This window comes from Myotis myotis, unplaced genomic scaffold, assembly GCF_014108235.1.
Source record: "Myotis myotis isolate mMyoMyo1 unplaced genomic scaffold, mMyoMyo1.p scaffold_m19_p_1, whole genome shotgun sequence".
NCBI lineage: Eukaryota > Metazoa > Chordata > Mammalia > Chiroptera > Vespertilionidae > Myotis > Myotis myotis.
In genome coordinates this window covers 165,642,271-165,779,158 of record NW_023416313.1, presented here as the reverse complement: position 1 = coordinate 165,779,158, position 136,888 = coordinate 165,642,271, and the positions used below count along the sequence as shown (strand labels likewise).

Below are 136,888 nucleotides of genomic sequence, written 5' to 3'. Positions count from 1 at the left end.
CAATAATATTGTAATACCTATGCACAGTGCTAGGTGGGTACTGGACTTATGGGGGATCACTTTGGAAGTTATATAAATGTCTAACCACTACACTGTACATTTGAAACTACTATATACTAATATTTAATGTCAACTCTAACTAAAAAAATAAACAAACATAAAAACACTAAAGTGAATGAATCATGATGCTGGCACTTGCCCAGCAAATGTAGCTGGGCAAAGTTAAACATGAATGAATGTAAAATGATGTTTTTATACCTTTAATGCAGCCCCTTCACTTTAGATAACTGCCACCAGGTGGCAGTGGTTCGCTACAGCCGTAAAGTCTGGTCTCAAGATTTACAAAAAACGGAATAGGAGAATAGGAAAGGTCAGGGGAAATTATTTGGTGCACCTCCTTATTTTATGATAAGAACACTGAGAATCTGTAAGGCTATTCAAATTATTCAGATCTTTTAGTTAGTCAAAGAGCAAAACTTAAACGTGGGTCTAAAACTCCCAAAGCTAGTATTTCTTCATTATACACACTTGTGTATTTTTTTTCTTCAAAACTTACAATTTATAGTTATAACTTCCCCATATTTTCAATATTAAAATATTCATTAAAATAGCAAATGTGATCAAAATTAAACAAAAAATTTATTATAAAAATCTAAGCATTTCAAAACAAGTAATATGGCTTTCGTGTAAAAAAAATGTTAAAATATAGATAATGCAAAAAAAGGAAAAAATTACATTTCCAACAACTAGAGATAATTATTATTGGGTATATATTTTCCCAGAGGCTTTTTTTACTCATCTGCAAAACCCATTTTAAAAAATTAGACATAATTTTATTTTAAAACTAGAGGACTGGTACCCAGATACATGCACTGGTGGGGGGCATGGCCTGCGGGAATCAGCCTGCTGTGGGAGCGCTGCTCACCCCGGTCAGTCGAGCAGATGTGGACCCACCCTCTGAGTGGCTGCTCCCACTGTGGGAGTGCACTGACCACCAGGAGGCAACTCCTGTGTTGAGCGTGTGCCCCCTGGTGGTCAGTGCACATCATAGCGACTGGTCGACCAGTCATTCTGGTTGTTCCACCCTTCAGTCTCTGGGCTTTTATCTATACTAATAAAAGAGTAATATGCTAGTTAGACCAGGAGACCTTCCAGACATCCTTCCAGGCAAAGATGGGGGCTTGGCCAGCCTGCAAACTGCCCCCATACGGCCCTCAGCCCTTCACCCAGGCCGGCCACGCCCCCCAGCAGGGACCTTCACCCTGATGGGGGCGTGGCCAGCCTACAAATGGCTCTTGCCCAGGCTGGCCACACCCCCCAGCGAGGACCCCCACCCTTGATCTGGGACCCCTTTCAGGGCAGACCAGCCGGCCCTCACCCATGCACCAGGCCTCTATCTATACTAATAAAAGGGTAATATGCTAATTAGACTGGGAGACCTTCCGGACATCCTTCCAGACAAAGCCATGGTGGCGGGGCCGAGGCAGAGGCAGTTAGGGGCGATCAGGCCAGGAGGGGAGGGCAGTTGTGGGTGATCAGGCCAGCGGGAGCGAACGCAGTTGTGGGTGAGCAGGCTGGCAGGCAGAGTGGTTAGGGGCAATCAAGCAGGCAGGTGAGCAGTTAGGAGCCAGCGGTCCTGGATTGCAAGAGGGATGTCTGACTGCCGTTTTAGGCCCGATCCCTGTAGGGACATCCACCGAGGGGTCCCAGAGTGGAGAGGGTGCAGGCCAGGCTGAGGGACACCAGCCCCACCCCCATGCACGAATTTCGTGCACCAGGCCACTAGTATATATAGATTAGACATTTTTCTTTACTCATTTTTTAAAAATTAGATACAAACCAAGACATAATGTAATAACTTGTTAATCAAATTAATCTTAAATTTTCTCTATAATCTTACTTTTATAAATAGACATTTTCTTTAGGGAACCACCTGAATCTTTTTATTTTATTTTTTAAATATGTTTTTATTGATTTCAGAGAGAGGGTGGGAAAGGGAGAGACAGAAACATCAATGATGAGAGAGAATCATCAATTGGCTACCTCCTGCAGATCCCTACTGGGGATCAAGCTCACAACCTGGGCATGTGCTCTGACAGGAAATTGAGACAGTGACCTTCTGGTTCATGGCTCGGTGCTCAGCCACTGAGCCACACTGGCTGGACTTCTGGATCTTTTAAAATTCTCCCAAATTAACCATGTTTACTAATAAGGGGAGACCATTTTTAATGGACTGTTTTCTTCTTCATATACTTCTTGAGAAGATTCTCAGGAAAAATTTCAGTTTCATTTATATTTTGCTTTTTCCTCATTTTCTTTTCAGTACAGGAAAGAGAAATGTCAAAACCCTGTGTACCCAATCCATCTCCAAGTAGAGATGTATTTTTTTTGCAAAAGGCATTTCTTTTTCACTTTTGAAACGTTATTTCTTCCACCTCACCTGTCTTCTTAGGATGATGATACAATACCAGAGCATATTTCTCAGCTGAAAGGACCAGGTCAGTTACATAAAATAGTACATTTTACACTAATGAGTATATGATAAGATGGTTTTAAATGCCTGACAAAGGTCAATCACATTGTCTTTACTAGAATGATTACATGCCTCTTATGGTGGGCTCTGTCAGCTTTCTCTATACAGGGCTGCTCTCTGAATCTATAAATATTACTACCACTATTACGAAATTTTGGCCCATGTGATTTCTATCCTCTGTATCTGCCGTTCTTAACAGTCTATCACCTTTGCCTTATGGGTATGCTGTAGAGGTGAGCAGGAGGAAAAGAAGTTTTGCGGGGAGGAGGGACCAGAGATAAGTGCCAACTATTAGTACTCTCTTAATGAGGACCACTGTCGGAGTTAAAGATGTGGGGGAAGAGGAAGGCAGACGAGAGAGGACTTAGGGTGACTTGGGAATAATCAAAGCAAGAGGATTGGGGTAGGAGCCCTGCTAAGAATGTTCTATATGACATCTTGGACTCAATACTTATGTAATTAAATTGTCAATGTTTCTAAGGCCCATTAATCCCAAACTCTGATCCCTTCATGTCATAAAACTCCAGGTGCCTATGTGTCCTAGCCTTGTAGCCTTCTACCATTCTTCCATTGATGAGATGGAAAATGAATCTGAGGAAATAATCATTTGATTATTTAGCTCCTCTCAGGTGGGATAAAGATAGTCATGTGGCAGGAAGTGCTGTGCAGAGAAGGTGCTCTGGGCCTCGGTCCCCCATCCACCCAGGCCAACTGCTGAAGTTCTGGTACGTGGCTCCCACTGCATAGCCACCAAGGTGAACTGGAGCATCAGATTAGTCTGTAGGAGTCACCTGGTTGTTCCTCTTCTGATGTTACAGTACCAAGGACAGGAGTGGACAAGGGGTCATTAGTGAGACAGAACTGTGAAGGATGAGGAAAAATGCCTGGTTCTGGCTGGGAAGTTACCAAACTGTTAAAATCCAGTTCTTCTCGACTATGTCATTTCTCCCTGTGAGTGTCCTTTACTACTCACATGCATTTCACTTCTGGTCACCAGGAGCGTAGAGGCTTTCCTCTAGACCAGCGGTTCCCAACCCGTGGGTCGCGACCCCTTTAGGGGTTGAACGACCCTTTCACAGGGGTTGCCTAAGACCATCAGAAAACACACACACACATATATATATAGTTTTTGTGATTAATCACTATGCTTTAAGAATGTTCTATTTGTAACAATGAAATTGGGGGTGACCACGACATGAGGAACTGTATTAAAGGGTCGTGGCATTAGGAAGGTTGAGAACCACTGCTCTACACCAAGCAGTTCTCTGTGACACCAGCTGGGTGTCCCACAATTTAATTCAGTTCTGACACTGTCGACATGAAGACAGTGTCAGAGGCCACAGGCCAAGCGCTCAGTCCCACAAGAATGTCTCCTCCCCTCACTCACCCCCCACACACCCTTCAGAAGCTGGTCACAAGCCCAGGTTAGCACCTCTGCTTCTGACCAACTGACTACTGGTGCCCGTGAGGCCTGAAAGGTTGGCGACCGCTGGATTAGAGGTTCCAAAGACCCACCCTCCTTGGGTTTAATTTCCTAGAGCAGCTCATACAACCTGAGGAAACACTTATGCTCTGTTTACTAAAAGGTATGATAAAGGACACAGAGGAAAACCCAAATGAAAGAGACACAGGGCAATGTATGTGGGATGGGGATGGAGCCTCCATGCCCTGTCTGAGCACACCACTCTCCCAGCACCTCTATAAGTTCACCAACTTGGAAGTTCTTTGAAGCCCAGAGATTTGGGGTTTTATGGTAGCTTCATCTCTTAGCTCCACTTTCAAGCCTTCTCCCTTCAAGAGAATGAGGGGTGGGGTGGAGGCCTGAAAATTCTAGGCTTCTATTCATGGTCTTTCTGGTGACCAGTCCCCATCCAGGAGCCATCAAGGTGCCCACCCAGTCATCTCATTAGAACCACAGACACTTCCATCACCCAGGAAACTATAAGGTTTCAGCTTTGTCAGGAACAGAGGTCAAAGACCAATATTAAAACAAGAGATGCTCCTAGTGTTCATATCACTTAGGAAATTACAAGGGTTTTAGGAGCTGTGTCAGGAACCAGGGGCAAAGACCAAGATACCTTTTCTATTATCTCAGATAGTATCTGTAGTTCAAATCTCACAAGCCTATCCCTTAGGAGTCTTTAAGATCTAAGAACATCTATCATACATATCCCAGGGACCTTCTGCTATTTCCCTCGCCCCCATTCACAGCACACACACTTCTCCAAATAGCCAAGTCTTTCATCTATTCCCCATGGATATGGTTGTCTCTTTCAGAGTAGCTACAGATCTGAGCATCTTCCTTTAAGTATGGTGCCTAGATGGAAAAATATTCCAGGTATGAAACAGATAAGGGCTTTCATTAACTACCTCTTCCATTCTATATTCTACCACCTGAAAGATTAAAGTACTATAAAGAATTTTATAGTACTTTGGCTTTGAAACATAGGGCCCAAATTTTATTAGTGGTCATGTTGGCTGAAATGTTAAGCAAGTTACTAAATACCTCTGGGACTTTAAAAAAAAAAAATTAGAGAGAGGAAGCTCAGAGGAGAGACATCAATCTGTTGCCTCCTGTACACTCACCAGCTAGGGATCAAACCCATAACCTAGGTACGTGCCCTGAACGGAAACTGAACCCATAACCTTTTGGTGCACAGGATGATGCTCCAAACAACTGAGCCACACTGGCCAGGGCCCTCTGAGCCTATTTTTGTCATCTATAAAGAGTGTTTTATCTACTCTCCCACAGGTATGCTGTAAGAGTTTGTAAGTGCTTAATATAGTGGACTTCGGTAAGGGGTAACTAGTTTAACAGTATAAGACCATATCTCTTAGTAGTCATACTATTTGTTCTTACTCAACTGTTACTATGTTGACAACAGAACCTACTCAGGCTAGTTTAGCAGAAATAATTTATACCACGACTCAGTACACGCATAAATAGGTAATTCAATCTTCATAGTATTTACCCACCTGACAAGTGTCACTCTGTTTTTCTATTCAGTTTAAATGCTAGTTATGACCCACTGTGCTATCATGACTCACTAATGAATAGCGACCCACTACATTGTCGGGTATTAAATGGCCTAGAGAACCACTGGGTGGGCAGCAACAAACTCTAGCCTGTGCTTCTAGAACCTGGGCAGCCAGCTCCGGCAGTCTGCTGTGTGACCCCACATACAAAAATGATGCGTTGGAGTCCCACACTAGTGTACCTGACTGACAGCCTGGTGCAAAGGGGTCTGGGAAATGAGTATAGAAAGCACACCTAGAAGTTTGCCAATGTTAATCAAACAAATCCACAGAAATGAAATGCTGCTTAAACATATTTAAGCAAAAGTACATGGGTTGGACAAACTCAGTGGACTAAGCATACATCATTATATTTAGTTTATCCTGATTAAATTCAATATTTCCTTGGATACAGCCTATTATTGCTATTGCAGTGAGGGAAACCAATATACTAACTACAACTCGTACAATTCACTTGATGAAACAAAATCTGGAGAAATAAACCAACTGGAAATTTCCAAGTTATATTTCCTTTCACAAACATACTCTTCCCAGTCAACCTGGGGTCTACCAAAGGAAGATAAAAAAATCACTAAAAATAGAAAAAGAAACTGATGAGTCCCTTCTTCCCACTCTCACCAAGAAATCCTAAGCTTAAAAGTTTAGACTCTCCCCCCACCCTCTCTCTCTCTACACACATCCACACACACACACACACACACACACACACACACACACACACACAGAGTTTTTATACAATAAAGAGAACAAGGAATAACTTTTTTTATTATCTTTTAGTTCAGTTTACATAATAATTTGTATCTGTGAAAGAATTCAAATTTATTGAATAAAAGGCTTTGCTTATGATCTATAAAACAAACCGAAGAATAAGTTGTTGAATGAGTAGCATTTAGTGAATAATACAGTTCTGGGGACCTATAACTGATGTACGTTTGATTGAAAAAACAAACTATTAGGTTACCATGAATATTTATACAACAACAAATGTAGAAAAACACAAAAAGGTTCAATGTGATCCCAACAGATTACCTTTTTCCTTGATCATAAGAGAACCAAGTAGAATTCTTTTTTAGAATCTAAAGCTGTTAAGTTTACAGGAGTGCAAAACACCAAACAAAAACTATTTCTCATTTTCTATTCTTGGCATAAATTTTAATTTTTTCCAGTAGAACCAAAACCTCCTGAGCCCCTTTCAGTGTCATCCAAAACCTGAAAAGATAAAAGGTGGTAAGCCATCTGGTTAATTTCAGATCCTCTCAGTTCTCCCCAGCTCCTCATTAATAAGACTTTCATTCCTGCTAATCCATCTTTAAAAAAGATTACAGAAAACCAAACTAAATTTTAGTTCCATAAATTTAAATATTGAGTAATTTTCAAAAAAGCTAAGGAAATAGAATTTCACAGTACATTTAAATGATTTATTACCCAATATAATGCTATATGATAGCCATGAAAATCATCAAGAAATTCTACAGCTAAGATTTTAATTTTGCTTAAAAATGGGACTAGTCATATATGCTATTTAGTTACAGATAGCATATTAAATCTCACAATTTTAATTTCCTTCACTGATCATTCATTCCCTACTCAGTTTTTATGATACTTACTTGAACTTCCTCTATTTCTGGATAAAAAATCCTTTCACAAATGAGCTGTGCAATTCGGTCACCCTTTTTTACTTCAAAGAGAAAAAAACACACAAAAGTGTGTTACTGATCTTTTATTAATGCATTCTCTGTACTCTGCCTTATACAACAAGAACTACAGCATGTGCCATTTAGAAGTACATAATTTGGAAAACTCGCTGCATCTACGTGACCATATGTATTTAACATACCTTCAAATTTTTCTTTGCCAAAATTAAACAGCACAACACCAAGATTTCCTCTATAATCTTCATCTATAACACCAGCTGGAGAAAAGAAAAATAATGTTAATTTGTTTTATGCTACCAAAACACTAAGAGTGTGCAATTACCTCAAAAATCACTTATGTGGCTCTGAGATTTTTACAGATTTTTAAAAATTAATATTTAGAGAGATAGGGAGAGAGAGATAGAAACATTGATGAGATGGAAATATTGATCAGTTGCTCCTGCATGGCCCCCTGGTGGGTTATTGAGCCTGCAACCTGGGCTTGTACCCTGACTGCAAATCGAACCAGCGACCTCTCTTGATGCATGGGTCAACGCTCAACCAGCTGGGCCTTACCAGCTGGGCATGGCTCTGAGATTTTTATACAACTGAGTAAGCATCTGGTAACTACGTAAAGCATCAAAACTAAGAAATCTTACTAATATGCAAATAAGAATTTAGAAGGTAGTCCTTATTTTCCAACCGGTTACCCTTACAAATGGTGACAGTTTCCTACTCTAAACTGCGAGCAGGCACTTCGCAACTCAGACAGGTGGTCCTGAATTGCTCTCCAAACCCACTGTCTACCCGCTGCACACCTGCCAAAAAAGAGCAGGAGAAAATTATGATTTGGATTTTAAAGGCTTTTTCTGGTGGCAGCTTCCTACTAATCTCCACATTGAAATATGATTGAGTCATAAATAAAAATGTCTGAAAAGCCTGAAGATCAGCAGTGGAGTAAGTCAATGCTGACATCATTAAGCAGCCATCTACCAAATATCAGCACATTTCATTTCTATAATAAAAATGGAGCTGAAAGTTTTAATTTAAGTCACCACCTTTTCTTAGAGAGTGATCTCTCAGAAGACATTAACACATTAGCTTAATAATGAGCACACTTTTACTTAGAATCCTGTATAATTAGTACCTGTTTGAGGCTAAACACAAGAGCAAAAGAGAAATGTAAGCCAGAGCCCAGCTTTGGCCCAGAGAAGTACATTCACCAGACTTGTTAGCACTTATCTTTGAGCCAGGAATTTTAAATGTTTCCATAAATACAAGCACAGATAATATAGGTGGCACCAAGGCCTTTTCATTTCCTTTTTTTAACATTGAAACTTAATTCACAATTCAACCATTTTTAGTGTATTCAGAGTTGTACAACCAACGCCATAATCAATTTCAGAATATTTTCATTAGCCCCAAAGAAACCTCCTATCTACTAGCAGTCACTCTCCAATCTCCCCTCCACTCCTACCAATTTCCTTTATACCTGCTAATTCTTTTCCCTTGGTTTGTAAAATGCTGGATAGAATTCATGCAAACCTAATTCAATGCAGGTCCATGTAATGTCTATCTAGTAACACCTACCTTCTAAAAGAAACAAACAAACAAAAAAAAACACAAAGCCAAAACAAAAAAAAACACCCTCTTATCAAAGGAAAAAAGGAAATAAAAGTAATCAGGAACTTAGCTCCATGGGTACCAATGCAGTTGGCAGGCTTCATTATTTAAAGGTCAACTGAAAAAAAAAAACCTTTTTTTTTTAGAACAAGGGTAAGCATTTCCTTTCAATTTTCTCATATAGGGGGAAGGGGAGAAAGTAAATTAAAAAAAAATTTTAAAAAGTTCCACCATAGGAAAAAAAACAAAACTCAGAAAAATCAACATTTTAGATTTTTCCAGCGGATCCCAGGAGAAGTTTAAATTAACCCCTGTGCTTTATGAATGAATTACTAGGGATGTGAAATTGAATTTAAGTATTTCTTAAAACAGTCTTCCTTTCTACTTATACAGCAATGACTAATTCAAAGAATACTGAAGCCTGATTTCTTTCCCCATTATCAGCTGACCATTAAATTTGTCCTTAATATTTACTGATACAATTAAGACAAAAATGGGACCAACTCTTTCCTTTAGATCTATGTGCAGAGAATTTTGGCTGCAGGAATAAGTAGATGAGATTTAATGCAGAAAGCCCTCAGCAGGATATGCTATCCATGGTCTGTACAGATGACCATCGAAGGCAATGGAATCCCATACTGCAGGGCTTGGAGTACAGACTAGGACTCATTTATCTAGAATGTGCAAGATAAGACAATGTGGATTGACTTCTGAATTCTTTTGTTCCTATTTTACCAGAACATTTTTAGATTACCCAAATAGTACAGATGCATATAAAGTAAAAGCTAATAATGTTCCCCTACCCTCCCTCAGGTAGCCAATATTACAGTAATCTACATAATAAAAAAGCCTAAGCAACCATTACCACTGGTCTCCACCAATTACTATGACAACGCACTGACCACCAGGTGGCAGATGCTCAACCCAGGAGCTGCCCCCTGGTGGTCAGTGCACTCCCACAGCCAACCTCCCACAGTCTCTGCCCCTGGCTGGCCCGCTCTGATAGGCCCTGATTGCTGGCCAGGCTGAGGGACACCACCCGTGCACGAATTCGTGCACCGGGCCTCTAGTATATTTTATACATTACTTTCTTTTTTGCCACATAGACATTCTTTGAGACTAATATGCATGTCTTAGTCATTCTTTTTAAATCTAAGATATATAGGACCATTATTGTATGTATTTCTTAAATATTATCACACATTCATGTTATTTTCACACTTTGCTATAACACACAGAGCAGCCCTGTACATATGTCTTTGTGTATTACTGCTTTTTATCCTCATCAAATAGTTTCCAAAAAGCACTTTTCTGGGTCAAAGGGTGTGTACATTTTAAATTTTAGTGGACAATTTTCAAAAAAAGGTGTAGCACTTCAAACTTCCACCAACGGTATTTAAGAAGGCCCATTTCCAAAGTCTTTGCAATACCAGAGGTAGCAATCTTTTTAATTCCAGCCAAAGTAATGAGAAAGAAATGAAATGGTATTTCATGGCATTACTTTGCATTTCCCTGGTGACTAGCGAGGCTGGACTTTTCCTCCTCCATGATTGCTGCGTACTTGCATGTTCTCTTCTATATTTTGTTTATATTTTTTTCTAATCTCTTTGGGTATTTAACTCTTTTGCATATGACTTAAGTATTTATTTTTTTAGTCTATGCTATCTCCTAAGATACAAAAACACTCCCTTTGTGTAAAGGCCTTTACTATCTATCTATAAAGTTGTTTTATCAAACTCAAATGGTTGGGTTTTGAATTTTGAATTCTGCAATGCCAGGTGATCCACCAAGATTTTATGCGCAGCACACAGACATGGGAAAACCTTCAACTAACTAAAAGAAATGAAGTTGTTTGAAGTCAATTAAAATGTATGGCAGGGAAAAAAAGCTCACAATTAAATTTACTTTTTAGCATGAATGCCAAAAGTATTAAAAAACAAAACAAAACAAAAACAGTTCCAAGTTCACTTATCACTCAAAGGCAACTTGACCTTCAAGAAAAACCCACATAGTAAGGGACACAAGTTACACCAGGGATATTTCTCTTCATGAGAAAGCAGCAAGTGTTTTGAAGTTATCACTGGAAAAATCATGCATTGGAACTGGCAGAGTGATTAACTGACTTCAGGCAATGTTTTACTCTGTCAAGACTTTGGCATGTCGTTTGTTGGAAACCTTTAGTGAAAACTATCCACACCTACCAGATGTGAGTTCTGAACAGAATCCTGCATACTCAACTTTTCCCTTTGACCCTTATTTACAGCCTGGGATTTCTAACAACATCTTTCTTCTGAAATAAAAACTGTGGCCAACTGTGATAGACCTGTGCCTAAGAGACATTTTTAAGATACTTTGCATCCAAGAACACACCACAATGTGATTTTATAAATACCAAACCAATCACCAGGCAAACTAACTTTCCATTTCCTTTACATGAATTTTTTTCAGAGGGTTTGCTTCAACAGAGCAAAAATTATTAACAAAGTTTCCACATTAAAAAAAAAAAGTCTGTGAAGTCCCTAGGGCACAGGAAATAGAACTTCCAGGATTTAATATGAGTCAAATAGTATTAGAGTTACATACATTAGCATTTAATCCTCCAACCCTTCACAGGTGTGCACACTAATTTTCATTGTTTTCTCCAAAGCCCATGTGCTTTTCCCAACCCTTTGAAATTTCTTTTTAAATATACACAATTTTTATATCCTTAAATTATAGTCCTAAATTACCATACTTGACCCTATATACAAGTATTTTTGAAAATCACACATAACTGAGCCCAGGTAATTAATCTTCAATCCCAGGGGGTGGTCCATCCCTGTTTGTGTCAAACTCAGCTTCCCTTAGGAACTGCTTTTGGGCTCTTGTCTTGTCCCACAGCACCACCTAGTGACACCATGGGGAGACTAAGGGGCAGGCAGGAGATAGTTCAAGGACAGGTCTCAATTGTGCTTATAACGTATGCAGTGCATGTGACAATGAGCTAACTCAGGACAGACTATGGCCGGTGGTGGATGGGCAGGGGGATCAACAGCATTAGATGGTGGTGGAAAGAACAAGTGGAGTGAAATCATATGGATGGAGATTCCAGGTTTTTACTGTGTCTACTTGGACTCATCTTTGAGCCAGTTTTCTCATCTGTCAAAAGTAGCTTCAGCATGTTAGTGAAGCACTCGCTATTATCAATGGGGATAAGGAGGGTCCGGACATAACCTTGTCAATGGGGCCTATCACCAGTAATGAGATCCAAGTAAGGGAGGCATATCAGGAAGGTGAGAATTTCCGTTCAGTAAGATCATACAAGGATGGCCAGCAGAGGAGACTAAGGTTCCCTCATGAAAGGGGTCTGGTGAGGAAATTGTTGACTTTGGGAGACACTGAGTAAGGCTTTGTTATAAGGGAATAGGAGCCATGGAGGACTTGCTCAGCAAGAAATTGAAACAGGCCCAGCTGGTGTGACTCAGTGGTTGAGCATCAACCTATGAACCAGAAGGTCAGGGTTTGATTTCCTGCCAGGGCACATGCCTGGGCTGTGGGCTCGATCCCCAGTGTGGGGCATGAAGGAGGCAGCCGATCAATGATTCTCTCTCATCACTGATGTTTCTATCTCTCTCTCTCCCTCTCTGAAATCAATAAAAATATATTATTAAAAAAAAAGAAATCGAGTCAGGAAAGGACAGTGTCTTCTCTCTTGACTTTAGGGAAAGATTCTCCTTTTATCTTTTGACAAACATGGATACCTCTCTTAAGGAGATAAGAAAAATCTTACTTTAATATATACCTACATTTCTAGAACCTTTTGCTTAAGTGACATAAAAGCTCTTCCTTCTCATAATAATAAACTTTCTTCTATAAATGGAGTCATGTTTGGACTAAATGCAGATTAACACTAAACCAAGGCAAAAACCCTATCTGTCAGAGAGTGTCTAGTTAGCCCAGTAGTAAAATAACATACATTTCACATAATGGTCATTTAAAAACTAAACATATTCAAATAGCATTTATAACTATCATGATTTTGTCTTTTATTCAGAGACTGAAATTTCTAAAAGGCAAGACACAACAGAAACCATTTCCTTTTCTTGAAATAAAATAAGAATAAAATTTGGCATTAGATTACTTCCTCTTAATAAGCAAATGCAAAGTAAATACTTAGAAATATTTACAGAATAAAAATGTAAATACAATACCTCCTACATCTATAAAGTGTTTTGCAGCCAAGCCGGATCGTGGAGCTAAAAAAAAAGAGAGAAATTGGCTATTTTAAGGGGGAAGGGCAATTACTTGATATAATTGACACAATTTAAGCATGTTATTACTCTTATTTCCTATCATTGATATCTTCATCTTCACTTTACTTACTACTCTGTATTACCAAAGTAGAAAAGAATAGTTTAGAAAAATCTGACAAGGTTTAATCTGAAGCCAACTTAAGCCAGTCCATCCAAGTTCAGTCAGTGGAGGACTAGGGTGGTGCAGCCATGGACTACTAGAATGAACTGAAAGGTGAGCAAGTGGGACAACCGTAGGCGACTCTGTGAAGCAGGGCCACAGTGGGAGGACTGTAGCTGGCAGGGGCACAGAACTGAGGAAAAGGACTTTGTTTTAAAATGAGAGTTCTGAGCATGTGGTAATGTAGATGGGAAGAAGGGGATATGGGAGAGGAAGAGGGAGAGGGCGAGGGGGAGAAGAGTCATAAACCTAATCAAAGAGTAGCAGAGCCCAGTCTAGAACTTGGGGCTCCAACTCATGATACAGATGCCAGAAGACATGTCCGTATATAACAAGTGAACCAGAGTAAAAGGCTTAATGTCAGTTGAAAAAAATGCCAAAAACTAAACCTTAGAAACTCAATTTACTATGCTTTTTATTCTTATTATGCCTTTTATTCTTAAAAAGAAAATATAAAAAGCAGGGGTGGGAAGAGATCAACCAAAGAACTTGTATGCATATATGCATAACCCATGGACAATAAGGTGGTAAGTGCCTGGAGTGGGGCATCAGCAGGTCTCATGGCCAACAAGATAATGATACTCTTGCTATCACTTCCCACCCAACCCTGGGACACGAGGGTGGGCACAGTTCCACTTGCTCCTTAGGTTTACTTTAAAGGTAGTCAGGAAGTAATTATGCTTTTGAAAAGAAGTTTTAAACTCTCTCTCCAGGGACAACTGCATCACTCTAGGAAAGTCGAATCTGAGAACTTACGCTCCATTTTGTCTTAGCTCCTCCCCTGTGAGGTGTTTCCCTAACACACTTCAAGGGGGCAAACCCTTCAGGGAACAGGCTACGTGGCCGGATATACTAACAGGTTTTAGAAGTTCACTCTCGTGATATAAAATGCCATGTGCCATTATCCTGAGCAGGCCTCTATTTTCTTAAATAACAAATATTAGCCATTCTCATCACCATCTTCACAAAGAAATCTTGACTTCATATGCAGTCTGGTTTTTGAAGGGGGAGTTGGTGGTAATACTGGAAAAAGTGACAGTTAAATATCACCTATATTTTCAGTTTTTCTCACAGCGAGAACCTCTTGAGCCAATGTGAGCCTTCTAAGAGCTAAAGTAAGGAATCGGAAAAATAGCAGAGATAAGAGACAAAAGCAGATATAAGCATACCTTGTTTATTGTGCTTCGCAGATGTTACATTTTTTACAAATTGAAGACCCACCATTAGCAGAGAGATTACAACTTGCTGAAGGCTTAGATGGTTAGCATTTTTTAAGCACTAAAATATTTTTAAATTAAGGTATGTACATTTTTAGACATAATGCTATTGTATACTTAATAGACTACAAAAGAGTGTAAACATTAACTTTTGTATGAACTAGAAAACACCAAAAATCACGTGACTTGCTTTATTGCAATATTTGCTTCATTGCAGTGCTTTGAGACGGAACTGGAATATCTCCAAAGTATAATTATGTAAATAAAAGTTTTCAAATGGCTGCATTTGCCATCACAGTTGGCACTTCCTTATTTTAGGACTCAGGCCAAGAAATATCCCTTCCCTCTTTCATACCCCAGATAAAACTAAGATGAAGGAACGTATCACAAAAACATCTTGAATCACTTACCTACTCTTCCATAGCACCCAGAAGGAAGAGCTATTTGAATGTCGGTTTTCACAAGGGTTTTCTCCATGGGTGGTATTGTGTAATCATAGGCACTGGAAAGATATTGAAAAAACAAAACACAAAACACTGGCATTTAGATGTAGTGACTTTTTTCTGGTGAAAGAGGTGACAATATATAAATGCATTCTCCCCTGAACAAAATTTGGTTGGGAAACTGAGGTAATGATTTAGCAGGAGGGGACAGAAAAGATGAACTTTTAAAAAGTATGTGCTTCTCTAACATGGTATGAAAAGAGGAAGATAAAGAGAGAACAAGGAAGGAGGGTAAATAATAGCTAACATTTATAAAGCCCTTATTATGCCCCAGGCACAGTTCTGTTTTTTATAACTCATGTTAGTCTCACAACAATCCCCTAAGGCAGCGGTTCTCAACCTGTGGGTCGCGAACAATGAAAATACATCCTGCATATCAGATATTTACATTACAATTCATAACAGTAGCAAAATTACAGTTATGAAGTAGCAACGAAAGTAATTTTATGGTTGGGAGTCACAACATGAGGAACTGTATTAAAGGGTCGCGGCATTAGGAAGGATGAGAACCACTGCAAGGGATTATGAAAAACATGCAGAGAAGGAAAGGGGGCAATGGGTGGGCCACCTAACTGGGGACAGCTGGGTTGCATCTGGTCTGCTGGTGTTGGTGGGTTGGCAAGCACACCCAGCTGCGGCCATGACCTTTCACGGGCTGCGGGGAGAGCGGACCACTGTGACCAGCCCTGGAGATGCACACTGCTGAGGAACTGATGCTCCAAGGTCCACCCAGCTAGTGCTGCTGCTGTTTTTACTGTCGCCCCGTCTTTGATAGAAATTTAAAAATAAGCAGAACTGGAAGTCACTTTGAAGACCTTCATTAAGACTGGTAAAGCGGTAGTGTATCTTTCTTCAATGAAATTTGCTCTCTTCAAATAGTTACACACTAATTTATTAAAGAGATCCATGTCTATTTCAGTATAAAAGATGCTGAAAGTACCTTAAATCCACCTCTTCTTAGATCAGAACAGTGCCCAGACATGGTACAGTCAAACTACGTGTTATACTATTTCTACTTATGAAAATTAAGGGGCTGAACTATAGTCCCTTTCAGCTACAACAGTCTATACCTCACTTTTCTTTTTCTTTCTCTTCTCCCTATCATCACAGTTCTTTCTCCTCTTCTCCTGTACTCACTTACTTATGACTTAGAGCATAGTTCTCAGGTTAGAATTACCTGGAATGCTTTAAAATGCATCCTAAGGCTCAGACCACTCCCTACTCCAATATCGCTTTTCACTTACCTTAATGGCCCTAAGAAGTGGGCACATGAGTCCAGTGAAAAAAGGCACTTATTAATTCAGGGTCAAAAATTCTCCTACATTCAAGCCTTTGGATTAATCAATTCAGCTCCTTACAAACCCCTCACCTGTAAAACGTAACATTCACCTATTCAGACTGTTGTGAGGATTTAAAAATATATAAAGTTTTTAGTATAGGTAAAAAGTATAGAAGTGAAAAGGGGGGGAGTATTACTAAAATTTCTGCTTTTCCTATTCAAGCCCCTTGTGAAATTTCCAGTCCTTGGGGCAAACTTAAACATGAACCTACGGAGAAATTTTATTCACGCGCTTTAAACAAAAGCAGCCTTCACTGATCCTGCCTAGGTACGTTCACAGTAAGCACCTAGGCGCCACCCTGGCTTGTCCTTCTATTATGCACAGCGCCATGCTCGGGCCTTGAAGGGCAAGGCGTGCCTTAAGCAACTCTACCTTCCACTCGGAGAGGATGCAATCAATGTTGCAAAACAACGCCGCAGAGAACATTTCATGTTGCAAAATAACGCCTCAGGGCACATTTATGAATACTTATTTGCTATCCTACACTCTTTGCCCAAATGCCTGTTAAATTCAGGTTAAAGAGGAAAGCTAAAATTTCCCAATATAAAAAAAAAAGGCGGAAACTGTACATATATGCAAAAAACGTCTGTAATCTTTGAAATGGAAGTTTCAAGCCGTGGCAGCAGAAGGTAAGCTAACGTGACAGAAAGCTCTCAAGTTCGGGAATTAGCCCTGGCCGGTTTGCTCAGTGGTTAGAGCGTCAGCCTGCGGACTGAAGGGTCCCAGGTTCGATTCCGGCCAAAGGCACATGCCTGGGTTTCGGGCTCCATCCCCAGTGGGGGATGTGCGGGAGGCAGTCGGTGGATGATTCTCTCTCATCATTGATGTTTCTCTCTCTCTCTCTCCTTCTCCCTTCCTCTCTGAAACCAATAAAGAAATACATTTAAAGTTCGGGAATCAGCCTTCTCTGCGGGGGGCAGGGAAAGAGGGGGCAGAAGGCGGCCTCCCCCGGCCCTCCGCCGGGCGCTCACCTGTACAGGTCGTAGCCCGCGGCGCGCGCGGACCCCTTGGTGGGGGCGGTGGCGTGCTCCGAGAGCCGCACGAAGCGGAGCCGCAGGCCGCCCTCCTCCGCCGGCCGGGGCCGCTTGCTGGGGGAGACGGCGAGCGTGTCTTCGGAGCACGGCATAGCGGGGTAGACGGCGGGCAGCGACGGCGCAGGGGAACAAGAGCGAGAGAATGAGCCCGGCCACCCGCCCAAATTCTGAATTTCCCGCCCGGAACGCCCCGCCACACCCCCTCCCCCTGGACGAGCGCACCAAGGGGCTGAGAGGGGAGCAGGGAGGGGCTGGGAACGCTTCTCCGAAAACAGACTTGGGATCGCAAACTACTGATCATTTTTGAACTTTCCGAACGTAGCACACGTGTCCAGTGCAGGGGCAGCTTCGGTGGCCTCCCCCGCACACAACTGGAACCACGCCACCCCCGGGGTGACCCGAATGGCCTCGCTCCCGCGCCCGGGGGCTGCGCGCCCTGCCGTAACGCGCTAAGTCCCGGAACTTCCCCGGCCCTGCTCGCCCGCCGCCCTCCACCCAGGCTCCGGGGCGGGGCCCCTCCTCCCCACGCCTTAGGGAGCCCGGCCCCGACATTACTGGCGCCGCGACATCCTTGGCTCAGGCTGCGAGCGCTGGACACAGGCCCGGAGGCCCCGGGCGGCGCGGCGCCCAGCGGGGCGGGGCGGAGGGGCCGGCTGGGCCCGCGGAGTCCCGCCGTCTCGGCGCTCGGGCGTGGGCTGCGCGCGTCTTTAAACGCGGAGCGGAGCAAAGAGTGAAGGAAATCGTAGCCGAGCCGGGGGCGCGGGCGGAGGGGAGTCATCGGCCCGAGGCACAGGCGCTGGTTGGCTCTTCCGCTCCCGCGGCGCCGCCGGGCCGGCCGCCTTAGGGCCGTCGGGGAAGCGACTCGGAAGCAGTAACGGCGAGGGGCGCACGGAGGCGGTGCGTCGCCGCTATTGGCCCGGCCTGGGCCTTGGGAACGTGGCGCACACTGTGTCCGGAATGCGGCTGCCTCCGCCTCCCTCCTAGTCTCGTGTTTGTTTGTTTTTCTTTTGTTTGTTTGTTTTTTGTTTCGTGTGCGGTTTTTTCCCGGCCCCTTTTGCTGAGACTACCCTGGAGTCCCCTGCCCGGGCCCTGCCCGGCTGTTGACTCACCTGGGGCGGCGCCGCCCGAGGCCATGACTTCCCAGGTACTAACCTCAGGGGCCGCGAAAGCCGCGGAGCCGCCTCACGCGGCGGGTGCGAGCCTCCGCGCGCAGTACCGAGCCCCGGGCTGTGCGGAAAGGAGGGTGTTCGATCCCCTCACTGCGCCGAGTGCGCGGGGATATTGTTACTTAGAGGGGGTCGGGCAGAGGCTCCAGGATCGCCGCAAGGACAAGTCCGGTGGAATCCTCGCACCGTCCTGATGCGCCCACAGCTGCCTGGAGCGCCCTCCCGCAGCCCCCACCCCCCACCCGTGGCTGTGATCCAGAGATCTGGGCCACCTGGGCTAACTTACGGTGGGAATGAGCAAATCGCTTTCTGTATAATAGTAGATTGACTTTTCTCGGTTACAGATATCTCCAGTTATCTCCGGAACCAGCGCAGAAATCTGAATACCGAGTTGTAATGCACTTCGACAAAATAAACACAAATTGTAGTGACAGGGCAGGAGCAATTTTAGAAAAATGGCAACCGTGTTAGAGCATTGTTGGGGAAGGTTTGAGATTTCCTTGGTGTGCCTTTCCTTAATGGCGGTGCCCACCTTTCCAGGCTCCTCCTAAGCGTTGGAATTCCTCTGGGTGAGGTTATGGGTTACTGTGTGCTCTCTCTTCACGTGGCTTTAAATATTGCCTCTACCCTGCGGACTCCCCAGATGTGTGCCTGCAGCAATATGACCTGGGCCATGCTGCTTCGGCCTCATCCAGAGCCATCGTCCCGCTCACCTGTGGTGGTGCTCAGGCCACCTGGCTTTTGAACAGTTTCTAGATGCACCTGCTTGGGAATCCATATGCATCCATCCATAGTCTGAGCTTCATGTGTTTCAAGTCTCAAATCATCTCAAAAAGGCCTTCCCTGACAAACTTACCAACTGGAATAGCTGCCCATTCTTCTCCATAGCACCGTTTTCTATCACAGTAATTAGTTTTTTGTTCTAAACATACCTCTTTTTACTGCAATCTGTACTTCTTTGTATCAGTGGTTCTCAACCTTCCTAATGCCGTGACCCTTTAATACAGTTCCTCATGTTGTGGTGACCCCCCCAACCATAAAGTTATTTTCGTTGCTACTTCATAACTGTAATTTTGCTACTGTTATGAACTGTAATGTAAACATCTGATATGCAGGATATATTTTCATTGTTACAAATTGAACATAATTAAAGCAGAGTGATTAATCACAAAAACAATATGTAATTATCTATGTGTTTTCCGATGGTCTTAGGCGACCCCTGTGAAAGGGTCGTTCAACCCCCAAAGGGGTCGCAACCCACAGGTTGAGAACCGCTGTTTTATATATTTACTAGGGGCCCATTGCATGAATTCGTGTACCTTGAACTGTGGGCTTGGAGGCTGATGCGGTAGACACAGGGGCAGGTCTCGGCTCATCCTCTGAACCCCCACCTGGGCCCTCCCACCGTGGCCCAGGTCCCCTGTCTGCCGGCAGCCCCACTCCTGCCACCACTTCTGCCACACCTTGAAGGTGCTGGCCCCACTCGCACCCACTGATGGCACGGAATGATTGGGGCCAGCGCCAGCAGCAGGTGCAAGCTGCAGCTGCTGCCCCGATCGTCCCTCAGGAGCAGGGAAGGTGGAGAAGCCCTTGAGCGATAGGGGCCGGCAGCCACCACTCGCACCCACTCACCATGCCAAGTGATAGGGACTGGTGCCAAGTGATAGGGACTGGCACTGGGTGTCGGCAGTGAGTGTGAGCGGTGGCTCTGGCGCTGGCAGCGGGTGCAAGAGGTGGCTGCCGGTCCCGATCGCCCCTCAGGAGCAGGGGGAGGTAGAGAAGCCCTGAGGAGCAATCGGGGCTGGCGCCAGGCGCCGGGCACTGGTAGCAGGTGCAAGTGGTGGCTCCAGTGCCAGCAGCAGATACAAGCGGGACTGGTGCTGGCAGCAGGTGCGAGCACTGGGTGGGACCGAGATGCACTGGAGCAAAGAATTTTCAGTAACCACCAGAGGCTTGCCCCAATGACAGTGACTAGCGCCCCACCTTGGTCTCTCCCCCCCCCCCCTGCCCCCACTCACCTGCTCCACCATCCCACCATGGCCAACGCCGCCATGTTCCTCGCGTGCCCCCTGGTGGTCAGAGCATGTCATAGCGTTCAGTTGTTCCACCAACTGAAGTACTTTCTCTAGAATCTTTCTAAGGAAGTTCACAGGTGAGAGAAATCATTTGAGTCCTTGCATATCTTATTCAGTCTATTTGCATACTAGCCTTTTATTATATAGGATTTTCCTGTTTACTATTTGCTGTAGTAGACATAAGCTTTATGAGTACTGGGACCACACATGACTTCATTCACCATTGTAGGCCAGCTTAGTGCCTAGCTCAGGAGGATGGTGCTGGATAAATATTTGTTGTATGAATGAATGACAGAGATCTCAATGTTTATTCCATTGGGCTCCTATATATGATCACTTCTCAAAGTCTTTTGATGTTCCTGTTTACTCCTTTAATTTTTAGTCCAAGGATTTTTTCCATATAATGCTTTTACAAAGGCCTACGATGAAAACCATCCATTCCTGCCCGCCCCTCTCCACAAATACCCTCCCTCAATCTCACTTTTCAGAGGCAACCCTTCAACTTTTGTGGGCTTTCTACTAGAATTTACCTCCCTATTTATAATTTATATTTTGCTATCTCTTTTTTTGTTTGTTTTTTTGGGGTTTTTAGAAATCATTATTGTTGAGATATCTCCCCCCGTTGTCACTCTCCATCCAGGTTCCATCCCACACCAGGTCTTCGCCATCCTATTGTCTGTGCATATAGGTAATACATATATGCCTAAAAGTTCTTTGGTTAATCTCTTCCTGCCTCCCCTTCCGCCTTCCCTCTGAGACTGTCAATCTGTTTCACGTTTCCATGCCTCTGGTTCCATTTTATTCATCAGTTCATTTTGTTCATTAGGTCCCTTGTTCCTTTCTTCTGGTTATTAGATTCAATTGTGATAGATATGTATTTATTGCCATTTCATTCATATTTTTAATCTCCCCCCCTTCTTCTTCTTAAAGAAGACCCTTTAACATTCATATAATACTGATTTGATGGTGATGAACTCCTTTAGCTTTTTCTTATCTGTGAAGCTCTTTATCTGACCTTCAATTCTAAATGATAGCTTTGCTGGGTAGAGTCATCTAGGTTGTAGGTCCTTGCTTTTTATCACTGAATATTTCTTGCTACTCTCTTCTAGCCTGCAAAGTTTAATGGCATAGAAATTATCTTCTGAATTAGGGTTGTTGAGATTCAGTCTATCGCCCCCTTCTCCACCCCATTCTTCCAATAGTTTTGAAGCAATTTTTGGATAAGTCAGCAGTTAGTATTTACTTTGTGGAGACTATGTAAGTATCATGCACTGCTGAGACAAATAATGTGATCTGATTATATTTTTTCACCTGTTCCCCTCAAGTTAATTACTTTGTTTTCTATTTGTCTTTGTTCGTGGTGCTGTATTTAATTCATCTGTTGCATGTTTTTATCAAATGCTTCAGTGGATCCAATACCTTAAACATCTATCACAGCAAATGAAACTAAAACACATAAAATCCTCTTATCAGTTCCATTTCCCTTCTCTTACTCCTCTATTCTGTTGCTCTAATGTGTGGAGGTGACCCTGTAGTCCTGTTGAATAGCTGTCATCCTGAGACTTCCTGGGACTTGCCCCACATTTGTATTGGAGCCCTGGTTTTATGGATCTAGTATCTTGCTCTTAGTTTACGTCCCATTTTGCTGAAGTACTTTCTCTAGAATCTTTCTAAGGAAATTCACAGGTGAGAGAAATCATTTGAGTCCTTGCATATCTTATAATGATTGTAATATTACCCAGATCCAGATAAAAATCACACTTCATTCATGAAATATCCTTATAGCCAGTAGTGAACTCTGCATTATCTTATCGCTTATAACACTATAAAATTCATTACCAATATACTCATAATTGTGTAATTGTCCCATATATATGAACTTTATCTTTCACATTGATGTCATACAGTTTTATGAACCCTTCAAAGCACCTACTTCAATGTATTACATAAAAAGTATTTGTTTGGCTCCTTATGATACCTAGCACCAAGAAAATATTCAGCTATTTCTTCCGTTACAGAATATATGGATACAGAAAGTGTTTACTTATTGTCACTTTTCATCTGAGATTATTTTAAATGGAAAAGAGCATAATCCAACGGGAAAGGAGTAACAGAATAGAGTTGTGAATCAGTCAGTATTTAATAAGACATTCCTTATGACAAATAAGAACTGACTATATCCTACCCATTGTCAATTTCATGCTGTTTTTTTAAAAATCAGAATATACTTATTCTATCAGTCATGTTGATTAATCCAATTACATAAGTCTAGTGTCAACTGGAACCTGTTGAGTGTGCACATCGTTACAAAGTTGTTCTCCCTACCTCTGCCATTATAGTTAGTCCTGTCTTATCTGTGATTTAGCCTTCAGCTGTTTCAGTTACCCATGTCAACGTGGTCTGAAAATATTAAATGGAAAATTCCAGAGAAACAATTCGTACGTTTGGAATTAAACACCATTCTAAGTCGCATGATGCTATCTCATGCTGTTCTGCACCATCCTGCCCGTCTTGCATCATCCCCTTGTCCAGGGTATCCGTGCTGTATGTGCTCACTGCCTGGTAGTCACTCAGTAGCCATCTTGGTTATCAGATAGACTGTTGTGGTATCACAATGCTTGTGTTCAAATAATCTTTTAAAAATATATATATATATATTTATTGATTTCAGAGAGGAAGGGAGAGGGAGAGAGGGATAGAAACAGCAATGATGAGAGAGAATCATCGATCAGCTACCTCCTGGGGATCGAGCCCACAACCCAGGCATGTGCCCTGACCGGGAATCGAACTATGACCTCCTAGTTCATAAGTCGATGCTCAACCACTGAACAACACTAGCCGAGCACAAGTAATCTTTATTTTACTTACTGATGGCTCCAAGGCCCAAGAGTAGGGATATGCCAAAGAGAAGCTGTAAAGTGCTGCCTTTAAGTCAGCGGTTCTCAACCTGTGGGTCGCGACCCCTTTGGAGGTCGAACGACCCTTCCACAGGGGTCGCCTAAGACCATCCTGCATATCAGATATTTACATTACGATTCATAACAGTAGCAACATTACAATTATGAAGTAGCAACGAAAATAATTTTATGGTTGGGTCACAACATGAGGAACTGTATTTAAAGGGCCAGAAGGTTGAGAACCACTGCTAAGTGAAAAGGTGAAAGTTTTTTACTTACTAAAGAATGAAAAAAAAATCTTATGCTGAGGTTGCTAAGCTCTACAGTAAGAATAAATCTGCTATCATGAAACTGTGAAGAAGAAAAATTCGTGCAAGTTTTGCTGTTGCACCTCAAACTGCAAAAGTGACCGCCACAGTGATAAGGGCTTAGTTAAGATGGAGAAGGCATTAAATTTGTGAGCGGAAGACATGAACAGAGAACATGTTCCAGTTGACGTCAGCATGTTGCATCAAAAAGCATCGAGCCTGTAGGAAAACTTCAGCTAGGGAGCCCCTGAAACTAGTGGTACCGAGCCATGTGCTGCAAAATAAGGGATCGTTTTACAGATTCAGGAATAGGTTTGGACTGAAAAATATAAAAATGACTGGAGAGGTGGCATCTGCCGATGAAGGAGCTACGGCCACATTTCCAGCAGAGTTGATGGAGAAAAGATTTCATCCAAAGCAAGTTTTTAATTGCAATGAAAACCAGACTCTTCTGGAAGAAGATGCCCAATAGAACCTACATTCATAAAAGTGCAAAGGAGGCATCAGGACATAAAACATGGAAGGACAGATTAACTCTGGTACTTTGTGGCAATGCTGCGGGGCATATGATAAAGCCAGGCATAGTGTATAGAGCAAAGAACACACTCTCAGAAACAAAAATTATCTACCTGTGTTCTGGCAACATAACGAGAAAGCATGGGTGACAGCCACCTTATTTATGGAATGATTCCACCATTACATCCATCACAAGAAGGGTGAGTAGGGTAAGATATTGAGAGAGACCACATTCACATGGTTTTATTACTGTATATTGTTATAATTATTCTGTTTTATGTTATTGTTCACCTCTTATTGTACCTAAATGATAATATATATATATATATATATATATATATATATATATATATAAATATATATATATATATGAATGGGAAAGGAACATAGTATATGTAGGGTCAGAACTATCTGTGGTTTACTGTAAGTGTCCCCTGGGGTCTTGGAACATATTCTCCTCTGATAAGGGAGAACAACTATATGGGATTTTTCTCTATTTTTTAACAAAGACTTGCACAATGATAACTTAAGCCAGTTTTATTCTAAGTGTTGTATAAATATTAACTCATTTAATCATAACTAGAAGAAACAAGTGCTCTTATTATCCCCATTTCATGGATGGGAAATTGAAGCACAGAGAGGATTTTTTTTTCCCCCTCAGATCCAGAATTCAATTTCATGTAGTCTGGGTTTCAAGTTCATGCAGTTAGCAGCTGGCTTTGTAGTTTATGCACTCTATGATTACTCTTATCAATACTGAGCCTGCTGTTGGCTGTGTTCCTCAGTCTGGGAAAGATGTGTAGTAAAGTAACCAGGCAATCTTATTTCACAGTTGACCATGCCCTCCTTGTTCCTCACTGGGCCACACACCTCTGCCTGCCTCACTGGCTGCCTCTTCTCCGTCTCCTTTATGGCTTCTCTTCTCTTCTCAACCTCTCTTCCTGCCTAAGATAAAGAGTCTGGAAGTCTTGCTTCTTCTCCCCCTTTCTCTCAGATCTTCCCTTATCTAAAAAAAGTCTCCTCCTAATGCTTTACCCTATTTTATTTTTATTCATAGCATGTATTGAAATGACATTTATTTATTTCACCTGTTAGTTGTATGTTTCCTCCACTAGCATGTAAGCTCTGTGTTGGACTTAAACTAGCTTAACTTGGGTTCTTTTCAGATGTTCTATGTGTGTGGTTTTTTTTAACCCATTTTTGCCTTTTTAAAGTTTTATTAATTTTATTTTAATTAATTATTTTTTCCTATACTGATTTAGAAGTTTTACTCTCTGATTCTGTTGTTAATTTAGATAAATTAAAGCATTCATGCTTAATTCATCAGTGTCTGAAATCTAAAACAAAAGCTGTTCAGGAACTAAGAGCTAGAATTCTGCTGTCTCTCTGGGCTTATATGATCTCTTTAAAATCATGTCTCTTTCTTTCATCTTTGAAAAGCATCTGATTGGACTGGAAAATTAGCCATATAATGTGTTATAATGTAACCATTATACTGGCTAGTCCCTAGTTCAGAGGTTAATTGTATGACCAACTTTGGACAGAGCGGTAGAACTGGTTTTTCTTCAGCACGCTGACTGTTTTTTATCTGTAGGGCAGTGTAAGTAGCAAACACTGTGAGTCTTTGTAAGCTGCCCGGTATATGCCTATTGTTAAACATATTTGGCTATGAAACCCTTAGAGAATTCTGTTGGCCTATCTCTCCCAGGAATCTTTTCAGGTCCCTTTCAGCAGCATTCACTAACCTTCCAGCCTGAACGTTAGCAGGTCCAGAGGAGGCACCCAGATCTTCTGATATTCAGAGGAGCTTAGTTTGAAAAACTATGCCATTTGTAGGCTCTTGAACAGAAAAGTCAAATGAGTAGAGTAATATTTGACAACAGTGTGTGAAATAAGAATTTCTAAAATGACCCAGAGACTAGAGAGGCTGAAGAAATGGAAATTTTCTATGGTGCTAATCCAAGTTTGAGGTGATGAAGACTAAATTTTGTACTGCTGCTGCAATACAATAATAAGCCACCTTAGTGGCTTAAACAATACAAATTTATCTTACAGTTCTTTGGATCAAAACTCTGACACAGGTCTCACTGAGCTAATATCAAGGTGTTGTCAAGACTTCAATTCTTTCTAGAGTCTCTAAGAGAAAAGCCACAATTTTTCCAAATTAAGGGGAAAAACAAACAAACCAGGAACTAAAAGGTTATGCTTTTCATCTATGTCTGTGTAAACAAACCCAGTAATTAACATAACTAAAATTGCTGCCGAAACTCTCCATATTTTAATGTGCACATTGTTGCTGTTGCTACTAAATCTCTGCATATATACTGGGAAGTTAATCCTGCATTAGGAAACAGAAAAACTAATTAAAATAAAATTGGGTCACGTTCATGATTTTCATATTCATAAGATTCAAAATTTCTGTGAGGAGATGCACAATGCTGACTGAATTATCTTCCAGAGTAATAACAAAACACAAAACAAAAGAAAAAATGGAAACCGAAACTGGTAAAATATGAGTATCCATGCAGAGAGATGTATTAATTAGGCTTGCTGTGGTTGATTGTGATTCAATATTCTGCCTCTGTCAAATACCCCATACTTACTAGGCTGCACAAACTCAGTTCTCTTCGGTCTAAAGCAGATATTATCCATTTTCCATGTAGCAACATTTCTTCAAATTTTACCTTTTTAAGAAAAGAGGTTTTCACTGAACTTTAAAGATAGCATTATTAGTCCTTATAATGTTTTAATCACTGTCTTTTTTGGCTGCCTTTAGGACAAAAGAGCAGTTATAAATGTTCAAAGAAAAGTCAGGAAGGTGAAAGGCCAGTGTTTCTGTGCCTGTAGGTTCTGGCTAAATGAAATTGAGTTGAGGAACTAATGTAGAAAATTCGAGTCACTACATTTTCTTTTAATAAATTGGATTAACTGGAACATCTTTACAACATATCTTTCTTTTCTCCTTCCAGGCCCACTCTGTCCCTGTCTACCCTGCTCTCTGCCAAGGAGGCTGACCTGTGTGGACCTCACCAATGATCGCTTTTGTCCTCTGGTTTGCATTTGGGTTTGACAGTAGAGAGCCCCAGCAGGAGGTCAGAGGAAGAGGTCAGGGCCCCCTCTGCATAGCCACGCCCCTCTGCTGAAGACCGCTGCTCTTGTCAATGTGGCCTTTCTTCCAGGCCCTGGAAACTACTTTCTCCCCTTTCCCTTCAGGCCTAGCACTGCTCTAAGCTTCGGAGTAGTGCGCTCTCTTTGGCTTCCCAAACTTGGCCCACCCCTTTATAAAGACCTCTTTAGTAAACCTTCCTCCAGTTATCCTAATTGGACTGTGCTGTTTCATATTACAACCCTTCCAGAAACACAATCTCATTCATTTAGTCCTGTATCTAAATTCTTCCCACATTCTGGGGCCACATCATCCCCTACCAGGACTAATAAGTGATCTCCTTGCTTCTATTCTTTATGGCTTAAAATCTCCTAAAGATTACTCATAATAATTATAATAAGATCCAAATTCCTTACCATGGCCCAAGGCCCTAGATCAGTGATGGCGAACCTTTTGAACTCGGGTTGTCAGCATTTTGAAAAACCCTAATTTAACTCTGGTGCCGTGTCCCATATAGGAATTTTTTGATATTTTCAACCATAGTAAAACAGAGACTTATATTTTTGGTATTTATTTTATATATTTAAATGCCATTTAACAAAGAAAAATCAACCAAAAAAATGAGTTCGCGTGTCACCTCTGACACGCGTGTCATAGGTTCTCCATCACTGCCCTATATGATCAGGCTCTTACCATTCCACTTCATCATCTTGAGACATATTCACCTCCTAGGTTCTAGAACACACCAAGGTCTCTTTTGCCTGAGGGCCTTTATCCATGGCATTCACTCTGTCTGACATTTCTCCCTGCTCTTCACTTGGTGGACACCGTCAAAGACAAGACCAAATAGGTAAGGTGACGGATTTTATTCAGGCTATTGCAGTAGGAAAAGCACCCCAGACCTCAAGATTAGAGTATATTTCAGTTTTCTATGGTTGCTGTAACAAATAACCACAAAAATGAGTGGTTTAAACAATGGAAAATTATTATCTTATAGTTCTGGAGTCTAAAACAAGTTGTAATGGGTTGCACTGCCTCTGGAGGGTCTGTGGGACAATCTGTGTTTTTTGCTTTTTCCCCACATCTAGAGCTGAATTTCTTGTCTTATGATCCCTTCCTCCACCTTCAGAACCCATGGTATAGCGTCTTCTCTCTGGCTCTGCTTCCATTCCACGGCTGCCTTCTCTCTGTAGTCAAGTCTCCTTCTGCTTCCCCCTTACAAGGATACTTATAATTATATTTGGAGTCCACCCAGATAATCCAGAATAATTACATCTCAAGCTTTTCAATCTCATTTCCAAAAGCCCCTTTTCCATATACAGTAACATTCATAAATTCCAGGGATTAGGGCCTGGAAATCTTTTAGGGACCATTATTCAGTCTACTACTGGGTACCTCAGCAGGGTGGATTTGCCTTAGATTATTATAGGGAGGAGAAGGCAAGTTATAGGTGGGGTTATTTACAGTCGGGATTGTTTTTCAATGGAAAGAAGTTTCAGTGAAACAGGAAATGTTTGTTTCTGTGTCTAGCTAGTTTCAGGGGAACAAATAATTTAATTCTCTGTTAATAATTCATGAGGCAACAGATTCAGGCCAGAAGGAACCCGTCTGGGTTTGGTTTTTGTCACAGGTAGACATGGAAGTCTTCTACGAGTCTTGTAGGAATCATGAGAAAGAGTGGACAGCAGGTCTTATGTAAGCCATGTGGGGAATGGTGGTCATTGCAGTTAGCTGTTTTCTAGAACACAAAAGGGTGGGGAATTGGGGGGACAAAGAAAGGCTGGTGAGATTTCCTGACTATCACTCTTTTCTAAGAACATAGAGCTCAATTAAGGTGCATGATTGTCAGGATCTTCTTATCAAATATTTTTTCATAGATACCTTCCCTGAATACCCTAAATACTTCCCTTTCCATTATTCTCTGTCATTGTTTCCTCTTTATTTCCTTTACAGTATTTTTCATAATCCATAATCATTTTGTGTACTTGTTTGCTCATCAGTCCATAAACTTTTTAAAAATATATATTTTTTATTGATTTCAGAGAAGAAGGGAGAGGGAGAGAGAGATAGAAACATCAATGATGAGAGAGAATCATTGACCGCTGCCTCCTGCAGGCCCAGCTGGGGATCCAGCCTGCTGCCCAGGCATGTGCCCTTGACTGGAATTGAACCCAGGACCCCTCAGACTGCAAGCCGACATTCTATCTACTGAGCCAAACCAGCTAGGGCTAGAGAATAAACTTTTTGAGGGCAGGGAACATGGTTGTTTAATATCTTGAGAGCTTAGAATGATGTATCTTTGTATCTTTAGAACCTGGCACAATTTTATTGAATTGACAAAAGAGGCAATACCAGATGCTAAATAAACTCTTGAGAAACTGTCTAGTAATTACCTCATTGGTAATGAAATAAATGAGAGTAAAAATAACAGTGAGATAAACAGGAAAGAGTCAAAAATCCCAGACAGGAGGACTCACATGTTCAGAGACACATAGAGGTGTGTGTGGAATGTGGGGCTGAGCTGGAGGGGTGAAGCGCCACAGAGAGTCAGAGACCTGCCTCCAAGGAGGTTATCTTTATACCTCTTATTCCCCCAGTGTCCTGAGTTATCCATCCTTTTAACACATATTTATTGAATGCATTCCATGTGCTGGACACTGGCCTAGACTTTGGGGACATAGCAGGGAAAAGACCAGACAAAAATCAGTCTGTCAGTAAGTAGAAGTTATGAAAATAGTGCTGAATGTTAAGGAAAAAGCAAAGCAGAAGAGTGAGAGGTGGAAGGTAAGCTTGTGATTTACAGAGAGTGGCCGAGGGAAGGCCTCATTGAGAATATGCTATCTGCCAAGTGTAATGGGAGAGCAGGAGGTGTTTAACCAAACTTGAAGGGAGTGATATCTGGGGGAAAGGCATCCCAGGCAGAGGGCACAGCAAGCACTTGGGTCCTGAGGCACAAACCTGTAAGAAGTCTGATGTGGTCTAATCAGAGTGACGGTGGGGCGAGGAGGGTGGGGGAGTGCGGGGGGGGGGGGTCACACAATTGTAGGAGATGAGGTCACAGATGCAGAGATGAGGTCACAGACGCAGAGGATGAAGGTTGCAGTTGTAGGGCCTTGTAAACTTTTTGTAAGGGCAGCAGCTTTTCCCCTGAGTGAGATGGGAAGCCATTGGAAGATTTTGATAAGAGGAAGAACATACTCTATTTCATTTAAATAGATTTTACCTCATTTAAAAGAATGCTGAAATGAGATAGAAAGGATCAAAGTTGGAGGCAGTGATCCAGGTGAGAAATGATGGCCGTAGCACAGACCAGGGAGGTAGCAGTGGAGATGGTGAAATGTGATTAGATTCTGGATATAGTCTCCAGCCAATAGGATTTGCTGATGGGTCAGATGTGAGGTGAGGGAAAGGAGTCAATGATTCCAAAATTTATGGCAAGGATGGGGTTGCCATTTACTGAGCTTTAGAAGAGCCGCTTTGGGAAAGAAAATCGAGAGCTCAGTTTTGGACACATAAAGTCCAAAGTCCACAGAAATGTTTTTTAAAATAGAATTCACCCTGGCTGATATGGCTTAGTTGGTTGGACGTCATCCCATGCACCAAAGTTGCAGGTTCTATTCCTGATCAGGGCACCTACATGTCTGGTTTCAAGTTCCATCCCCGGTGAAGGGCATTCCAAAAGCGGCCGATCGATGTTTTCCTCTCAGATCGATGTTTCTCTCTCTTTCCTTCTCTCTAAAAATAAATAAAAAATAAGTAGAATAGAATTCATATTATAAACGTACCTGTGAGCATTAGGAAATAATAGAACTGCTGATCATATCAGCAATGTGCTGGTTGCATTAGCAACTGGAATAGTTTAACATCTTTGATATTGCTTGCTTCTCTGACCTTCTCACCTTCCTGAGAATATTTCTACCACTTCTTTGTTGAAGAAGTACAAAAGGGATATTAGAAAAATGCAAGTACATAATTGATTTGGAAGAAAAACTGAGAAGTCTGTATGTGAAATATCTGTTTCCTGATCTTTTGGTCATCTAAAAGCAGATGAACTGCATTCAGAAGCTCAGGTGAGCCTCCAACTTTGGAGAAAGAGCTGCATCAGAACAGAGGCCTGTGCTCTGGCCCCATGGCTCTGCAGCTGAGGCCACAGCTTGGTAGTTACTCATGTTGTTCTCTAAAAAGTTGACTGCTTAGCTTTGGCCCCAACCACCTTCTGCTGAGAGATAGTCCAGGCTGATAAAGAAAGCAGTTTCCTTGCTCCAGATGTCATTGCTTATCACCCTCTCTGAAGCAAGGACATTCATTACCTGGATCTTGACCTCAAACTTTGAGTTCTTCTGCATTCCTCATCTTGAACTACACAAGCTGAAAATACATTAGTTAAGTGTTATGCAAGAGTGCCATACAGGCTGCTTCCCCGCAGTCCTTCCATGTAAATTAATTTTCCAGATAACTGAAGCTTGGCCATCCTGCAATGTCAACCAAATGAGAGAGACTTTCTGACGATGAACTGCATATATTCTTTCTTAACTAGAGTGATGGAACAAAATTGAACTTTTATACCAGTAGGCTGTCCTCTTACAAAGTGATGATGTCCTCAGGCTCTAGTGAGATATGTAGGGTCTGTGCCTCCGACACTTATGACTGCAGACTAACATGTTTTTGAAGCTTGTATTTGCTTTTTAAAAATGTTTTTTTGTGATGTTTTGCTGCATCATCCCTGTTGTCATTTATTGCTGGTTACTGCTCATTTAACATGCTGGAAAATACTAACTGGGAAACCATGTGAACAGAATTGTGTATAAATATTCTTTGTGTGTGTGTGTGTGTGTGTGTGTGTGTGTGTGTGTGTGTGTGTGTATAAACTGTTGGAAGACCCTGCTTTAGTAGTAGAGGACTTTTGAGGTCCTTTTCACCTTTTTTTTATGGTTGTAGATTTCCTGAAAAAATGGGCATGATACATTGTGCATGGTAGTGGAGCATTTACTTGGGTACTTCACAAGCCATTTGTAACTTACTATCTGAGTCCCAGCTTGACTTGTAAGTAGCTGAGATATGATCTTCAGAAATGGTAGGTAGCATTTGTGGGAGGCCGAGTTCTAAGATGGTCCCTATGCTTCCTGCACCCATCATGTTCATACTTTGCATAACCTCCTCCCCTGAGTCTGGGAAGGGCCTATTGAGTATGATGGGATGCCGCTATAGTGATTAGGCTGGTTACTTTTATCAGCAGTTCTCAACCTGTGGGTCGCGACCTCTTTGGCGGTCGAATGACCCTTTCACAGGGGTCTCCTAAGACCATCCTGCATATCAGATATTTACATTACGATTCATAACAGTAGCAAAATTACAGTTATGAAGTAGCAATGAAAATAATTTTATGGTTGGGGGTCACAAGATGAGGAAGTTTTAAAGGGCCAGAAGGTTGAGAACCACTGCCTTATATGTTTGGCAGAAGTGAAAGGATTTTGAATATGTAATTAAAGTCTCTAATAAGTTGACTTTAAGCCAATGAAAAGGGAGACTTACCCAGGTGGGCCGGATTTAATCAGGCAAGCCCTTTAAAAGAGAGTCTAGAGCAGTGGTTCTCAACCTTAGCTGCCCTACCCCTAACAGAGTGACAACACGTCCTACAGGAAGCAGAGAGCTACAGGAGAGGGCAGGGAACAATTTGTTATGGGGTGGGGCCACAACATTAATAACAAAGAAACAGAATTTCCAGAGGATGAGGCCCAGAAATCAGGATTTTTAAAAAGATTCCCAGGTGATTCTAATGTGCAGCCAAGGTTGAGAACCACTGGTCTAGAGGTAAGAGGTTTTCTCTCCTGCTGGCCTTGAAGAAGCAAGCTACCATGAGTTGCAAGGAAATGAATTTTACCAAAATCACGTGAGTTTAGAAGAGGACCCTGAGCCTCAGGTGAGACCACAGTCCCAGTCTTATCGTGACTGCAACTGAGTCCCAGCTTGACTCGTAAGTAGCTGAGCAAAGAACCCAGTTAAGCTATGTCTATATTCTCAACTCATGGAAACTGGGATAAGTTGTATTGTTTTAAGCTGATAAGTTTGTGACAATTTATTATGCACTAATGGAAAATTACTACAGCATCCTATTTGGATTTTGTGTTTAAAGGGGCAAAAGAACATACTGCACTTGTAATGAATGCATGGGTTCACACAAACTTAATTCATTATTATAATTAACCCATCCTACTATGCACAATATCAATTCTGAGTTTTATTCAGCCCAGGAAAAAACCACACCCAGAACCTATTAAGGTTAGAATTGTCATTCCGGAGTTTCAGAATATAAAATATGCAGGGCTCTAGTTGTAAATCCAACCCAACATTTCTCTTCTCTATCACTTTCTTTCACCCAGGAATCATAAGTTTTTTTAAAAAAAGCTCATTTTTTTTAAATAACCAAAATGAAATAAAACTAAACTTATCAGTTAGTGTGTGGTGGGTTCAACTTTTTTTTTAATAGTGATATTTCAGTTGCTTACTTAGTTTTGAGTGTTTTATAAAACTTTTTAAAGTTTATTATATACTAGAGGCCCAATGCACAAAATTCATGCAAGAGTAGGCCTTCCTTCCCCCAGCTGTTGGCACTGGTTTCCCTCTGGCACCTGGGACCTGGGCTTCCCTTGCAGAGGGAGGCCCTGCCCACCCACCCCAGCCTGCTGGTCGGTGGCCTGGGCCTCCGTCTGTGGGGTGATAATGGGGCAATGGCTGCGCCCCTGACCAATTACATCATACCCGCCTTGGCTGGCCTGGTGCCAGTGGGTGTCATAGCGTGGTCCTGGATAGTTGTACAGATGGTTGTCTGGATGGTCAGTTGTTCCGCTGTTCAGCCGTTTGGTCAATTTGCATATTACACTTTTATTATATAGGATGACCTTCACAATAAATGTCACTTCAAACATGAGTTAGTAATTAAATAGTCTAGCAGGCAAGCAGTTTTATTTATTTATTTAATTTTTAAAATATTATTTTTGAGTAATTATTACTGGTATATGGTAAAAAGTAAATCTCTCACATACTTGTCCTTTATTAATCTCATTTTTCTCTCCAGTGTCAAGTCTTATCAGTTTCTTATGTATTCTTCAACAAGTATTCTGTGCAATTACAAATATTCAAACAATTATGAGTAATTATTAATTATTAATTACCACTCAATGTTATTAATTATATTTCCTGGTAGATTATTATTTGACTACTAGAGGCCCAATGCATGAAAATTCGTGCAAGAGTAGGCCTTCCTTCCCCCGGCTGCTGGCACCGGCTTCCCTCCCGCACCCAGGACCAGGGCTGGCTTCCCTCCGGCCCTGGCTTTGTCAGGAAGGACGTCCAGAATGACGTCCGGTCTAATGAGCATATTACTCTTTTATTATTATAGATATTGATAAAGTTGACTATATTGATAAAATAAATAAAGTACTTTATTTTGGATTTTTTACATATTTTTTTTATACAAGAAAGTGATTTGTACTTTCCAGTTTTTATAGTCTGTCATATTTTCCTGTTGAGTTTATGCTAGTTTCACAGAATAACTGAGGAGGGGAAAGAAAGTGTTTTATTTTGCTCTGTTCAGCAATAGCTTAAATGCAGTGGTAATTACCTTTTCTTTGAAAGTTTAAAAGAAGCCACCTAGAAAAAAATTCTTTCAGTTGATGCCCTTTTGGAGCTAATTCTTTGACAATCTTTGTGTTTTATTCTGAAGTTTATCAGGTGTTCCATTTCTTGTCTTAATTTTAGTAATTTATGTTTTACTAGAAATTGAAACATTTCATTGGCATTTAATAACTTACTAGTCTAGTTTTAAAGAGCATTCTTCTCCAAAGTTGTGCCCATTAGGTCTCTTGCTCATTATAAATTTGTGTATATTTTATCCTTTGACATTTTTTCTTTTTAACAATAGCAACAAACAGCACTTGAGTTTATCAGCTGACCTGTTTTTCTCTTCTCCCAAAATTATGTCTAACACTTGATTAAGTGTTTACCAAAAAGTGCTCAGCCAGTTACCGTGCTTAGCTATTAATACACAGGATCTTGTTTCCTTGCTACAACCCTCAGGAATAGATTCTTTTAGTAACCTTCATGTTACATACTGAGAAAGTGGGTTCTTCAGGAGGCTTGGTAATGACCCTCCACTAGTAAGTGGAGGGACTGGGATCCAGCTCCTTCCCCTCTGACTCTAGTGCCTCAGCTTTTATTTACTCCCTGCCTTTCTTTCTTGATTCCTTCTCCATGCTCTCCTTTAGTTATTTTGGCAGCTTCTAACTTCTTGAGTAGAATGTAAACTTTCATTTTTCTCATTTATTAATAAATCTATTTATAGGTATAAATCTACCTCTGAATACTGCTTGATCAGCATAAAATACATTTTATGTTGAATTCTCAATGTCTCTTTTGTTAGAGTTTACAATTTCATTTTTTATTTCGAAGAAATTGCTTTATTAGAAGAATTGTCTTTTCCATGAGTAAGGTTTTTGATGTTATTGTTTATATACAAGGTGTACCAAAAAAAATGTATATACACTCTTTTTCTGATAGCTCACTTGATGTTTCTTTCTTTTCAGATTTAACCCATTGGAATGAATATTATTCAAAGGGTGTCTACATTTTTTGTGGGACGCCCTATCTTTGTAAATAATGTTAGTTTTATTATATTATAATATAAATGTGATATTTATATTTCTACATTTAATAATTTACTGAGTTATCTAATATATAACTTGTTTTTATAAACTATGGATTTTTAAAACAGGCTGTATTCTCTATGGGCGAGCACTATTGTGCCTATTAAATCCATTTTGTTATGTAGTCTGATGCTTCTATATTTAATCTGTCAAAGATGGTGATATAGGTGAGCTGTTTCCTAAGAAAATTGACTTTCTGTGACTCACTCCTTATATTTCAAACAATGCTTGTATTATTTATGTCAATACCATGCTATTTGGTTACATAAAGCTCTATTATTATTATAGCTATATTGTGCCTATATATATTTTATAAATGTGAAATGATACTCTCCCATCCTTCCTAATTCTTTTAGTCTGAAACTTTGAATAATATTGCCAACTCTATTCTTTTGTTTGAATATTTCTATATATTTTTGTTTATTGTTTTGTTTTTAGCCTTTTTGATATATCATTTAGGATATGAAGCTGATAGTTTGATTTTATTTATTTATATTAAATTTGAGAGTCTTTAAGAAAGATAGACACATTTATATTTTTTGCTTATTTCTTGTATGTGTGATCTTTTCTATTCTATTGTATTATCCTATTATCCTATCTAATAAAGATGGAATATGCAAATTGACCATCACTTCTCAACAAAGATGGTGGCGCGAACGGGACAAAGATGGCGGCAGCTGGGCTGGGACACTTGCATCATCACCATGGTGATGACACAGGTGTTCTGCCCCAACCTGGCCACTCCAGGCCTCTGGGCAGCGCACAAAGGTGGAAGCCTTGGCTCTGGGCCAGAGCGAAGGCGGTGCTGGCAGCCAGGGGAAGGAAGGCCTATTCTTTTTTTTTTTTTTTTTCTTTTTTTTTTTTAAATTAAGTCTTTATTGTTCAGATTATTACATTTGTTCCTCTTTTTCCCCCCCATAACTCCCCTCCTCCCAGTTCCCGCCCCACCCTCCGCCCTCACTCCCCACCCACTGTCCTCAATCTATAGGTGCACGATTTTTGTCCAGTCTCTTCCCGCATCTCCCACACCCCTTTCCCCCCCAGGAATAGTCAGTCCATTCCCTTTCTATGTCCCTGATTCTATTATAATCAACAGTTCATTCTGTTCATCAGATTATTTATTCACTTGATTCTTAGATTCACTTGTTGATAGATGCATATTTGTTGTTCATAATTTGTATCTTTACCTTTTTCTTCCTCTTCCTCTTCTTAAAGGATACCTTTCAGCATTTCATATAATCCTGGTTTGGTGGTGATGAACTCCTTTAGCTTTTCCTTATCTGTGAAGCTCTTTATCTGAACTTCAATTCTGAATGATAGCTTTGCTGGATAAAGTAATCTTGGTTGTAGGTTCTTGGTATTCATCACTTTGAATATTTCTTGCCACTCCCTTCTGGCCTGCAAAGTTTCTGTTGAGAAATCAGCTGACAGTCGTATGGGTATTCCCTTGTAGGTAACTGAGTTTCTTTCTCTTGCTGCTTTTAAGATTCTCTCTTTATCTTTTGCTCTTGGCATTTTAATTATGATGTGTCTTGGTGTGGTCCTCTTTGGATTCCTTTTGTTTGGGGTTCTCCGCGCTTCTTGGACCTGTAAGTCCATTTCTTTCACCAGGTGGGGGAAGTTTTCTGTCATTATTTCTTCAAATAGGTTTTCAATATCTTGCTCTCTCTCATCCTCTGGCACCCCTATAATTCTGATGTTGGTACGCTTGAAGCTGTCCCAGAGGCTCCTTACACTATCCTCGCATTTTTGGATTCTTTTTTCATTTTGCTTTTCCTGTTGGGTGTTTTTTGCTTCCTCGCATTTCAAATCATTGACTTGATTCTTGCGCTCCTCTGGTCTGCTGTCGGGAGTCTGTATAATATTCGTTATTTCAGTCCGTGTATGCTTAATTTCTAGTTGGTTCCCCAATATAAGATCGAGGGTCTCATTAATTTTCTTGTAGATCTCATTAAGTTTATCGGCAGCTTCTAAACAGTTCTTGAGAGACCTTAAAAGTGTGGTTCTGAACTCTATATCTTCCATTGACAATTTTGTCCTGTTTCTTTGTCTCCGCATTTTTTTTTATGCTTTCTTGGTGCACCCCCTAGTGGTCTTTGTTCGCAGTCTTATAGTTAAATCTTGATTGTTGTAGCTAATTCCAGGGAGGGTTTGACCTCCAGGCCAAGTGGCTATGAGAATCAGCTGTGTCAGCAGTGAGAGAACTTCTGTCCTCTAGGGAGGTGCTAATCTAGCCTTTGCCTGAGGCTATCCGGCAAATGCCTCTGTGCAGGGCTTGGGCAGGGCGGGTCGAACAGGATCAACAGGGTGGGCCGGAGAGAGCAGTTATGGCGGCTCTCAGTCCTGTCCCCAGGGGCTCTGCCTCTCTGAGTCCCAGCACCCGCTGCAAAGCTCGGAGAGAAAGCTGCACTCGCTCTGACCGAAGCCAGACAGTCCCGCTTCTCCCGTTTGAGTCTGGGTCCCTAAAGACTCGCCCAGATCTGGAGCTCAGATTCTGTGACTCCCTCCCGATTGGAAACGCCAACCACGCCCTCCGCCGCCAGCCCGCTCCGCGTACTCCGCACCTCAGAATTTGACTTCAGCACTGCGCCTCCTCTGAGTGTCCGTATGCGTTTCTCTTTCCTCCTAGTTGTAGGACTTCCACTCAGCCAGCGTTCCTGTGGTTCTGGGTGATGTCCCTTCCGTTTTTTGGTTTCACTTTTGAAGTAGTTGTTCAAAGCAGCAAACTCTGGCGTTAACCTATGCCGCCATCTTGGTTCTCTCAGGAAGGCCTATTCTTGCACAAATATTCATGCATTGGGCCTCTAGTATTGTATAATTACTCTCTTTTAAATGATAATTTTTTCTGACTTTTATTTTTTAATTTATCTTTATTATTGAAAGTATTACAGATGTCCTCCCTTTTTCCCATATTGACTCCCTCCACCCTGCTTGTGCCCCCTTACAAGGCTTTTACCTCCCTATTGTCTGTTTCGATGGGTTATGCATATCCTATATGATAAAAGCCTAATATGCTAAGGTTAGCTTGCAGCTGGGGTCCGGCCGATTGGGACTGAGTGAGAAGGGCCGGACATGCCCTGGAGCCCTCCTGCAGTCCCTCTCTGGCTAGCCAACCTCCCACATCCCTCCCCAGCCCCGATTGTGCACCAGTGGGGTCCCTTGGCCTGGTCTCTGCCCTCTCACAATCTGGGACCCCTTGGGGGATGTCAGAGATCTGGTTTTGCCCCGATCCCGCAGGCCAGGCTGAGGGCCTCTAGTATGCATATAAGTTCTTTGGTTAATCTCTTCCTGAACCACCCTTCTTCCTCCTTCCCTCTGAAATACATCAGTCTATTGCATGATTCAATGTCTCTGGTTCTATTTTGTTCATCAGTTGGTTTTGTTCATTAACTTCCACATATAAGTGAGATCATGAGATACTTGTCTTTGTCTGGCTTATTTCACTCAGCATAATACTCTCTAGGTCCCTTTGTACTGTCTCAAATGGTAAGAGATCCTTCTTTTTTATAGCTGCATAGTATTTCATTGTGTTAATGTCTCATAGCTTTTTTATCCATTCATCTACTGATGTGCCCTTGGGCTGTTTCCAGGTCTTAGCTATCTATATATATAAAAGCCTAAGTGACCAGCTGACCTGCCAACTGGCCAGTAGCTATGATGCGCAATGACCACTAGGGGGCAGACATTCAATGCAGGAGCTGCTGAGCTGTGGTAACTTGGCAGCTGCGGTTCTCGGGTGATGCACCTGGAACCAGAGAGGAGGGAGCCCGATTCTGGGGTTTGTCACCTAAGAACCACCCTCTCACAATCTGGGACCCCTCAGGGGATGTCAGAGAGCCAGTTTTGGCCCAATCCTTGCAGGCCAGGCCGAGGGACCCCACCTGTGCACGAATCCATGCACTGGGCCTCTAGTTGTAAATAACACTGCTATGAACATGGAAATATCAGAATATTCTTTCTGATTGGTGTTTCAGGATTCTTAAGATATATTCCTAGAAGTACCACTGGGTCAAGTGGGAGATCCATATTTAATTTTTTGAGGAAATTCCACACTGTTTTTCATGGTGGTTGTACCAGTCTGCATTCCTACCAGCAGTGTACAAAGGTACCCTTTTCTCTATATCCTCACCAGCATTTGTTGTTTGTTGATTTATTGATAATAGCCATTCTGCTGACTTTTTTCTTTTAGATTTTTTTTCTTATTTGTATGCTCTTTATGTATTGGAATTTACACATAATTTTTAAATTCCATTAGAAGACACATTTAAGCTATTTTTCAAAGTCAATAATTATCCAAATTATTAATGCCAATAATCAAATAGTGTCTATTGGTTTCCCTTTATAAGTGACACTGCATCCTGGAATTCCTGGTGGCACTGAAGGCCTGTCGTGTTGGGGAATGAAGACACTCATTCTGAGTGGTCAATAGAAGAGCAGGACTCAGAAGTGGAATAAAATTTATTTTTCTTCTCTTTCCCTTTTTTATGTGTACAAGTATGGTATACGATTTAAAATTCTATACCTACATAATCCTTAAACGGTATCTCAGTACGGCAAAAATGCTAAGTGATAGAATATTTTGTCCTAGTTTAAATGGCAGATATTTTTCTTCCTTAGTGGGATTTAAAATAATGATGTTTAGAAAGGTGTCACAGATGAGATGAAATCTTTTAGTTTCTATTTGAAAGCACTTTTTCTGCACAAGGAAGGGGAGACTGAAATTGTGCCCAATGTCAGAATTTCTAAAAGAGGTCAGATTGACCTACAGGTCTCTGGGTCAGATGTGGGACCTGGAGCAGGCGGTTTGACCTCCTGGGTCTTCCTGCAACTGACAGGGACGCCATGACCTATCAGCAACTGGGTCATCTTAGCACCAAAGTGAGTCTCATCCAAAGAGGAATTTCTCCTCTGCTCCCCATGTGGAATCCAGACGGATCCCTATGTCAGCGTGGGCCCTAACTCTCTGCCCAGGAAAACATTAGAAATATCTAGTGAACTGGCTGTAGGTGACCCATGTGGTGACATCCACCAGCAGGGACCATGCATGTGCTAAGACTTGTGCACCTACCGACAATAAGCAGATGTGGCTGGTCTTCTGTGATTGGCACCGAGACCTCCACTACACTACCTGGTATTGGTTTTAGGGAGAGGTCTGGTTAATATCAACTTGCAGTGCCAGTTGGTAAGCCAGCAGCCTGAGAGCAGTGAGACCCAGGGACTGGATTGTCCATTCCTGCAAGTTCTCTTTGTGTTAGGAGAAGTTGTGCACTGAGGGCTGACTCTCTGGCTCAGCCTCCATGGCAGGCAGATATCTGTCTGGTGCCTATCAAGGACATCCATGAGAAGTCTCACTCCACAGCCATGTCTGCATTAAGTGCCCACCAAGCACGTGGTTTGGTCTCTCCCTGTAGCCATTTCTTTTTTAAGAAATATATTTTATTGATTTTTTTTACAGAGAAGGGAGAGGGGTAGAGAGTTAGAAACATCCATGAGAAAGAAGCATCGATCAGCTGCCTCCTGCACACCCCCTACTGGGGATGTGCCTGCAACCAAGGTACATGCCCTTGATCAGAATCGAACCTGGGACTCTTCAGTCCCCAGGCCAGCGCTCTATCCAGTGAGCCAAGCCGGCTAGGGCATCCCTGTAGCCATTTCTGAATGGTCTGGGCATCCAGCAAAAGGGATCCCGCTCAGATCCCACTCAGTGGTGCACTATCCTCCCTTGGCTCACCTCCAGCTGCCAGCTGCGGGGAGGAGTTAGTGGAATTCTCCCAGGGTCTCCTGCAATGATATTTCCATGACATGTTGTTTTTTCTCAGGAGCATTGATTGCAAGCTGACCTTTATAGCTTCCTTCATTCTTTCCCAAGTAAACAGTTTTTTAAAATATTACCATATGGATGGCATCCTTGTTTATATCCTACTGTGACATTGATTTTTCCTACTTTTATGTTTCTTTGGTCATTTCAGGGGGGATCTGATAGACAACAGAGAAAGAGAATTAGATGCCTTTGTTCCAGTGTGTAGTTTGAGTTTTTAATGTTTTGGTGTTTGTTTTGTTTTGTTTTTTTAACAGAAGTCTGGTCATCCTGCATTTAGGATATCTGCAGGACTTACAACGAGAAACACAATAAAAATCAGTGATTAAATATTTTTACATGAGACTTAGGGCAGATCTGGGTTAGACATAGAAATTTGGGAGATATCAGCATGTGGTGGCAGTCAAGCCCCTGGAATGGGAGAGACTGCTTGGAGCAAGAGTTTCAAAATCTTGGAGATCTCAGTCCCTCTCCCAGAGATTCTAACTTACCAGGCCTATGGAGGTCTCCAAGAGTCTACAATTTTTTTTAAAGCTTCCATTAAAAGATTCCTAGTATTGAGTATTAGAAGAACTTGTAAGACAATGCTTCCCGTATGGTCCTATTAGTGTAGGAAAATTTTATGTCTCTGTGTACGTGGATAGGTTGTAAGGATGGTGAAGATTTTGAAAAGTCATTGTGGGGGAAGCTGATGAGAAATGTAAGCATGATGAGAGGACAGAGAAAGTTGGACATCAATGCACATCCTTGGGCAACTTTCTCCTGCTTAGAAAGATGAGTGTGGACAGAAAGATGAGGGCTGGCTGGGTTAACAGAGTTGGGGTGAAGCAAAGGACAAGGGCAGGACCCTGAGGGCTACAAAAGATGCTGGCACCTGGCCACAGCCCCATTCTTTCAAAATGTTGCCCCTCTAACCTATTCCCAACACAGCTGCTCTTCATCTTAAAACCATCAGTCCCTTACTGCCACCTACCCCTTTCTCTCAGTCCATGATTTCTCCTTTGTTAACAAGGGACTTTAGTCACTCTCTTGCCAGTAGCCCCCAGAAATAAATAACTAGTTTAAGGTAAAACCACTAATAAGTGGTGAGGCCATTCTGAAGTTGTGTGTGTGTGTGTGTGTGTGTGTGTGTGGTTGTTAACCACTACTTTATATGGCCCCTTTGGTTGGCATGCTGATGTCCCACCCAGACCTTGTTTAATGAAGGACTCAGTGCCCAAGCAGCTGGGAGACTTCTGCTCTCAGGCCCCCAGGGATCCCGCAGCTGCAGAGAGCTGCCTCACCCAAGTTCACACCCAGCCTGGCAGGCCACATCCAATGACTGCGCAGTGAGGGGGATAAAGGCCTGGCCCTCTCAGCCCTGCTTGGGACTGCTTTGAAGGGATCTTCTGTCTCTAGAGCATCCGGTGGGTCAGCTGAGTCTGCCCTTGGGTCTGCATCACAGCTCCCCTTTTCCTCTACCCTTCCTGCTTCCTCCCCCTCCCTTCTGTGGGTGTGGATCCCAAGGGCACTCCTTAGTAAACTTGCTCCACAGTAAACTCTCTCTCAGAGTCTGTTTCCCAGGGAACCCAAACTGAAACAGCCTCTCAAAGAAACAAGAGCCAGACGCTGCGGTTACAGAAGTCAATACTTCTCACCTTTCCCAGAGACCCTCCAAAGCATTTCAGAGAATGTCAGGCCCAGGAGAAGCTGGGCGCACCTGCCCGTGGTCACGGCTAGTCATTTGGGTTTCGGGTGCAAGGGCTCAAAAGAGAGGGTCTAATCCAGGGCTAAGTCAATGCTCCCACACTAGGAATGGGGATAGCCTGCTGCCGAAGCTTCTCTGACTCTTGTCCCCCTGGTCATATTTCTCGGCGGAGGCTGGAAGTCCTAATCTCAAATCCCAGGTTTAGACAGCCTTCAGATGAGGCACATGATAGAAATTTTCAGGCCCACATCTGCTACACCATTGCGCTGTGATCTTAGTGACTGAGAAATAAACACATGACCAAGGCCAAAGCAAACGAATTTTATTTCAGGTTCATTATTTCCCTTACATTTTATCAGAATAAGAAGTCAAAACATGTCAGGAAAAAATCAAGGCATGCATCAGAAAATAAAATTTCATTGTTTTTTCAATGTGATTATGTATTATAGGAATGGAAAAAATGGGAAATGGAAAAAAAATCAGTACTTATGAATTTCAAATTTTGCAAGCTTCTCCACTTCACATTTTAATTGCTCTTTTAAACCCAATCACTATATAAAGTAACTAAGTAAATGATTCAGGATATATTTCTTTATAATGTCTGAAAATTTGTGGTGACTGGTTTTCAATTGCTAGACATCTATGAAGATTTCATCTGTGCTAGCCACTTAATTAGAAAAATATGCAAAGTAATACTATGGTGGAAATTTGAAAATATTTAATAGGAAGAAAAATTAAAGTTTCTATATTAAGAATGGAGTATATTTCATTTAATTAGAATATGTGCTGCCTTCTAATCCAGCTAATATACATTTCAGTCAGCAGCAAATTGAAGCCATATGTTATCAAGGATCGCTCAGATCATTCTAAGTATATAATCTGTGTTACATTAAATAACCTTATTTAGGTAACTGCTTTCAACATTTTGTAGACTCAAGTACTTCTTAAAGTTTTCAGGTATTGATTTTCAAATCTTCTTTGTAGGTATAAGCCTCTCAGAAGGGCAAGCATAATCACGTTTCCTGCCCCGTCGGTCTTTTCCTTTGATAACCACCCCTGTTACTCTACTAGCCTGTCAATAAGCATTTAATGAGAACCTGCTGTGGGGCTGGCTGAAGGCTCTATGGGGGCCTGGAAGCAAACAAAAGATTAGGTCTGCCTGGAGAAGCTGACAGTCAGGTTGCTGGTTTTCATGAGCATAAGCCAGCATGGATTTGCTTAATTTTCTTGTTTATCATCAGCAATGAAAAAGATTTTTCATTTTTTTATTTTTCATTTTTTCATTTTTTTTAAAGGTGTACCATTAGCTCTGACACTGCCCTTAAGCTGATAGAAAATAGTTCCAATTAACTAACAACAACAAAAAAATAGTGACAAAGTTTATGTAGAATCCTGTGGTATAGTCTTCGGAGGTTTGCATAACTACAGATCAGATTTACACTATCAAGTACTGGACTGGTTTTTAATTATCCAGGCATTAAGTAAAAATGTGTTCTAATTTTTCATGTTTTAGGAGTAAAATGTCAGGACATTTTTGTGGTTTCCTCTGACTAGTAAGACAGGAGGGAGGTTCTTTGTGAGGATTTCCAACCAAGCCATGTACAGCCAATCTGATATAGATCCTTTTCTGGCCACCGGAAGGCTCCTGACAGCATGGAAGAAAAACAGAAAACAAAGGTGACAATTACTACAGACAGTAGCATCCTAGTTGTCTGAGCTATTTAATAAGCAGTGTCCTGAAACTTTTATACCTCTCCTCCCCAACATGAAGGCACTGAAATTATTTTGAATATAGATATTACACCAATGTATTTCTCAGATAATACAAATAGCTATAAAGCAGAACAGTAGACTTAGGCATTGTAGAGACAAAACACAACTATAAAATTTCACTCCGCTTTAAATAGAAAACATAATCAACCAATACATCGCCCCCTTTTTTGGCAGAAATAATTTTTCTCAGTAGTTTAAAGCTCTTATATTTGGGAGAAACCTTAGAAACCAGCTATTAAACCACTCAGTTCAGGAGACCATTTTATATCTTTGATGGATAGGCCTCCAGGCTAGATCTTGCTTGAAGATATACTATCTATCTTTGTACATATGAGCCAGTTCATGAGCTATCAATGTGAAATAGTTGGAGATCTTCATATTTAGCTATCAATCTTTAGGTAAACAAACATTAATATTTTCAGCAGGTGCACCCCTAAAATTTGTGGGGTGAGGGTCTCACCTTGGCCTCTCCCTACACAGCAAGGAGGCTTATGAGCATGCAGTGGACGCCACACCTCAGGAGCACCTACCCAGTGAAGGGGCCTGTGAGCCTTGTTGGTTGGAATGAAGCTTGTTAGCAGGGAACCCAGGGCCAGGGTCCTGAAGCAGGCCTGGAGGGGCAGCCCGGGTTCTGGGTGGGCACTGCCCTGGACCTTAGAGCAAGTGGGGCCTTCTAAAGCCCCTGGGGCCCAGTTTTCTAGGTTTTAGGGTTGCATTTATTTGCCTTCACTGTCTAAAATCCCACATGTTCCTTTTTTTTTTTAACTTGGCACCTAAATTGGCATGAGCTTTTAAATTGATTAACCCATTCACTGAAGATTTCTCTGTAACGTTCTTAAATGTCTGCAATGATACTTACAGGACGATGAGGTTAGCAGCTCTCGAGTGCTCCTGTAAGAGTTCATTCAGTCGAACTTGGCGGTAACTCTGTGGACAACATTCAGATTTTGTTGAGGGCTGTTTTCCCAGAATTATGAATAAGAATTTCTCTTCTTACCTCAAATTATGGACAAGTAGAAAAACCTCACTTTAAAAATATATTACAGTTATTTCAGTCAGGTTTGGAAATGTACTGTGTTTTAAAAACTCATGAGAAACTTTAGAAATATAAAGTATAAAACCAGACTGTCCTTGTGCTATAGTGGCTTATTAAACTCTAAGGCGGGGAACCAAGCACAGCACATGAATAACAGTAAAAAGTGAGTGACCAGTTCTGGGACTAGAATAAAAGAAGAAGAAAACTAACCTAATTTTGATACCAATTTGATATTTTAAGACTATAGATTAAATATTAATCTACCTTTCTTTAAGCTTTTTGGACATTTTGCCAGTATAGGGAACTGGTTTCAACTGAAAAAATCAGCAAAAGACTAACTTGGGAAAATAATTACAATGAACTATTTTGCAGTGATAAGAGTAATAATATATATTGTTATTATATTTCACTGGTTTCAGAAATGTGATTCCAGATATGTGATCTGCTCAATTACATGAAAAGTCCTTGTTAGAATTGGGCAGTTTATTACACACAAAGTTTATGATTCTTAGCTCAATAAGTTTTTTACTAAATTTGAAAGGTTTTTACTATCTCTTGCTATAATTTGTTCCAACTTTAGCTCCTAATGTAGTTTATTTACATTTTGTAGTTTAGAGGTCCTTTTAGTCCTTTCCCTTGAATGCCCAATCCAATTCAAATGCCAATTATTCTACTTTATTCTATTTCCCTGCCCTTTTCATCTTCTCATCATCATGACTCCATTTATTGCAGGCCAGATGGGGTTAACTCCCATCTTGTGGGGTTTTCTAGAAAAGCTCAGCATTTTACATCCATCCTATAATGTGTGTCTGATCCAACTTTCAGCTTCCTTATACAAATTTTATGTTTTCTCAGATCCCTATGCTAGTTTTCATCGCTATCTTTATCAGGTTAAAACAAACACTTTGTTATTGGTCAAATTGTGTGTCTATCTTTATCTACTTTGCATACATATTGACTTAAATTATCTTAGACTGATGGGTCTGTCTCCTATAAAATTAAATTTGAGAGATTTCAAAATATCTATCAATAACCTGTGTTTCTTTAAAAGGAATTGATTTTATATTAAATGAATAAAAAGTTTTCTAAATCCTCCCATTTGGTAATATAATTGAAAAGCACTTGAAAAACAGAGGAACCCTGGATCTTAAATAATGAAATCCTATAACAGATATATTACTTCTTGATCTTTAAATCAACCACTGTTTTCTTTTTTGGACAGTTAGCAAAGTCGAAATTAGGGAAGACAAGTCTACCTTTTCCTTGATTGCTTCCAGTTCTGCATCTGTGATTTTCCATGGAGTTTCTCTCTTTAATTTCTCAGCAGTTGTTAAATCTTTGCAGCTTTCATGGAGACGGTATGGTTCTATCATCTCTTCAAAGACTTTCCAGCTGAAATGGGAAGTATAAAGGAGGCCTCATGGTGGGAAGCTAACGCAATATTTCACAGATACACTAGGTTTGACTGGCTCTGCTGGCTGCAGATCTGAGCTGCATGTCATGCAAATCTTTTAAGAGTTATCTTTGCCAGGGACATGCTGTGAGTAAAACTGACTATAGTACTGCCTCTCTATCCAAGGAAAGGCCTTAACAGGTTTGAGGCCTTGTTAACCTTTTAGGTCTTAGATCCTCAGTTTAAGCACACAAACACATAGATAGTAACTATTCTGCAAGTACATTTTCTATGCAGTATAGCCAAAGACACAGTTGTTATGTAGACACTTTAGCCCATAAATGAGTTTCCATCAGCTTACTTTACAGATTCCATGGAAGACCTGCATGAATTAATGTAGGAGATAAACTAGGTTCCTTGGGATTTGGGTAGGGCTGCCCTCCTCACCTTCGGTCCACATGGCAACTCCCACTTGTGGCCGGCAGGAGGCTCTGGGCAGGTGGTAGAAAAGCAAGGGCTCCCACAGGTTTAATGGCTATAGAACTATTTGAATTTTGGCTGCAAATCCTGCAGCCTTTGTCTTTCTGCTGTTGTTGCCTGAGCTTTTCAAATGACTATTGTTCAGGTGCATGTCAAAAGAAAGAACAAAAATCAGTAATATTTTAATGTCTAAAAACCTGAGGCCATTTTAGGGTAATTAAGAAGAAATCATCTAGTAGAAAACTAGTAGTAAGTCAGCACTGTGGAACATTTAAAAATTGCTGAAAAATCTCTCTTTCATAACAATTTCATAAGATCTAGTTTTTAAAATGATAGAGCAAAACAAAGCTTATTAATTTATGAGAGTAGTTGTCTTTGATATGCAACTCTAAGATGATCTCAAATATACTTTTCTTCTGTTTTATATAAAGTAGCTTACTTATAATTTAGTAACTTTGGAATGAGTGATAATTAGATTCAATGTGCCATTTGTTAGGCTAAGAAATAAAATATGAAGCCATGAGTTCAATGATCTCAGTTGGGGTGATTTGGGATTCTCAGATCAAAGTGCACCGATTACAAAGGAGTATGTATGCCTAGCAGTGTGCCTTTGTTGAGGATTGGAAAGATACTTAAAGCAGTAGGTTTCTGACAAGTTGGCTTATTTAGAATGGGAGACAATGACAAGGAAGGAAGAAAATTGATATGCCCTGTTATTCTTTCGACCACACAATACTTCTACTTGCAGTTCATTCCAACAGTGCTGGGCTTTCGGAGATCTTTGGTGGTAATCAGTGCAAAGGTGCTGGCCTAGGAGAGAAGAGCCTGGGTTCTCTCTCCAGCTTTTCCACTGTCCTCCTCAACATGGATAACCTGGCTATAAAAGGGGGTGACGATGGCTGCTCAGAGCTGGCATAAGGATTGGTATGAGGGTCAGTGTGACGATTTGGGTGAAAGTGCTATGAAAAGTGTGCAGTTCCTGTAAAATCAAGGCATTCATTTACTGCACAGCCACAGGACTGAGGTTAGCAACTGAGAGGCTCTCTGTGTAAGCTCCCCATACACCTATACCTATTTTTATCAGGATAAGAGTTTTCTTTGCATCTTAGCCCAGGTGCAGAAAGACCAGCTCAAAAACAGTTTCCTAAGAAATAGAAGGTGGAATGAAGGTTGCTGGCTGTCTCCTCAGCATTTATACTATGCTTCCCCATTATAGTCTGGTGGGAATGACTCTATCCCCAGCATCAGCCAATCAGCACAATTCTCTGATTCCTTCTGCCAGAGTGGTTCGTCAGCATGGGCACATAACCCAGCCATGCCTGATGAATGAGGACCTAGCATTCCACTTGACCATGGCGACTGGTGCAGTGACTTATCGATTGGTACAACCTAAGTGGTGCCTATGACCTGAATTCAATGACTGGAGAAGACACAAACTTTCTCACTGAACACAAATTATCAAATATGTAGTCCTGGTTGCCATGGGCAGTCATCTTATTTTTATTAGCAAAATCAAATTTGACTGGTGATTTCATAATGGAAGGTACAGTAGAGAGAATGAAAGAGAATTAGTCCTTGGCTGCAAAATTTACCGTACAGATCAAGATTTGTCTGAAAGCCAAAATACACTTGGATTTTTCAGTGATGTTTGACTGAACATAATTTCTATTACTTGTCACTATTTTTTTACATGCAATTGGAACATGCTAAAGTGACACAGAAGGTTATCATGAGGTTGTATTTGCCCAGTTGTTTTCTCTGAGCCCTTAACTGCTCTTGGCCTATGTTCATCTTTGATTTCTTTACCCTAAGGTTCACCCTTGAGCTGGTAATTTTCTTTCTTGTTTTTTTTTTAATCCTTACCCGAAGATATTTTTCCATTGATTTTTAAGAAGAATGGAAGAGAGAAGAAAAGACAGAAACATTGATGTGAGAGAAACACACCAATTGGTTGCCTCCTGCAAGGGCCCCAACCAGGACCTGGGCCAGGGAGGAGCCAGCAACTGAGGTACATGCCCTTGACTGGAATTGAACCAGGGACCCTTCAGTCCGCAGGCCGACACTCTAATCCACTGAGCCAAACCAGCTAATAATTTTCTATCTCCTAGCTAGGTGATCCAAAACTAGCTCAAGATTCCCATTTTGATTCTTATTAAATGTAATTTTCTTCTATTTTTTAATCAACTGTAGAGTAGGCCAAGCATTACATGCTATTAAAAATAAATGGGAATTAATTCAATTAAAATTAACTTCTAGCTGCCCCTGCCTTCCCCATCTTGTTCTTCATAATAACAAAGTTTAAAATTGTTTTAATTGTGTACAATTTTGCCTTAATTCATATAAGATTTCTTCTTTCCAATTACTGTACATAGCTGTTTTTTATGACCACTCTAGCATCTTTAAATTATCTAATTAATTGCTTCTAGTTTCTCTTTGATTTCTAGATAAAAATTGTTGTCTTTTTGGCCTATGACTTTTAATTCAGTCTACACAATAAAAAATGAAATCTAATCATGAGAGCTTTTCCATTTTTCCTGGCTCAATTACTTTCTCATTAAATTTGCTTTTGTACTCCCTCTCACCCTTGTTCTATCATATTATAGATAATGTTTCTATGATAAAATGTCTCCATCAAGACTTACTGATGTTTTATGGGTAGTTGAAGGATTTATTAAACACAATTTAAGGGCATTTAACATCAGCCTCCAACATGGAAATTGCTAACAAACTATTTTTGGTATCCTGTGAACAAACACAAAAACAAAAAAACAGTGATCAGGAGATAGTTGTTATTAGTGGATAAGGACTGCCCAGCCAAGAAGGCCCAGATGGGAGCTGGAATTGAGTGCTCTAGGCTTTGGGCCCTGGGTCCAGGGCTGTACCAGCCCAGAGAAAGAGTTCTCTTTCTCTAATTGAACCGAGGAGTTGCCTTTTTAAATGATCACAAAAGTGCCAGATGTGCTACCAGTGGCCACATGTAAGATTTACTGAATTACTATTCTTTGTTCTAAAATGTATATTCAAATATTGGAACAGTCATTGCCAACACCAGGTATGTGACTGCTCTCTAAAGTAATATGGCATCACTTAGAGCCAAGTCTGAAGAGAGGAAGAGGGCGCTTCCAGCACATCTCTTTTTAGTATGAGGGCACATTACTGCAAAAGTTCTTTAATTCCAGTAAGAATGACCCCCACTTCCCCGTCTTCCTCAACACTTTGAAATATCAGGAAAAAAATAGCCAAGGTTGTGAAAACAAATTCATTTTTTCCTAAGAAAGGGAAATAATCTCTTCATTGCAAGATGAAGAGGCTATATAAGAAACACCCAATGAAAATGGTGTCTAAAATCAAATTTAAATACCAGGAACAAAGCAACAATGCCTGGGTCTCTGCTTCTTACTACAGTTCATAGAGTTTAATCCCTGAAAAGTGGAAACCATGGCACAGAGGTAGTAAGATGAAGAGTGGCTTGACTATTCTGGGCAATCAAAGAATGAAGAGGTATGGTTAGTGGAAGAGGTTCATCAACATTCTCGGTGACAGGACAGAAATGATGGGTATGAAGGGGTGGCCATGGCAGAGACAAGCATGAAAGGAAGGGAAGGAAACAAGGACTTGGGTAGAGAAAACCATGTTGATGGGTGAAGAGGCAAAGATATAGGAATAAGTTAATCAATAAGAACAGACAGTCCTTAGCTGCTGTTGATACAAACAAGAAGAAGAAGAATTCAGCTATAAGTAGGTGACTAATTTGTACCCAGGGTTTATAGAATATCCAAAGTCAGTAGGATACACTGTGACTACCCTCCAGACAACAGTAAATGGCCCTGTACTTGCAGAGCATTGTCAGGTTCTGGCCTGCTCCTAAGAGGCACATACGAGGGACTATTGGACCTTCTGTGTTATGAAGGAGAATGCATTTCCACCAGTTAGAGCCATACATGAGCTCATTTGATCACATCACTGCAAATGCCAAGAGCAATGACTTAGGAATTAAAATTCTTCAAATGCAATGTGGAAGGCTACCAGAGTTTATTGCATGAAAACTCAGTTCATATCAAAATATTAATTCCACTTACAAAGGAAAATTATATATGTGCTCTTAATTTTTCCTAAGTATTTATAACTATAGAAATATAGGAATGCATTAGTGGTATATATGATGTGAGGAAATATTGCATCGTAACAACCCAGGTTGACCCTGTCGATTATAGCTAACATAGTTAAGGTGTTTTGTAAAGCCATCTTAAGTGACCTCATAGCCTTGGAGGAATCATGAATACCCTCAAGCAGCATGAAGTTCAAGCGGGTTATTCAGTAAATAATGCATCCTAAAATTGGATGATTTTCAGATATTAAGCTCATATAGGATAACAATCAAAATAAGGAAGAGGACGAAGACTTGAGGAATGTGAACGGCAACCCAACAAGAACAGGAAGGAGAAATGATGGTCAACAGAAAGGAGAAGAGGTCTAACCGGCAGGTGAGGCTCTGAGACACACTGAGACCTTTGTGACGCTCTCTACTCTAACCCTTGGAGGCCTCATTCCACACCAAACCAAACATATAAAATCACATCCAGATGCAATAATAAACATGACTTTGAACTGTATACAATCAAGAATATAATTGCTAACTTATCACTGTAAGTAGTTCACTGAACTTACAATCAGCTATAATTTACAGATAATCTTCTTGCGTCTCTGGGAACTCCTGTGAAGATCTAACCTACAAATTGTTTTTAAGTATCATGGACATGACAAATTCAACAACCAAAGAGGGATAAAATGATGCCATGTTTTGAAGACATTTAAACAATTATTTGTATTTTGCCATTTTAAAATTTTGGAGCCAATACATTTCCTTGTCAGGCTTCAGAGAGCTTTAAAGAATGCCTTTGGGCCCTCAGAGGCTCGAAGTATTGAATCCTTAGTGCCTAAAAGCTCAAATGGCCATGGACAGCCGATAATACTACCACTGTGCCAAGAAGACACAAGCTGCTTCCACATCTTCTCCACCGAAGCTCTCCAGCCGGATGCCTCACCAGTAATGTTAAATAATGAAACCTCGCCCTGACTGCTCAGGTTAGAATCCTCTCAGCATGTACTTCCTGCTAATCTTGCCACCACAGACACCAAGAACAGGAAGGGCAATTCTACAATGTCAGCTAAACTGTGTTCTACAATCCTCCCTCTCAAGCTCATCTTCACCACACAACTTTTCCTTCCATTAGAATGTACTTGATAGTGCTATCTTGTGATTATTTGAAGTCCCTTTTAAAATTAAAAACTATCAGGAAGTCACTGCAATAAATAAAAATGAGAGAGTAGCACAGATTTTAAAAATGGACCTTGTTAAATGTTTCATACCTTTCTTTGTTTGGCTTCATGTTGATGTCACCAATAACATGGATCTCCGCAAATTTTATCCTAAATTTGCTCAGAAGGGAAGCCATTCTGAAAATAAAGAAAAAAAACACTTTGTCATGCCATATTTAGCTACTTTTCAATCAAAGAGTTTTGTGTTTAAGCAATCATGTTTTATTTCCACTTAGTTTTCAGAAAAGGCTTTGGTTAGTGTTTGATTTTCATGATTGTACTTGATGAATATAGGAAGTGTGGACCAAGCTATTCCACGGAAGGCAAAGAGAAATTCCTGTATGTGCAGTCTCTGGAAATAGCAAACCCAGTTCTGCATTTATGTTTCAGGGAAAATAATGTAGGGCTCTCCAAGTGTCATTATTCTTTGAAAACAGGACAAGTTTTAATATTTAGTGCCTTTTATTTTGCTGGTAATGTTTGGAGTTTACTGACAAATTGGTAATTATATTGTGGACCCTAAGAAAAGAGATACCTACCAAGAAGGGCTCCTGGTGGCTAACTGGGCTCAGATGTAAAAGCAGAGCTGAGCGGTGGCTTCTAAGCAGGGCCCTCTCCCACAAAGTGCACTTCAGGGAAAAGCCTGCCCTTCTGAACTCCCTGCTTCCTGCACGGGACTGCCTGCCTGCACTGTGTTCCTGCCATCCGAGCCGGCCCTTACGAAGAAATTATTGGAATTGTATTTCAACCAGTAGGACTGAAGCTTTCTCAGTCTAATCAGAGCTGCATAGCTATAGCATCTTCACTGACCTATTAGAGCAGCTCCATTCAGACCAATCAAAGCTGTGCTTTTTGGACCAATCAAACCATGAGGATTTGGAGTACTCATTTGCATGAGGACAGACCAGTCAGGGACCAGGGGTGGGAACTGGTCTCTACTAGTATAACAGTCCTCTCCGCTCTGGCTTGGAGACTGCACTGTCCCTATCCACCAAAGACAGAGAGTGCCTTTTCCCAGCTAGAGCTGAAACACCGAAGTCTCACTGGAGCAGGGCAAAGCCCAGCAGGAAGAGCAGACTGGCATAGAACAGGTCAGCACAGGGGCAGGTGGAGGTGCAGCAGAGCCTCCTCGCCCCAGGGCCACCTCACCCCAAGGCCTTCTCACAACCATGCTGTTCCACAGCTGTGCTGCTTCAGAGTTGGGCTGTAACACTACTGAGCTGTTGCACAGCTGAGCTGTTCCTGGCAGTTGTGCTGTATCACAAAGGAGCTGTTTGCACTGAATCAAGTTTCCTTCTTCACCACACCCCAAATTTGGGATTCCTACTGGCATTGAATTGATGCCAACAACCATCATTTGACAATATATTTTTATATATTGGAGGTTTTACCCCCTGGCAAGTGTACATTTTTATATAATTTGAAAGTTATAGAAAAATTGCAGGGATAGTGCAAAGAAATCCCAGATTCATCAATTGTTTATGATCTGCCCCATTTGATTTATTATTCTCCTTTTCTCTCTTTATATGTGCCTATATCTACACCTTTTTTTCTTTTTCTCTTTCTTTCTTCCTCCCTCTCTTTCTTTCTTCCTCCCTCCCGCCTCCCTTTCTTTCTTGCTTGCTTTCTTTTCTTGCTTTCTACCTACCTGCCCACCTACCGACCAAAGACATTCTCTTATAGATAGTACAATTTTTGAAATCAGGAAATTTAACAATGATATCATACTATCATCTAACCCACTAACCAGTTTCAACTTTTATCAGTTGTCCCAATAAGACACTGGAGGATTTAAGAAAATATAATCGTTATAGACATCATATTTGTTTCCAGTTTATTACGGCCCTCTTTAAGAGAAATTAAATACACAAACCTCCTAAGAAGGGGGAGAAAATATAAAAACATCACTGAGTAAGAGCCCATCATGATTTTGTGATTTCTGGGAGTAAGTTCCAGGCAGGGCTCAGGATTTGGACATGCCCCGAGGGACTGAGGGCTGCTGAAGGTCCCGCCTCAGGTTTCCTCCGGAGACCTTCGGATGCACCACATTCTCTGCACACTTGCTGTCCTCACAACTACCCATCAGTGCTTCACGAGTAAATGAATAAAGATACAGACTAATACTGTGCTTTTAATTGGAAGGTTTCTTAACCTACAAATGAGACCCAGATATGAACATAGTGACTGTGACCAAGTGCTGCAGCTCAGAGGTTGAAGGGCTGGGAGGAGGACCAAGTGCCGTCTCTGTTATCTTTGAAGTGAGCTGTGCTAGAGTGACTACTGGGAATGCACAAGTTCAAGTCTCTCAGAAGAAGCTATTGGACACAAATTCCTCAGACGCTTCCTTTCTGGGATACACTTACTAGTCAGAACATTGAACATTATACAAGACTAGAGACCTGGTGCATAAAAATTCATGCACTGGGGAGGGAGGGGGTCCCTTAGCCCGGCCTGCCCCCTCTCACAGTCCTGGAGCCCTCAGGGGATGTCCTACCAATGGCTTAGGCCCGCTCCCCACAGTCTGGCCTCCCTCTGCGGGAGGCCACCAGGCTGATCAGGGGACGGTGCTGTCCTCATCACCCCGCTGTTACTGCCTTGCCCTTGGCCCTCGCAGCCGCTGTGGTGGCTTTGTCCAGAGGGCATCCAATCTATCTGGTCTAATTAGCATATTACCCTTTTGTTAGTATAGATAATGACACTGTCATTCAAGACTGAGACAAGGCTCCTTTTTGAAAGCACTTGTGGCAGGGGATAAATGGACTTGAAGACAGTAATTAGAAAACTTGCACAGATAATTTATTGACCAGAAAACCAAGTTACCATGAGGCCTATCATGGAGGCTTTGTCTTTATATTGGTTGTACCTCAAAAGACACGCACACTTCTTATAAATTATTATAAATTAAAGTATTGGAACAATAAGCATCCAAAATGTTCTAACACACGAGTGATAAGTTACTTACGCAATTTTTTCTTCTTCAATGCGGTTAACCTTCCCTCCGACATAAATTCTTAATTTACAGTCTTTCCATTTTTTTCTGAGAGTCAAGATATAGGGGATAAGGAGTGTTAGCCCTGAAAAAAGAAAAGAGTAAATTATGACAGAAAAGATGAGTATATCCAGCTGAAAGGAAATTAATGGCTTCCCCTCTTTTTTCATTCCCACATCCACAGCTCCTAAATCATTTAAAGTCTTAGGAGAACACAGAAATGTTATTCTTTAACTCGTATCTTTTTCAGATACCTCCCCATGCTGTTTGTTAAATTTATCAACACAGAAATTCTGCTCCCTAGTGTACATTCCAGAAAATTTTACCTCCATCATCAAACAGCCACCAGACATCAATTGTGCCCTTTCCTTGCTTCTTCTTAAATTGGGTGCTGGCTTCCACCAGCTTCTGGTTGAACTCCCCGACGTGCATGGACTGGACGGTGTTAATGCTGCTGTCTGTAATGAAAGAGAAAGTAGTACATCCATTAGTCTTTTGAGGAAAGAAACAAAACTATGTTCCAATAAATCTATTCAGGAAAATAGAGGAAGGGTCATGCATTCCTGTTTTTTATACTTATAGGTAAATAGTGAGCTCTTTTCTCTGAAAAGGGGAGATAAAGGTCGAATCCCACAGTAATATATATAACCTTCAGTAGTTCAAAAATGTTTGATATCAGTTTTATGGTTATACTTTTCATTGTGGATTATTTTCAAGTCCTTAGTAATTGGTCCCAGAGTGAAATTATTACTTAGACATATAATAACGCTAAATTATCTGAAAAGAAAAATCTTGATTTTTCCAAAAGTCAGATATGACTCAATTTAATCATACTTTCAGATTTACTTGAACGTAAAACATGGGATGATCAAGTTTTCTGGAAATAAGCAAGTGAATTAGAATATTCCTTCATTAGGCTATGCATTCACTTGAGTGCAGTTTGGGTGTAAATTTCATGAATGCCTGGATTGTAAAGGCGGCCAGGGATAATGTGCACCTTGACCTAGTATGACCCTTCGGTTCGAATGCCAGGCTGCTTTCTCCTCTGCTTTCTTTTCAAGGATCTGTGAAGCTAAGCTGAAGCCATCTGAGCTATTTGAATTTCTGTGAATGAGATGAAAAAGCCAGGAAATATGGAAAGAGAAAATTCCTTTACTTAAGCTATACTTAAGGGTGCATATAAAATACTTAAAAAAATTTTAATGCAATTTCCAATCTAACATGGACACAATGAAAGTGTTCTAGGGAACTAGGCCAGTGGTTGAAGCGGACCCTTGTTTCGTTTTGCCAGCAGGGGTTTCTTTGTTACACTGTATATATTATTTCTTATTTCCATGTCTTTCATAGCTGCGACTGTATTGCTTATTTCAAAGAGATGGTGTCACTGTGGTGCTTAGAGAAGAGCCGACAGCCGCTCAGAGCTTCCTCTCTGATCTAAGGGGTTCTAAAGATCCTTTGTTCTGTCTTTTTCACGTTTTGGGCCTGTCCATTCTGAAGCAATTATCTTATATTGTTTTTATCTCCCTGGGACTGCTGAGGGAGAAAGTAAATGCATTTACGGAATGGGCCAAATTCTGCCCCCACTTACATGTATATCAAAGCATCCAGAGGACTCAAGTATGAGCACCTGGAGGCAGAGTTGGTCTTGATCTAGAACTCAAAGAGTTGTTAACCAACAAAAGCCCAGAGCAGTGAAGGGGCCTACATGAGAGCTGTGTCTGAAATTTTAGATGTTGAGTATAAATCATAATATTATTTTGCTTTTCCAAACAATGAGACATGTTGACTTTCAGAGGAGCACATTTTTGCCGAAAGTATTGTGATGCAGAAACAGGTTCCAGAATAATAAGTCCCCTTTTCTTAGTAAGTACATTAATGCTTCTCTGCTCCCTCTCAGCTCCTGAATAGTATTGGGCTATGACTTTAAATTTTCCATTGCTTTGCAAGACTCTACTATTGAATGGAGCAGATTCGGTGGATAACTCTTCTCGTGAATAAACCAAATATTTGGAAAGGAAAAGAAGATAGTAGTTAGCATCCAGATTGTCTTATTCTAACATTTACACCCTTGAAGTCCTGATATACCACTCACTTAATATTGAAACACATCATTTTCCTAGAAAATGGGTATATATAAGAACGACAATATATACTTGGCTCTCTTGATAGCCCATGCAATAGTTCAGGTACCCAAGGGTACCTCTAGTATTTGAAGGCATATATAAAATTTTATCCTTGGGATATAGTAGGAAAACAAGGAAACAAAACCAAACCCTTTCCAGGGTAGGAGATAGCCTCTTCAGAAGGCTGGATTTTGCCAGCCTAACCCAGAAGCCGGCTAAATCTCAGTTAAAACACCAGGGAATGATTTCAGTAACGATGGGATTCTTTGTGCATGACAGAAATAAATGTTAACATTCTAATTTTCTACCAGCAGAGGTCGCTGTGGACCTCATTAACCTCGAACTGCCGTGTTTATGGAAAGAGCAATTTTCAAAAAATAAAAAATCAGATGTTTCTGAGAGTCAAATCATTTTCTGGCCCTTTGTTCCTGGGGCATATACCTGATATTCAGATATAAGTGCGCTACTCAGCCAAAATCTACAGGTAATTAGTATCAATAAAGTTCAAGTCCAGAATTCTGGTCTGTGACAAAGATGCTTTTCTGAAATTGGAATTCTAGCAGCATCTCTCACTCAAACACCTGAAATGTCTGCAAGGGGTGTGTGTGTGTGTGTGTGTGTGTGTGTGTGTGTGTGTGGTGAGGTTGGGTACTGGTTTGTAAATTTTAACCCTTTCTCATCTTAACTAAGAAATTTCTGTTTCATGGCACTCAATCTGCTACCTCACCACATATAATTTTGAAAGAAAGTTTTTACAGTAAGATAGTACAAAGGACTTGGCATTATTGATAAATGACAATAGCTTCTACTTTTCACCCATACGACCTTCTTAAAAAAATGTCTTCAGTTCTTAGTCAAGGCCTCCAACATCTTAGATGCTGACTTCTCACCCCTGCAGGTACTGAAGTCTGTAGGGGGGTTCACCTTGTAATATTTCTTATAAATGCAGCAGTACTTACCTTTCTTAGAGGTTGGCTTAGTGATGTTCAACTTGCCCGCTTTTTTAAACAAGCCCCGGATGCCTCCACCTCCTTCTTCACTTTCATTGTCTTTGATCGTGGCTTCCAAGGCCAGCCTCTCCTGCTCTAATTTCTCCAGTTCATCTGATGAGAGAAGACACAGTCGCTTACTAAACGCAGAGAGAGAACGTTTGTAGGAACACTCTTCTATGCTACTTTCATATTAAACATGGAACATGTGCAATAACATGATTATTATATGATTTTTTTCTGAATGATTATTAAAAAGAAATGTATGTCAGTAAATTATACTCAGAAAATAATAACTACCCAGAAAATAGCTCTGTGTTAATTATAATATGTGAAGTCACTAGGTTTTTTTTCTAAGGGCTATTTCATGCCATCTTTATGCACTTCTGGCAAAAACCAAAAAGCCAGACCCACTGGACATAAGATCTTATACACCGAAAGCCACTTATTTCCTGACCTGAGTTACTGCGTCAGATATTTTACAGTGGAGTGACAAAATTGCAGAAGTATACTGGGTATACTGTATAGCAGGCACACAACAATGCCTCCTGAATGGAAACATAAAACTAGAGAGCAAGAATTAAGAAAGATAACCAAATCTTATAATTAACTTTACAGGCTCTGAATACAAATGACAGTGAACAAGATCCACCAACAGTTCTTCCCGACAAACAAAATAACTTTCTGCAGTGACCGAAGCGAAAGAAATAAAAGCTGCGATGTCTTGTGCCTGCCTGAACTCACATTACTAAAAAGGGTCTCAGGACGCTCAAGCCTGGAATAAGAATCGGGCTGTGCAGAATTTCCTGCCTGTGGTTTAGGTCCACTATCCAAACTTGGATGTTGTGACTGGCTGCCTTTTATCTTTTTTGGATTCTGATTGTGACGAAAAATTCCTAGCTGCCATGTAATGCATTGCATCATTCTCTGACCTCAGCCTGTGTTGGGTCAGGTAAGTAAAGACTTCAAAAGCAGTCACATGGCGGTGCTAAGGAGAAATGGGCTTTTCGCTCACAGCGAGCAAGGTGGCCCTCTTGTCAGACCCCCTCATCTTCTTGTCTGCTGAGAACACAGCCGTAGAAAATGAGCAATGTTCCGAGACAGCGAGCAGAAAACCGAGATCCAATGATAGGCAACACTGGTAGGGCTTCTGTAAATGTCAGCCCTCGGAGCCTGTTGCCTTATCTATCTGGGAAGCGAAGCTATACAAACTCTGGATTTATCAATTATGCACTAACTAAATCTGTCAGGACAGGCACATCCCTAGACGGTGCTGTTATTCAGCTGCACGGAATTGTCTGGCCCCTTTCCAGGTCTTAGCAATTAATCTTTTGCCAGTGGCATGAGATTTAAGGTCAAATCACCCATGTGATTTCCCCAAAGCTTCAAAGGTTCTCAAGACCAGCAGCTATAGAAAATCTGGGAAATTAGACTGATGGTATTAAAGCTCAGACAGGAGTTGCTTACCCCTGACTTTTGAAAGGTGAACGCAGGCTGCATTGCACAGGGAGGTCATGACCGATTATGGCTCTGCTGCTGGCTTTATGTGACATGAAGCAAGTCATTGATTTTCTCTACGCCTCTGATTCTCTATCTGTGAAATGGAAAATTGTAACCTTCCCCTTTCCCTAGCACTGCAAAAAGAATAAGCAACAGTTCTTGCACGGGGCTTCGGAGCTCCTTAAAGAACAAAGCAGCCAGCGCATTCTCTAGGCCGAGTGTTTATGCAACTCCTGGAAATGGGCTCAAGTCATGCAAAGTAAAGTAAGCATTTTGGAAAGCCCGGGGTTTATTCTAGCAGTTACTTTTTATCACACACTCTCCAGGTGCTGGGGACTGTGCTGCATGCTATTCCTCAGCAACAACTCTGAGCTAGTTACTATGATTATTCTCATTTTGTGGATAAAGAAAGCGAGGCTCAGAAAGGTTGAGTCACTTGTATGATGTCACCCAGCAAGTGACAGGGTTCAACCACAAAGAGGTCTGCTTGATTCCAAACCTGCCTGCTTCCAACTTTGAAGACCATTTGCTTTTGGCTTATTACTATTATTTCAGAATTGTCTTATTAACCCCCAACCCCTATCCTCAGGGGAACCGGAACACTCAGGCACATGGTATAATGCAAGTTAATTCCTCAAACTATAGCCCCTCAATTGTAAAGGGAGGACCCTAACGGTACAGGTACATATGGCAGGCTGCCCAGAATAGCAACATCGCAGCATCCTGGCTGGGGTGACAGCCCCCCCGCAGCTGTCATGCACATTTTTGGGGCGCTGCAGGGGCAGCTGTGGAGTCACTGCTCTTTGCAGTCAGGGGGAAGGTGCACATTATGAGTTTCTTTGGGGGCGACTGCAAGGACAGTGGGGAGGGGTTCCTTTGCCCTCCTTTTTTGGCTGGCCCCAGCGCACCCCGTGATTCGCCACTAGTTGCCATATTCTTTGTCCTCTAGTTTGGACAAAGGAGAAGATAAATCCTCCTCTGTAACAGAGTCAGCTGGCTGAGTGCACCGGGAGCTGCTCCAACAATTTGCTTGAAGGTATGTACACAGCCCATCCTGGACAGAGCACACTGCAAACCCCCAGCCTGAGAGACAAAACCAGACTTGGTTTGAATGAGGCCGATTCGGCAGTTCCCTCAAAGACGATGGAGACAAAGTCTATTCTAAAGGCTACAGTCTGCTCGCGTGGCCATCTGGAATAGGCACTGAGATTTTGCAAGTTCTTATTAGAGTTCATTCTTAATTATTCACTTTGTAGGTCATCTAAGGCCCCCTTCTGTGCCCTCCCTCCCTTTCTCATTTCAGCACTAAGGAGCAGTGATGTTTGGTGCTCTGTTCTGACCTATCTATCGGATTTACTGCTTGCTTCTGCATAAGAAATCAAGAGCAGACTTTGTCAACACATTTCTTTCAACAGGAGTGCTGGCTAGCTGACCATTAGGCACAAGGTGGGTGAGCCAAGGTGGAGTGAATGGATGGATATAAACTGATGTCCACGAGGCTGACAATGAAAATGACTCATTTCATCACTGCCACCACCACCACCATCACGACTCCCTTTGTGACCTTTAGGGGTCACAAGCCCTTTCCACACAGGATCTTATTTGATCCCAACACCAGTACTGGGATGCAGGCAGAGTTGGTAATAGTCTCCCCACTTTAATGTAAAGGAAACTTGGGTTCAGACAGTTCAAGTGATCTGTCCAAGGTTGCACAGCTGGTGACCCAAGCCTTCTGCTTTCAATTCTTTACCATCCTTCTTCAATGATGTGCTTGACTGCCTGTTGAAGGAATACCCAATCTGCAGGTTTTTTTTAAAGAAACCATCCACAAATTTCGGAATCAGAGAAATTTACATAATGCTCTACATTTCTATAATACTCTTGTTTCAATCTTTTTTTTCCCCAGTAACTATCACTGTGGGGCACAGAATGTAGTTTTAAGATACACGTGTATTTTACCCCATTAAACTGCAAACTCCTGGAGGGTAGCTTAGGTTATATTTTATTACCGCCACTTATTGAGAGTTTATTTTGTGCCAGGTACAATGCCAAACCCTTGGAAGCTATCATATATTTTAATGCAAAATAATAAACCTGTCAGGTAGGTACTATAATTATTCCAATTGGAAAATGTGAAGTGAAACACAGAGAGGACGAGTAATTTGACTAAGGTCACACAGCCAAAGAGGGTCAAGCTGGGATTTAAATCCAGGTCTGTCAGATTCCAGACCCTATGTTTCTACTTCACATACTTAAAGTATTTTCTCTATAACGGGAGAAAAATAAGTGGATAGTTGCCAGGGATGGGGGCATATAACCTGTGTGTAAGGGACAGCACAAAAGACAGTGTTTGAAAGAAGTGAAATGAATGCTGTGTACAGAGGTATGGAAACAGGGGCTGGTGGAATATGACAGAAGGTAGTATAGGTGAAATTAGGTGGGAACTTTAATCTTCCATGTTAGATAATTCCATACTCCATCATCTCAGAAAGCGACAATATTAGAGAGAGAGAGAGAGAGAGAGAGAGAGAATAAAATCCTGCCCTACTCTCATTCCAAGATGAAGAGAATCCCTGAGGTTGTATGAAAAAGCTTAGGCTTTAGGGTCTCTCAGCTGAGTGGGTTTCTAACCAATTGTTCAAACATAGCCCCGAACATTCCTCATAGTAAAAGCAGAGAGTGAATCCTGAGCTGCATCTTCATGCACACGCCAAATCACTTGAATAGTAGTCACTCTGTTTTCAAGTGCTTTATAAATTGACTAGATTCGTGCACTGGTGGGGTCCCTCGGACCGGTCTGCAGGGATCAGGCCAAAACCGCCCGGTGCATGGATTCGTTTAGGGCAGCGGTTCTCAACCTGTGGGTCGCGACCCCTTTGGGGGTCGAACGACCCTTTTACAGGGGTCGCCTAAGACCATCGGAAAAAGCCTATCTAATTACATATTGTTTTTGTGATTAATCACTGTGCTTTAATTATGTTCAATTTGTAACAATGAAATTGGGGGTCACCACAACATGAGGAACTGTATTAAAGGGTCGCGGCATTAGGAAGGTTGAGAACCACTGGTCTATGGTATGTCCATCTTGCCCAGTCCCCATTGGCCAGACTCCAGCAGCAAGCTAACCTACCAGTCAGAGCATCTGCCCCCTAGTGATCAGTGTGTGTCATAGCAACTGGTCGAATGGAACCAACGGTCAGGCACTTAGCATATTAGGCTTTTATTATATAGGATTGTGTGGTAATCAACTGGAGTAACCATATTTTGAAATTTAATTTAGTTGCCCAGATTGCTTCCACTGTTCTATCCTCAGTCTTTTATTTTTTAATAAGTCTTTTAGAAACAGGCAAGAGTCTACTCATTACAGTTCCCTTTGAATCTTCAGGAGAGAGAGTAGTCAATTATCTCACAACAGAAGGGAGAACAGGGGAACCTCCTGAGGAATGGCATCCCTCCCACTTCACAGCATCCTTTTTCTTTATTAATTATTCAATTATGCTTCTTTCCTTGGTCAATCAACTCAAAGCTGTAAATGCTCGCATGAATCAATGAGCCATAGCCCAGCGAAGTCTAGCTGAACTGAAGGCAGGAAGCAATCCTGCAGTGGTCACCTTCCAATCAAGCAATTATTTACTACACCGCCATCTGTCTTTATTTTGCTAAGCCACTTCCTCAGACACAGCAGAATCCCCGTGCTCTGAGATGGTCATAAATCGTGCAGCTCTTACATGGAACACTTGACCGCAATATATTGCAAATCACATGTCATCACTTTAGTTCCTACCAGAATAATATAGACTCTTTGTTGAAGTTGGCAAAATTGCTGAATACCCCTGGGAAGTGAACAACATGAAATACTGTGTTTTTTTGTGTTGTTGGGCAATAAATTAATTTATTAAGAGACACTATCAGCCACCAGTATTGGATGAGTTGCTGCAGTACGTAAGTGAGAGTGTTACGAGCATCGATCTTATTTATACAAAAAGTTATTTTCTTCACATAAGCCTGTGACACGGTATAGAAATAATTGTCATTAGCTGGCAAATTACCTATAAAGCTGATTTCTATTCACTGCTTTATTAACTACAGTATATGGGCACTCAGAATTGCTAATATTTCCTTTAAATTATAATGTGTGATGACACCTTGGTGCCTGTGTTGGAAAATCTATGATGATAATCATTAACATAGCATAATGCAATACTTAAGATTTATCAGGCTCTTATTAAGCCTTATATTACAGTATAATATAATGAAACACAAGCTTATTTCTTCCAATTCAAAATCTAATATGAGGGTTGTGTCGTAAATTACATAAACTTCAAAACAATGCATGGAAATGTGGCGTAAAGTTAATTTCCATCATTATGCTGCTGTTTTCTGCATGTTCTTCATGTAGTATTTGTATAATGTTGTTTTTTGTTTACCCTAGATATTTGGCACTTGTAATTATTTTATTAGCATCCAACTGTATTTTCCCTTTCTTGACTAAGAAGCAGAAATATTTCAAACATCAAAGTTGATATAAATCAGATACTTCCCTTGGGAAATTAAAAGGGGAATCAGTTCACTGCCAGGATTCTTTCAGAAATACTACATACAGAATGGGCTTCCCTGTTGCTTTATAGAACTAAATTGATGGTGCATTTTGGGGGATGGAGCAGTGAAGGGTGGGAGCCAAATTTTTTTAGCTACATCACATCTTTCAGCTTGAGATCAACATCACATATAAAGCAAATATGTAGTGTAAATACAATCATATTTTGTATTCTCATTGTTAGATGGTAAAACATTATAGCACAAAAACCAGACAAAATTAAAGTAAATAGAGAAATTTAGCAACACAGCAGGTCTCTTAAGATTAGGTTCTTATAATTGTCCGCAACATCATGTCTATCTTACCACAGCCAAGCAGTCCCTAAGTTGGGTTTTGAAGGAATAAGTGGAAATACCCTTGTTCCATTTCCGTATCTCAGATTTTACCATTGCCTTTCATTATGTAAGTCATTGTCCTCTCTGACTTCCCTTTTTAAAAGGTAGAATAGTGCTTCAAACAGACATGTGTTTGAATCTCAGCTCTACTGACTACCAGCCTTGTGAATCTTGGGTAAGCCTCAGTTTCATTAGTTGTAAGATGAGGTCAAGGATCATACTTTTCTTCAGAGGATAGTTGGGGTAATAAATGTTGTAATATATGTGAACATGAAACATAATACATAGCACATAGCAACTACTCAAAATGTTAGCTATTGTTGCCACTAGGATATTAAGTTCAATTAGGAAGGAATGTATAAATTAATCATGAATGCTGAGGGGGAAATTAGTGTTTCTAGTCTGTAAATGTAAAAGGTCCATAAAAAGAGGAAGGGGCATAAAAAAGGAAAGCTGAAGATAACAAAAACATATTTTGCATAGGATGAACTCTATTCTCAATATTTTTAAAGCTCTTGTATGTAAGCAGAGTATACATATCAGATAGTGGTTCTTTACCCTATACAAACTCTTGATTTCTAGTTTCTTCTGCTTTCTTCTCCTCCCTTACAACACACCAGAATGGTTGCATCAGAAAATTCACCTAATCCACTCCTGTTTCCTTCTGCTATGATGGTGACATTACAAATAGAATCTGGACCGATCAGGCACCTGCACTCTCAAATCCCTCACAGGCTTTTCCCTTCTGCTGGACCTGCCCAACAAAACCTTGATCCTCCTATATTCTAGAGACCAAATCTCACTGGATAGATAGAAACTGGAAAACTAGAGAAATTGCTTCAACTTTAAAAGAATAAAATTGAGACTACTGTGTACAATCCTCCTCAACTTATCACTGCACTCTTACAAAACCACACATTTCATCATCAATTCTCACCTCTTTTGCTATAATTTTAGAAGATGAAGCATTTTTCTTGTCTCAGGCCAACTCTTCCATCCCTTTCTTCCCCTGATTCTTCCTGTTCCTCCAGGATCTTACTCCATGGGTCATACCTGCATGCCATTCCCGCCCCCCATGTTTTACCTTTATCTTCAATCTCTCCCCCTCTCGTGGGCCCATTTTTTCAGTCAGAAAACATGCCTTTCTCTCTATTCTAAGGTCTGTATCTCTCCCTATAGTAAACCTCCTCAATCTCATTCCTCTCCTTAGCATCTAAACTTCTCCAAATGATTGGCCACATCCATATTCTCTGCTTTATCATCTCATATTATCTCCTCAACCCACTGTTAACTGGATTCTGTCAACACTGGTCTACAGGAATTACTCTCACTAAGCTTATCTGTGCTGTGTCAATTACATTTTATTCACAAATCTTTCTGGTGTTTTCTGGTGTCCTGGACCATTCTGATGATTCTTTTCACTTTGAGCACTCTGCTTCCACAATACCACAGACTTCTGGTTCATTTGCCTCCCTGATAGCTCCTTTCCTGCTCCTCCTTGGGGCCCCTGTCCTGTGCCTGGGGGCTCTCACTTACATCCTCTCTTTGGGCTATATTTTCCAGTGTTGTAGTTTCACCTTCACTATTATGTCTCCTTTTAAAAACTTTATTAGTTTGGTAGGGCTACAATAACACATACCGCAGACTTGCTTAAACAATATAACTTTTTCAGTTCTGGAGACTAGAAGTCTAAGATTAAGGTGCTGGTAGAATTGATTTCATTCTAACGTCCCACTTTCCTGTTTGCTTGTCTGTATCCTAATCTCCTTCTGTAAGGACATCAGTCCCATTGGATCAAGGCCCACCCTAATGATCTTATTTTACCTTATTTACCTCCTTAACAATCACATTTTCAAATATAATTACATCTGAGGTCAGGACTTCAACGTATGAAATCTGAGGGGATACAATTTGGCCTATAATATATCCTAAATCTACATCTCCTGCTCACAATTCTCCTTTAAGACCAGGACTAACAGCCTATCAGACATTTCCAGTAGAATTTCCCACAGGAGATTCTTTAAAAGTGAACCAGGCATCCCTTCATTAAACCTGCTCTTCTTCTTGTGTTTCCCATTTCCATTGGTAGAACCATCATTCATTTAGTCAGCCAAGGAATGAATCTTTTTCCACTCCTCTCTCCCCCATATTCTGCACATCCAACCAACCCCAAATGCTGCTTTTGTACCTCCAAAGTACTTCTGTTCTTTTCTCTCCATCCCTCGCTCTAGCTCAGGCTGTCACCCTCTCTAGTTTTTATTATTATGAAAATATTTTTTTATTTGTCTCTGTTTTCATTTACAGTCCTGACTGAGTCCATGCCAATGTAAGTGAAAGATTATGAGATTTAAAACCTAAATTTGACCACTCTCTCACTTAAATTTCCTCAATAGTTCCTCCTCATTGCTTAAGAATATGATCCACATTTTTTAATATGGCAAATGAGGTCTTTTAAAATCAGAATTTTATATCAGCAGCCTCATATTTCACTATTGTCTGCTTCAAGTTTTCACTTAAGTAACACTCATTTGCTTTTGGTTGCCCATGCGTTCTTCCACATTCCCCTGTCTTCCCACCTTTGCTACTGCTCTCCTCTTTGCCAGGAATGCTAGTCCCCAAACTCTCTCATTTTTTTCTTCCCCAACATTGCCTAGTTAACTCCTACTCATCCATGAGGTCTCCAAACAAAGGAAATTTCTTCCAGAAAGCCTTCTTCTTAGATGCCTCTTCTCTCTTTCCCACAATACCCTATAAATATACCCATCGTCACACTCATCATATACTCATTTCCATTACTAGGCTGTGAGTCTATTGAGGACACAGACTCTTACTTATCTTATTGTACCCAGCACTGATACCTACATCATGGCTGCTACATAAGAGGTACCCCCAAAATCCTGTTTTGGTGCCATGTCTTCAGTGGGCTCCATTTTAAAGTTTAATTAAAGAGATAAGTCATGGATTACTACCCTGTCCTAATACTTCAGTGACTTTTTAGATGTGTTCTTTATTTTATACACAAAAGGGTATGTTTAAACTTTAAGACTTAAAAAGTAGTTGATCCCTGAGCAGCATGGGTTTGAACTGCGCGGGTCAAGTGAACTGTGAGCTTCAGTTGAACTGTAGTCAATTGAACTGTGCAGGTCAATTTAAAAAATCCTGTGTAAGTGGGCCCACTGTCCTAGAGAAGAAGCAGAGTCACTAATCTGAGTTAGTGATTTTGCCTCTGGCTTACATTAGTGATTCACATAGCAAGATACATTCAGGCTCATTTCTCTGTGAGTTGTAAACTAGGTCACAGACTCTTAAAGACAAAATACATGGTTTTCCGAGGAAAGAATTAATCTTCATTTTTCTGAAACATCTTGCAGAAATTAATTCGGCAGGTTAATTTACCGAAGGTGTTTATTTTCAGCGATGCTGGCTTTGTGGGTTTGTGATAAGAAGAATAATTGATGACAGCCCTGGAGTACTCTATATTTCTGGTTAGCAAGACAAAGGCCACCTGTGTTAGCAATGGGGAAAGCAGGGAAGTGTACAAACCTCAGGTCAGCATAAGAATGTAAGCTCTGCTGTTATGGGGTTTTGTCCATATGGTGCACTGGTCTAACCCCAGCACCTAGAACTCCATGTCAGCTGTGGAGTAGAGGCTCAATAAATATTTGTTGGTTGAATAAAGAAAGTACATACCTTGTACCTGAAGAACCTGAGAGATGTCAAAGCCTTGGCTGATTCTGACTATGACCACACCAATCTCAAAATCAAACGCATCGCTGAAAGTGGAAGCAAAGTGGTTAGTGATTTAAATCCTCCAGCTTTGGACAAATAGTAAACTTGTTTCTAGGATTTTAATGTAATTAAACTAAGGAAACTCACTTTAAAATACAACCAAGAGTTGATGGCTTTCTGTTAGGTTGTTTTCCCTTTATATCCTTAAAAAAACATATTCTGGGTAAAGGTAACTAACTCATTTACTCTGGAACCAATTTACTCAAATATACTATCAACTAGAATTTTGATTAAGAGCTTGTAACGTACTTTTTGAAAAAATTGATTATTTTCTAATGTAAACAAAAGAATCACTGAAATATCTAGAACAGAGAATTTTCAGACTGCAAAGACCCTTGGAAATTATCAGCCAAATCTCTTTATCTATTCAGGAAGAATCCTACAACATTTCTGACGTCAAGTTCCTTGTTAAAAATGTCTCAGTTCCTCTGGGGACCCTTCACCAGTGACTTCGGACAAACCATTTGAAGCAGTGCTTCTTCATGGCACCCCCATGCTGTTGAAGTTGGCTGTTGTGCCTTCACTCCATGGAATTAGATTATCTGGAAGGGAAAGAAAGCCTTGCTTTCTTTTATCTCCATTTTTGTACAATTTTTTTGTTCTCTGCCCATAAATATAGGGAAAACCAATGAGTCTTTTGAGTTCATTTAAAATTCTCCCCTTGGGAGTTCCTATATTCAATCTTCTTTGGATCGGGAGCCCAGGACCCTTTCATTGGGTCACCCTCCCTCAGAAACAAGGCAGGTTGTGATGAACTCACTGTACAGAAACAAGATTTCAATAGCCAAAGTAAACCTACATTTTCAAATAATGATATAAAAATGTTCAGTATAGTGTGACTATTTATTTAAAATGAATATGAGATTTAAAACCTAAATTTGACCACATTACTCTCTCACATCTCCTGAATAGTTCCTCCTCATTGCTTACAGAATATGATCCACATTTTTTAATGTGGCAAATGAGGGCTTTTAAAATCAGGATCTTATATCAGCACCCTCACATTTCACTACTGTCTGCTTCAACTTTTCACTTAAGTAACACTCATTTGCTTTTGGTTGCAAAACCATACGTGATCTCTACTTAACAAAATAGACCCATTCTAGTAAAACTGCCACGAAGTAAATTCCTGATAAATCTTGTTTCTAATTGTCCTAGATTATAAGCAGGCAATACGTTCCACAGAAATATTTGGATTCTGTGTTAGGCAGAATAATTTCAGACCCCCAAAGACACCCACATTTCCGTCACTGGAGCCTGTGGAGTATGACCCTTCATGGCAAAAGGACCTTGCAGATGTGATCAGGCTAAGAACCTTGAGGTGGGGAGATAATCCTGGATTATTTGGGCGGGCCCAGTGCTATCACCAAGGTCCTTGGGAGTGAAATTGGGAGGCTGAAGAGGTTAGTGTAATGTGATGTGAGAAGGATTTGACCCAGCAAATGCTTTGAAGATGGAGGAAGAGAGCCATGAGCAATGGGCAGCCTCTGGACCCTAGAAAAGGCAAGGCCATAAACTCTCTCCTAGAACCTTCAGAAGGTCATATAGCCCAGCCCACACCTTGATTTTAGCCCAGTGAGTTAGTGTTCAGAATATTAACCCACATAACTTTAAACTAATAAATCTGTGTGGTGTTAAGCCACTAAATTTGAGATAATTTATTAACGCAGCCAACAATACCTAGTACAAATTAAACTTATACCATACTTCAGAATATTACAGGTATTTAAAATCTTTTATTCAAAGAAAAATGGTAAAGTACTAAACTATTGTAAAAATACCTTTATGATATCAATAAAACTGCGCTTTAAGCCACACAACAAAACAGCCCTAAAAATCAGAAAGAGAAATATAACACAATATGGTTGTATGGTTGTCTTCCTTCTGTATTGACCCTATTGCTATGGTAGTAAAGTCATTTAACTTTACCAAGCCAGCTAAATTTTATACTATACAAATTTGAGCCACCTTAACACTGAACTTTATTACCCAAAAGATCAATCATTAATTTGGTATAAAAGTCAGAAGTTTCTTCAGCTTAATATTACTAGGTTTGATTATTTGGTCTTTTTGAATTTCTAAACTGTTTGGGATGGTGGGGAGGTTAGAATATGATTCCAGGTAATTTTGTATCAAATAATGGACTCTATGACTAAGATTTACATATTTCTTTTCATTCCCAAAGTGAAGATAAAATTTCTTGCCCTGACATTCCTTTTTCCCCCGAAAGGTAAAGATGAAATTGTACTGAAACGTCTGGATAACAGAAAGTATATCTAAACCCATTTCCAAGAATGTCAGGCCAGCAACTGACTGTGATTCTAAACCTATCAGGATGCTGTTTGCTGAGCCTGGCAAAATTCTAGTGCCCCAGCAGGAGGCAGATGGCAGCATGTGGCATCGGACTTTGTATGTTTGCGGAACACAGTTCAGGAGAATGCATTTAATGCATGGGTTTCCTATAGGAGGAAGGCTAAGTGAATTTCTGTTTGGTCAGTAATGCATATAATTTCAGAAGGTAAAAATTATTTCCTTATGCTTCTTTTTAGTGGAACTAATATTAGAATGCTTTTGTTATGTTGCCTAAATCTCCCCCAAATGACGACAAACGTGGTGCTCGTTATAGCAGGAGCCAGAGGACATAGCCTGGTACGAGAAGTACTGAGTATAAGCTTGTTTTAATGGGTGAGGGTTTATTATGGACTGTTCAGACATCTCAGGGCATCTCCACCCTGTGCTATGAAGTCAGAGCAAAGCCAGGCCTGGGCGGGGGAAATCTTCCATTTTCAGGGCCGTTGACACAAAGATGGCTGCTGACCAGAGCTAACACTGCCTCCCTTGAGATGAATCTGGCTAAGTATGTTCAAGCCTGGAAGAAAGGATCAATTTTCTAGAAAGGTCACTGAGGATGCTTTGTGCCTCTTCTTAAGTGTAGCTTCTGTCCTCTCTTATGCAAGAAGCAAGCCATGCAACACTTCAGCTGTGTAAGTACTTCTTGAGGCAGCATAACCTGTGGTCAGGAGCTTAAACTTTGAATTCTGACGACCCTGGGTTGAGATTCCAGTTCTGTCACTTACACAACCCTGCATGTTTTAAGTTTTAGTGTCTATGTCTCTACTTATAAAATGGGAATGATAGTAGTGCTTACTTCAAAGTCTTCTTGTGAGAATTAAATGGGGTAGCTCATGTTAAGGGCATTAGCCTGGTTCCCACTCATCCTTTAGTGACTATCATTATTACCTTTATCCCAAGACTCTCCCAATATTTAAGGATCAGATGTCACATACCATTGAAAATTCACTCTCTGTGCACTAACCAACACTGTTACATGGCAGAGGCAACTGGCATATGGCACCATCATATCAACAATGAGGCTTTGGGCTAGTGACTACGTTCCCCAAGGCTCAGAAGAAGATAATGACTGATTGGGCACACCAGCTAGTCCAAGATTCCAGTTTTTTTGAAAGAAAAATTCCTTTAGTAACCACCTGTCCTTTGTTTTTAATCTCATGAATAGGTTTTAAGGTTGTAACTCTTAATATTGACTTTTTTCTTTGACACCGAATTCCCCCCATCCTGTTTCCTCTGATACTATGATTCCCTCGAGTTCTATTATTGGCAGTGTTTTCGGTTTGGTAAAGAATTCAGAGTACCAGGGGAATGTCCTCTTCTCAGGCAATTGAATCTAGTATAACAGTGTCATGTACTGCCCTGGTTAGTGCTTTATAAGCAACACATCTTGAAAGCATCACTTACTGTATGATTCCCACGTAGTTTTCAATCTCTGTTAACTGAGCTTTCCTCCAGTTTCTTTTATATCCAATCACCAGAGTGTTTGGTTTCATTCTTCCTAAGCCCGAGGCCTAAACAGAGGAGATAAACACATGGGCAATCCTTACTGTACCAGGAAACCACCACTGCAAATGAAAAATAAGGTCCGGAAGAGCACTGAAGTAATGTTCTGATGATTCGGAAGATTAGATTACATTTCAGTGCATGTCCTTCATGCCCATACCCAAGCATAAAATAGAAAGATTAGTTCTAAATCATCTCAGCCATAAATGGATTTTAGATGACAGAAATGTAGCTTTTCTAAATTAGCAGTCATTTGCATTTCTTCTGACACACTCATTAAAATGGTTCAATAATTTAAAATCAAGTGAGGGTTGGCTTAACTGTTGGCATGCATGCTGTAACTTAGTGGTTCAAAGCTAATTTCCACCTGTTATATCCATAATGTCATTAGCAATAAAATCCATGTTTGGAAAATTCTTATATACAAAATCACTGAAACTTCTACCTACACTATTTATTGAAGAGTAAATGAGCTGTGTTTCCAGAACCCAATTCTTTTATATGACAGTATCATTAATAGCCATCTTCCATATCAGAAGTTTCATTCCCCCCATTAGATGACAGGATATGACTTTCAGTTAATTAAATTTAATCCAGCAATATTACTGAGCACCTATTAATCGCAAAGTACTATGTTAGGTGCTGTGGCATGGTAGTGAAACATATTCTTTGGCCTTAAGGAGCTTAGAATAAAGTGGAAGAAACAAGATATTCACAAATAATTTTAGTTCAAGTGCAAATGCACTAGGATCTCATATGGAAGCATAAAGAAAGAAACCCTGAATTCCAGTTGAGGATTCATGGGTGGCTTCATGGAAGAGGTGGTATTTGTCCTAGATCTTGCAAGTTGGTGAGATGTTGACAAGTAAGAGTGAAGGAAGGGCATTCTGAATCATGAAAATAGTGAAACAAATGACCAGAACAGGAAATTTTAAAGAGGACAGTAGCAAGTAGAAGAAGATAAGCATTGATGGAGGGTTCCTAAAATAAGCTTTGCTTCCACCACATTTGTATATTGTTCTTAGAAATGTACAGGTAACAGAATAGCTCATTTGGCCCAGGGCAGATATATGGCAGTATGGGTGTAGTCTTTCCCATGACTACAGTTTGGGGATGTGGTCATTCATACCATAATTTCTTAGATGCATAGAAGGCTTTATCTAATATGGTATCATTGTCAGTGCCTCCCTTTGTTACCACATTGTCCTGCCCTTTGTCATGACCTCTCTGGACTCCACTTTTCTTTGAAGAAACTCATGAGAACAAGCTTTATACACTGCCTTTTTTCCTTCTGGATTCATATATGAGTTGTTTTTCATGCCTATGTCTTTTCTCTCCCTGTTCTTATTATGTTTGTTGTCTTATTTCCAGTGAAAATTTTTATTACTTTTCCAATTTTTATGATAATTTTACATTAAATGTGTAACCTTCCCAACATATTTAATCAAAGAGCTACTGAAAAGTAGCTTGAGGCTGAAGGAAAAATCAGCATCTTGCAATGACCTCTATTTTCATGGGTTAGCAGATGAAAAGAGGCTCATTGGGGTAATAGGTCTTTCAGAAATGGGCTCTCTGCCTGTGCAGCCACTGCACAAGTGCTTGTCAAGGATGTTAGAGACAAGAATACATCGAAGACTCTTAATCTCCAAATATTACAATGTGAGCCATATTTTTTCTTTTCTGCTTGTACCAGCATCAGAGTTATCTGGATGCTGTTTGGAATGCTGACCCTCCTGTGTGTGGCCACTCTGAAAGCTAAATGATTCATTCGGTAAGTGTAGAATCAGGGCTATTCAACTATGTTAATGCCAGAATGATTAAAAAGCCAAAGTCTCTTGGATTATTTTAAGGAAACTGGCACTCCTAATTATGAAGTTCAGAACAAGGGGAAGAATTTATGTACTTATTATTGAAGGGGAGGAAAAAAGATATAATGAGTGAGAAAAGATGGGAGACCTGTAGGCTTTAGTGTTGAACCACAGAAATTACTATATTTTAGTCAACATTCTGGAAATAATTTAAAAGGATAGAGAGATTTTACATCCTGACACCAGGCATTTATTTAGCCTAGCAGCTGCCCTCATACCATTTGCAAAAGAAAAAAGGAAAAGAATGTTTCACTTGAGCATTGCTAGATGCAAAAAATAGTTTGAAGTTTTAATAGGATCCTGAGTGTCGTCAACCATCAGAACAAATTTGAATTTCAATAAATATGGGGACAGAATGTATGCTGTTGGCCAAAGGCAACCTCATTTCCCATTTCCAGTGTATGAGTCATAGTTGATTGTAATAGAACCTCTCCGCTTTTGTTTCTGCTTTTCCTATCTCCAGGAATTCAAAATGTAATCCTTATCCATCTGCACTGATCTCTGACGTTACACTGCCCATGTCAGTCCATTTGCTCTGGGAGCTTCATCAGCGTGGAGTGCTTTGTCCTTTGCCTCTGTACACACTCTTTCAATGCTAGCCTTACCTGAAGGAGACTTCGGACACCATCCCTGAAACAATCTGCAGCCACTGCAGCATAAAACGCTTTGATTTTGTTCTTTATTAGCCAGGCCTGCTTTTTCGCCATGCCACTGTTCATCTCTTTAACACACAGCTTGCGCGGTCCCTGTATGACACAATGAAATATTGGTTAGAAGCTCGGCTATTACACGTCGCACTGCTGTTGTTTTCTGAAAGGCAAACATAGCTGGTGATGCCCCATTGAGTTAAAAAATGGGAAAGAGGGAAAACACCTCAGTACAGGGGGTTCACGCAGACTCAGCCTTTTGGAGAGGAACTGTGCAGCTCCCATTCTTCACTTTCTACCCAGAACGTCAGATGTGTTAATACCTGCTTAGTTAACTGCCTCCTGCTGAATGACAGAAACAGCTCAGGGCATCATGGCACATGAGGAAAATACGAAACATGTGATGGCAGAAGTTCAGAATAAATACACAATCTACCTTTGACTCAATAGCGAGAGCCTCTTTTAAGAACACCAATCAGAGCCGGAGCCCAATGGCGAGAAATGGACGGCGCTCTTGGGAACCAGAGCATGATGACTTGCAAATCCTGCTGTGGACTACCACGACTTGACAATTCTTCTAGGCCCATCGGTTGCTTTTTGTGATAAGGATACTGCTGCACATTTCCCCTGGTAATGTTAACATACTCCCACTCAGTTAAATCAACATTTCCCACCCCCTCAAGGAATCTGGTGGAAACAAAAGCTCACATACCTACGGCCTAGGAAGAATACAAGAGATTAATCGAGAAGAGGGCAGGTGTTGTCATAGTAGATGAAGTATTTTGTAATTTCCAGATTTGAGTTCCAGAAACTCATTTTTAACTAAAAATTTTATTCTTGTTCCTCCTACCTTAAAGGTCCAACCTAGCTTTTCCTTGCATTATTTCAAATCAATCCAAAAGGTTATTTCTGAGTATCTGCCATGTGCTGACAGGGTACAAATCTATTATTTTCTTGGGAAACTATTTCAATTCACAGAGAGATTTGGATTTTGTTGACTTGTCTTAGATTTCTTACAATACACCTGGAATCTTGATAAAATGCAGTGTATCGGTCCGGAGTAGGACTCGGAATTCTACATTTCTAACAACTCCCGGGGACATGAATGCTGCTGGTCCTCAGACCACACTTGGAATCGCACTCTTAGAGGGTCTAAGGTTGGAGAGAAAGGGCTTCAATGCACTGAAAAGACACCAGGCTTTTTGGCCAAGACAGAATGGTTTTCAAATCTAAGTGTGGCCACTTTGGAGGTAATTGATAATCTCTGAGCTTTTAAATAGTATTCTGAAAACAGGAATAACAATCTCTGTCCTTTTGCAAGGTTGTTCTAAGTAGTCATGATAAAGTCCCTATTATAATGTCTGGAGTATAGCAGGTGCCTGTCCAAAGTTGATTTTTATTATCTTAACTGAGTGCTCACAATCTCATTGAAGCTCCCAACCTAATTCTACAGCAGAGATGGGAGAGGGCTGAACTGGGAACCAGTGTCGGGTTTAGGTCTGGCCCGGGCACTGACTAGCTGAAACCGCGGGTATGCCACTTGTCCTCCTTTGATGTGGGTTATACATTTCAAGGAATAAGGGAATTGTCTAGCTTATCACTGCCCACCGTGATAGCTCTTATCATATGTTACTATTGAGCATTTGAAATGTGGCTGGTCAACATGGAGTTGTGCTAGAAATGTAAAATACATAACTGACTTTGGAAGCCTTAGTATGAAAAATAAAGCACAATATCTCATTTATAATTTTATATCGATGGCATTTAATATTCTGAATACATTACATTAAATAAAACGTATTATTAACCTGGCTTTTTGACTTTTTTAATTGGCTACTAAAATTTTTAAATTACATTTGTGGCCTGTATTAACTTTGTCTTACACAACACTAGATGATCTCTGGGGTCCCTTCCACTTCAAGGTTCTGTTTACATTGGATCAGATTCTTCAGGTACTTATTTCTACCAGAATATTTTCTAGTACATGTGACAACGTTTCAAAACAGTTTGGATGACTTACATTACATTTAAAAGAGCAAGAACCCTCCATGAAGATGGAGAAGGTAAAGATATAGGAAGGGTAGTTAATAAACCAGAAGACTTAGCCTAAGGAAAAATGTCATTATGGGTCAGATTTTCCTCAGGGTTCTAGCTTAATGCATTCTGAACCACTAGTCCTTCAGGGGCATTCTAGACCTTATCAACTTCAGAAGGAATATTTTATTCAAGTAAATGCAATGATAACAGCTATGAAATAGAAGAAAAACCAACAGCAAAGAAAGGTATCAGACTATCAATATATTGAGTTGCACCAAGTGACTTTGAAACCCTGAGGAAACTGACATTTATTTTAAATAAATACAGTGTAACATGTCTATTTGTAATACAGAAATCCAGATTAAACATTAACTGTGACAGAGAGATTTACTTTAATGCCTAAATTTGCCATACTGAGAAGTCATAAAAATATTTCATGCAGAATCTCTCTTGGCTAAAAAAAATTATAATATCCTTTTAGCATACTTATTAATGTATTAGAGACAGGGCTGCAATACAAATGTAGTCAGGAAAGAGTAAACTAACACAGAGGGAAATAATTATTCAAGATTCAAATATGTCATAGTCACAAAAAATGAATTTTACCACCCTATTAAAATATTACAGAGATTAGCTCAGTTAGGATCCAAAATATGAGTATATAAATTAATTCGGAATTTGAACAAAGAAGCCCTAAACATCTTGAATATATTATAACTGACATTTATTGAGAGAAGGATAAAGAAATTATAATTATTTAGTCTGGAGAAGTTGATGTGATACTACTTCAAATAAATGAATATTATGGAAAAGAATTTACAAAGGAATTCCAATATCCTTAGGATTAAATAGAGGAATTTGGTCCAAGTGCAGTGTCCTTTCCAACTTTTATTTTTCAAAACATTGAGGGTCCTATTGCTCTGCTTATGCTTTTTTTGCCACTCTGGTTGGACCAGTGGGAAAAAGAATTTTTCCTTTTCTGATTTATCCACATTTTATCTCAACATACTTCCTAGAGCCCATCCCTAGGTCCTTTCCTTCTTCCTGTATTTGGTCATGTCATTATTTTATTAACACCATGAGAGAAACTCACTGCCTTAAGGAAAATAGATGCACCTAAAAAGTGAATGCATTTTCTTCTTAGTAGATAGGAAAGCTGAGATTAAGAAAATGTTGCAGACAGGGAAAGAATGAGAATTTTCTCTGGGTTATCTATGCTTGAACTGCCTTCTTTTACAATGAGAGCGAAGGACAGGATGTTCAAGGTTTAAAGAATATTAGAGAGAGAAAAATTAACCAAATTAAATTTACATCTTGGTACACAGGTGTGAAGTGACTAGAAGAATACCAATAAAATCTGGGTAGCGTTTCCTCTGGAGAGGGAGGCGAGTCATGGGGCTAATTGGTTATAAAGGGGACTTTAGCTTGATCTGTGATGGTTTATTTCATTTAAAATGTAAATGGAAGCATCTATGACAAAAAAAGTTAGCAGCTGTTTATTAAGAGAGGTAGAATATAAAGCCTTTTGGGATATAAGTATGTCACTGATTTATTATGTGATAATTGAGAGGAGAAAAATAGACATGACTTTAAATTATCAAGCTGGAGTCCTTAAAAAGGATCCCCAAATTTGTCTTGATGACGGGTCCCTCATATGAAATCTTTAGGCTGAGTAGGAAAAGGTCACGGGAGAAGGAAGAGGCTCTGAGGGGAGAGTGTAAGAGTTAGTCGGATAGTTGGAAGGCTATCCTGTGGGCTGTGGTGTAATAATCATCATCTTCATATCAACTTCAGCAGCTTTGAGGGCTATGACGTGTAGCCCTTTAAAAATGCCTCGGTTGTAGGACATAGCAGCTGTGGGCACATGCTTTCCATCTACCCACCAGCATCAAAACATCAGTGAGCTCTGAGCCTTGCTTCTTCCTTGTAGTATAATTGCACTTCAAGTAGCTAAAAGCCACCAGAGGGACAGACACAGAGCCTGCTGTCCTGCCATTAGTGCAGTGGGAGTACAGTTCTCACTGTGCCATCCTGATCAAGCTGTTGGATACTCCAAAAGTTCAAGATCCAGTGCCTGGACTTGGTTTGCTTAAGAGAGAGTGCTTTAGGCTTCTGCTGAAGGGGATACGTTTTTGAAATGAAAATGGCAGCCATGGTAATTAGCAAAAATCGTGATAACAACACTATCAGCAATAAAAACCCAGATTAACCGGGCGTTTATTATCTGACAGACACCGAGCTGAGCGCTAGAAAGCTAATCTTACAGAATTCTCTCAACAACCCTCAGAAAGCTGAGGCACAGGGAGACTAAATTATGTGCCCATGGGACTCTCAGCTAATAGATGGCAAAACAGTGATTCAGACCTTGACCGTGTGTCTCAAAAGCCCATGAGCACTAGCTTCCTAGCATTAAAAATTAAATTATCATCCCTGAACATCACTGTAACTATTTAACCTTCCCCACAAGGTTGGTCTAACCACCAACCACTGTGCTTTAGGAAAATTTTTCTGATGGCGACTTTCTCCACATCCCCTTCTACTTTTTTTTTTCTTCCAAAGATGATTGACGACTGAATATAGAAAACATTGAAAAACGTTTAAAAAATGCTGACAGCATCCCACATCCCCAGGAGCTCACAGAAAGTAACTAACTGGAAAGTCATTAACTGCAGCAGTAACTATTTTCTGTCCCCAAGAGAACCTCAGCACCTGGGAGCAAGACTCAGGGAGACCAGCACAGTGACGTGTAATGTGGTCCACTATGCATGTCAAACAACCAGGGCTGTTGAAAGCACAGACTTAGGTATCTACTTCACTAGAAATGACACCCAGTATCACATTCTTTTATTATAGTCAAAGCAGCAGAGGGTTAATTAAAAGCAATAGCTTTTGTCTCTATAAAAAGACCTTTTCTCCCTTGCCAATATATGACTGTTTATACTCCCAGTTCATTTCTCCTGCCCTGAAGATATCTTATTGCCTGCTAAACTAAGTTTGCTCTAAATTGCTAGAGAAGAAAAACACCCCAAACTGCTTATTCCATCAAAACCCACTCCTGTATTATATTGGCCGAAATGAAATCCACTCATCCAGGGCACCAAAGTTGATAATATGAGAAAAGGGTGCTTGATAAGATTTTTTTAAATTCTCTGGAGTCACAGTTGGTCATTACTTAACCTGTCAATCTTATGTATTCAGTAGGATCCTTTTCAACCCCCACTGGATAATTGCATTGAGTTATATTATTTGAGTTTCTATCATATAAGCACCAAGAGGAAAGATAATATGACCAACCAGCTTCATACAGCAGTTAGAGTATTACCAAGTGTAAAAAGATGCTAAGTGCTGGTCATGATGGCATGTGACAAATTAACCCCTGTATGATGGCACAGATGACTGGCCCCAGGGTTAACAGCTTCCTGGTGGCCTTATTATTCACTGGCAGGCATTGGGTGTTTAGGTAGTGGTACCTGATTCTAATAACACTCTGAGGATACAAGTCTGCTAAAGCTTTCTCCTCATGATGTAACACAGAGCACAGCTGGTTGGCCTAGACTGACATCCTGGCCCTGGCCCTTCCTTGTCATTTGACCCTGTGTATTAACTTAATTTTCCCGAATCTCACTTTTCTCATCAGCAAAGGCTTCTTTTCCTTTCTGCCCCACTGGGCTGTTATGTAGATCAAATAAAAACTGTAGGAAAATGCTTTGAAGAATTGGTAACTATTCTAAAAATACACTGAAGTAGCTACGAATTTTGAATGGTATGTGTGTGTGCATGTATATGTATGTGTGTGTGTGTGTGTGTGTGTGTGTGAGAGAGAGAGAGAGAGAGAGAGAGAGAGAGAGAGAGAGAGAGAGAGAGAGAGGGTTATGGGAATACAAGTAGAGATAGACTGGTCTGAAGGACTTAGATTTATTATTTTGTTGTAATTTTAATGCTTTCTCTTCACTTTAGAGATTGGTTATCAGTCAATAATTATGGTTAAATTTTTAGTGTTTACTTCGATACTTTTTGGGAAACCCACCAATAAGTTATCTTTAGTCTACCACATACTTCCTGAACAAAAAAGGGATTAGTTCAGCTATGAGCGATGTCTATCTAAGACATGGAAAACTTGGCTTAGTTTCCTAGATATGTATAGAATTATCAAGTTTATCTAAATATCTAATCTAAATTCTCTGTGCTCTCAGTTAAGGCCATGATGTCTGGTTCTCTCCTCCTCAGTTGATCTGTTAATAGCATCCTCTGGCTCATTTCATCCTTTTATGTTTCTGTGGACAGTTAAGACCCCAAATGCCTTCACTTTCTTTATTTATTTCTGGGCCAGCTTTCTTTTTCTTGACTCAAGGACATCATTTGGAATATTTATCACTTTTAGTTGGTCTCCTATGAAATCAGAAAGACATTTTATCCACTCATTTAAATTCAGGATCACGGTCTTTGCTCTATGAACCAAGGAAAAGGGCTCTTGTCCAAGCTGCCTTGCCATTCTCCTGTCACTGCATGTACCCGTTCAGCTGACCTAAAATAACACAAGGTGAGCAGGAAAGGAGCAGCACTTTTCTGGGATGAAGTGGCTCTTACCACAAAGACTTCACAGCAGATGCAAAGGCCACTGTTCTTGGTGAAGGCGTGAGTTATGTCTAAGAGAGCGGGTCTTGTCATGGGTCCCCCTGTTAGGACAATGCACTGGGGCCTAGAAGTGGAAAAAAAGAAGATGTGAGAACTGACCGGTGCAAGAAGCCTATGAGCTCAGAACCACCCCGGTGGAAATGGCAGGTGCAGAAGGCTTGGCAAAATGGAACCAACTCTCCCCTATGTATTTCTTGGATTTCTCACCAGAAGTCTTGCGTCATCCTGCCTGCCCATCTTGCCCTCTCTATATTCTTAGTTTAGTTAGTGAGCACTAAAATGTAAAGTAAGGAAAGGTGGTCTTGGATTCCCCTTATCTTCTTTCCTCTGGACACTATCCTATTCCAAATCCCAACACAGCCTGTCCTTTCCCACCCAGTACTTTCCTTCATCCTCCTTGCAGAACTTAGGTTTCCAGGTTCCATTAAAAATAAGATATACCTAATAAAGAGCTTAAAGTGTTACTTCTAAGAGAATTCAGTAAGCCACACAGCATTAAGTTGAATGGAGACATCGGGGACATCGCTATAAAATCACCTCATTTAGGTCACCTCTGTATCCCCATGCACGGTAGGTGGCCCTCGGCACTATGAGGGTTTCTAGTTGGGAGTGGGCGTAGCTCAGAGTGGAAGAGAAGCAGCACTTGTTTACAGAAGGTGCTGTCATGAAAATGTGGTAGTTTGTATGACTGCCTAGACTTAGATTGTACCCATAGCATGTGACTACTCTAGTGCATTTGTCCCCCATAAAGAAAGGCCACTTCTAATGTGGAACAACACCAAGATACTTGAGAAGCCAATTTTACCTGAAATTTTTCACATGATCTTCCACTGTGGTTAATTCCAGAGCGTTGTCCAAAGCACTGACATAGGAAAGAGCCTGTGTGGAGGAGCCCCAGTTCACATCTGCGGACGAAAGAGGAATATGGCACAAAAAGTATTGACCTTCCCTCTGTCTACGGTGAATAATTTTTATAAGCGATTCCCTCTTACGATTTTCCCTGGCTGTGTCAGCAGTGCCGAGAGCACAAATTAGAGAACATTGTTAGAGAACATTAGAAAGAGCATTGTTCTTCTCTGAGTATTTTGTGAATTCTTCAAAGTAAGACCTCTCTTTCCAGCTAAAGATCAGATCTGAAAGCTTACATCCTTGAAATTGTGCTGTGTGGTGAGGCTGGGTGATAACCACACTGCAGACAATAGACTTGGGAAAGTGACTGGCCTCTGAATAAACTCAAGGGTCCTTCACAAGTTCTTAAGCTGAATACAAAGAGGCATTTGTATACACAGATAGCGTGTAGCAATCTTTATATTTGAAATCGTAAAACTAAATAGCTCAGTAATTCTTACTTCTGGGTGTCCATGAAGAGGGTCAATCATTATTAAGATTTTAATTTGATCTTTTAGGACCTAATCTTCATAATAATGGAGGTAAACACTGCCATACTTTGCTTTTTTCTTGAACAAATTAACTATTAGATGGATTCTCTAATTTTTATAAGAGAAAGTCCCTGATGGGATGTACAGGTTCACTCCAGATGGCAGGCAGAGCCATCTCCCCAGTCTTGCTTTGAAGAGTCACGGAAATGGTGGGGGATTGTTATCTCCTGATAAAGAAGATTAAAATTGATTAAGTGTTGACTATGCACCAGGCTTTAACACACCTTAAGTTAATTTTTATTTATAAAAACCCTACTAGTCAATTGAATATGTGTAAAAAATGAACTTTGAAGTATATCTCACATTATATACAAACATTAACTAAAAATGGGTAACAAACATAAGTTCAAAATTTAAAGCATTAAAATTTCTTGAAGAAGTTTGTGACAATGGATTAGGGAAGAATATCTTGGTTAGAAGCAAAAAGCTAAACTATAAAAGAAAAAAATGATAAATTAAACTTTATAAAAATTAAAACTGCTCTTCAAAACAAACTATAAGAAAAATAAAAAATACAAGTCATAAACCTATAGGTAATATTTGCAAAACATATACCATAAAAGATTTGCACCCAGAATTTATAAAGAATTTTTACAACTGAATAATAAGAAAACAGTTCCAAAAATGGGCAAAGGAATTAAAGAGACACTCAACTAAAGAAGATATATGAGTGGCAAATAAGGTGTTCAACATTATTAGTCATTGGGAAAATGCAAGCCAAGCCACAGTGAGATAGTACTTCACATCTATTAGAATGTTATTATCTTTTTAAATCAACTGACAATACTAAGTGCTGACAAGGATGTGGCGCAAGTAGTATATTCATTCATTGCTGGAAGGATTGGAAAATGATACTACTACTGTGGAAAACACTTTGGCAGTTTCTTAGAAAGTTACATCTACAGTTATTATATAATCAGAAATCTCACCTTAGAGGAATGAAAACATAGGTTCACATAAAATCCTGTGTTTATAGAAGCTTTATATAGAGTCACCCCAAGCTGAAAACAACCCAATGTCCATCAACTGGTGAACACATTTAAAAAAAATTTTGAGACATATTCACACAATGCAATATTACTCAGAAACAAAAGGAACAATTACTTATACACACAATAACATGGATGAATCTAAGAGCATTATGTCAAGTGAAAGAAAACATGCACAAAGGCTACAAAAAATAGATTTCATATCATATTCTGGAAAAGGCAATGTCCTTCTTAGGACAGCAGTGGTTGCCAGGGGTTAGGTTGTCGGGAAGATTGACTACATAGGAGTGTCAAGAAACTTATAGTGATGATGGCAATGCCCTCTGTCTTGATTGTGGTGGTGGTTACAAGACTGTAAGTTTGTCAAAAAATATAGACTGTACATGTAAAGGGGCTGAGTTGAAGCAAGCATCACTCAAGTTCATTGGGATCCCAATTACAAAATACTTAACCCAAAGTAGGAAACTGTGAGAGAAAGACTCCACCATCCAGTTTATAATGAATGCTATCATTTCAAAACATTCTCTTCAATTAGATATCAAATGGTAAAAGGCACATCAGCATTAACCTAACTCATCAAGGGCACTCTGATTATCTTGCTAGATTATCAAGATTTTTATATCTCAGATTGATTGAAAAGGAAAGAAACCACTAAACCCACATTTCTATATAACTTCAATAAAGGTGGACTTACTCGAACCCCCGAAAAAGAAATAAAAGGGGTGAGTTTTATCATATGTTAATTATACCTGATAAAAACACATGAAGTAATAAGAATAAGCAACAAACAAGTCCCTCCAAAGTAGTTGCTACCTTCTCTGCTTTACTTGTGGAGTAAAGGTAAGGGGATTGTGGGGGTGGCACGGATCCCTGAGACTGAATCTCAGTACCTGACTCTGTGGTCTCCAGCCTCTCCCATTTGCAGTCTATCCAATTCTCTCCTTTTCTCAGCAATTTGTTCATGTCACTTTCAGTTTACCTACTTAGAGTAATTTATTATATTACATAGTTCATTGCTTATGTGTGGATTGTGAACTCCTTGAGGACAGGGACTATATCTCATTCATTAGGACATTAGAAGGTGATGTAATGAGAAGCTTGTGGGGTTTGGTGTCATACACACTGTAGTTAACATGTCAGCTCCATCAGATACTGACCATTACCTTGGCGAGTGGTCTACTCTTTGAACCCCCGTTTCTTCATCTGTAAAATGGGCATAATAATACTTAACATACAGCATTATTGTGAGCTCATGATATGTAATAGGTGCTCAACAAAGTTAGCTATTGTTATATTACATTATATTATTAGTAGCCACCATACACATGGCACACCTAAGTACACAGGAGCTGCTCACTATCTGGTTGTTGAGTAAATGGGTAGTTAGAGGCTGCATTGTAAACGCCCTCCTATACAGACCTTCTTATCTTACCTGGCTTCTTATAGGTCACATAGATATAGAGGAAGAACTCAATGATGTAGGTGATAACAGCTGCCCACCAGTTGATGACAAACATGACCGCACAGCACAAAACAGCTCCAAAAAGAGATACCCACATGTTGTAAATCCCATATGCAGGTCTCCATCCTGAAAGTAAAAAAACAAATCTATGTGCACAAGAAAATCTTCTACATGATCACCATCATGCCAATGCATGTGATCAGAATGCAAGTAACATGTTTCTTCCCAGCATAAAAACAAGAATTAGTGGAAACAAGTTTCCAACTCTGCTATTAGTTTTCTATGATCTTGGATCCCTGGCCTATGGAGGTGTAATTACACCAAATAAGGATGCTGTGAAATACAGAAAAATGTGTCCTTCGTGGCCCCTCCTGACTCCCTGCATGTCTCCTGATTGTCTTCCCAAACTACAAGACCTTGAGCATCTCCTATCTATGCTGGCAGGAGTTCAACGCAGGCAGGAGGGATGGAGAAGTGGGTTTTGTGGGGAGGGTGGAGGAATTCCTTGGTGGGCCAAGAAAGAGAAGGATAAGACAATGGGCTTACTTTCCCCTGCAGAAAGCAGAGCAGTCATCAAGTAAATCCATTCATTTCCTGCCAGCTCTTCCTTTACCCTGAGGGGAGCATGCTTGCTCTTTCAGAAATAATAATTAATGGGAAGAGAGGGTGACATTTGTCTTCAATGTCTTCTTAAACCTGATGCATTAATATGTTTTGCATTTGCAATGAAAATACTTCTCAAGCTTCATATATGCAAGGGGGGTTCCCACATTTTACTATTAGTTCCCTGAAATTAAAGAAGCGGGGAGACAGTATGGTCAGGATGGGGAAGCTCTGATTTGAAGGGTACATTTGGTCTCTGGATGAAGTGCATTTTAAATTCGGAGAGGCCAAAACACAACAGAGCTTTCCGTCTTCTCCAGCAGTTTCCTAAACGGCCACCAGATGGATGCAGCACTTTGAGAACATCACTGGGAATGGCCTTATTTTACAATCTGGCTGTGTGTGCGTGCGTGCGTGTGTGTGCATGCCTGTGTGTGCATGTATATGAAATAGAGAGAGAGGCTTGGAGAGAGAAAGAGAGAGGTGGGGAGAGTCTCAATTTCTGGGTCTTTGTATCTATGTGTCCCCCTCTATGGGATTTCCTATTTTTTCTCTCTTTTCCTCTCTTCCTCTTTCCTTTTTTTCCTTTTCAATCTTTCCCGTCAACCTCTACTACTTTAAAAACGAACATAACATGACATGGAGGCACACATTTCTATGATTTGCTGTATTCTCTGACTAGAACTTTCTGTTCTCTGCTTAAAAGAAGACAACACAACAGGCACAAAAAGTCCTCAGTGATTTCCGGAGCCTAGTGGCCTTGGGTGGATGAAGGCTCCCCTTCCATCTACCTTTTGTCTTATTGGCAGCAGCTTTTCCAAAATAAGTTCAATTGTGGCAGGCCCCAAAACAGTGGAAATGTGTTTATGTCCCTGATAAAAGTCCTCATGGCCTCATGAAAATGTTCTAAAGTTGACTTTGTTGGTGATTATATAACTATAAATACACCGACAATCATTGAGTTTAAACTTTAAGTGGGTGTGAATTATATAGTATGTGAATGATCCTACCTAATAAAGAGAGAATATGCTAATTGACCCTCACATGGTCCGAAGGATGGCGGTGCCCACAGCCAATAAGGAGGGAATATGCTAATTGACTGCCATCCCCTCAAAGATGGCAGCGCCCACAGTCACAAGATGGCTGTACCCAGTCCCCTCAGCCCTACTGCTCCATGTGCCTGCCTCCAGAGACCCCCAGTCCCCTCAGCCCCCCAGGCGCCCAGGGCCAGCCCGAGGCACAGGGAAGCCTTGTATGGCAGCTGCCCAGTCGCCCAGGCTGCCCAAGGCTCAGGTAACCAGGGCAGGCCGAGGCTTGCGCTGCCGGCAGTGGCAGCAGCAGAGGTGTGATGGGGCATTGCCTCCTGCCCCTGAGGGCTCCCGGACTGTGAGAGGGGGCAGCTGGGCTGAGGGAACCCCCCTCCAGTGCATGAATTTTCATGCACCGGGCCTCTAGTTTCTTAATAAAATGTTTTGAAAAGAAAAAATGTCCTCATGGCGAAGAATTTTCTGAAGGTCGATAATGACTAGTCTCTGCTCTGGTGGAAAGGCAGAAGAAATTCTATTGGCCAATGGAAGCAAATTAAGAGGTGAGAAGTGACTAGATGGGGGAAGATTCCTTGGTGTGAATTTTGCACCACTTTAAATCAGTCTGAGAGCACAGGGATGTCACCAGCTTCACTGTGAATCTGCATTGACTACTCTCAGCAGGTAATTATGGGAGCTACTCATCCTTCTCTTCTGCACCATGGGCAGGAAACAAATTGGTAGTAAGGAAGTTTCAAATATATACATTTATTCCACTTCTGTGGTCACTTTCACCAAGGAAATAAATAGTGATGTTTTTCTACTGCTGAAATAAATGTGGTTTCTCTTGCAATGAATAATTTATTGCCGCAGGAGAAAATTGACTTTACGGTTGGTCAGAAAGGCTACTGCTCAAATGCTTCTTTTTCTATTGCATAAGTCACCCCCCAACTCACCAAACAAAGTGGATTGCACTGCCCACTAGGATATAAGGAAACAGATAAACACAAATTAAGCACTCTCACTGACTCATTTCATTTTATTGACACTAACCATTGTTGGCTTAGGCTTATTTTAATTTTAAGAAGTCAACTTACCTGGGGATTTGGCATAAGAGGCATGGAAGCAGGAGAAATTAATAAGTGCGTATGAGGCCAGGAAAAAGTTGGAGATGATGGGAGCAATGGTGTTCAGTTCCGCTGTGAACAAAGCAGACATGAGCATGTACGTCTGAGTGATGAGACCAGGGGCTGAACAGCTGTTGCAGCCTCCAAGCTTGACTTTATTTAGAGGCTGAAAACATAGCTAGCATCTGTCAAAGTTGAAGAAGTTAGTGATTTTTCTTTGGGGGCTGCATTCATTTTAAGACCTATTCTTAGCCAGAGTTTCTTTTCCATAAAGTAAGAAGCAAGAAAACCTACCAATCTGAAAATAGGCAATCAAGACCTCTATTTGCAAAAAAAATTTGAGTGGGAATGGATAGAGGGTTTGGGGATTGGGCAGATTATAAGCCCCTGTGGCTATTCCAGGGGTGCCAATTCCTATGTTCTTTATCTGCTATGCATGCCCAGGCTCTGCAGGGTGCCAGATTAGTTAAATTCCAGAAATGCCTACTGGGAAATCTCCCTGCATATACTCAACTTGCTCTCTCTGACTTTCGGAACCCTTGTTAGCTATTTCTAGAGAAGTTCTACCAAATTTGTAAAAAAAAATGTTTTACTACTATAGCTAAATATCCAGTATGAGTTAATCCTAGCTGAACTGCTTATGTTGTGATAGAAGAAATAATTTAGAGATAGTCCTATTTCTCTGAATGTCAGGTGTCTATCGCCCTCAGTGATGGAAATTCAGGGGCAGCTGGGGTGGCTCTAACATGGGGGCCAGCAAGGAGGTAGGCACAAATAGCTGGCACACACCTGGAAGCTAATCTGCACTGTTCTAAAAGAGTGATTTTTAAAGATATAATTTAACTTATACAATTTTTAAAACTTTATTTGATCACTTAAATGCAGTAAACTTTGTTACCTTATAACAAATACCTTCAACCTCATGGGAATCTTGCAGGGATTCATGAATTACAGCCACTTCCTGAGCTTATGTGATAAGGAGGAGCCCTCATCTCTGTGCTGAGAAAGGCTCCGCCCATCTATGCATAGCTACCACCTCTTGCTTCTTTTTCTCTAATAAGCTCACCAGCAAAATGATGCCTTAGCGCAATGGCTCTCAACCTTGGCTGCACATTAGAATCGCCTGGGAATCTTTGTAAAATCCTGATTTCTGGGCCTCATCCTCCGGAAATTCTGTTTCTTTGTTATGGGGTGGGGCCACAACATTAGTAACAAAGAAACAGAATTTCTGAAGGATGAGGCCCAGAAATCAGGATTTTAAAAAGATTCCCAGGGGATTCTAATGTGCAGCCAAGGTTGAGAACCACTGCCTTAGGGAGCAGTGAGGAATGTGCCTCTCCAAGATTATGTAGCCGTTCCTACAGCGTGTAGGGAGCAGGAGATGAGATTAAATCTAGTTTAAGTGGTTCTCAAAATTCAGTGGTCTATGAATCTCTTGAGGAACCTGTAAAAATGCAGATTCCCTGTCACCAGAGATTCTGAATCTAACTCAGGTTGTGCCTGAAAATTTGCACTTAAACCTGCAGGTAATTCTGATTCTAACACAGGTGGTCAACGGACAGCATTTGAGAACAGACGCTATCCTGCTAGCTGTGGGGCTAGATGTAAAGACTAGTGGCAGCTGGGGGAGACTCTGGGATTAGACCAGTGGTTCTCAACCTTGGCTGCACATTAGAATCCCCTGGGAATCTTTTTAAAATCCTGATTTCTGGGCCTCATCCTCTGGAAATTCTGTTTCTTTGTTACTAATGTTGTGGCCCCACCCCATAACAAAGAAACAGAATTTCCGGAGGATGAGGCCCAGAAATCAGGATTTTAAAAAGATTCCCAGGTGATTTCTAACGTGCAGCCAAGGTTGAGAACCACTGGGTTAGACAATAATGGGCAGGTTGGAGGATAGATTCAGTTACATGTGGGTGGATGAATTTCCAACATGCAGATTCAAAGAGATGAAAGTCCGAAGCCCACCTCAAATCTTTTAAGGCCCTCTCCCCTCAGAGTTTTCTCATTTCCCTCTTAAAATCCTCTATTCCCTAATGGAATATTGAACATAAAACAGGTAACTTTTCAAGCTAAAAGGAAAACCTTCTGAGTAGCAGAAGAGTTATTTGGCTTTGGGTAAGAACAAGAACGCTACTAACCAATAAGAATGAACGCCATGGCTATCACAAAAGTGAGGACGTATCCTCTCAGCGGCTCGTTGTTTTTCCCGTATCCTTTTGCGAAGAACTGCAGGGCTTTGTAGATGTTGTCCTTGCATAGAGCCTAACGGGAAGGAAGAGGAGAACCTCATCATTTATAGCTATGTCCCGTCATTTTCCCTGGGTGATTCAGACAAGCAGATTGGGCGAAAGATGGAGCGATACACAATATGAGGCACAAGTTAACACGGAGGTTCATCATTCTTTATATTATTTGAATCGATCTTGACTATGTGGCAGACATAGCATTTGAGCCAGATGCAAACATTAAAAGTGTTTCAGCAAATGATGGAAAATGATTGTCGGTGAGAATGAATATTTCAGTTTGATCCACGTTCAGCGGCAACAGCAATAGGGAGAAACACATGCTCGGTATCACCTGGAACACTTTGGGAGCGCTGACGAGGGAGGCCAGGGCGGAGGAGAGCGTTGCAGAAAAGATGCCAGCCGTGATGAGGGGGCCGAACCCCGACACCATGCTCATGACCTTGAGAAGAGAGGTTCAAGTCAGGAAACTCATCCAATGGACAATAAAAACAAACAGACAAGCAAATAAATAAAAATAGCCAACTTTTTATTCAAATGCTTTCCTTTCCACTTTCTGTGATTTGAAATTTCTTTAATAAGCTAATTGCTTCTAATCAGAATTCTCCCTCTCCTGCTCATTTCATTCTCCAGTTGTTGTTTTCAAGATGAAAATGGCCTTTTTGTTGATTATAAAAATAATAAATGCTCACTACAATACATCCAGAAGATACTGGGAAGAATAAAGAAAGAGGTTTCAAGGGTTTTGACAGTATTTCCCCCCTCTGTCCTTTGTGTATTTCCTTCATTATGGGAAATTCTATCTCACAGAAAGTGGCGTTTTAATAAGGTTTGGAGAGGGACTCAGCTGTTTACCAGGCCTTTAAGGCATTAGTGTTTCTTGGTCTACCTGCCCCTAGAACAGCGGTTCTCAACCTTCTGGCCCTTTAAATACAGTTCCTCATGTTGTGACCCAACCATAAAATTATTTTCGTTGCTACTTCCTAACTGTAATGCTGCTACTGTTATGAATTGTAATGTAAATATCTGATATGCAGGATGGTCTTAGGCGACCCCTGTGAAAGGGTCGTTCGACCGCCAAAGGGGTCACAACCCACAGGTTGAGAACCGCTGCCCTAGAGGCTCTGTAAACCTTTGCTTTTTCTGTGCTCATTAAACACAATTTTAGGTCTTAGACATGATGAGAGTCTGTCCATTTAAGTCATATTTTGGAATAATGAGTTCAGCTGAGTTAATTTCTCTTAGTTGGTTGTTAAAATAGATGAATGAAGCCTTCATGACAAATTTGCTCCTTCTGCTCACTCATCGTTTAAACAAATTAATATGTTTCAAGTCCTACAGTTTTCCCAACTTCCCTTGTCCCTCCCCCTCAGTTATCCCCCGCCCCTCTGCCACTCACAGTTTCCCTTTGGCCTTGTCTTCCAGGACCACCAGAGAGGCTGTTCCTAAGCCGAAGCCCAGGCAGGAAGTGCATTCCCTGCTAACTAATCTGTCTCTCCTCCCCACCATGAACTCTTGCACAATTGATTGGAAGGTACACGATGTCGGGTGTGATCCTGCCCTGGTGCTGCAATTCACACAGTGCCTGTTCTCTCCGAGCACAGTAAACATAACCCCCAGATCTGCTACATGTATGTCTGCACGATTCTCCTCCCTCTCACACCAATTGTTCTTTGCTGAATTCAATTCGATCAATCACCAATCCGTTGCAGGGTCAGACGTGTCATTATACATGATGTTATCAAAATGAAAACAACGGCAATCAACATTGTTATAATGACTGCAGTTCAAACCTGGAAATTGTTCATCAGCCCATACTGACATGGTTCATGCTGACATCTTGAGAAGTCATAGCCCAGCCCGCAGGCCGCTGAACCATTGCAGTTCATCCCAGAAATGATGGTGTCGTTCATGTTCCCAGTGGCATCTCGGACCACACAGGCCCCTGGGGAAACAACAGTGGCTTGTCATTTCTTTAGATTTTTAAGAGTTCTCTTCCCTTAGGACTGTGGTTCTCAACCTTCCTAATGCCGCGACCCTTTAATACAGTTCCTCATGTTGTGGTGACCCCCAACCATAAAATTATTTTCGTTGCTACTTCATAACTGTAATTTTGTTACTGTTATGAATCATAATGTAAATATCTGATATGCAGGATGTATTTTCATTGTTACAAATTGAACATAATTAAAGCATAGTGATTAACCACAAAAACAATATGTAATTATATATGTGTTTCTGATGGTCTTAGGCGACCCCTGTGAAAGGGTGGTTCGACCCACAAATGGGTCACGACCCACAGGTTGAGAACCGCTGCCTTAGGGGTTTCTTCTGAAAACATACTTTGTTTTGAATTTGAGCAGGTGCATTGACTATCCTGTCTTCATTGCCAAGGCTTCCTGGGACATGGAACCTGAGGATTCCCATCCTCTGTAGCCTGGGGGCACCCCCTGTGTCTAACAGGCTGCCACTTTCACCGCCTTGGGTGGTTTCAGTCCTAGATCTCACTTGTCTCTGTAAGACCATTGTGAGTTGGAATACCTTACTTTCTGATCCCTTAAAATGCAAAAACAGTGCCTTGCACATAATACATACTCAATTCAGATTTCTGGCTTAGTGCTACTGATTCGGTGTTTTTCAAATAGGATTTATTGTCTCGTTTGTGAGAGAACCAAGGGATGGCATTATTGAATTCCAGTAATTAAGAGAACCAAGTCCTCACTTTCAACTATTGATATTCCTTGCATACTATTTTAAACAGTTACAATTATACTTAACTAGAGGCCCAGTGCACGACATTCATGTACTGGGGGAGAGAGGAGTGCCTCAGCCTCACCTGTGCAGCAGACATCCCCTGAGGGGTCCTTAGTGCTGCTTCAGAGGCAGGAGAGGCTCCCACCACTGCAGCTGCACTTGCCAGTCATGAGCCTGGCTTCTGGCTGAGTGGTGCTCCCCCTGTGGGAGTGCACTGACCACCAAGGGGCAGCTCCTGTGTTGAGCATCTGCTCCCTGTTGGTCAGTGCAAGTCATAGCGACCGGTAGTTCCACTGTTCGGTCGATTTGCATATTAGCCTTTTATTATATAGGATATACAATTTTAATGATTTAAATAATAAAATATTTGGGGATACAATACTAAGATTTCTTAATCAATAGTAGTGGTCAAATAATATTCTATCAAATACTTACCTCAGTGTACTCCATTTTTTCATACATTTAGGTGTTCTAATTATTTTCTATTATAAATATTCTACGAACATCTTTATGCATATGTATTTTCTGATTCTTAACATATTTCTCTAGGGTAGATTCTCAGAATTGGAGTTATAAACTTTTTAAAGATCCTTAATATATATATCTTAATCACCAATATTCCCTATGAATTTTTCTAACTATAATCTGACATTATGTATTTAATAAGGTTATTGAAATATGTGAACATAGGTGTGAAACATATACAAACTTGTCTGAACTACTTGAAGGATAAATACTGATGCCGACCAAAAAAACTATTCTTTTTGCTTTTCAAACTCCAGCCAGGGAGAGTTCTCACTCCTTGTGAATAACGGTAAGAGAGGTCCCGTGGTAGGTAGTATCTCATGGGAACCCTTGGGCACATTCATAGTCTTTAAATCCAGGAAAGACTTAAGAATCATAGAATCTGCAAGTTGAAAGAACCACTTAAAATAGTCAGTGCAGAATTTTTTTTTAATATAGTGGTCTGCAGCTGGGCATAAACACTTGAAGTTACGGGTGCTGGTTATCAAGAATGAGCCATCCCAGATTTTACTTCTTTGCATTGTTTATTTATGTTGAGCTGACTTTTCTAAATCATGTATTTTGACTTCTGCATAATAGAGCTCCCCAAATTCCAATGCAGCCAAGCCACGAACCATTATTCACACTAACGACAAGCCATGGACCCATGACCATCCTTCTCCTATCCTGGGAAAAGTATAAAAACACAGATTTTTCCATCCAGCAGGAGCAAAAACTAAAAGAATCTTTGAAATCAGGTCTATAACTGTATGTATTCCTTTATTTTTACTTTGTGTGAGAAAGAAAACCATTTGGGAAATTTAACTTTGAGTGACTTCAATGATATTTAAAAATATGTTGATTTACTAAAGCATTGGAATAAAACCTCTTTGCATGTAACTAAGCTTGGAAATGCCACAATAATACTGTTAACAACATTATCCAATTTCCTCAAATAAGAAGCAGTGAGAGAAACAAGCAACTAAGTGAATTATTTTGTTTTTTTCTTTAGAAACCAAACTCAAGACATATGTATTTCCCAGTTTGCTCCATAGTAAACAGAGGGTGACCGAGATGTGCCTTTTGGTAAAATTGTCATCCAGATTCCCATAATGATCCCGCCTGGAGCTGTACTCCCTAGTGAGCAAAGAAAATAGTTTTCTTCTCTGAATGTTCTACATTCCTTCCTCTCTAATAATGACATACAAGTGAGGTGACCCCAACCAGGAGGAGGTATGGCTGCAGGCAGCAGGTAGAACGAGAGTCAGCTTAGGAATAGCAGGTGAATCCACATATTTTCTGCTCATTGGGAAATGTAGGGACTGGCTGCCCACACTGCTGGCAGCTGGGTCTTGCTGTGATTTCTTGCTGATCAGTGGCAGTGACATTTCCATAGTAAGGACAGCAGTGCAAGGAGGGGACACAGTCATCAGTTCTATACCTTTCATAATTTCCTAAGGCTTTTGTTGTTTGTTTTGTTTTGTTTTGTATCTGGCTTTTTTCTTTCGCTGTTCCCCACCTGCCCTAAGGCAAGGGAGGTGGGTGCTGGCAGGGATGACTTCCTTGGCAGTAGGAATCTTATCATAGACTCATTCTAGAGTAATGAAATGGGACCCTTTGTGTTCATTAAATTGACCAATCTGTTTACTTCTTACTCTATCCCTGACCCAGAGACATCTGGGCTACAGTTTCATTGTAGTCAGACCTCACAGTGGTTCTCAACCTGTGGGTCGCAAACAATGAAAATACATCCTGCATATCGAATATTTACATTATGATTCATAACAGTAGCAAAATTACAGTTATGAAGTAGCACCGAAAATAATTTTATGGTTGGGGGTCACCACATGAGGAACTGTATTAAAGGGTCGCGGCATTAGGAAGGTTGAGAACCACTACGAGTATCTAAGAAAGGAATTAAAATAGTTGCCTTTTTGAAAATATGCTACTTATGTTCTATTGAAAATCCACTTAACATGAAAATCCATCAGGTACCATCATCAGAGACCTACAACTTACCTACACAAATAGCAACTCCTATGTAGGCGACAGTGGTGATGAAAATGGCCAGCATGGTTCCTCTGGGGATGGCATCTTGGGGATCCTTTAAAAAATAATGTGGAGGTACAAGGAGACAGGGTGGGATAAGAAACAGAGATCAGTTGGAGTTATTTCTGTATTTTCAATTTTTTAGGCTATTCTTCCTGAGGCAAGTTCTCAAGAAAAGATCAAGCTAATAGCAAAATGGTGAGCTCAAGTTCTTTTGGGATAAAGATAATGTTCTGAGAGTGAATGAAGAAATCTGCAGAATTCTGCGCTGAACAGAAGAGATCTCTAACGGTCCAGGAGGGAGCTATTATAGAAAAGTATGCCAGTTAGTTCACTCACTAATGCCTCCCTCTCTCCTTATCTCCTGTGAATTCCATGCAAATTCATTAAACCTGAAATTATTAGAAGAAATATCCAACCATACCCGGCACATTGACAATATCGCTCTGTGTGTTTGTTTTGTACTAAGCTTAAGCTCGCCTGAAAAAAAAAATCACTTTTGACTGAGCACAAAGGTTGATCTGCTAAATTCACCAATCCCTCAAATTTCCCCTTTGGAATCTAGCTCAGGAATGACTGCAATGGGACATATTTAATTTCCAGAAGCAGGCATGAATAAAGAGGCAAATTTAAGCTTATACCAGAAATGGGCTTTCCTCTTGCTTCTAAGTGTATAAAAATTCACTGAGCTGAACTCACATCATATATAATATACCATTTTATATCCTATTTGCAGGAGCTAACTCATATCGTAATCAATTCCAAGCAGCATAACTTCTAAATAATTGAATTCAACTTAACGGGGATTATTAAATAGAGATTCTAATGTAGTTATTGATTGTACAGGACAGTGCCTGGCATACAGTAGGAGTCAATAAATATTGAATTGAGGGAAGCATAGTCTCAGTAGGCATTCATTCCCCCACCAGAGGACATGAGACTCATCAATACAAATAAGAAATCAATGCAGTTAAAGTAAAAGTGGGTTTTTTTGTTTCTTTGTTTTTTAGCTTAAATCTGCTGATCAAAACCATCAGAAAGGTAAACTCATGGTGACTATAGACTCAACCTGACAGCTGAATAATCAAGCCAGTCTGTCCCCATATAGGAGGAAGCCATCCCCATGGAGTCACTCTCTGGTCATTCATTCCTTCCCACTCTTTCAGGACTATCTCCACACATGGTTTCCCCAATACAATGATTTTCAGCCTTCTTTACCTCACAGCACACATACACTAATTACTAAAATTCTGTGGCACACCACAAAATACATTTTTTGCCAGTCTGAAAAAAAATATATATATATATATAATTTTGATTCATTCATACTGGACAGCTATTGTGTTGGCTGTGGCATTTTTTTATTTGAAAATCTAAGGCAGTTGTTCTCAACCTGTGGGTCGCGACCCCTTTTGAGGTCGAAGAGCCTTTCACAGGGGTCGCCTAAATACATCCTGCATATCAGATGTTTACATTACGATTCATAACAGTAGCAAAATTACAGTTATGAAGTAGCAACGAAAATAATTTTATGGTTGGAGGTCACCACAACATGAGGAACTGTATTAAAGGGTCGCGGCATTAGGAAGGTTGAGAACCACTGATCTAAGGGGAAAGAGGTTAGTGCCCCTGACAAAACAGTCAGGTATTGCATGTTTTAAATTTTTCTGTGGCACACCGGTTGAAAATTGTTGGTCCAATACATATATGTGCAGCCTCTTCCTTCCAAGCTATTGTCTCCCAAGTGAATATGGCAGTGTGTGCAATTGAGCAGCACGTGGAAGGAAGAAGACAACTGTGGCTGAAGTGAGACCCACCCAATCTCCTAATTCATGTTATATTTCAAAATTTATTTTATTGATTAAGGATTTATTGGGATCTGAGTGAAATGTGAAGAACTGATTTAAATGGGAAGAGATAAAATATATGGAAGGATAAGAGGTGTGAAGATGGAAGGCAGTCTTGTACCTAAAACACAGAAACTTAGATTTTACTTAGAACTACCTGCTACAAGTTCTAAAATTACTTATTTAGAATTTATGCGAGGGCCAAACTGTCCTGATATAAATCAGAACACCAATATCTTAATGTATGATCATATGTTCATGTTGTCTGGCCTATAGCTGCATTTTCCCCACAGGGATCAGGACTTTGACAAATGCTTAGTTTTGATTCTCATTGTTAGTTTCCATCCCCCTAGAGATAAACCTAAATCTAACTTTCCTTCACCTTTCTTCATTAAATATTATACATTATATAATATTAATAAGTATTATATATAATATAATATATAACATAATAAATATTATATAATATAATAAATCATTAAATATATATATATATATACATACATATATATATATATATATCCAGTGACCAGAATGGCAGAACGGCCAGAATGACCAGACGACTGGTGACTATGTTGAGCACTGAAGCAGCCAATTGGCCTGATCCAGGCCCTAATTGCCCCCCCCCTTGTCTCCCCCACCACCTGGGGCCTGGCCCCCAATGCCCCGATCAGGGGCAGGGCTGGCTGGCCAACTGCCCATGGCCCCTCCCCCCTTCCAGCTGGGCCCAATGGGCCCCCACCAGGGTGGGTTGGCTGGACCCCACCCATGCATGAATTTATGCACCGGGCCTCTAGTATATATATATTTTGGATTTCTTCTTTTGGAGTATGTCAACCATATCCTAATCTTGCATCTTTGAAAGTGTACTTTAACTGTCTTTATTAGACTTGGGTATCTCCCAGATCGTCTTCAGGGCACATATTTACAGATTATCAATGAGTATTTTAACAAATAGAAGATTCAGGAAGGAACTTTGTGCCAACTCTCATTGACTGCCATCTTCAGAAAAATGCTGGGTTGTGAGCAGAGGTAGCATCTTACATATTCTTACAGTGTGTGAAAAATAAATGTTTGTTAAGTTGAATGGAGTCCATGATGTTTTGATTGTTTCAAATTTCACTCAGAGAGAAATATGTACTGATGTTTCCTTGCTACTTCCCAATATGCTGTCACCTCTCAGTCCTTAACATGCTTGACCACTCTGGCTTTTGGTCATGTAAGGATAAGAGAAATATTACTTCTCAGAGCATTATTCTCCCTTAGCTTTCAGGACCCCACTCTGTCTTGGGTTCTCCTCTGTCGTAGGCAGCTTTTTCTCTTTCTTCTTCAAGGACTCCTTCTCCACCATCAATACTTTGAATGTTGTTTCCCTGGGTGCTGCCTTGTTTTCTCCTCTCCTCCCTTTTGCACAGACCAGGATGAACTCATGCATGCCATGGCTTCCAGTCTTGCTCTAGCTCCTTTCTAGAGCTCCAGATTAAAAAAATGAAAAGGGTGTTTTATTTTACTATATTTTGCAGTAAAAAAAACAAACATTATACATCACAGCCAAGTATACACATACAAAATTTTCCTCAAGCAATTCTTTACTGCAAATGTTGTTTTCTGATTATTTTCACATCAGTGCTGTACTAGAATAAAATACAATAGATACATACCAAGAAATCTCCAATCTGATATCCTTCTGCCTTTTCAACCTCAATGGCCAAATATGAGCTTCTTTTTTTCTCATCTATTACACCATGCAATCAATTCAGTAGGTTGCACCAGCATGAAATGAATACTCTATTGTATTTTATTCTATTACAGCACTGATGTGAAAATAATCAGAAGACAGCATTTGCAGTAAAGAATTGTTTGAGGAAAATTTTATATGCGTACCCTTGGCTGTGATGTATAATGTTTGCTTTTTTTACTGCAAAATATAGTAAAATAAAACATCCTTTTCATTTCCTCTTCTAACTCTAATAAAAGTTGACCCCTTTGATCCATATTCCCTGCCATACCCTTAATTCAAGGCCATGTCATCTGTTGCCCAGACGTCTGATATCTTCTAATTGATCTTTTTCCTCCAGTCTCCCTACTATCAGTCCCCTTCCCTGCCCCTCCCGCCTCCAGCACACTATCCATCCTTCACAATCTGATAGCAGGCGCTCTCTAAAACATATATCTAATCTTGATCTAACTTTCTTAGTGTCTCTAGCTAGTTTTGGGATAATATCCAAACTCCATTGTCTGTAGTTTAAAGGACTTCTGAGTTCTATTTACTAGTATAAATGAGGGTATGTGCTGAAAGTTAAGCTTAATTGTAAAATCCCCAAAGTATTTTTAAAAGGAAAGGAAAAACACACACCTTTTTATAGCAATACTATTACCATTTGTGCCCTAAAAGTCATGATATATCCTCTTCATTTCCTCCACATGCAAAATCAAAATTAGTGATTTCTCAGTACAGATTGATAAGTAAAAATCTTTACTAATATAGCATCCCTAACTTAAGTTAGCATTTACCTCAGAAGAAATTGTAAATTTTGCCTTTTTAGATAGCGATATTTTTTAGTTCTTTGCTTAATCCCAGAGTGCCCAGGACATAGAGAAGGCCCTTTATAAATATTTATTAATATATTGATGCAAATATTTTCCTTGGGTGCTCTGTTCTGCAGGTAAACTAACTCCCATCAGTAGCATCTATCTCTGTGCCTTCTTGCATTCCATTCCTTCTGTTTGATTGTCTCTCTCTTCTTTGTTGTATTAATGAAGTCCTTGAAATCTAGATTGAATGTCCTTCCTCTGAAAGCCTTCCCTCACTTCTTTAGGGACAGCAACTACTGTTTCTCCTTCACCTTGCATGTGATCTGTTTTTGCTTCTTAGGACTCAATTTGAGTAAGTATGTCTCCCCCTGAGACAATGACCTCCTGGAGGGAAGGGCTGAGGTCTCCTCTGCTTCCCTGGTGCCTGGTGCCTGGTTTAAGTAGGCTCAGTATGTATTGGCTGAGCTGAACTGACTACTAAGCATCTAATACAAAACTTGTCCTTAAGGAGCCTGAGAAAAGTACAGGATTCTTTCATTCAAATGTGTACTTACAGTTTATAGAAGCTTAAATTAGTGGCATCTGATACTTTTCCAAATCTGCGAAACTGGAAGCTCAACATCCACAGCTAAGTTTCATGAAGCAGTGATATTTACCACTTGAATAATTTTGAACAACTTTATGTTTCTAGCCTCAGCCTCATCTTTTTTTATGCCTTATTTCTGCTCAAAAATTTACCGTGGCACTGTGGTCCTTAATATAACAAATCCCAAAGCCTTTATTCATTCACTCAATAAATATTTATGGAAGCTCTGAGGTTACAGCAATGAACAAAACCAAAGGCAAAGACCCCACTTTCATGGAGTTATATTCTAGAGCAAGCACCTCTCACTTGGTCTCTCCAACAGCCTCTCCTTACCTTATAAGGTTATCCAGCACCATGAGAGCTTTTCCAGTTCAGATGTGAGAGATCCTTACGGGTCTTAGTTTTCCCCTTGCCTGACTGTTCTTTTGTTTCTCTGCCTGTAGTACATTTTCTCACCAATAGTCAATACTCAGCCTTTGCTTTCAGTTCACACTCAAGTGTTACTGCCAGGAGGAAATAATCCTTAACTTAATAATTATTTGTTCATTATGTTATCTTCCAATCCATTTGGCAGTGCCTACAGTTTTCATTTATACATATCTCTTGATGGCTTTTGCAAATATTTCTTGTTTTCCAAAGTAAGTTATAAATTTCTTGAGGTAAAATCTGTATCTTCTACTTTATGTGTGTGTGTGTGGTAGATACTATTTATTGCCTCCTCATATTATTTCTCACCTTCTTCCTTTTACCTTAGAACCCTCTAAAATGTTACCTGGACACATCACCGCCCAGCTAGAGACTGCATTTGCCAGCCTTCTTTCCATCTAGGAAAGGCCTCAGACTAAATGCTGGCCAATGGAATGTCAGAAGTAGCGATACATTGGAAGTCCAGGAATTGCTTGTCCTCTGCTTCCTGTTCCTCTTCTGATGGACTGGAATGTGATCTTGCAAATGACCAGCAATTTTTGACCTTGCAGATGAGGGCAATCCCCAAGGGAATGGTAAACAGGGAGGTCATTTGGGTTCCTGTGCTACTTTTGGGAGATCTTTCTTACTCCACTGGGTGGCTATGAGTTCAAATTTTTATTCACTAAAAAAACTTCTATCTTGTTTGGGTCAAAATTACTGGTCTTTTATACAACATTCAAACCACATCCTAACAAATACAATACTACTTACAGTAGTTAACATAGAAAAATATGAGTGAGTGTTGGATAAATGCCAGTTACACAAGTGTATGTATCCCTGAATTTAACATCAGCATTCAGCAATAAGGTAATTTGTCTTTGTTTTTTGTTTGTTTTTTTAAATGTTCCATGTTCTTACACATTATGTGTTTAAAAGAGGAAGTAGTGGTTCTGATATTTTTTTCACTGAACTGTATTTATTTGGTTGGAAATGTGACACATGCTCTACTCTGCCTTTTGATATCACTGAATAAGACTTTGGAAGGACTACCAGAAATAGGATAGTTTGGCACTTAAAGATAATTGAATAATCGGGAAACCTTACAGAAATGTTATGGTTTGAAAGCTGTAGAGAAACAGGGTCACTATCGATCTCTGTAGCTCTTTGTGCTGCCCACCCACTGCACCACCACCTCCCGAGACTACAATAACAGAGAAAACATACCTCCAAGTCTCCTGAGATATTGGCACCTGCAAGAATCCCAGTGGCTGCTGGGAAAAAAATGGCAAAGACAGAGAAGAAACCTTCTCCTTTTGTGAAGCTTGGCCCAAAGTTTTCTGCAAATATTGATGCTGCAACACAAGTAATGAGAAAATTATTATTAGACATTCTTCACAGAGTAGGAGATAAAGTTACCTTTGGATTCTATAGCCCTAAATGCAAATGAGTTCCTATAATCTAAATGAAATGAACTGAAAGATGTTGGTGTGCTCCTGATGAACCTCATGGAATATTTGTCAACGGTCACATACATATCCCAAGTTTTTCGATCTCTAGAACAGAGCTCTGCAATTTTAAAAAATATTTTAAATTCTTTATTGATCAAGGTATTACATGTGTGTCCTTATCCCCCCATTGCCCCCCCAACCCACCCCCGTACCCTCACCCCCCTAGTGCCTGTGTCCATTGGTTATGCTTATATGCATGCATACAAGTCCTTTGGTTGATCTCTCCCCCTTCCCCCCATTCTCCCCTGCCTTCCCTCTGAGGTTTGACAGTCTGATCGATGTTTCTCTGTCTCTGGATCTGTTTTTGTTCATCAGTTTATGTTGTTCATTATATTCCACAAATGACTGAAATCATGTGATATTTATCTTTCTCTGACTGGCTTATTTTGCTTAGACGATTGAAAAATGAGGAAATGGAGAATTCTCTCATGGTCATACTCACAAATATGCCACACACATATACTCTTCTACACATATACAACTAATTCTCACATGCATAAATACCTTAATCAACACACTGCTTTTCTATGCCTTTTTTTAAAACTGCAGAACCTTGTGGGTGGGGCTACCTTACAATTTTGTTGTTAATATTCTCACCTACTCACCCCTTGCTGAGATTGAAATTTTGAATCCTTATACCAAATTATCTATGGGAGAACACTATTGCCCCAGGTTGTCACCAATGAAAAGGAAATAATCTAGAAGAAAAGGAAAGGGAAGCAAGAAAAGAATGAAAAATGAACAAAAGAATCTGGAATAATGCAAACATTAGGAAAGAAAATTTATAGCATCAGAAAAAATACAGCAGGAGGTGGAAGGAGGGAGAAGAATAACAAGGATAACAAGGAAAAGGATGTTAACATGCAAAGCAAACAAGACAATCCTTATAAAGAAAAAGAATCAGAAAGAAAGAGATGAGATCATATAAAAAGGAAATGAATCCTGACAACTGAGCAAATGAAGGGAAATCTTTGTAAAATCTCAGCAGTGGATCCATGAGTAAGCTAGAGTGGGAAGCTAGGCAAGAATGCAACTGTGGGGTAGAAGAGGAGAGAGAAGTCATATTCCATGCCCAGTGGCACTATCTCAGGATGCTACAGGAAGTAACTCCTACAGTCTTTTATGCTTGAAAACCCAACAATGATACTAGGCAATGCTATTAAAAAGCAAGGTGCAAAAAAGTCTAGCAGTGAAAAAAAAATGGTTGTTTTTTCCTTTAGTGCTCTCAGTGGTTGAACCAACGGTCTTGAGCTTTCTCCTCCTCCTTTGCATGCGCACTCTGCTTCTACTCTTAAGACAGCAACAAGCTGTCTAGCACTTGGAGGTTTTCAAGACACTTTTACATCCTCTATCTTACTTGCTTTTTAAAGATCCCCTCAGGAAGTTGTTATTATCAGCTTATCAGGAAAATCTGAGACCCAAGCATGTTAGGTGAGCCTTCCAGCTGGTAAGCAGCAGGGTTGAGACTCATGCTGGCTCTCCTGAATCCAACCTCTGGCTCTTCCCTGGATCACACGGGAATTCCAAGGCTGGAGTGGCGGTTACAGGGATGCTGATGGAGGTGAGCAACGGAGAGCTATTTATTGCAAAGCAACTCATTTGTCAACTGTACCTTGGTAGTTAAAGAAACCTCTGGACTTCTTCTCATTGTTGGATGGGATGACGGTTCCAATGAAGAAGTTTGCAATAGCAATAAGAAGAATGATCAGAAGGATCACTTGAGCCTAGAATGGCAAAATAAAAGGAGGCCAAGTTAGATTTATTTAACAATTTTGTGCAAAACCATGAAAGTTATGTTCCCCTGACGAAATACTCTATCTCATTATTGCAGTTGAGACTCTACTGCCCAGCGTAGGTAACAAGTAGATCCTAATGAAATGACTTCTTAATAAGCCTTATTTGACCTGAGTATACATATTACATTTTCAATGGGAGTATGTGCTTGGACACTTGAAAGTGACATTACAAGAACATTCTAAGTACTAAGTAGGTAACTCACTGCAGTGTCCTCAGGAATATAAGTGAAACCCCAATTTTTAACATTAATAGAGCTTATTTCCTTTTTAGGCAGAACTCCATGGATTCCTCCCATCCCCAGTGCTAACTGCAGAAGTACAAGAACACAGAATGACTCATAGAATTCCCTGGACACTTAGTGTATTTGATGTTGGTCTGCCAATGTGTTCCCAGCACAAGCAGCCTGCAAAGTTGACCAGCCAAATTGTCTATTTTTAGTTTCCCATACATTTCAGGGTGTTTATTGACTTGGCATTTCCACATGCTGTTCCCTCTGCTAAGAAGGCACTTCTTTTTGCAGAACTATTTCCTTCTTTTTATCCTTTCAGTTCTAGTTACCCCCTCAGACAGGCCTTTCATGACCACTGGATCTAAAGCAATAATAGCTAACATTCACCAAGGGTTTATAATATAACAGCTGCAAATTTAACTTTATCAGTATTCTTTTAGAAGTAGGTAGTATTATCAGCATTTAAAGATAAAAAAAACTGAGTCATAAAGATAAATTAAACAACTTACTAAGGGTCATATGGTTATAAACTAGATTAGAATCTGGGCATTCTAACAGCAGAACTTTAACTTCTACCCTCTATTGTCATGAAACTATATTGCTGCCCTCAGGGAATAAAGCCCTTGAAAGTAGATTTCCCATTATTTTCTATCTCAGTGCCCTGCTTATTGCCTTCATAGTACTTTGACAATTTACCATGTTATATGTACTTGTTATCTCCTTGATTATTACTCAGATCCTCATAGACCATGTATTCAACTAGGGTAGGAATTGTGCCTGTTTTATTCAGAGCTGAATATCCAGTGCCTAGCAGAATGCCCAGGACAAGTACTTAATCAATTTTTGTTTAATGTGTGAATGATTAACCCATAAATAAGTGCCATGTAGAAATGTTTCCTATTGCTTTCTATAGATGGAAGGCTTTGGCTTTTCCTAACCAGTGAACATCAGTAGTCTCGTTACTCCATCTCCAGGTATATAAGTTCAGTTTCAATTAGACCAGCCACTGTATAGTTACAAAGCAATCAGAAAACACGCTCCCCATCATTTAGAAGTTTACTGTTTTACTACTCTTTAAATCCAGGTATTCTCTAGTTCCAAGGCCTGTGATGCCCTCTAATTTGCTACTGAAGTACTAGATTTCAGAGAATGATAGTTTCTGCTTCTATTACCTTCTTCCAACACATTTGCCATTTCTTTTGAGTTTCAGCACTCATAGCCACCTTGAAAGGGGCTACCAGGGGTGTGATGGAGAAACACAGGCCGCCAGCATGTACAGATGCTATGATCATAAGGGGATCTGGGCATGAAGATGGCACCAACCGTGGTGGTTGTGTCACTGTGATGATACATAAACAAGGACAAAGCACTGATCTGATCATGTCACACGTGAGCTGTGAGTCAAGACCACCTGGATGTCATGCTTTGAGGGCTTGGTGTTTCACCCTAGCGCTAGCCTGCAGCTTTTCCATAGCAAGTAATAATAGCAATTCTTTTTAAATATGGGCCTCCTTCTGTCCCTGCAACTTGTTCCAGGCCTGACCATCAATTGTTGATAACCTCATTTTGTGAAATTCACCTTTGCTTCCCATTCCATTCCAGCTACTGAAATTCCTAAAAGAATCACCACTGTGATTGAGCCTATGATCCGGATATCATTGGTTGGATCCACCATCATTGAATCACTCTCCTGGGGAGAAAAAATCACAAAAATGGTTAGAGATGGATCTTTTATTTTTTTCCCCCTTGTGTATTTATTGTATCATTTAACAGTAAGATGAGATACTATACACTACTGTCTGAGGCCATACAGGATGATAGAAAAATGAAGTGCTCATGAATTTGAGAAGATAAAGAACCTAACATTATTCTTTTCTAGGATAACAGGCCTTTGATAGCCAAAGTTAGGAGTTGGACATTTTAGAGATTCATTCTAATTACAGCTTTAGAAGCTATTATAGCACTAAGGAAAAGTATGTGTAGATACACATATGTATTGTTTCAGAAGAATGACTTGTTATTTTTGTGTGTCAGAGAAATTCTAGAGGAATAAAAATTAGTGTTTTCCAAAGTTAATATTGGAATATAAGTGTTATTCAATTAAAGAACAAACTACACAAAGCAGGCAATGCATCTCTTGAAGAGAGCATACCTTATGAACCGTATGACCCACTCATTTATTCATCTAATTTTAAAATAAATATGTTACCAATTAAACTCAGTGAATGCTATCACTATCACAGAAAGAGGACTAGAAGATAGGTCATATACCAACTAATTCGCATGCACACATATATACCACCTAGATGGGGCACCTAAACTAGGAAATGCCTAGTTTTCTGCAATGGGTTATTCTAATGTTTGAACTTTCTTTCTCTTTGTAAACCTATAATAATAATAGTAATACAGTAGTCCCCCTGCCCTTATCTGTGGTTTCCCTCTCCATAGTTTCAGTTACCCATGGTCAACCATGGTCCAAAAATATTAAATGGAAAATTCCAGAAATGAACAATTCATAAGCTTTAAATTAAGTGCTGTTCTGAGTAGCATGATGAAACCTTGTGCTGTCTGCTCTGTCCTACTTAGGATGTGAATCATCCCTTTGTCCAGTGTGTTCATGCTGTATACACTACCTGCCTGCCTGTCAGTCACACAGTAGTCTTCTAGGTTATCAGATCAACTATCACGATATCTTGGTGCTTTTGTTCAAGTAACCTATTCTGCTTAATGGTTTCACAGTGCAAGGGTAGTGATGCTGGCAATTCGGATATGCCAAAGAGAAGTCAAAGTTGTAGAGAGCTTCCTTTAAGTGAAAAGGTGACTACAGTACAATAAGGTATTTTGAAAGAGACCACATTTATATAACATATTATAGCATATTCTTAGAATTTTTCTATTTTATTGAGTTATTGTGGTTAATCTCTTGTGCTTAGTTTATAAATTAAACTTTACAATAGGTTTCATATGTATAGGAAAAACATAGTATATGTAAGGTTTAGTACTATCCACAGTTTCAGGCATATACTCTCAGTAAAGAGGGTGGGACTACTATATTGCTGCTGATAATAATACTCATTATTTACTGTATGTTATACAGTATTTCATGTACATTATTTCATTTCATCTGTACCAAATTTCTATAAAATGCATAGAAGAGTATTAGTCCATGTTAAAGATTTGGAAAACAAGATTTAGATGAATAGAGGGATTGGTCCAACAGCTGGTAAATGTGAGAGCCAGGATTTTAAGTCAGATTTTTTTTTTATGCTCACCAGATATTTTTCCATTGATATTTAGAGAGTGGAAGAGAGAGGGAAAGAGAGAAATATCAATGCGAGAGAAACACACTGACTGGTTGCCTCCTGTACAAGCCCTGGCCAGGGCCTGGGCTTGGGAAGAGCCTGCAACCGAGGCTCGTGCCCTTGACTGGAATCAGACTGGGGACACTTCAATCCGCAGGCCAATGCTCTAGCTTAAGTCAGTTTTAATGTCAAGCCTAGGGCTTCTTCAACTATATCCAAGTTCCACATTCTGCAGAATAAATCTATTTCTTCTCATCTTGCCATAATAATATGCCCTAGTGCCCTGAAAAAGCAAATTAAGCCAAATTATCTTGCTTGGATAAAAATAGAAGAGCTTTTACTTACCTTAAGAAGGTCTACCACAGTCTCAGCAAATCCCACCACATACATAGCAACAGCCACTGCGTTGGCAAAAGCAAAGATCAAGCCTATAGACCCACCGAACTCTGGCCCTAAGCTCCTGGAGATGAGATAGTAGGCCCCACCTGAAACAGAAACAACATGCTTTACATGAGGAACCGCTAAGGGATTTAGTTTATTTATTTTATAAGGGATTTAGTTTATATGGGAAAATAATTCTGAACATCCGAGAACATTTAAAATATTAATTGTTCTAATAAAAAGATTATATTTTCTTAATAATTTTAGGAATCTATGTCACCTTAATGAATAGCTTAAACCTTCCTTGCACTTTGTATATTATCTACAATAGAGCTATCCTGACTCATTAAAATCCAACTTACTGAAACCTAATTAAACACAAATGTTATAAACAAGAATACAGCAAATGTTACCCAAAATGCTTTGTCTTTTATAAAATTTCATTGGAAATTTCAAATCAATAATGTAACTGAAGTAAAATTTTATATCTGAAATTTCCAAAACCAGGCAGGGCTAGCAGAAAATGAAATAGGTGAAGTTTATCATTGCTATTCTAACTCTCTTTCTGTTATAATTTTCTGGTACATAATTGCTATGTGAAAAAGGTATCTGTATAGTTCTGTGTATTATCCACTCTATAAATCATACTTGGTTTTTTTAATGTTTTTAGTTCAAGAAGGCATGATTATTGCCAAATATCTCTATGTGTATGGAGGTGACAAATGGGAAGAAAGGTAGGGAGGGCTTAGAACAATTCTCCCTTGGACCTTGAAAAGGTAGCTCTATATATGGCTGTGTACTTCTGTGCACATGAAATACTGAGCTGGATTAGTTAACTGCTTAAAGGGTACTGAGAGTTGCCAGTGAAGGTAAAAAAGACTAGATGTTGAGAGGCCTGGATAACTTGATATTATCACAGACCATAGTAAATTAATAACTTCCTATACTGAGCTTGTCTTAGAGGTAGACAGAATTGGTAGGGAAATGACATTGAACAAACGTGTCTAAAAACAAAACAAATGATCTTTACTTAAAAGGAATTTCCTCCACTATAGTCACTCCTGTGGGTTAAGGGGTCAAAGTCCTCTCTGAAAATGTAACCTATTTCAGTGGGGCAAATCCCCATTATTTCCTTTGCCCATATTACACTAAATAATTTGTCTAGCCAGTTACTTAGGCTTGGTCAAAATGAGAGCCACACAGAAATTATGAGAGGAGGTGTGTTGTGGGAAGCACAGTGTTTTAGAAGCTCTTGGGTGGGGAGACTTGGGGAAGATACCCAAACAGAAACCCTGAGGAACCAAAGCAGAGTGGAAGGGGGAAGAAAGAAGTTAGGACATTGATCAACTTTAGGCACTTCGTTTTCTGTTTAGGCCTGCTTGTTCCTGGATAATTTGAAAGAAACCTTGTTTTGTTTGTTTTTCTTTTCAAAGATCTTCTCATGGCTGTTGGACACTGGAAGCATAGTGCTGGGTGAGCTCTGAGGACAGAGTGGGATGTTTCAGCAGTGACAGCTGGGCCACTGGAGAAGACACATGCTGAGGGGACCTGGGAGAGAGCCAGCAGGGCTTGTCCAAGGCACAAAGAAATGCCTTCTTTCTAGACACCTGGTCGCTCTCTACTTTGTAAACATGTTCAATCACTGGAAATGGGTTGAAGAAATCTTTTCTGGAGATCTCTTAATATTAGTTGAGAAGAACGCTGCCTTACTCCTTACATTTTGGGTTATTTTGTCTTATGTTAAGGCTTTGGAGGCTAATTATCAATATAAAATTTTTACTCCCAACATTAAATCAACTCTAGATGTTAATTCATAACCAAGCTTGCAGTCATAGGTAAATGAATCGGCTTACCTCCTCTTACTACTCCATTTGTGCAAATGGCAGACATAGAAATACCTGTGAGTGTTGTCACTACCACACTCAGGCCAATGATGATGACTCCAAGACCTGCAAAATGCCCCAAGAAAAGTGTTTGGCTCCAGTACTTCAAGAAGTCCCCAGTACGTCAGGAGGCAGCAGTCTGCCTCTTGTCACAGAAGGTTCAGTCTCCGCATGAGAAACCTGAAATGTTCTAAAGAATCCCATTCCACGAAGGTCCGGGAAACACCTGAAATGTACTAAACTTTAAAATGAAAATCGTGTCCAGGAATGATTTTCCAGGAAACACCAGGAAGCAGAGTGCAGACCAGCCTGAAAAATAAACCATTTGCCCAAGGAAGTTGAGCATCTGGAAACCGGGACCTGCAATGTGCCAGAGAGTCCGTTAGAGAAGAGACCACAGCTGGCCAGGGGTGGGCCGGGTCTATACTCACAGTACCTCATGTTTCCTTCAGCATCCAGATCATCCAAAGAGTTAGCCAGGCTTCAAGAACATTGGGCTACTTCCTTGTTCCCATAAAAAAGAAAGTATATAAAAAGTTTTGCCTACCCGTAGTAAGTGATGAGAGCATTAGATATCTTAGAAAGTTTACCTCCACGCACAAACCCGTTAGTTGCTATTGCAGAAGTTGACAACCCAGTAATAGAGGTTACCATGGTGGAAAGAAGAATTATGACAACTCCAAGACCTGTTAGCAATGAAAGATAAAAGATAGCACATTTTACTTTTCTTCCTTGGATTCCATATGGCCACAAACTACACGGCCTTTTGTTTAAGTCTTCATGTCCAAGCCTTGGGCCACAACGGAGTTCCTTTGTGCTAAAGAGAAACTGGCTTGCCTGGCATACAGATCAAGTCAGAGGACTGCTCATTACGATGAAGGATGGTTTCCAGAAGTAAACACAGTCTAAACTGCAGCCCTGGAAAGGAAACGCTGACTTGTGCTGATGTCCTGGGAGAGAAACTACCCTGGCTGTGAAAAGAGAAAACATGACATTTGACCTTCTCTCTTGCTTGAGAGGAATGAATGAGAAAGTTGGGGGGTTGACAAAGGTTAAATCCTTCCCCATTCTTCTTGCATCTCTCTTGCCTGAGGAGGGGTTGGGGAGGAAACTTGGATTACCTTTAAAAACACTCCAGAAAGGTCAGTGGTGAACTATTTGAGCCTGTGTTGCCTTTACCTTACAAATGATCATGCGGGTCACAAGTTTAATTACCTCCTCTGACATATCCATTTGTGGCAATAGCAGAGGTGGATAAACCTGTGATAGCAGTCACTGTCACGGCTAAGCCGATGATAATCACACCAAGACCTCAGTTGAGAGAGGAAAAATAAAGGCAATTAATTGATGGAACAATCCATTAGGTCGTTTGCATAAAAACCAGCAAGTCTAGGGGAATCACCAAAGGACCACATTTGCGTTAACAAGGGAGCCTAACAACTGCCACAGAGTAAGTGCTCAGTTCTGAAGTTTTCTGTCAATAGCAGCACAGATCCTACAAACCCAAGAGCTAAGATGCGGAGTGTGAAGTTGAACACAATGAAGCAACTATGGCTGGTCAAAATTTAACATGAACCTCACTGATGATGATGATGAAGTTCTAAAGACACCTATACACATAGTAATTGGTCTATACCAGTGGTTCTCAACCTTCTGGCCCTTTAAATACAGTTCCTCATGTTGTGACCCAACCATAAAATTATTTTCGTTGCTACTTCATAACTGTAATGTTGCTACTGTTATGAATCATAATGTAAATATCTGCTATGCAGGATGGTCTTAGGCGACCCCTGTGAAAGGGTCATTCGACCGCCAAAGGGGTCGCGACCCACAGGTTGAGAACCGCTGGTCTATACACTACCAAGCTGTTAATATAACTAAAGAGTAAATGTTCATCTTTCCAGGTAACTATCTCTTCATATACATTTGGTTGTGTAGGAGTGGGAAATTAGATACAATCTAACAAATTGTTCATCGGGCAGATAAGTAATATGGAAAGAACCAAATTGAACTACGTTCACTCACTGGCTATGTGACTTTTAACAAGTTAATTTTCTGAGCCAAAATGGCAGTGAAATGAGAAAGAATGCATGTGTGAAGTGGCCAGCATTGTGCATAGAACACAGTCCACAATCAGTGGCAGTGTTTTGTGATCTGATCCACAATAGTCATAATAGCTATTGCTTATTAAAAGCCTACTCTCTATCCAGCTACGTGTTAGACAACATGAGAAATACAAAGAACAAACAAAATGAAGAAAGCTGACCTCCAGGATCTATGGTACAGAAGTCCATGATTACGAGGAGAGAGTGGTAAACCAAAATTCAAAGGAAGGCAACAGTGCTCTCAGCTAAGGATTATTTTGAGCTAAAGGTAGTTGAAAAGAAGCAGATACTTCCCTCTATTTGCCTAAACACAGGACATAAATTTGTGAAGGTGCCAGAGACAAGTCTAGACCATTATCAGCTGGAATTAGTACCAGAGGAACATAAACTTATCTTCTATTAGTTCCTCCATATAATTTGCCTTCCCACAATTTGCCACCCTCCATAAGTGTTGGCAGGCTCTCTAGTTCCAAGAATGATTAGAAGGGTAATCAGCCAAGAGAGGTTGTGATCTCTCTGGACAGCCCCCAGGAGAAATGGAAGTCTAGGGAGATTAAGGGAAGAAACAGGAACGCCCTGGCTCTAGCACAGGTCTCTAGGCTTTTTCCAGGTGCAGTAGGAAGAGGCTAACTATGGGTAAAACATGCAAACTCGGACCATATTGCTTTGGCACCTGTACATTCTTAAGTGTGGTGTTCTAAGAAATCGTTGCACTAAATTTTTTACATCTATTGCAGGCTTCCTGGGGTGAGCATCACCTCTTCATCACTATGTAGCCTCAGTTCTTTGTGCCTCTAAAGTGATTTCTTTTGACCTTTTGCACATCATTTTGCTCTTGACTTAGTTTTGAGTAAGTTTGACCAAATGTTTAGCTCACTCCAACAACTACACAGAACCATATAGTTTGCATTTCAGGGTATTAAACCTACTCTGATTTTATTTCCCTACCACAGTTTTCCCCTTGCCTCTATTTTCCCAACAATTCTTAATTTATCCTTTGGCATTGCAAACATCTATGTAAACCATATGAAATCCTGAAATAAATTTTATTCATTTTAAACAGTGGAGGGATTTGTTTCTCTCTCACAAACATAAAATCCCAGGCTAAAAAGTAAAGTAGAGAACATTTAGCTCATAGTTTTCTCAAAGCACAGTCATCTAATCACCTACTCCAGAAAATGCCTGGAGCACCTATTAAAAATGCCCATACTTACCTGAGCTTGATCTTTCAGAGTGAATCCCTGGATTCTACAGTTTTATAACTTAATATCCCAGGTAATTTTTATGCATCCCACAGTCTGAAAACTATTGCACTATCCTCAGCCTGTCTCAATTTGTGCCTGCCTATTCAGCAAGGTTCTTTAGCATTATCTTCAAAGAATTGATTGGGAAACCATTAATCCAGCTCCCTAATTTTTAGATGAGAAAACGAGCCTCACAGAGTATAAATTACTTGCTTCTGGTCATACCCGCTTTTCACACCCTTCTTCCCTGCCAGATAGTTAAGTTTAGGGGAAACTATCTGGCCCCAGCCACAGTCTCCAAGGCAGAGAAGAACAAGGAGATGGCATTATTGGCTCATTCTACCATTTGCTTTTGGGGACAAGACAGCCAACACTCATGACTCCAGAATGGTTACCTAAGGGCTACAGTTAGTTACTCCTGGCTCCAGCTTTCTTCTGGCTTTCTTCCCAGGGTCTGGGCTTAGAGTATTCAGGTTTCTTCTCCAAGCTATCCCCAAAGCAAAAAGAAACTATTTGTACTGTTTCTTTTCTTACCCAATTAAGGGGACTCAAATGGGACCCAGGTGGTGACTTAATGAACTCATTTAGCTTTAAGTTTAGAGCAAAGGCCAGTAAAACTGAGTAAGCGTAGTAGTAAGTTTCTACTACTCACTAAAGTCTATTGTCTGAGAACTAAAAGAAAGGGTAGTGTAAAATTTATTTTAACAGCCATGCAGGTAGAACTCTCTCTCTTCTAAAGTAGGACTGAACTATTTAAGTAAAAGGTCTTTATTAAAACGAGACTGATGTCTGAAAGCGTAATAAGCAGTTTAGCAGAAGATAGGATTCTTCCTCTTTTACAGCGTTGCAATAAACATGAAACTGGATTGACTGTGAAGAGTAATGTAAGATCTGATTAAAGTTCAGATTATAGCCCAACATATGGATGTTAAATAAATTGCATTAAAAAGAATTACTTTTGCCCTTGGCTATGCTCACACCTCCAAACAAAGTAATGTTTCTTGATGATCTCAATAAGTCACTAATCTGCCCTTAGAAACCTAATTTTGCATGAAACCCTGGAGCACAAACTTGGCAATATTAAGATGCAGATTTTCCATGGAACAGCATATACTTAGCTGGGACCCTGCGGCTGTAAGCATTCATGTGACATGCATCATAAAGCCAGCAAGCAGCCCTTTGTCAGGAGCCCAGCCGTTGCCAAACATGAAACATGGAAAAACTATGGGAACAGGTTCCAGTTTTTCAATTTACAACCCAGCCCTTTCTTTTTTCCAAGTTAGTCTTCTGATGATTCTGAATGTGTTCTGAGGAGCAAAGGTATTAAATAATGACCAAGTACCGTTTGAATGAGAAGTGAGATACATTCTGGAATAGTATCTGAAAGCATATCCAAATGTCTATGTTCTTGATACTAATGATTTGTAAGTCTTCCCTAAGAGTGAATCCATAATGTCTTTTCCATATATAGAGTAGAACACCATTATTAATTTTTATCACATTAAATCAGGAACTTTGATAAAATTCAAATACATTTTTATATAAATTTTTTATTAATATACTTTCAATAAAAAGATTTGCCACAGGAAATAATACTTTAAATAGAATATAATATTTAAACATTAAATAATCACTCATAATAATTTCAACATTCATTTTCCATTTAGAAAAATTAGCAAGAGCTATATATATATGACCTGAGTCATTTTATCTGTCACTGTAAGCTTCCATCTGGCAATACTTTATTAACCTTTGTTTTCTTACTGCTGATACCTGAAATGAACAGAATTATTTTCTTTGGAAAATGTTCAACAATTCAGCATTTTTATTTGTCAGGTCACATTTTCTCTTGTTTTCCTCAAGTTATTTTTTACTTAGTGAAGTTCTGCCAATAATCATAAGGGGGATACTCTGATAAATGTCAGTATGTCACAAATATGAATACTATTATTTAATATGAATGTGTATCTCTCTACCTGTACACCTAAAACTCTATGAAAATGTAGAAATATTTCCTTGAGCACTTATCTGGTTGGCAAACTGGAAAATTCCAGTCGCCCAAGAGTTAATGCTTCACCTTTCCTCTCTGACAAACATGTCTAAGAGGCAAAGCGAGAGTACAAATGCTCTTCTGTGACCTTCATCTCACATTCAGCATTAATGGTGAACACAAACTGCTTTTGAGCTTAAACTTGATATAAAACTTTATATAAGAAAGGGGGAAAATGCTTACCTATTCCAGCTTCTCCAACAATCCAGGAGAGGCGAATGAAGAGCATGACACCCCAGATATTCAGCATGCATCTTACCTGTGGATGGAAGGATGTTGAAAGGGACATGAGAAGTGATAGTGCAGCGTAACCCTGGTGTTCAGGCCTTGTTAACAGTCTACTAGAACACTGAATGGATCATTTTCATTTGTAAACAGAGGAGCTTTCTCACCAGCACACCTTTCACCCATCCGAACTTCACAGCCCCGGATTTATCTTCTTCTTCTTTATTTTCAGCTTGTTCATCTCCAGGCATCCCATCACCGTTAGCAACCCTGTCAGTTGAACCTGGGGCCACTGCCACATTCTGCATTGTTACAGAGAGCAAAGACATAGTATACATCAACAAACACACGTTTCCATAAAAACTTCAGAGCAAATCAAAACAATGGACATAAACTTAGACAAAAAAATAATTCTAGACATTTTAAGATAATTAATGTCTGCCCTGGGAAGCTGAAGGCACCAAGACGGCAGGTGTGGTGAGCAATCTGGGCACTTCTTCTACTGGTGAGAATATTACCTTAAAGGAAAATGACCAGCTTTTGATTTGTTTAGAACACAAAAGGAACAAGAGAGAGAAGAAGGGATGAATAAAAGGAGGAAAGTCTATCAAGAGTGAATGAGGGTCTTTGAGAAGACTTGGTAAGAGGACCTGAAAGTTAAGCTTCTTTAACTAAAACAGAGTACCTGGCCTTCCTTCCATTACTCTCTCTGGGATTCATTTTATTCATCTAAAATAATGATGATGAAACTTCTCTACTTACGTCAGAGTATCTTTAAGAAGATTCAATGAATGGATACAGATTTTTTCTTTTTAAGAAAAAGGTTTAAAGGCATTGTATAGCTATACAATGCTATTCCTGTAGGAAAAATTTCTTTTTGATGAGATATGCCTTTGCCTGAGAACTGTGGGCTGTGCTATTAGTATTGCACAGAAGGAAAGAAGTCTCATAATTAGAAAGATTGGCTGAGTGTGAAATGAGAAGTAGTATAAAAAAGCTTAAAGTATTCATTCATTTATTTATTTATTTTTAATTAATTTTTCCTATGGCCTAACTTTGAAAAAGACCTTCCTTATTAGTAGAAAGTCTCTGAATTCAGTGGGGGAGGTAATATCTGTTTCTCTCAAGAATAACTCCCTAATTTCTCTTTTAGGTATGACTCTTATTAATTTCAGAAGCATCCACTTAATTTAGCCTATCTGGCACCTACCTGATTCTGTAATGGTTGGACTATTCCCCATTGTGCTTCCCAAAATCAATCTTTCGCAGTAAGGGTTTTGAGACCATTAGGGAAGTCTTTTAATTCAGCACTTAATTATTATTAAAGGACAACTTTATTTGTTTAAATGTTTTAAATTTATTTAAGCCTAGAATGATATGTTCTGACATTACCAGCTAAGAGGTCTTGGACAAGGGTACCCCCTGCCCCCTAAAATGGAACTGGCATGAAATAAATATTCCATATTAATTATAAAGACTTTATTTGGGGGCCATCGTAGTTCTTGCCCTTGCCATGCTCAGGGATTCTTGCTGCTTGAGCTTTGGTGTACCATTAGCCTACACACTGTAAACTGGCTCTAATTTAGGCTGTTTATTCAAAATGAGTTTGACTTCTTTTCTCCTTCCTCCAGCATGTTTTTTTTACTTCTCTATGTAAAGTGAGGATATTTTCCAATTTTGTTCTCGCATAAGACTTTTTTCATGATACTAATGTGACACTTGGGTAGCCAATGTAATATAATACAATAAGAGTCATTGTACGTCAACTAAACTGAAAAGAAGATGGTGGTGTTGGTTACTTCTCCTCAATGTCAACTAAGGGCCTTATATATCAGGCTATTGATAAGCACTATTGAATCCATAAAGGGGACTTGAAGGTCACCTGATATCTATCACTTAAGAGCAGACAACTTAGTTCCTCATCCGTTCTGGCTTCCTATTTCTTTTCCTTCCCCATCGGGTATTCCCTTTCTCATGCTTTCCTTTGTACAGGCCACATTTCAAAAGGGAGGGGAAAGGAATAAATCCCAAGCCAGATTATTTTATTTAAAGATAGCATTGGAAGGAAAAGGTTGAATGAAAAAGGATACAAATTAATAGTTAAATTTAGTTATGAATTACCTGGAATATATATCTTTAAGTCTCTATTTGCACAGGTAATTGAAAGTCGACAGCATATATTTACATCAATGTAAGATATGGATAAAGAAGTCCACGGAAGTGGAGGCTGAAGTAGCAGGGCAGAACCCGGAGCTGTGTTCTAGCCACAAATGCAAGTCATGCATGTAATTCACAATTTTTCAGTAGTTAATTTTAAAAAGGTAAAAAGAAATTAGTAAAATAACATGGGTTCAGATATGGATCCTTAAATTTTAAAAACATACTTAATTTCTGCAGAATATCCTATTTCTAATACTTGCAATGTAAATATTCATTACCAGCTGTGGAACCCCACACGGTAGATGGGTGAAACAGTTGGGGTTGTTCTCCAGTCAATTAAAAATTCAACTTCTGCCTGAAAGGATTCTGCAAACATAAGGCAGCTGAGTGGGTCAAATGTAACTTTCATTTTCTACAATTGGAAAATCAATGAGAATTGAGAAATGTGTTAAAATGTCCATGACAGTTGAAAAGATTATTTGGTTAGGAGATTCATTTATTGACTTAATTTGAGAAAAAACTTTTAATGCTGTCAATAATCTAGTTAATCAAGATCCCATGGCCAGATTAAGAAGTACAAATTGCCAATTATAAAAATAGTCATGGCAATATAAAGTACAGCATGAGGGCTATAGTCAATAACATTGTAATAACTATATATAGTGTCAGCTGGGTGATCACTTCATAAGGGGTATAAAAGTCTGAGCACTATGTTGTACACTGAAACTAATATAATACTGTATGTCAAATATAATTGGAAAATAAATTAAATTTTAAAATTGTTATTTAAATGTTAATATGCTTTGGAAAAAAAGATCCCATGGCCAGACTATCAGCAGTTACTCATTCAGGGCAAAGGCAATTTCCTTTTCCTGGATTAATTGGGGATCCCATGAGACAAAGCCTTAATCACTTGCTTTACAAAGGTAGTCTTGGGAATAAAACCCATGTTTTATGATTAAACCTGAACTTGACGGTCTGGTTCAGGAAATTGCTTTGCTCTCTGATGAACTCTGAGGGTAACTGTGACCCTTAGATCTGGATTAATGAGAATACCAATGGCTGTAAAAAAAAAAAAAAAAAAACTTACAAAGTAGGTTAAAGGATGAATAGAATATTAATATTTCCTCTTAAATGAACATATCGTTCTGATTGATGCCCTTCTAGTTAAGTTTAATAGTTCTTTAACTTATCTCTCTATATAAAGCAAAAGAATCTTCTCTAGGACATGTCAAGGAAATCATCATATATAGAAATTAGTAAGGCAATAATTTTCTCAACTATTCCATCAATGTAAAATATATAACCCTCCCTTAGGTAAATATGTTCAACCCGCTAAAGTTTCAAAATTTTAAATATATTTATACCTTAGAGGGAGAAAAACCCTGCAATGTATATATTTCTTCTATTGACTTTAATGGTCTGCTAGTAAATTTATAAGTACAGAATCCATTTCCATTGCTCATTCCCAGAGTTCAGAAACTGCTGCACCATATAAACTAGAAGACTTGGAATCCAGTTTGGGCTATGCAATTAATTCAGGGTGTGTCCCCCAGCGAGTTACTTAACCTTTCCTGGATATTGCAAATGAAGATACGTCCACTGGGTTTTCTGGGAATTTTACTTTGAAGTAGTTTACTTGAAGGCAAATTCATTTTTCTATGTTTGCTATCTTCCTGTTCTGACATGGCAAAGTAAAACTTGGTTTCCCTTCTTAATAAATGCCTCGTTTGCAAGCCCAAACAGCAATGATGATAAAGTACTGAACAAGACTTTGGGGGAGGGTTTGTGGGTGGTCGGTGGCTGTGGCAAGCAGACTCCTGGCTCCTGCATGTTCTTGGGACCAACATCTCAAAGACTAATAAAAGTTTTATGCTTGCTGCCTGGAACCAGTTTTTTCCCTTCATACTTGGAGTTAATTTGTTTGTTCACACTCCATTACCATAAATGATGACCCATAACCTTTATAAATGCATTTTAAATTGCATAGCTTTAGGGAATGATTATTTATTTACTAAGAGTTTTTACCTGTGCATTAAGTATTCAGAGAAGGTAAAATAAAGTGCATTAAAAAGGAAGAAAGAAAATAAGAAAAACCATTTGATAACAAACTTTGCTCCCCTAATACTAATAAACTAGTAAAGCTTCAATTGTATACAGAGGAAGGAGTAAGTGAAAAAAATAACATATTTATTCTTTAAGTTCTAACTAGATACATTTTCAAGTTTTTAGCCTTTAATCTCAGGATAGTAGAAACTTTAGATCATCATTGAGAAGTAGTTTCATAAATATTTAGGCCTACATGATACCTTCCCTATTATTTTAAAATATTTTTTATCATTGAAATTTTAAACATATGCAATAAGAAGAAGAAGAATATATCTCATGTACCTATCATTCAGCTTCCACAATTATCAACATATGTCCAATATCATTCCCCTAGACTTCTTAGACTGCTATCACTGGATTATTTTAAAACTAATTCCTAAGGACCAGATAATTCCTAAGGATCATTTCAGAATTAAAAAAACACACAACATGATTCTAATCACATTTGTATATCTTAATAGCCAGTATTACTATGTTTGTACATTTCTAGCCCTTTGTGATAAAGGGGGATATTTTAAATTGTGAAAATAAACAAAACAAAACAAAAACAGACTCATAGATAGAGAACAAATTGATGATTGCCAGATGGGAGGGTGTGGAGGATGGTGAAAAAGGCGAAGGGTATTAAGAAGTACAAACTACCAGTTATAAAGATAGTCATGGGGATGTAAGATCATAGTATATATAGTCAATAATATCATAATAACTGCAGGGTAATATCCTGGTGATCAACCATAAGGTATATAAATATCTAATCACTATATTATAGACTTGAAGCTAATGGGATATAGTTAACTATAATAAAAAATAAATTTTTAAAAAGGAAATAAAAAGAGGATTTTTTTTCTCTTTCTAAAAGTTACTGTAGACTATGCCTCTAACTCATACCAATGGAACAATTTATAGTCACAATATTTTTACTACATCTGAAAAAACACATGGCTCACACACAAATGGACATATTTTTGATAACTTGGGCCAACAGGGTTGGTTTATGTGATAAACCATGATAAACCAGAATATGAAAATGAAACAAAATGATGCTTGGTATTTTCCAAGTGTACTTTAAAGGAACTCCTATCTATCACTGAACAATTTATAATGGAAAATTAATCTTTTGTTTGTTCCCATGGAGTATTTTAATAGTAAGAGCTCCCGCTGTGGCCTTGGGTACTACAAACTCGACAGGTATTAGAATGAGCCCTTATTTGCAGTTTAACTCCAACAAATAGTTTAGGGGTAGCTTCTGGTCATCCCTGGCCTTAAAGGCATTTATTGCCTCAATTTTAATGTCTATTTTATTTGCTTGGCGATATGTCTAATAGCCCCAATTTGAATGCTAAAGTTCCAAATTTGAACTTTAAAACACTTTAGAAAAAGTTGTTTTATAGGGAACACATTTGTACATTTTAATTGTCCTTTTTCAGAAGATAAGCATTTCTACATTGACTTCTGTGGTTTAATGCTTACTTTGACTACATATCCTTTATTTCTACCCATAGCAATGCCATTTGACTTAGAAAATTTTAAAATCTCTTTAACTTGCTTTATACAGAAGCTCTTATAAATAAACAGCTAATAAATGCTTTTAATAGTGACAATGAAAATTGAGATCTGCAATTAATTCTGTAGGGGAAGCAACATAATGTCTTGGCACAGTCCCCAAAATAAGAAGGAATTGGGATCTCCTGCTCAACCCATCATGACTGATGTGTGGTTTCTCCTTTGTGCCCAAGTTCCACCAGATCCCATGGCCATGGAATGAGCCGAGGCAAAGGGCTTATGGGAGAGTAGGCTGAGGGTGAAATATGTAATAAAGAGCATGGACTCTGGAGTCCTGTAGGCATGGGTTCAACTTATCAGCCTGTGACCTTCAAGATAAAAATAACTTTTAAAAAAGGAAATAAGAGGGGTTTTTGACCTTGGAAGTTTTGAGTTCTCTAAGTCATTGTTTTCTAAGGTCCATAGGATTTTATAACATTTTCATCATCTATAAAATAAAAAGAATAGTAGTACCTAACTAGAAGAGTTGTTATAAGGATTGAACGAGAATTTGTCAAATGTGAGCATTCTGCTTGATACACACACACACACACACACACACACACACATATATATATATATATAATTCTCAGTAAAAAGTTTGTTATTATATATCAGAGTCACACTTAATGCTTTTATTCATACATTTATTTTAGTTGCTAACAATCTAATGACTCACATATGAAGTCATTCTATGGACTTTGTTTAGAATCAGTTTCTAAAGAGTTGGTTTTCTTAACAATAATATTTTTATTTTTATAGTATTTTATACATTTCATAGACAATTTATTTCAATGACATGAGAACAGTGATTTTGATAGAAAGGCTAAGTGTTTTCCTGATTCCTTTGTAATTATGTTTTTTCTGAAATGCTAACAATGGTAGTTAGTAAGGCTGAAAACGAGTTCCATGAAAAGATGGCCATAAGAATTACGGTGGATACTAAAAGTGGGATTGTTTTTACAAAGTAAAAATACTAAATTAATCTTTGCTAGATGTATAATATAATGATCATTATAAATGTTTTGATATGGGAAGATCTCCAAAGTATATTGTTTAATGAAAAGAGCAAGAGAATGTGTAAAATATGTCCTAATACATGTTTGAAAAAAGAATATGGACAGAAAATTATATATATATAGGCATAAAAAATTTCAGGAAGGATTTATAAGAAATTCTCAGTAATGATTCCCCTGAAGAGAATAACTAAAGAGTTACATTAGATAACAGACAGTTCAATAAATATATTTAGTACTTGTTAAATATTGGATCGATGTATAGTTTACTTTTTAAATAAAAATTTTAAATTAGCTAGTAGCTAGTATAAAAATTACCATAATCGTTATCAACATTTTTGAGTTTCTATCCATTGGAGGCAATATGCTGGACTTTATATGCATATAAACATTAGTATTCACAAGCATCTTGCAAGATCAGCTGAAGTTATGTAGCCTGTATAATACTGTAGAGCAAGTAAGGGATGCGCTACTCTTTTTTTCTGCTTTTAATTAGAGTTTTCATAAATCCTTAATTCATAATCACCAGTATAGGCATTTAACTCTTTACTATACAGAAAATAAAAAGGATTTCTTCAATTATGATAGCAAATCATTGGCCTAACAAATTCTGTCAATATCTACTTCTACTAGACTTTCACTTAAGATTGATACTTAAAACAAGGTATTTCAAACTTATTTTTCATTTTATCAATTAGGACAAACTTGTATTTTTTCTTTCTGACTTGGGAATTATAACCACAACTAGCACAAAATCCAATTGGTTTCTGATTAAATATGTTTTGCCATTTAGTATAAATGTACCATTCTTAAAAGGCTTTTTAAAGCAATATAATAATGGATGCAAAAAGATCACCAAACAAGTAATATGTCAATTACTTTCCACTTTTAAATTAAGTAAACGCTATCATTTACAATTTTTTTTGCATACAAAAAAACCTGTGACATGTCTGAGCATTATCATATAATGTTTACTCTAGTTGGGATTTGAGAAACTACCATAAAAAATGTCCAGGACCACAAGGAGGTGGCAGTAGAGTTACATTACATTACATTGCAGGGCTTCATCTTCTATTCGGGGGTGTGGGGCAGAGGAAAACTGGGGAAATGAAATAGTAGTAGCAAATTCACTGGGAAGGAGAGAGGTGAATAGAAGAAGGCGCTGCAATCAAAGGATATCACAGGGTAGAACACATGGGGAGGACGACTTATCCCTACAACTTTAGTGACACTACAGGAATGCGCCCACTGTAGTTGCTGTGGTTGTATTTGAATTCTGCTCCCAATTTGGCCCTGTGGATACTTGTGTATGATTTAATCAAAATGAAGTACCCTAGATAAGTAAGGGTCAAGTTCATACAAAGAGTAACTTATTGCTGTACTCATCCAGAATGATTAGTCAGGGCGTGGGACCTAAACCTAACTTTTAATTTATTTACTTTGCCATTCCTTTGTAGGTGAGAAAAAAAATGCTTTGAGTCAAAGTTAAGTCCTCAGTCTCATTTTATCTTTCCAAAAAAATATGATAACCCAGCTATCACATCTGTCAAATGCAGCTATTCCATTTCTACTGAATCAGATGGTTGTTTTTTTTTAACAATGTCGTTCCCTCTGAGTTAGTCTTCCTGTGTATAAAGATTTACATGTTACAGCTTTAGAAATTGTAAATAAGCTACTCTTCTCTCTCCAGAATTTCAGTCCTAGGAACAATGTGAGTTTACTCCATTTCCTTTTTAATAGAGTTAAAATTTATTTTCTTTTATTGTTAAGTTGGGGAAGGGGGTGAATGAGAATATTCAAATTTTGATCACAATTTTATGAAGGAGCAGCTTTAAAAAATATGTTGTAGAGTGTGGTGGAATGGAATTCCAGGTCTTTTTAAAGAGGACTTTGGCTCATTTTACTACTTCAAAATAAATTGAAATTTCTTTATAATGCCCTAAATTTCTCTTTCTACCCCTCCCACATCTTGGAAACCCCTTGTACACTCTTTTCTCAGCCTTCTTTTCCCTCTTTCCTCTCCCTTTTTTCTCTTCTCCTCTCCTCTTCTCTCAAATAGAAAAGGGAAGTGACACCTTGGTCTGATTTCAAATTGCCCTCTTCTCAAAAATCTCCCGGGGGGTTGTCACTTTGTATGACATTGCCACATTGCTAACTCCTCTTGACTACAGCATTAATATCTCAGGTAGTCTAAAGCATATTCCTTAAAGAAAACAGCCATGTAACAAAGTGTTGCAGATATAGTACACGGAACAAGTCAGGTTTGGTGGGGAGAGGAGATACGTACAAAGACAAAGTTCAGAGCATGGGCTCCGTCTCCCTTCACCACCCCTCCCCCGCAAATCACTCAGTCTCTGGTGTAGAACCCAGAGTCAGGGACCTTATACAATCACGGGGAACAAGTTTTGGAGATGGGTTTCCTTGGGAAAAGAAGGATGAGCAGAAACTAAAAGGAGCTTTTCACCTTTATCATCATCTTTCATGAGATGGGTATTCCTAGAATCCCCAGAGTAGGTGATCATTTAATAAAAAAAAAAAAAATGGTTGAACAAATGAATGAATATGAAAGAAATTGTTCCAACCAATTTTTCCCCTCATCTCAACACTTGGGCAAGAGTAAACTATATTGGATATGTGACAGCTAATTATTCTTTTTAGCAAGTGATTATACCGACAAAGAATGATATTCATTCCCAAATGTGTTCCCGAAGACCAGGAAGATAAAGTGCATCAACATATTTTAGAGCAGGTTATGGAAGAAGAAACGGATGAAGGTTACACATGATTTGCTACAAGATTAGAAAAAGTGCTGCCTTATGTTTCTGGCAGATTTGGGAACTGTGGCTATATTCCTTAAATAATAAAAAGTTTAGCCACATCTGCTGCTTCTGTAGTTAAATTTAATTTAGTTACTTTTATATGTTTAAGTGCACTCGGGAGCCTCAGGCGAAGCTTTGAAGAGGAAGGGAGAACATGCTGAATCTTATAAATCTCTGCTGTCTCTTTAAAGAACATGGAAAATACCCATGTGCACTAAAGGCTGGTACCACAGAATTAACTACAGCAAGCACCAGGGATTTTTTTTTTTTTTTTTTTTTTTTTTTTTTTTTTTTACAACTGTTGTAGAAGCATTCATCCTAAGGTGAAATCAGCTTAGTATTCAGTTTGACATGTTTAACCAAGTGTGAATCGAGTAGACTACAATTGTAAACAACCAAGGACATATTGCCTAACTTTCAGAGTCAATTCTCTAGTTTTCTTTCCTCAGTCAGTAAATATCTGAGACGCTTTTGTGTATTTTCTGCTCATTTGGAACGAGGGACAGTTGTGTAAGTAAGATGGACAGTTTGGAACAGACCTCGTCATTGGATGCTTCTACATTCCTAGTGCTATGAAAGAACAGGAAATCGCCTGAAGGAGGAAGGGAGGACACCTGCTTGTTCTCTTAAGCTTACCTTTGCAAGCTGCTCGTGAATTTCAAGTATGCTGGGTCGATTGGCTTTGGGCCCGCTGAGGCTGCCGGTGTTGCGATAGTACTCGATCTTGGGGACAGCATCCATGGTGTTGTGGCCAAAGGTTTGTAGGTAGTATGTGTTTGTGTGAGAATCATAAACATGAAAACTAGCATCTGTCTTAGTAGTTTCTCCGTTTTGGAGGAAATTGTCATAGCACTCCTGTTTCCCAGGCCTGAAGCTGATTCTGAATCTGGTCTGGGCTTCATCCCCAAAAGAGGTTTCCTCATAATGGGGAGGGTCGCTGTTATCCGCTGCGGCACTGCTCTCATGGCCCTCATTTATGACATTAACTTGAAAGCGATTGGTATTACTGGGCGCTGAGTCCAGAAATACGTTGGAAGAATTGTTCAGTGACATCTTCCAACTAATTTTTTTTGGGGGGGGGGGGAACCTCAGCTATTTACTTTATTATTGCTTTTTTAAAAAATTATATATTTCCTCCTCCAAATAAACACTAATGTGTTTACATTAGGGAGCTCCTGGCTTTTGTTAGAAGAGCTCAATAAGTAGATTCTTGATGTATTTCCTATTCAGTCTTCACATTGTTCTTCAAAGCTGTCATTGAAAAAGAAAATTAAAACGTGGTCCAAGTAATAGAAATATATTTAAGTAGGAATGGAGGTGTGAGGAAACAGTGATCTTTCACAAGACATATATTTTTGAGTTAATTTCATTAAAGTACCCGTCCAGGAACCTTAATCACCTGAGTAATTAAATCCCAGGATAAATAACCAGGGATTTAGCGAACCGAATTTCCAATAGAGTCATTAAACTGTTACCTGTGTTTGTAGTCTTTGCTTAGACTCTGTGCAGTTGGATTCAATAAGACTTCAGGAAAGATTTAACTACTGATTTAGTACAGTAAGAGCTGATGAGAACATTCTTTGCCTGAAACACAGTTCATCGACAGTACTAAATGTTGAAACTGCAAGGTATTTTTTGATTGATATCTATATAATTAAATGATAAGTAAAATTTAAAAATATTCAATCTTCTAAAAGTATATTCTTGGTAGACTTTAAAAATATGTACTGTCAAGACGATGTCCCTCTAAATGATCAGCTTTCTTACTTGCCTTCAAAATGTTTGATTTGCTCAAAAATTTGTCTGTTTTACAAATGCCATTATAAAGTCTTAAAAATAACATATGACTAATCAGGGTAAGTACATAAATCAGTCCTCAGTAAAGTCGTATTCGATATTTAGTTTAAATAGCCATGCTTCTCTGATTCCCCTTAATTAAATATTCTGAATCTTCACTGAGAAGTTTATATGTGACTTTTAGATAAGCAGAGTATTGAATCATTTTCAAAATCCATGGTATAACCCCATCTTAGCACATTCTTTCTTTAGAATAATATCCTTTAATTTATACCTTAAAATTTGTCTTTTCCAAGAAAGTTTTAAAAAGTACAAAAACTTGCCTCTCTCCTGAAATTAATAAAACTATTATTTGAATTTAAAAAATTTCAACTTCAACTCTCAAGTAACCTGTCCTGGGGAAATCCTAAGCGACTCTGTTGTCTCTTCAGTTTTTATGGAATATCCCACTTCTATCGTCCTTGATATCCTCGCCCTTACTCCACTCCTCAGAATCTACTTTATGCATAATATTAAGTGGCATTTTACCCTGCCCAGAAATGTTTAACTCACCACCGGAGCCTTTTCTCTGGAAGCGTAACCTGCTTCAGCATCACCCAGGCATATATGGGGCACTTAGCTTTCAGCTCAGAATCTTAGGCTTCTTCTTATTGGTTAGAATCTTCCTGGAAAGAGATGACTGAGCAATGATTGGCCTGGAATAATACAGTAGGTCCCACCCAGTCATTAGCCCTGAGGAACCTTAAGTACTACATCAAATAGTAACCAGTAGTAAACCATTAATCCTTTTAGACAGAAAGTAAAATAAAGTTTCTTTAATTCATAAGGGGAGTTGTGTTACTCAACAGCAATTATCCAACAAAATACCAGCAGTGCGTTAGTTGTTTGGAACTAAATAAATTCAATCCCATCTTCTTATTTCACATGATTCTTAGTGACCTCCTATTGTTTGGCATGTGCAGAAAATGTAGGTCTCCAGAGATAATTTCTATACATTGTAACTAGAAAATGCTATTTGAGATTATTTTATCTTGCTTATCATACATATTACTTTGACTTTCTCTGCATAGGATTGAGAGTACAGTCAATAATTTATTGCAAATATTCCTACGTAGTAGGAAAACAGTTTCAAGAAGAAATCAAACTGTAGCTAAGTTTCCCAGTGGCACTGCTAACGGACCTTTTTGTCTCCCTTTCGGAAACATTTTATCAAACTTGGACTTTGAGTTTTGTAGAGGGAAAGGTTTGGCTCACATCTGGGAGGTGGTAATTATTAAGACAGCACAAACAATTCCTCCCTGCAGGTTCTGTCACGGTTTTCAACTGCGAACATTGAATGAGTCCTCCTTGTGTTTTATCCGAAACTATACAAGTGAGTTCCAGTTGCCTGAGCAGCATGGCTGTGGTGTGATACAGGGAGTGACAGCAAGTCTCTGGAGTCAGAATGCTCCCTTCCCATCCTGACCCTGCTACTTCCTACCTGTGTGATCTCTGGCAAGTTCCTCAGTCTCTTTCTGCCTTTATTTTCTCATCTGTGAAACACGGTTGTGGATAATAGTGCTACCTACCTTGTGGTGGAGTTGCCGGGGTCCAGCCCCAGGGGTCCAGGGGTTCCCAAAGGTGTGGACGGAGTCGGCGAAGAATGTTTCACACGCAGACAGCGTTCAGAACTCTCTCGCTCTCTTTAGTCTCCGTGGATTTTCCTGTGCCTGGCTGAGGCCACAGAGAAAGATCCCCAGGCAAACTGAGCCTTTATTTGATCGTCAGAGGTAAACAAGGTAGTGGTTTCCATAGTTACAATGTTCTTGTGAGTTTCACTTGTTTTTGTTCTTGCTGCACTTCCCTCAGCCCATTAGCTTCCCAAATAAGATCTAGGGAGTGTCATAAGGTCAAGGCTAAATATGCTAAGAGGACTGTGCCCTCTAAGCTGGGACTTGTTTGTGACTTTGCCAACAGGTCAGTCTGAGGCTTAATCCTATATTGGCTCCCACAGTGGAGTTATTGTGAGGAATAAATGAGTCAATTTGTGTTTATACTTAGGGTTCGCTTTTACTATTTTAGCAATATTTTCAATTGGTGACTTTCAGCCACATCCAAGATTCTGGGGTGAATCATTAGAGACTGGGATAGATCCTATGCCTACTAAAATAGGGAGAAACAGATGCCAGACTGTACAAAGGGGCCTAGAGGTACCTAAGTAAAACCCTTTAGATGCTCTTAGGTAAGTGTCATGCTAATCCGTCAGGCCAATGTACGAGGCTGTACGCTATTAGAGACAGAATTGCAAGTATGTACCTGTAACTCCTTCTGCTCTCAAAAGGCCACTGGGGCAAGGAATTTATCTGCTTTACCAAGAGTTCTGACTCCCCAAATAGAAGGTAGTCAGGCATAGGAATTAGTCACATTTCAGATTCAGCTAGGTGGGGCTGGTTATTTAAATCAGTTGAAATGAGGCTGAAACTGAAAGCAAGTCCTGTTCACTGGCCTTCAACAGGCGCTGTGGACTCACTTGCCGTTACTTCTGCCACGTCTCGTCTCCCTTCCTACAAATGTTCCCCCAATGCCTGCCCCCTTTCAGGAGCCTACCTATTTCTCTTTCTTATTTTCTTGGGGGAAGGGAGTACAATGGACACTTATTTATTATATTCCATGTCCCGGATATGGTGCTAGGAAGGTTTTTTGTTGTTTGTTTTGCTTTTGCATTTTTACTGTGGTAAAATACACTACACATAAAATGTACTGCCTAATCATCTTCAAGTACACAGTTCAGTGATACTAAGTACACTCACACTGTTATGAGATCATCACCACCATCCATCCCCATAACTCTTTTCATCTTGCAAAAAAAAAAAAACCCCAACCCTATAGATCTATTAAACAATAACTCCACACTCTTTCCCCCCTCTACCCCCGTTTCCCATTCTGGGGTTTTTAATGATTTTTGACTACTAGTAAGTACCTCATATAAGTGGAATCAAACAGTATTTTCCTTTTTTTGTAAATGGCTTATTTCACTTTGCTTAATGTTCTTAGGCATATTGCAGAATTCCCTTCCTTTTCAAGGCTAAATAATATTCTATTGTGTATATTTACCACAATTACTTATCCAGTCATCCATTGATGGACACCTGACTTGCTTCCATATCTTAGCTATTGTGAATAATGCTGCTAGAAATATGGGTGTACAAATATCTTTTTGAGACTCTGTTTTAAAATTCTTGGCCATAGACCTGAGCAGTAACTGTCTTTGTAAGATCTGTAGATATATGAGGACAATGTTGGAGTGCAGCAGAGTGTTTCCAAACAAGGACTCTGACATTAGATTGCCCAAGTTCAATTTCTAACACAACCCTTCTCTAGCTTGGTGATCTTGGGAAGTTAGTCTCTCTCAACTTCAGTTTCTTAACCATAAAATTGAGATAATAAAGTGAAAATAGTAATACAGAACTCAAAGGATAAACGTATCAAATCACATAATAAATGGAAAACACCTAATTTATTGTTAACTCAGTAAATATAAGTCACTCTTTTTTAAAAAATATATATTTTTATTGACTTCAGAGAGGGAGAGGGAGAGAGAGATAGAAATATCAATGATGAGAGAGAATCATTGATCGGCTGCCTCCTGCACACCCCCAACTGGGGATTGAGCCCACAACCTGGGCACGTGCCCTAGACTGGAGTTGAACCCAGGACCCTTGAGTCCACAGGCTGACACTCTATCCACTGAGCCAAACCAGCTAGGGCTATAAGTCATTCTTTTTTTGGTATGTTTGGCAGTGTTGTATTCTCAAGTGATACAAATATTTTTGTATTTATTTATCTCCTGCTATTCCTCCATACATTGATTATGGAGAGTCAGAATTTTATACTTGGAAAATAATTTGGAATTATAGAATTCTATCTTTTCACTTATCAAATGAAGAGAATAGAGACTTGAGAGTTTGAATAATTTACACTAAACCATTGCTTTTTAAGGTTTGGGAACCTGTATTACTATGTATGAACAGTGAGGATAATAAATAATGATAGAAAGGTATGTTTAAACTGAGTTTTATGGTTCTCAAATTCCTTTCACATTCATCATGTCACTTAGTCCTCTCAGCATTCCTGCAAGAGATATAGAATGGGTTTCTTTATCCTTGTTTTGCAGATGTTGAAAAGAAGTCTGCTTTAGGTAAATATCGAGGTCATAAAGCTTGTTTTTGGGTGGGCCAATATTAGAAATGATATATCTGAGTTTAAGCTCCTAAATTAAAATTTTTTTCATAACATCTTAAGTCCTCATTCATCTCAGATGTCTGGGTTGCCAGACATGTTGTAGAGTTCATAGTACATCAGGACTGAAAGGGGCATTAAGCATCCTCTAGTTAGCCTCCTCACTGAAGTCCACTGAGATTAGATGATTTAGCCGCTCGCACAGCTGAAGCGGTGGCAGGGCGGAGACTGGACTGCTTGTTCCTGGACAAGCGCTCTTTCCACTAGGTCATGGCTGGAAACTCCCTTTTTTGTGCTGCTGATAAAAGGAGAGAAGGATATTCTCAAGATCCATCCATGTTGCCCCAAAAGGCAGTATTTCATCTTTCCTTAGGACTGTAGTATTCCATGGTCTATATGTACCATATCATGCTAAGAGAAATAAATCAGACAGAAGAAGTCAAGCACCAAATGATTTCCCTCATATGTGGGGTATAAACTGAAAGTAACAATGGACAAACAAGACAAACAAACAAAAACTCATAACACAGACAAGAGTACAGTGGTTACCAGTGAGAAAAGAGGGTGGGGAGGAAGTGAAGAGTAGAGGGGTAATGTATATGGCGATGGAAGGAGATTTGACTTTGGGTGTTGGGCACACATTGTAGGGAGCGGCTATAGGGTTAAGCCTCGGACTGACCTGTTGGCAAAGGCACAAACAAGCATAATTAGGCTTGACCTTATGACCCTCCCTAGATCTTATCTGGGAAGCTAATAGGCTGAGGGAGATGCAGCAAGTGCTGCCAAAACAAGGGAAACTCACAAGAACATTGTAACTATGGTGACCACTACTTTGTTTACGTCTGGCTATAAAATAAAGGCTCAGCTTGCCTCTGGATCTCTCTCTGAGGCCTCAGCCAGGCACAGGAAGATCCACCTAGAGACCCAGCTTATTCTCTGTTATTTCTTCATCCATTTGCCACCCTCACTCAGGCTTGTGAACCTTAGCTGAGCTGGCTCGGCACAACACATGAAAGCTAAAATTGCACACTTGAAATCTATATAATTGTATTAGCCAATGTCACCCCAATAAATTTAATTTAAAAAGGGAGAGGAGGAGGAGGAAGTAGCAGTTTGAAGCAGGTCTGGTTTGGATCTCAAGCTAAGGGGTTTTATTGTAAGAGGTTCCAGAAGGAGAATAATTAGAAGGGTCAGGACACTGTGATAATTGGGGATCTTCAGGGCCTGTGGCTATTTATAGGTTTGTGTATTAGTTTTGCGAAAGTTTTTTTCATCTGTGAATATTTTTGACCAATGGCTATTACTAGGAAAATCATATTCAATTTATCCTTTGGACCGAGGGCCCCTTATTTTTAAGACACCTGATTCTCTAATGTGAAGTGGGCTGGAGTTGGGAATGTGGAGAGGGTACGGTGGCATTGCAGAGGGGCAGAAGCAGGAAGCCTCTAGCAGAGTCCATTAGCACAAAAAGGAAGCAGGGATTTAAGGCTGATGTTTGAGATAAGAATAAAGATGGTATATATGGTTGATGGATCCTTCTACTCTATTCATTAGACACCTCAATATTAGGGGATAGAAGAAAGTGAGGAAACCCAACGATGGTTTATCATTCACACAGCAAAGTGGATAAATTAACCACGCATGTTTATTGAATTTAGTGACTGAAATGAGCCTCTCTCCAGCAGCACACTCAAGGTAATCACAATGGCATTCGCCACGTGTCCCAAGAGCACAACACTAAAAACCATGAAGCTGGAACTGTCATGCAAGTGCATATTCAAATGTCCCTTTATCAAACTCTTCAACTTCATCTTCCCATGTAGAGGAAGGCATGCTACTATACGGGTCTAACAGGATTTTGAAGCATCTGATAATAAGAAGTCCCAAGAAAATACACAAAATCCCAACAAAAGCAAAGCCAGTTTTTTGCTCCAAAGTCAATGAGAAAGCTGATACTTCGTTGACACTCATCTTAGCTGAAGAGTTGCCACAGTAGGAACTACTCATTATTCACTGTCACATCCTTGTGGCTCTTGAGAATTCCAACTGGAGTCACCTCTTGGCCTAGATACAAAATTGAAATCAGTTTAGTTTTATCAATGTGTGATATTGAGCAGGTAATTGTTTTATAAAATCTGGAATTTTTCAAGCCCTCTTGACTTAACTCACAAGACGTTTGAAAACATTAGATATGAATCAGGATCAAATTAGCATTGGAGATGCTACTTCTATTGTAGCAATTACAGAGCTGCCTTTGTGGACACATAAAACTGTAGCTCTATATGCTCAATATAAAACCAAATGTGGCCCTAGCTGGCTCCAAAGGGTTGCTGGTTCGATTCCCGGTCAGGACATATGCCTGGAGTGTGGGCTTCATCCAGTAGGGGGCGTGCAGGAAGCAACCCATCCATGTTTCTCTTCTCCTCTCTTCTCCTCTCCTCTCCTCTCCTCTCCTCTCCTCTCCTCTCCTCTCCTCTCCTCTCCTCTCCTCTCCTCTCCTCTCCTCTCCTCTCCTCTCCTCCCCTCCCCTCTCCTCCCCTCCCCTCCCCTCCCCTCCCCTCCCCTCCCCTCCCCTCCCCTCCCCTCCCCTCCCCTCCCCTCCCTCTCTCTCTCCCCCCCTCCCTCCCTCCCTCCCTCCCTTTCCATTACTCTCTCTCTAAAATCAGTAAAAACATTTTTTAAAAATCAAGTATGAAGGTAAATATTCAAATAATTAATCTTAAAAGCTTTTAATAAAAAGCATTGTGAGGTAAAGTCACTGCTTCTTTGACCGGGATTGTCATCTATTTTTTGCATGTGTATATACAACCACATATAATTACATAGAGTGTAAGCTGGTCAAATTCTCTAAAGTCCATGTTACAAGGCCTATCTCTAATGCCATTTTGTCTGATACAGATTCTGATCTTTTTTATTTTTTTTAATTGACTTCAGAGAGAGAAAGAGAGAGATAAAAAGAAACATCAATGATGAGGGAGAATCATTGATCAGCTGCCTCCTGCATTCCCTCTACTGGGGATCGTGCCCTGACTGGGAATCAAACCATGATCTCCTGGTTCATAGGTCAACGCTCAACCGCTGAGCCACACCGGCCAGGTGATTCTGATCCTTTTAATGTCTTCTCTCTTCTTCCCTCCTTAGCTTTAAACTTATGTTCATGTATTTTCTTTTCTACAACTACTTTACACACTGAATCTCAATTTGTTAAAAAGAGAAATTGTATTTTTAAGATTTTGTTTATAAGTGCAGTATCCAACATAGCAGCTTGCCAGAAACAAGCAGCAGTAACTGTGGACTATTAGCCATCTTTCCACGATCTCCATTAGCTTTCCAAGCACCCTAAATAAACATAAAATTCAAATTAAACAGCGTGTTTCCTATGAAAATGCAGCTTCAAGGCAAGCTCCTCAGTCCCCTCCCAACCAGATCACACACCTAAGTTTCTACTATACTGAGATTCTGAAACTCAACAGAAGTGTTGGTAAAAAACAAAACAAAAATAAAAGTGTGTGCTGAATTGAAGCAAAACAATTTTCCCATTTGATGTCTTAATGTTAATTAAATTAATTACCTTTAGAATCAGTTAATCAAATCATAATGTAGACAGAGAAGCAGGCTCACAGCTGATCATTAGAAGAATTAAGTCCTGTTAAGTTGGCTCTTAGCCAGTGATTAATCCACTGAACTCTGTTATTCTTATTAAAACCCACCAACTGACGAAATAAACAAACAAAGGTGTTTTCTAGCGGTAGCAATAAAACACTCAACTCATTTGTCACTACTAATTAAAACAAGGTAACTTTCTACAAATAGTTACAAAATAGTCAAGGGGATGTCAAGTACAACATAGGGAATATCGTCAATCATATTGTAATAGCTATGAATGGTGCCAGGTGGGTACTGAAAAAATCAGGGGG

At 39.9% G+C, this 136,888-nt stretch overlaps 3 protein-coding genes across 11 annotated transcripts; all 3 read right to left on the bottom strand.

Moving 5' to 3' along the window:
- Positions 1-6,313: 6,313 nt before the first annotated feature.
- Positions 6,314-18,354, bottom strand: DUT (deoxyuridine triphosphatase). 6 transcript variants are annotated; one of them, XM_036300692.1, is made up of 8 exons: positions 17,310-17,820; positions 15,572-15,764; positions 14,906-14,997; positions 14,329-14,388; positions 13,017-13,061; positions 7,407-7,481; positions 7,177-7,247; positions 6,314-6,778 (listed from the first exon to the last, which is right to left on the bottom strand). In XM_036300692.1, the coding sequence occupies exons 1-8, from the start codon at positions 17,671-17,673 to the stop codon at positions 6,722-6,724; spliced, it is 957 nt and encodes a 318-aa protein (XP_036156585.1). In that variant the 5' UTR covers positions 17,674-17,820; the 3' UTR covers positions 6,314-6,721. The 6 variants fall into 6 exon arrangements, with proteins under 6 accessions (XP_036156585.1, XP_036156602.1, XP_036156615.1 ...); XM_036300709.1 differs by having other exon boundaries at positions 15,572-15,653; positions 17,310-17,819; XM_036300722.1 differs by lacking the exons at positions 14,329-14,388; positions 15,572-15,764 and adding an exon at positions 17,928-18,354 and having other exon boundaries at positions 17,310-17,448.
- A 25,592-nt stretch (positions 18,355-43,946) lies between these two features.
- Positions 43,947-129,418, bottom strand: SLC12A1 (solute carrier family 12 member 1). Of its 4 annotated transcripts, XM_036300662.1 has the most exons (28): positions 129,306-129,418; positions 128,432-128,540; positions 127,593-128,207; positions 117,478-117,612; positions 117,269-117,344; positions 112,277-112,372; positions 109,768-109,907; positions 107,700-107,810; positions 105,707-105,818; positions 103,811-103,938; positions 97,181-97,265; positions 93,697-93,848; positions 92,238-92,345; positions 91,799-91,922; positions 89,628-89,729; positions 86,873-87,028; positions 83,818-83,917; positions 82,965-83,076; positions 76,299-76,439; positions 73,727-73,833; positions 69,872-69,954; positions 59,720-59,863; positions 56,964-57,095; positions 56,611-56,722; positions 53,700-53,786; positions 47,713-47,848; positions 46,280-46,347; positions 43,947-45,292 (listed from the first exon to the last, which is right to left on the bottom strand). In XM_036300662.1, exons 3-28 carry the CDS (start codon positions 128,007-128,009, stop codon positions 45,157-45,159), a joined length of 3,300 nt encoding a protein of 1,099 aa, XP_036156555.1. In that variant the 5' UTR covers positions 128,010-128,207; positions 128,432-128,540; positions 129,306-129,418; the 3' UTR covers positions 43,947-45,156. The 4 variants fall into 4 exon arrangements, with proteins under 4 accessions (XP_036156555.1, XP_036156575.1, XP_036156550.1 ...); XM_036300682.1 differs by lacking the exons at positions 112,277-112,372; positions 128,432-128,540 and adding an exon at positions 112,902-112,997; XM_036300657.1 differs by lacking the exon at positions 128,432-128,540.
- Positions 129,419-134,620: 5,202 nt separating this feature from the next.
- On the bottom strand, positions 134,621-135,022 carry CTXN2 (cortexin 2). Its single transcript, XM_036324692.1, has one exon. The coding sequence runs from the start codon at positions 134,976-134,978 to the stop codon at positions 134,733-134,735; it is 246 nt and encodes an 81-aa protein (XP_036180585.1). The 5' UTR covers positions 134,979-135,022; the 3' UTR covers positions 134,621-134,732.
- Between the last annotated feature and the right edge of the window lie 1,866 nt (positions 135,023-136,888).

Coding starts and splice junctions, on each gene's coding strand:
- DUT (XM_036300692.1), bottom strand. CDS start 17,673: ATGATCAGTAGTTTGCGATCCCAAGTCTGTTTTCGGAGAAGCGTTCCC. Junction 15,765..17,309: donor GCGGGCTACGACCTGTACAG/GTGAGCGCCCGG, acceptor TTTCTATCAAAG/ACGGGGCGACAGTAAAAACA. Junction 6,779..7,176: donor CAGAAATAGAGGAAGTTCAA/GTAAGTATCATA, acceptor TTATCTTTTCAG/GTTTTGGATGACACTGAAAG.
- SLC12A1 (XM_036300662.1), bottom strand. CDS start 128,009: ATGTCACTGAACAATTCTTCCAACGTATTTCTGGACTCAGCGCCCAGT. Junction 109,908..112,276: donor TAACGGGTTTGTGCGTGGAG/GTAAACTTTCTA, acceptor TTTCTGTTTCAG/GTGGGGCCTACTATCTCATC. Junction 69,955..73,726: donor AACTACGTGGGAATCATACA/GTAAGTGATGCT, acceptor TTCCACTTTCAG/CGATGCGTTTGATTTTGAGA.
- CTXN2 (XM_036324692.1), bottom strand. CDS start 134,978: ATGAGTAGTTCCTACTGTGGCAACTCTTCAGCTAAGATGAGTGTCAAC.